General features: G+C 43.8%; 1 protein-coding gene across 5 annotated transcripts; it reads right to left on the minus strand.

The window, feature by feature from the left end:
* Positions 1–26,366: 26,366 nt before the first annotated feature.
* Positions 26,367–100,095, minus strand: KIT (KIT proto-oncogene, receptor tyrosine kinase). Of its 5 annotated transcripts, none has more exons than XM_066573071.1 (22): positions 99,944–100,095; positions 61,796–62,074; positions 58,132–58,413; positions 56,874–57,007; positions 53,608–53,767; positions 51,150–51,345; positions 50,424–50,539; positions 50,223–50,337; positions 49,650–49,837; positions 48,603–48,709; positions 48,392–48,518; positions 47,443–47,547; positions 47,233–47,343; positions 40,989–41,139; positions 38,417–38,496; positions 38,000–38,127; positions 36,003–36,125; positions 33,388–33,499; positions 31,272–31,371; positions 31,060–31,162; positions 29,593–29,646; positions 26,367–29,130 (listed from the first exon to the last, which is right to left on the minus strand). In XM_066573071.1, the coding sequence occupies exons 1-21, from the start codon at positions 99,993–99,995 to the stop codon at positions 29,611–29,613; spliced, it is 2,805 nt and encodes a 934-aa protein (XP_066429168.1). In that variant the 5' UTR covers positions 99,996–100,095; the 3' UTR covers positions 26,367–29,130; positions 29,593–29,610. The 5 variants fall into 5 exon arrangements, with proteins under 5 accessions (XP_066429168.1, XP_066429167.1, XP_066429166.1 ...); XM_066573072.1 differs by lacking the exon at positions 29,593–29,646 and adding an exon at positions 30,693–30,769 and having other exon boundaries at positions 29,044–29,130; XM_066573070.1 differs by lacking the exon at positions 29,593–29,646 and having other exon boundaries at positions 61,796–62,071.
* Between the last annotated feature and the right edge of the window lie 44,084 nt (positions 100,096–144,179).

Consider the following 144,179-nt stretch of genomic DNA (forward strand, 5'->3'; position numbering starts at 1 on the left):
ACGCTGGACATTATAAACAGACTTGGATTTCTGTCTGAGTACTGGGACTGTGAATTTTATCTGGAACAGGCTTAGAACAATTGCAAGTCAGTATTCGAGTCTTTTCAGGTTGTGGGCAGCATTTCTGCTATTTATGGACTATATGCATTAAGCCATGATTATTGTTCCAGCAGGCTGTGTTGAAGTTCAAGTTATCTAATACAGACTGTGAAATATTATGATTTCCTAGCATGCACATAATAGCAGTGATCATTCCTAATTAGTAATAGTCAGGTCCGCATAACAGTACCGTGAAAGTGCTGTTGTTTTCAAAACTGTGATCTAAACGGCACAACCCTGTTGTCTCTTGGTTATTTGTTCAAAATGAAAAATTTCCATGTTGTAACTCTGTTGTCCGTGTTGTATCCTGTAACCTGAGTCTCATGCCAACGCATGTGACACCCCTTCCCTATTACACATAACAAAGTTTGAGAGCTAAGGCTCTAGAATATTTAGGGTAATGTGTCCCATCTAAACTCATACAGCCAATACGCTTGTTTTACGAAGAACCAAAGATTCTTGTCGAAAGAACATCACCCTGTATAAACAAAAATGTGCTGCTGACAGCAATGGAACTGCATGTGCCCGAATGATTGCACTATCAATTCTTTCCAGTACTTACAGATAAGGTGCATTTAGACACAAAGATGATTGCTCAAAAGATGGTTTTCGAGTAGAGTTGAGCGAACATACTCTGCCAAACTTGATGCTCATTCGAGTATTAGTGTACTCGATGGTGCTCGTTACTCGAATGAGCATCAAATCGCGTTCGACCCTGCCCCAGCTTTTGGCTCCTCCCCGCTGCCCCTCCCTGCCGCGATGCAGCGCGCGTCATTGGCAATTTTTGAGAGAGAGAGAAAGAGTTCTCTTTCTGCCGGCGGGGCTGACAGCTGATTACAGCTGAGACAATGTAATCATCTGTTATCAGCGGTCCCTGGGGCAGAGCACAGCGTGCGGTCCGTCTTATCAGCTGTTCTGCTGAACGACGGATTTCAAGCCGAACTGAGTTCCATCGTTTGGCAGAAAACTGAGAGATGAGCACATTTACACCCAACGATTATCGCTCAGAAGATGGCTTTTGAGCGAATTTTGAGCAATAATCTTTGTGTCTAAATAGGCCTTTAGTCCGTTATTCAAACATAGGCAGTTCCATTGTTGCCAGCATGAGCCTTAGGCTGGATTTACATGAACGTATTACGGCTTGGTTTTCACGCCGAGCCGATATACGTCGTCCTCGTGTGCAGGGGGGGGGGGGGAGGATGGAAGAGCCAGGAGCAGGAACTGAGCTCCCGCCCCCTCTCCACCCCTCTGCACTATTTGCAATGAAAGGAGGTGGGACGGGGGTGGGGCTAAGTTCCGAGCATTAGCCCCGCCCCGTCCTGCCTCTCCCCATTGCAAATAGTGCAGAGGGGCAGAAAGGAGGCAGAGAGGGGGCAGGAGCTAAGTTCCTGCTCCTGACTCTTCCATCCTCCCCCCCCCCTGCACACGAGGACAACGTATATCGGCTCGGCGTGAAAACCGAGCCGATATACGTTCGTGTGAATGCAGCCTTACATACAGTAATGCTCATCATTTGCGAATGTGGTTCCATCCTGGCGGAAGATCCACCAGTGTAAAAAGACCTTAAGCTCTTCATGCTTTTTCTTGAGGTCATAATTAATCTGAGCTACTTGTGGAATGGCTTTAGTAGGACGGCCATGCAGTATACGCTTCTTTTCACTACATGCTGTTGCTAGGTTTAGTTAATTCTCTTTCCCTAGTGAATACTAAGTGAGATTTTGTGCTAAATTCTAAATTCTTATTCAAAAACCACTGCCAAAACGTAGGATTTAATTATGAATCCAAAAGCATGACATGTTTCTAAGTGTATATTTTTATCATGGTCCCGTGTACCCCTGAGTATATATGTGGTCAATTAATGTATTTAACTGAACACTATATCAATTATTGATGCTTATATCTTGCGTATAATGTGATAATTGCTTTTTAAATGGTGTAGCCAAATGACTGTTCACATGGATGAGAAGAACAGGTTGAAAAGAACTTTTTTGGCAGCTAGTCAGACATTAATTATTGATTGTGATCAAACACTTTCATTTAACCCACAAACACAGAAACCACACAAACAAGGCCATGATGGTATGTCTGGTTAGGTCCTCAGATGAACAGTAAGATGCAACATTAAAGTACTGTATATGGAATTGGAATCATCAACACAAACCACCAGAACCTGATATTTTTGAAGAATATATCAAATTTCAGAACTAAAATCATAAAAAAAAATAGAAGAAGAAGTAAGAGAAGAAAGGAATGGAAACCTATGTCTAATCCAACATCATAGTCTTCTGCTCAGTTTTTTAAGGTATCTTTACATGGGACGACTATTGGCTATATAATCCCTGAAAAGAGCAAATTGAACAGAGTCGTTCAGTGCAAATGTGGCCACTACCAGGGTGATGAGTAGTGATGAGCGAGCATACTCGCTAAGGGCAATTGCTTGAGCGAGCATTGCCCTTAGCAAGTACCTGCCCGCTCGAGAGAAAAGGTTTGGGTGCCGGCGCGGGGGAGCTCCTTGTCAGTATCATTATAGGCCTCCAGTCCATCCGGCCTTCTGTCGGGTTCCCAAGATGAACGCCAGAATACTAAAAAGTCCTCCTCATGTGCTGTTCCTCTAGTATGGGGACAGCACCCCGGTAGCTACAATATGGTACCATCGGCCACAGATTCCAAGCAGCTGAGCCGCTTACATTACAAGGGAGGAGCATCCATTGTGTATTCGGCTTTACAATTATGGCAAACTTACCTTCGAGGGATTTTGTTTTTGTCTTTTTCTGGATCAACACATTGAGCAGATATAATATAATAAACATTGTTTCACCTTACCGTGTAAGTAACTTCTACAAGCCAAATTCCTGAAATTGCAAGAAATAACCATATAATATGGAGAAATGTCTAAATAAATAATGATAGCAGGTAGAATCTATATTTAATATGCCGCTCATGGCAACTAGGATTAATTTATACAATCGAAATAATAGTGTTATGAAGTAATCAGATGAAGCATCTGTCTGGTAAGTGAGTGCATAAATCTGTCTATAAATATTTTCTCTCAACCATGTTTGAGCAGGGCTGGTGTAGTGGTGCACATGGCTATCATATGACACAGCAGATGAGCATTACACAATCACCATCATACATCCTGCGCCGTATGAACCATGATTTACTCTAATTGGGAGATGAACATTGTGAATACAATTTTTGGAGCTGGTGTTACGGGAATGTCAGGGTAATTTTGCTGTTCTCGGCACACAGCAGCCGTCAAAGCAGTAAATGAAGGAAATGATGAGTGCCGCTTCTACAGAATATTGTAATTAGGAAAGATATTCTTGTGCACATCCGTGTTTACACAGATAATAGTTCTGACTAATGCTAAGAGTACAACTAAGATCAGGTGGAGTGTTTACAGCATTGGCCATGTTCCAGTTCTTAGAACTATGTCTAGGGGGTTTGAAGAAAATGTTTTTGTATACACTTGGCTATTGATGAGGAATACTTACATTGGGGAAGTAATTTCTTCCTTAGAAGATCTATATACAATAATGTGGAAAGGTTTTAGGTAGGTGTGGAAAAATGCTGCAAAGTAAGGGCTCCTTTACACGGGCGATGCGTCACAGCTGCATCACACCCGAAAATCGCATGAATGCGAGGCAGCCACAATCAAGTCACCGCTGCATCTCCAGTTTTTACGCCCATTCAGACGTCTGGGCTGCGGTGTATATACGCTGCAGGCCGGAATACCATCGGGCAGGGGACCCCTTGCCGGCTGTTGGTAAAGGGAAGGGGTGGGAGCTCGCTTGTTAAACTCCCGCTCCCTCTTCGCCTCTTGCCTACAATGGGAGGGGGCGGGAGCTTAGCAGAGCTAGTGTGCTAATCTCCTGCCTCGTCCCTTGCAAACAGCTGGCAAGAGGTGCAGAGGGGGAGGGAGTTTAGCAGAGCCACTGCTAAACTCCCTTCCACCTCCCTTTTCCGGCAGCTCTCATAGGCTCCCATAGGAGTCTATGGGACTGGCCGACATATTCCAGCAAAAGATAGGTCTATAACTCCCGCCCCCTCCCATTGTAGGCGAGAGGGGGTGGGAGTTTAGCTGAACTAGTGTGCTAATCTCCTGCCTCGTCCCTTTGCCAACAGCTGGCAAGAAGCGAAGAGGGGGAGGGAGTTTAGCAGAGCCACTGCTAAACTCCCTTCCACTTCCCTTTTCCGGCAGCTCTCATAGGCTCCCATAGGAGTCTATGGGACTGGCCGGCATATTCCAGCAAAAGATAGGTCCATAACTATCTTTTCCGTTCATCGTAAAAGCGGCTGACCAGAATGTGCACTGTGTGCACTATGTTTTCTGGCCAGCCGATTTTTTGCAACGGAAAATCGCCCATCTGCATAAGTGCGTTGAAATCCAATGCATCAGATGGTCGTGATCTTCAGCCAGTGTTTTATCGTGGCAAAATTGCAGCGATAAAACGCTTGTGTGAATAAAGTCTAACAAGGTTTTCATAAATAGGTGGTAATAGGTGATGTTTGTCAATTACCAAATTGCAAAGTGAATGGACAAAACAGAAATGTAAGTCACCTCAATATCTGGTGTGAGCGCCCTTTGTCTTCAAAGCTACACCAATTCTTCTAGGTACACCTGCACAAAGTCAGGGATTTTGTAGGATTATAGTCAGGTGTATGGTTAACCAATACCAAACAGCTGATAATGATTATTAATGTTGCTCATCTTGATTGCTGGGCGATAAATCGCCACGATTTTAGCAAAATTGAATCGGATAAGTCTGAAATGATTTTTGGTGAATAACTTTTTTACATTTCTTTTCAGCATTCGTTAACCATGGTAAGTTTCTTGTCTGGATCAGAACAATTACTGCAATACCACGTTTATTTAGCTTTTTGTTTAGTCTTTTTGCACAATAAAACACGTTTTTAAAGAAAAACTATTGAATCTGCATCGCCGCAATCTAAGGGCTTATACACATGGACGTATATCGGTCGGGCTTTCACGCAGCCGATATATGCTGCCCCTCTCTGCAAAGGCAGGAGGCGGTATGGGGTGGGAGCTAGTGTGATGAGCTCCTGCCCCCTCTCCGCCCCTCACCACTGTTTGCAATGTGAGGGGCGGGTCAGAGCTTAAATCCACCCCCATCCTGCCCCTCCCATTTCAAACAGTGGCAGGGGGCGGGAGCTCATCACACTAGCTCCCGCCCTGTCCCGCCTCCTCCCCTTGCAGAGAGGGACAGGATATATTGGCCAGGCGTGAAAACCCTGGCCTATATACGTCCATGTGAATAAACCCTAAGACCCATAAAATTTTTATTTTTCCTGCAACAGAACTCTGTGGGGTCTTGTTTTATGCAGGAAAAGTTGGAGTCTTCATTGAAGTAAATATAACTTTTGGATTGCTTTTCATTAGTTTTTTGTGAGAACAACAAAAGTAAAAAAACAATTCTGACAATTTTTTAAAATTATTTTTATAATGTCCACTATGCAAGATAAATAACATCATATTTTCATTGTTTGGATTGTTACAAACACAGTAATACCTATTATGTGTTGCTTTTTAAAAATTTTATTTTATTTTATTTTAGCCATTTAAAATGGCTTTTTGTGGGGAAAATGCGCAATTTTTAAAAAACTGCATTTTTTTCTTTAAATTAAGTTTTAATGAATTGTTTTTGACAGTATTTTTAGTCCCTGAAGATGACTTGAAGATGCAGTTCTTCGATTACAAGGATAGTACACTGCATTACTTATGTAATGCATTCTACTAAGCCTATGACAGCAGCCTGGTAAACTCTGCAGGAAGCGAAGCCTAAAGGCCCATTTAGACACAACAATTATCGCTCAAAAGATGCCTTTTGAGCGATAATCGTTGTGTCAATTACAGCGCAAGATGATCGCTCAAGATGAGCGATCACCTTGCGCTGCGCTTGTCTTCTGCATCCAGCTGTTCCCCGTTCCAAGCACCCGGCTGTTATGCAGCCGAGCACTCAGAGCGGAGGATGCAGAAGACAAGCGGAGTGTCCCCGCTTGTCCTCTGCATCCAGCTGCTTTCTGCACGGAGCGCCTGGCTATTATACAGCCGAGTGCTCTGTGCCAGGTATGGAGAACAGAGCTGGACCGCTCTGTTCTTCATACCCAGCCTGTGATCAGGGAGCGGGATACAGCTGAAACAATGGAATCATCTGTATCCCGCTGTGAATCCCTGATAAGGCTCATCGTTGTCTTTCAGTATGCTGAAAGACAACGATCAGCGACGGCTTAACGAAAACTGCACTATGTAAATGCAGTTAGACACAACGATTATCGCTCAAATGACGGCTTTTGAGCGAATTTTGAGCAATAATCGTTGTGTCTAAATGGGCCTTAATAGGTTCAGTTACATGACAGACATGTAGGCCTTTGTCATGCTTCCAGTTATCATGGGAACCCATTCGTACCCAGCAATTGCAGGGTGCAGATGAGCGACAAAAAGATCCCCTCCCCCTGTCCTCTGCTTACATTCTGCACTTGCTATTGATTGTTAGATGTAAGGGTTAAACTACCAGGATCTGAGGTTTTTCCGTTCCTGGCTGGTAAGCGCAGAGCTTGGCTATGAGTAGTCAGCCAAGTCACCGCCTAAGGCCTTATTCACGTGACCGTATATATGCAACTATTTAGCCGTGTTGAATAATCATGACCATCTAAAGTATTGGATTGTTATTAGAGATGAGCGAGCACCAAAATGCTCGGGTGCTCGTTACTCGGGACGAACTTTTCGCGATGCTCGAGGGTTCGTTTCGAATAACGAACCCCATTGAAGTCAATGGGCGACCCGAGCATTTTTGTATTTCGCCGATGCTCGCTAAGGTTTTCATGTGTGAAAATCTGGGCAATTCAAGAAAGTGATGGGAACGACACAGAAACAGATAGGGCAGGCGAGGGGCTACATGTTGGGCTGCATCTCAAGTTCCCAGGTCCCACTATTAAGCCACAATACCGGCAAGAGTGGGCCCCCCCCCCCCTCCCAACAACTTTTACTTCTGAAAAGCCCTCATTAGCATGGCATACCTTAGCTAAGCACCACACTACCTCCAACAAAGCACAATCACTGCCTGCATGACACTCCGCTGCCACTTCTCCTGGGTTACATACTGCCCAACCCCCCCCCCCCCCCGAACGACAGTGTGCACAGCGTACACCAAATTGTCCCTGCCCAGCCTTCAGCTGCCCTCATGCCACGCCACCCTCATGTCTATTTATAAGTGCGTCTGCCAGAGGAAAAGCAGGCACACACTGCAGAGGGTTGGCATGGCTAGGCAGCGACCCCCCCCATAAAAGGGGCAGGCCGATAGTCCACAATGCTGTACAGAAGCAATGAGAAATCCAATCCTGTGCCACCTCCATCTGGAGCTGCACACGTGGGCATAGCAATGGGGAACCTATGTGCCACACACTATTCATTCTGTCAAGGTGTCTGCATGCCCCAGTCAGACCGCGGTTTTTTATAAATAGTCACAGCCAGGTCCAACTCCGCAATGGGAATTCCGTGTGCACCCACAGCATGGGTGGCTCCCTGGAACCCACCGGTGGTACATAAAAATATCCCATTGCATTGCCCATCACAGCTGAGGTAATGTCGTGCTTAATACAGGTGGGCTTCGGCCCACACTGCATGCCCCAGTCTGACTGGGGTTCTTTACAAGTGGACAGATGTAGGTTCAACTCCGTGTGCACCTACAGCATGGGTGGCTCCCTGGAACCCACCGGTGGTACATAAAAATATCCCATTGCATTGCCCATCACAGCTGAGGTAATGTCGTGGTTAATGCAGGTGGGCTTCGGCCCACACTGCATGCCCCAGTCAGACTGGGGTTCTTTACAAGTGGACAGATGTAGTAACAACTCCCTGTGGACCCACAGCATGGGTGGGTGCCAGGAAGCCACCGGCGGTACATAAATAAATCCCATTGTATTGCCCATCACAGCTGAGGTAATGTCGTGGTTAATGCAGGTGGGCTTCGGCCCACACTGCATGCCCCAGTCAGACTGGGGTTCTTTACAAGTGGACAGATGTAGTAACAACTCCCTGTGGACCTACAGCATGGGTGGGTGCCAGGAAGCCACCGGCGGTACATAAATAAATCCCATTGCATTGCCCATCACAGCTGAGGTAATGTCGTGGTTAATGCAGGTGGGCTTCGGCCCACACTGCATGCCCCAGTCAGACTGGGGTTCTTTACAAGTGGACAGATGTAGGTTCAACTCCGTGTGTACCTACAGCATGGGTGGCTCCCTGGAACCCACCGGTGGTACATAAATAAATCCCATTGCATTGCCTATCACAGCTGAGGTAATGTTGTGGTTAATGCAGGTGGGCTTCGGCCCACACTGCATGCCCCAGTCAGACTGGGGTTCTTTACAAGTGGACAGATGCAGTTACAACTCCGTGTGGACCCACAGCATGGGTGGCTCCCTGGAACCCACCGGCGGTACATAAATATATCCCATTGCAGTGCCCTACTCAGCAGAGCTAACGTCAGATACAATACAGGTGGGCTTCGGCCCATACTGCATGCCCCAGTCAGACTGGTAATATGTACCTTAACAGTAACCTCGTTGGTGGTAATGTGGTGGTGACTGCGGACCTGGTAGCGCGGTTTTATGTAGTTGGTTTTCGGAATGTGGCCAGGATTAAGTCGGCCGTGGCGGGGGGATGGTGGTGGTGCTCTCTTGTCGTGTCGTTAAAGGTGAAATTCTTGGACTGCCACCAGACGGACCAATGCAAAGGTATTTGCCAAGAATGTTTTCATTGTTGGAGGAGGAGGGGGATGTTTTGGAGGCACTATGTGTCCTCTACACGTGTCCGTGGTTATATGCACCTTAACAGTAACAGCGTTGGTGGGAAATGGCCTCGCCGCCATCATGTCTTTGTGAAGCCTCTGTTTCCACACCCCAGTGACATACCATTAGCAGCGGTATAGGCAGAGACCAGAATTATTAACATTTCAGCGGTAGCATTAGGGACAGGCCCCACTAACATATCACTAGCAGCAGTATAGGGGGAGCGCAGTCTTAGTTCCATTTCAGTAATAGTAGCACTCAAGACAGGCCCCAGTAACATTCCCATTGCAGCAGTTTAGGGAGATAACAGTCTCTTTCACATTTCAGTAGCTGCAGTATAGACAAGGCCCCAGTTACATTTATGTAGCTAAAGTGTAGGCCAACCCCACACACCTTTCTGTACCATGAGTGCAGGCGAAGAACATAGAAATTACTATGATTACACTGTAGGTGAGGGCCCAAAATAATTGGTGTACCAACAGTACTAATGTACCTCAGAAAAAATTGGCCATGCCCAACCAAGACGGCAGGTGAAACCCATTAATCGCTTTGGTTAATGTGGCTTAAGTGGTAACTAGGCCTGGAGGCAGCCCAGTTTAACGAAAAATTGGTTCAAGTTAAAGTTTCAACGCTTTTAAGAGCATTGAAACGTATCAAAATTGTTTAGAAAAATTATATGAGTGAGCCTTGTGGCCCTAAGAAAAATTGCCCGTTCGGCGTGATTACGTGAGGTTTCAGGAGGAGGAGCAGGAGGAGGAGGAGGAATATTATACACAGATTGATGAAGCAGAAATGTCCCCGTTTTGGATGGTGATAGAGAACGATGCTTCCATCCGCGGGTGCAGCCTACGTATTGCTTAGGTATCGCTGCTGTCCGCTGGTGGAGAAGAGAAGTCTGGGGAAATCCAGGCTTTGTTCATCTTGATGAGTGTAAGCCTGTCGGCACTGTCGATTGACAGGCGTGTACGCTTATCTGTGATGATTCCTCCAGCCGCACTAAACACCCTCTCTGACAAGACGCTAGCCGCAGGACAAGCAAGCACCTCCAGGGCATACAGCGCGAGTTCAGGCCACGTGTCCAGCTTCGACACCCAGTAGTTGTAGGTGGCAGAGGCGTCACGGAGGACGGTCGTGCGATCGGCTACGTACTCCCTCACCATCCTTTTACAGTGCTCCCGCCGACTCAGCCTTGACTGGGGAGCAGTGACACAGTCTTGGTGGGGAGCCATAAAGCTGTCCAGGGCCTTAAAGAGTGTTGCACTGCCTGTGCTGTACATGCTGCTCGATCTCCGCACCTCCCCTGCTACCTGGCCCTCGGAACTGCGCCTTCTGCCACTAGCGCTGTCGGATGGGAATTTTACCATCAGCTTGTCCGCCAGGGTCCTGTGGTATAGCAACACTCTCGAACCCCTTTCCTCTTCGGGAATGAGAGTGGAAAGGTTCTCCTTATACCGTGGGTCGAGCAGTGTGTACACCCAGTAATCCGTAGTGGCCAGAATGCGTGGAACGTGAGGGTCACGAGAAAGGCATCCTAACATGAAGTCAGCCATGTGTGCCAGGGTACCTGTACGCAACACATGGCTGTCTTCACTAGGAAGATCACTTTCAGGATCCTCCTCCTCCTCCTCCTCAGGCCATACACGCTGAAAGGATGACAGGCAAGCAGCATGGGTACCGTCAGCAGTGGGCCAAGCTGTCTCTTCCCCCTCCTCCTCATCCTCCTCATGCTCCTCCTCCTCCTCCTCAACGTGCTGAGATATAGACAGGAGGGTGCACCTTTCCGAGCAGGTCTGACAAGCGTGGGTAGCTTTTCAGAAAGCGCTGAACCACCAAATTAAAGACGTGGGCCAGGCATGGCACGTGCGTGAGGCTGCAGAGCTGCAGAGCTGCCACCAGGTTACGGCCGTTGTCACACACGACCATGCCCGGTTGGAGGCTCAGCGGCGCAAGCCAACGGTCGGTCTGCTCTGTTAGACCCCGCAGCAGTTCGTGGGCCGTGTGCCTCTTATCTCCTAAGCTGAGTAGTTTCAGCACGGCCTGCTGACGCTTGCCCACCGCTGTGCTGCCACGACGCGCGACACCGACTGCTGGCGACGTCCTGCTGCTGCTGACACATCTAGATTGCGAGACAGAGGTTGCGGAGGAGGAGGAGGAGGGTGCTTTAGTGGAGGAAGCATACACCGCCGAAGATACCACCATCGAGCTGGGGCCCGCAATTCTGGGGGTGGGTAGGACGTGAGCGGTCCCAGGCTCTGACTCTGTCCCAGCCTCCACTAAATTCACCCAATGTGCCGTCAGGGAGATGTAGTGGCCCTGCCCGCCTGTGCTTGTCCACGTGTCCGTTGTTAAGTGGACCTTGGCAGTAACCGCGTTGGTGAGGGCGCGTACAATGTTGCGGGAGACGTGGTCATGCAGGGCTGGGATGGCACATCGGGAAAAGTAGTGGCGACTGGGAACTGAGTAGCGCGGGGCCGCCGCCACCATCATACTTTTGAAGGACTCCGTTTCCACAACCCTATACGGCAGCATCTCAAGGCTGATAAATTTGGCTATGTGGACGGTTAACGCTTGAGCGTGCGGGTGTGTGGCGGCGTACTTGCGCTTGCGCTCAAACACTTGCGCTAGCGACGGCTGGACGGTGCGAGACATTGGTGGATGGGGCCGAGGACAGCGGAGGTGAGGGTGTGGGTGCAGGCCAGGAGACGGTAGTGCCTGTGTCCTCAGAGGGAGGTTGGATCTCAGTGGCAGGTTGGGGCACAGGGGGAGAGGCAGCGGTGCAAACCGGAGGCGGTGAACGGCCTTTGTCCCACCTTGTGGGGTGCTTGGCCATCATATGTCTGCGCATGCTGGTGGTGGTGAGGCTGTTGGTGGTGGCTCCCCGGCTGATCTTGCCGCGACAAAGGTTGCACACCACTGTTCGTCGGTCGTCAGGCGTCTCTGTGAAAAACTGCCAGACCTTAGAGCACCTTGGCCTCTGCAGGGTGGCATGGCGCGAGGGTGCGCTTTGGGAAACAGTTGGTGGATTATTCTGGCCCTGCCTCTACCCCTGGACACCGCACTGCCTCTTGCAACCTGCCCTGCTGCTGCCCTTGCCTCCCCCTCTGAAGACCTGTCCTCAGTAGGCGTTGCAAACCAGGTGGGGTCAGTCACCTCATCGTCCTGCTGCTCTTCCTCAGAATCCTCTGTGCGCTCCTCCCTCGGACTTACTGCCCTTACTACTACCTCACCGATAGACAACTGTGTCTCATCGTCATCGTCCTCCTCACCCACTGAAAGGTCTTGAGACAGTTGCCGGAAGTCCCCAGCCTCATCCCCCGGACCTCGGGAACTTTCCAATGGTTGGGCATCAGTGACGATAAACTCCTCTGGTGGGAGAGGAACCACTGCTGCCCAATCTGAGCAGGGGCCCGAGAACAGTTCCTGGGAGTCTTCCCGCTCCTGAGCATGTGTCATTGTAGTGGAGTGAGGAGGCTGGGAGGAAGGAGGAGCAGCAGCCAGAGGATTCGGATTTGCAGCACTGGACGGCGCAGAACTGTGGGTGGACGATAGGTTGCTCGAAGCACTTTCTGCCATCCACGACAGGACCTGCTCACACTGCTCATTTTCTAATAAAGGTCTCCCGCGTGGACCCATTAATTGTGTGATGAATGTGGGGACGCCAGAAACGTGCCTCTCTCCTAATCGCGCAGCAGTCGGCTGCGATACACCTGGATCAGGAGTTCGGCCTCTGCCCACACCCTGACTTGGACCTCCGCGTCCTCGGCCGCGTCCACGTCCTCTAGGCCTACCCCTACCCCTCAGCATGCTGTATTACCAGTGATTTGATTGCCCAGCCAGGAAATAAATTGGCGCAAGCCTGCTGTTAAACTTAGCTGGCTGCGTATGATTTTTGTTTACGTTCTTCACCCAGCACACACGTACCCAGAACGCTGAGGACTGTCAGAGGCAGGCCAAATAGAATTTTTGCCCTTTTTTTTTAAAGGAAAGGCCCACTGCCTATATTCAATCAATAATAAATTTGTTGTGGCCCTGCAGTGTGTCACAGAACTGCAGTGTTGCACTGTTATTAACTGCAGCAGAGCGGTGATTGCCCAGCCAGGAAATAAATTGGCGCAAGCCTGCTGTTAAACTTAGCTGGCTGCGTATGATTTTTGTTTACGTTCTCCACCCAGCACACACGTACCCAGAACGCTGAGGACTGTCAGAGGCAGGCCAAATAGAATTTTTGCCCTTTTTTTTTTTTAAAGGAAAGGCCCACTGCCTATATTCAATCAATAATAAATGTGTTGTGGCCCTGCAGTGTGTCACAGAACTGCAGTGTTGCACTGTTATTAACTGCAGCAGAGCGGTGATTTCCCAGCCAGGAAATAAATTGGCGCAAGCCTGCTGTTAAACTTAGCTGGCTGCGTATGATTTTTTTTACGTTCTCGACCCAGCACACACGTACCCAGAACGCTGAGGACTGTCAGAGGCAGGCCAAATAGAATTTTTGCCCTTTTTTTTTAAAGGAAAGGCCCACTGCCTATATTCAATCAATAAAATATGTCTTCTGGCCCTGCCTACACAATTCTGTCCCTGGAGTATTACTGCAGGGCGCAATGCTCTGCACGGCCGATTTGGAAAAAAAGAAAATGTGCAACACTGCTAACAGCAGCCTCCACAGTACTGCACACGGTTAGATGTGGCCCTAAGAAGGACCATTGGGGTTCTTGAAGCCTACACTAACTCCTAACACTCTCCCTGCCTAACCACCACTTCTGTCCCTGTAGTATTACTGCAGGGCGCAATGCTCTGCACGGCCGATTTGGAAAAAAAAAAAATGTGCACCACTGCAAAAGGCAGCCTCCACAGTACTGCACACTGTTAGATGTGGCCCTAAGAAGGACCGTTGGGGTTCTTGAAGCCTACACTAACTCCTAACGCTCTCCCTACAGCAGCTCCAACACTATAGCACTGTCCCTGATCTCTGTCACAAGTGACTCACAAGGCATCTGAGGCGCGCCGTGGGCGGGGCCGACTTTTATACTCGGGTGACACCTGATCTCCCCAGCCACTCACAGCAGGGGGGTGGTATAGGGCTGGAACATCACAGGGGGAAGTTGTAATGCCTTTCCTGTCTTTCAATTGGCCAGAAAAGCGCGCTAACGTCTCAGAGATGAAAGTGAAAGTAACCCAAACATCCAGTGGTACTCGTTACGAGTAACGAGCATCCCGAACACCCTAATATTCGCCCGAGCATCAAGCTCGGACGAGTACGTTCGCTCATCTCTAATTGTAATGTATTCATTTAGATGAACAATTTTAGGGCGTGTGAAAAAACTCACAACCGGAAAAAATAGTATTATGGCTGCATTTATGTGTCCATAGTACAGATGAGTGTCCTGGCCTTTCCAAAATCGTGTTATTGGGAGAGGACAATACATATACACTATGCTGATAAGAGTATTGGGCCCCCCACCAATCCTGTTCTGTCAGGTGAAGGGGATATGCAAATCGAATATGTGAGCATTAGGCATAAAGGAGAGTATCACACAGGCATATCCCAGTAGAGAAACCATCAGAATAGTACCAAGTGTAGAGTTGACAAACTTCCAATGGGGTATGGTTGTAGGATGTCAACTGAGCAACCAATCAGTACGGGATATTGCAGTACTTTTGGACCTTCCACAGCTTTGTACGAGCTGTGAAGGCATTGCTCACATGGTCTGCCAAAACACTTATTCAGTAGTCTCACAGGCCATTGGAGCATCCATTAGCACCAGAACCATTAATGGGGAACTCTATGCGAAGAGTTACCATGGAAGAGTGGCAAACAAGTCCAACATCCATCATTCTTGGACTGTAAATGAGTGGAAGCAAGTGTTGTAGAAAGCTGAATCAGAGTACACCGTCTTCCGAATGGATGGCCACACTTGGGTTTGACGGTTGTCTGGAGAGCTGTTTCTATGTGAATGCATTATCCGAATAGTAAAGTTTGGAGGAGGTTCTGTTATGGTGGGGGTGCACAACTCCAGTCCTTAGGGGACCCCAATATGTCATGTTTTTAGGATATCCTACAGTAAGAATACCTGTGGCAATGTCTGAGGCACTGACAATACTTTGAGGAAATCCAGAAAACATGGCTTGTCGGGCTGCCTTGAGGACCAAAGTTGTGCAGCCAAGTGCTATAGTATTGAAGTTTTTCTGCTGGGAGGGACTAGGACCATTGGTTATAGTGAAGTCCATTCTCAATGTCAATGGGTACAGAAACATTCCAGACAATGTGGCATTACCCACCCCGTGGCAATACTTTGGTACAGCTCCGTGTCTCTACCAAAAGGACCGAGCATCATGTCATACAGCACACAGGGTTGAGGCTTCGTTTGAGGAGCAGAACGTCTGCAAACTTCATTGGCCAGCCCAAAGTCTGGATCTCAATCCAATCGAGCTTCTTTGGGACGAACATGTCAAAATGGATTAATCACTACCCAGTAAGACTGGTCATTCATCCAGGATCATTCTGCATGCAGCCAACAGATGAATGGGGAAGTATTAATAATCTCACACAGAGACATGGTGTGATGAAAAGCACTCTCAATTTCAATGTAACTAGGAGCATAATTTGTAGTCTTTGTTATCAGTAAACAATAGAGATGAGCGAGCATACTCGCTAAGGGCAATTACTCGATCGAGCATTGCCCTTAGCGAGTACCTGCCCGCTCGGAAGAAAAGGTTCGTCTGCCGGCGCAGGTGACAGGTGAGTTGTGGCAGGGAGTAGGTGGGAGCGGGGGGGAGAGAGGGAGAGAGAGATCTCCCCTCTGTTCCTCCCCGCTCTCCCCCGCCGCTCCCCGCCCGCCGCCGGCAGCCAAACCTTTTCTTCCGAGCGGACAGATACTCGCTAAGGGCAATGCTCGCTCGAGTAATTGCCCTTAGCGAGTATGCTCGCTCATCTCTAGTAAACAACCTACTGTGTTGGCACAGAGAATGCAATGACATTACATAATATTGGGATTTTCCATACTATTTAATTCACATCTGCAAGTTTTTATTTAGCATAGTGGACAAGAAGTCAGAAATGAACAAGTAGTTAATTAGAACTTTCAAAGACATGACACCTGTGTTTTCCAAAATAGCTATATGGGCTTATGTCATAATTTACAAAAATCTGTCAAAACATCAGATATGTACATCTGTATTTTCACTTGCTTATCAAAATTCATTATGTGTTCTGAGAAAATACCATTCTCACACTTTGCCAGGTGTGTTCTTATCTATGACTGAGATTTTCCAATTGTCTGTTTTTAATCAAAAGTAGATCAAGTATGTCTAGCAAAGCATTAAGCAAGTGTTCATTAGCAACTTCTATGAACTTCAGAAGTCCAAGGTCACTCATTGTAGTCTCAAAATACAATATATTCAAGTATGCGGTATTGATCAGATTACATACAGTTACAGAATACAAGTACTGATAAAATTAAAAACAAATCCTTATAGCAAACAAGAACACTGTCTCTACCCATGCCCAACATGTCCATCAACCCCTGCATCACTATCTGAAGCTCTGCTCAAGGAATGGAGGCAAATACCTCCACACTTTATTGGAATTTGGTGAAAAACAGCCTCGAAGGGTTGCTCCAGTCATTGAGGCCAAAGACTGCCCAACACCATATTGAAAAATGTAAATAAATTTGAATTTTTATCACCTTCTTTGTGTGTCGCAATACTTTTGTCAACAAAGTGTACATGTGATTCCAATACATTATTCCAATCATCAAAAGATCTGGGATCGTTAACTTCTTGGCTTGCTTCCACACTGAGTTGAACAATTTATGTAGGAGTAACAATCTGAACCCTTTTTTAGATTTTGCATCAAAAACGTTGCATGAGATCTTGTTTTAGTAGTACTTTCTATTGATACCATTTTAAAAGACATATACGTTAGCATTTAATCTTCGTTAAAGGGGTTGTACCAGAATATCAACTTATCCCCTATCCACACAATAGGTAATAACTTGTGATGTCTTACTGGCGCTGGACAGGAGCCGTGGATTTAGTAGCCATGCAAGTCAGTAGTCAAGATAATCAGGAGTCATTATCTGGATATCTCAGTTGCAATACATATGGATGAGGCAAGTAACATAGCCAGAGAGGAAGCCAGAAGTCATCAACGGGAGGTCTCAGTTCGCAGTACAAAGGAATGAGGCGGGTAGCGTAGTCAGAGAGGAAGACAGATGTCAATATCAGGAGGTCTTGCAGAAACAGCTGAGAAGCAGGCAACGTTGAACTGGATTAAACCATGCTGTGAAGCAGATTAAGCATGCAATAGTGCAGTGGCAGGGCAAGGCTTTTATAGGAAGTCTAATCAAGAGCCAGTTGGAGCTAGGACATGGGCTGAGTTAACAGGATCTGGGAACAAGACAACAGGTATGCAAGGGAACCATCCAAAGAGCTGATGGCTCAATACGTAGGGCTACTGGTTGGAGTACAGGAGGTTCTCAGTTTGAGTCCTTACTCAACTTTACAACTTGCTTATTGTGGGGTTCTCAACTCTGAGTCTCCTGTCACTGTGGGGGTCACTTTTTCCCCCCACAGTGATGGCACTCTGAATGGGGTGCTGGCCGAGCATGTGCGGTCAGCGCTCCATTGACAGTAATCCTACAGTGAAGAGGACAGGAAACACAGGACTCCCGTTCTTGACTGCCAGCCAATAGCAGCTTATCCCCTAACGATATTCTGGTAAAACCCCTTTAATTTAATTTTGAGTTACAAGTGAAAACACACTATCTGCCATATAATTTCTTTTCTACCCTGGTGATCACTGAGCTAAACTATCTATATATATTTAATGTGTAGGAGACTGTTACACTTATGAGGATAGCAAATATCAAATATGGAGTTTTTTTATGTTATATGGTTTGAAAAATAATAAAATGTTTGAACAAATAATAAAAATATAGCATTTTGCATAATTTTGGGGCCATTTTTTTCTTTTTTTATCGTTTTACATCTTTTTTTCTATTCAAAGCAACCCCCTTGTTTTGGAAAAATTCTGTCCGTAAACCAGTGGGTAGAGGAGTTATACTAGCTGCACTTCTTCTCTCCTGTCTCACCGTTGCAATGGTTCCGGTCCTGTTTTCAGGTGGCCAAGGTAGCTTTCGAAATTATTAAAATGCCTAATAATTCTATTCTTTGGTAGTGTTGCAATGCAGAGGGGAAGATTAAGTGCGAGTAATATACCCCCTCTACCCTCTGCGTCCCAGACAAACTTTTGAACACAAACTGCAGGATCGCTTTAACTTACTTACTAGCTTACTTACAAGGGGGCTCCTACTTCGTTCCACTGAGGCACGGTAAGGGTTTACTACTGAAATTGCAGTGTTTTTCCAATCACAGAATTTGTAATGGGAGCGGGACAATGTTGTAATGACAGCACCCCAAGATCCTCATAATGAAAATGCATGTCATGGTCCAGAAACTGATAGCCATTTACAACGAGCATTGTCGTTATGGAATGGGTTAAAATGTAGAAATGTCTTTTATGTAACCTAATCTCCGTACAATGAATCTTCAGTAGTTTTCCTTGAGTAATGTTGTTTTTATTTGATATTAGTAATGTGTTGGGTTGTCGTTTATTGCAAAATACAAGAAGTCCATCTGCGAACATCGACTGAAACGTGAGACCGTTAAGAGAAAAAAGATTTCTGTGGTTTCTCCTGGTTCACTTAAAGTGTACTAAAAACTTGGAGTCTGTAAACCACCGAAAGATGTCAAGCTCATAAAACATGATCATGTTCCTGTTATGAAAGCAGAAAAGCCCCTCTCAGGATGTCCCACACATTCGTCCAGATAGAGATCTTGTGCAGTACACAAAAAGTAATTCCGTACTGGACGGTTGCAGCCTAAAGCTACAGTTTTCTTGTACAGTTCTGGTACCTTTATAAACAAGATGTTACGTATAATTCGACTAGTTGGTACAATTGAAGACTATTCATTGTGGATCTAGCACAGGGTCAGACTGAAAGACAGATAGACAGGATATCTACGGTTAAACTCAGGTGACTGTAATGGACTAACACAAGTAAATGTGAAAATGGCAACAAGCTATCACATGAACCGACCAAACAGACCAGCCACTCAAACGGAGTACCCGCCCTAAAAAGAGCAACCCCACTGCGGGAGAGAAGCTAAGTTCGAAATGAAAAAGCAAAACAGAACACAGAATGCCAAACTACTGAGTACTGGATGCTAAACATCTGAATACAGAACCACAGCATACTGGCCAGAACACAAGATGTGTAACCAGCATCCTTTGCACAAAGGAGCTGGTTCAGATATCCTCACACAGAAACTGATTGACTTGGTTGAAAGATAGCCTAGCCAGCCTATCAGCCCAGACTGAAGGGTAATATTAATACTCAGGGTTCAGCGCTAAATGAAACTGTGCGAGCGCTGCCTGGAGCATCCCATGATCTGAGGGGTGACATTGTAACATCAGAGCTCAGAAGTCACAGCGCTGCCAGTGCCGAGGCACTAAATCTTACACCTTTTTACTCAGGCCGACAAATATGTTGTATGTTTTTGGTGACTGACAGCACAATAATGGAAATAGATACTTGTTACATCCAGCCCTCAGAAACCAGGCAATGAAAGCACACAGTGAGGCACTCTGTACGACTACTGAGGACTACATCTACCAATATTAACCCTTTCCAATCCAATTTTGGATTCAGAGTTTCCTAAAAGGCTTTCTCTTTTTGCTGTTATACAACGGTGCCATCTGCTGGCTAAAGCGAGTATGTGTGCACCAGAGAGGCTCCGACAGTGGAGTGGCTAGCAATAGACTGTAAGAATACCCTGTCGGACGTCTTCTGACATTGGAACTGTACAAGCTTCAATCAGAATATAGGAAGACGTCAGACAGTGGATTGGAAAGGGTTAAATAGCGGTCACTATACAACTCTTATTATCCGAGTTTTAAACCAGTTGATGCTTGGACTTTGGCCTGTGTGTGTGACCACAAGCTTACTCACTATTTCTAATGACAAGCAGCAAAAGTGTGAAGGTAACTCAGGATCAGCACTAGATGTGTAATGTCATATATTAAAGTAGATTAACCCCTTAACGACCGCCCCATCGGGAAACTACGTCCTGCTGTTGCAGGACGTGTATAAAGGGAGGTAGCGGCGCTATCTCCCTCCATACAGCACGGGCATCAGCTGTTTATTACAGCTGACACCCGCGGGCAATAGCTGCGCTCGGCCATTCGGCCGAGCGCGGCTATTAACCCTTTAAATGCCGCTGTCAATTCTGACAGCGGCATTTAAATCCCCCGAACGCAGTTCGGGGGTCCCGCACGGCCCCCCCCCCGCGGTGAGATCGGGGGAGCCGTGCAGGTGTCACGGCAGCCGGGGGCCTAATGAATGGCCCCAGGGCTGCCTTAGCAGACTGCCTATCAAGCCATCCACACAGGGTGGCTTGAAAGACTGCCTGTAAAAAAGCAGTATGACGTAATGCTATAGCATTACGTCATACTGCAGGAGCGATCAAAGCATTGCATGTTAAAGTCCCCCAGGGGGACTTCAAAGCAATGTAAAAAAAATAATCAATAAAGTTTTTTTAATTGTTAAAAAAAAAAAAAGTTCTAAAAGTTTAAATCACCCCCCTTTTGCCATATCCATTATTAAAAAATCTAAATTATAAAATAAAAATATGTATTTGATATCGCCGCGTCCGTAAAAGTCCGATTTATCAAAGTAGTACATTATTTTTGCTGCACGGTGAACGTCGTCTGAAAAAAAAAATAAAGAACGCCAGAAATACACTTTTTTAGTTACCCTGTCTCCCAGAAAAAACGCAATAAAAAGTGATCAAAGAGTCGTATGTATTCCAAATTGATACTATCGGAAACTTCAGGACATCCCGCAAAAAATGAGCCCTTGCTCAACTAAATCGACAAAAAAATAAAAAAGGTATTGCGCGCACAAAATGACCGCAGAAAGTAATTGAAAAAAATTAAATATCTTAAAAAAAAAAGTACTACAGCAAAAAAAATGCTACACAAGTTTGGTATCGTAGCAATCGTACTGACCCATAGAATAAAAATATCAGGTCATTTTTGTTGCAATTTGTGTGCTGTAGAAACAGGACGCACCGAAAGATGGTGGAATGTCGTTTTCTTTCCATTTCTCTCCGCTAAGAATTTTTTAAAAGTTTTTCAGTAAATTATATGGTACAATAAATAGTGCCATTGAAAAATACAACTCGTCCCGCAAAAAACAAGCCCACATACAGCGATGTCGATGGATAAATTAAGGAGCTACGATTTTTTAAAAGGGAGTAGGAAAAAACAAAAATGGAAAAAAGCAAAAACAGCTCCAAGGGGTTAATTCTACATCCAAGGCTGTGCTCATATTTGTGCTGGACGTTCCATTTGGAGCCTCCGGTTCAGCTCCTGCATTTTGCACTTCTTGTATTTTGCAATAAACAACAACCAAAGACATTACTAATAAATATTAAATAGTGCAGCATGCATACATGATTGTATCTAGCCATCTTGTTCTTTGTCATCCTGATCTTCTCCTCCCACTGACCTTGCCAAGCATCAGTACTGTTTCCAGTGAGTTAGCACGCATTACTGGCCAAAATAAAGTGTCACTGTTTGATGATTTTGTCCTTTAGTGATATTTTCAGTTTGACGCGATCTAACATTACCTTGTTCGTTGTTATGGCAGTCGTTGTTCGCTGTTATCCGTAGCATTCTCCTCCAGTTCAAACGCATAGTTGTGTCTGTTTTCCTGAGTGTCCAACTTTTGCAACCATACGTCGTTATGGGAAACCAGTGTTGCAATAATATCCTTGCTTTTTTAATGCTACCAAGTGTAATGGTCCATTGATCTATTGATCGCAGGATCTAAGGAAGATGAAATCTTGGACCGACTCAACTTCTTTGTTGTTGATTTTTATGGTCACTGTATTTATTAACCCCCCCCCCCCCTCCCCTCCACCATGCTGGGTTTTCATTTTACTGACCCCAGAAGGATTAGCCGACTACCTGAACCATGTGGGGATTGAACTCGCAATCTTCAGGTCAAGAGCTTAGGACTGCACTTCTGCTGCCTTAACACTCTGCTCCAGTTAGTGGACAACCCCACTTCATAGGGCTGCATGCGCTCATCGAGCGCCGGCTGTGATTGGCTGCTGGCGCTCGATTAGCCAATCACAGCTCTCGCTTTGCTGGAGGCGGGCTATTCAAAGCCCCATCACCAGAAAGAAGCAGAGACGGCAGACAGGGAGGACACTGCAGTTAGCCGCAGCGGCGCCGGAGACCATCGCGAGGCATCGGGACGCCGTGGACCAGGGGAGTATAAGGCCCCCCCAAAATTAGGACCCTCTCTCTTCTGGGGCAAAACTTTTTATATAAGACAGTGTTTTATTTTCGTGGAAACACGGTAGTTGAGCCTCGTTGCCAATCTACTTTCTGGTATGCACCCTTTTTAAAAAAAAAAAAAAACACACCTAGAAGTTGTTGTTTTGTTATAAAACTCAGCATGCAGTTACAGCTCAGGCAGATATGCAAATGATTGGAGTTCTAGCGGAATTAGATGAACGGTCTTGTCACCTGAAGCCCTAAAAGTGGTTCTACTATTGGCATATAAAAAAGTTCTCGGAGGCACCTTGTATGTAGTGACCTCTTTTTCCAATTGTGTAGAGCTTGTTGACCACTAGACGCCTCTATGACGCAGAGAAGAGATTTTGCCCAGTTACCAGAGTTTGAGAGGGGCGCATTATTGCAATAAGAGAAGTTGGATAGTTGTAATAAAGAATTGTCCGCCATCTAGGCAGTTCTATCCAGACTGTTAGGAGGTGTTGGGAGCAGTGGATGTGTGAGGGTACACATATAAAGTTCAGGATACACTCGACAGATCATCTGATTGTCAGCTATCCAGAAAGACATGGCACCCCTGTGACATTTGGAACAATTTCCATGTGCTTGGCTGAAGGGAATTTGGTCTCACAGCGCCCTTACATATACTGCATTTGACACCACTGTCGACTCCTTTCGCAGTGGTGTCGTGAACAACGAACCTGGATTGCTAAGGAGCGAAACCAGGTTGTCTTCAGCGACGAATCCAAGATTGGTTTGGGCACCAATGATGACAGTGTACATATCTGCAGACCTAAGGGTGAACACTCCTGCCTTTGCTGTGGAGCGGCACACTGCCCCCACTGCTGGTGTAATGGTCTGGGGGACCACCGCATACGACGGTCACCCCCTAGTAGTGGTACGAGGAACAATGACAGGACTTAGAGGAAACTATTGTGATTATGTTACTGTATTGTGTTCTAAATGTATATAAAGTCTGTGAATTTCCCAACAAGGTATCCTGAGGGTAGACATTTATTTAGTCTTTTACAGCTATGAGAAATTAATAAATCACATAATTTTTACAAGTCCTGCATTCCTAGCAGATGATATAGAACAACTTGGATTCAGGCATGTAGAAGACAGGACATCAAGTATTTGTTAGGATATGGAATTCTATATTTTGACATACAACTCACCACTATACAGAAAATTAATTGGACAATTCTAGATATATTTTACACTCTAAAGTGAAGTTTTTATATTCAGAATGAAGACTTATTGGTCTGCACTCCTCAAAGGTTTCTCATATATGAGGTAGGATGAAGCTGCAGGAAAGAACAGGAACCATGCTGTTTGGATATGGTCTTGAGACCTGAACAAGATCCCTTTCCAAGCTTTTTTTTTGTTAGGATGGAAGCAGAATAAAGAAAAAGGTGCCCAGTCTTATTCCTGACTAAGGGCATGATGGCCATGGTAGCAGATGAGTGTGCCAACCTTCATACTGCATAAGTGTAGTTAGTGATTACAACAGATGATAGAAGCGAGAGTAACAGTAGGTCATCAATAGTTAATCACCAAGGACCTGCCACTCAGGAGCCCCAGCACTCAGCTCATTGTCCAGCCTGCTGTCACTGCAGCGCTACAGGACATGGTCATTGGGGTCGGAGATAGAAGTCTCTGAGGTGGCTTCACTCCCATTGAAATCAATGGGAGTGCTTGTCTCCTATTACACTCCTGGCACTTCCACCTTAGACACTGGAGTTGGACACTGAAATGTAATAGGACGCTGCACTCCCACCGATTTAATGGGAGTGAAGTCGCTTCAGAGACTTCTTGTTCCAAACCTGATGATGTTCAGGTCCTCTGCACTGACAGCGAGTCGGACAATTAGCCGATTGCCGGGGATCCCAAATGGGAGGTCCCCAGTGAATTAATACTGATGGCTTATTCTGAGGATAGGTCATCAGTTAAATTTGCCCATAAAATAGGGTCAGTTTCATATTGTGCTATGGGGGTCCCATAGTCACCACTCATAACTTTGTTCCTGAGTTTAGGAATTCAAGCTCAAACAATGGGGTTACACTCATCCTAATATAGCAATGAGATATGGGTACCGTATTACAGCTCTGTACAATATAGCGTGTGCATAAGGCCTACATCTGTGATTCTTTTGTGTATAGTAATGATGCCTTCTGTGCCATCTTAAAATAGTACAGAAGAGGAACGAACTTCTATGTGGTAGAAACTTGTAGTTGACAGCTTGCCTAGACCTCTCTAGTTAGCACTGCAAAGCATACCTCTTAGAAGGGTACTTCAAGGAAAAAAAAAGCTACTGGAGATAAATGAAGGGTCAAATTTTTGAACTTAGATGAAACATTATGAGCACTATTTCCTAAAGATTAGTTCATGTTGTGAAAAGTCCAGTGTCTTAAAAGGGGTTGTCCCGCGCCGAAACGGGGTTGTTTTTTTTTCAATAGCCCCCCGTTCGGCGCGAGACAAACCCGATGCAGGGATTAAAAAAAAACGGATAGTGCTTACCCGAATCCCCGCGCTCCGGTGACTTCTTACTTACCTTGTGAAGATGGCCGCCGGGATCTTCACCCTCGGTGGACCGCAGGTCTTCTGTGCGGTCCATTGCCGATTCCAGCCTCCTGATTGGCTGGAATCGGCACACGTGACGGGGCAGAGCTACGAGGAGCCGCTCTCTGGCACGAGCGGCCCCATTCAGAAGACAGGACTGCGCAAGCGCGTCTAATCGGGCGATTAGACGCTGAAGATTAGACGGCACCATGGAGACGGGGACGCTAGCAACGGAACAGGTAAGTGAATAACTTCTGTATGGCTCATAATTAATGCACAATGTACATTACAAAGTGCATTAATATGGCCATACAGAAGTGTATACCCCAACTTTGTTTTGCGGGACAACCCCTTTAACTTTCAAGATGTTTGCACAGAAACGTGAATTGCTCAGAACATGATAAATGTCAAAATCTAAAATTAGAGTGAAAAGTAATAAAACTTTATTTGGGATGTTTTTGTGTCCTGGCCTGGTTATGACTGCACAGTACTCAGTGCTGGAGTATTCTACGGTGTAAATCTTTGATATAACGCAGGGCACCATTTAAAGTAAATGAACAATGCAGGAACAACATTTATGCTTCGGTTTTGGACATTTTGATAGATTTGTTATTGTGCATGGGCAATCTTTACCAAATGTTAAAAGACCTTCAAGGGGACCTGGAATGACCCACAGTTGCAGTTACAACAAAACAAGAAAGGAAAACATGTTGATATGTTAGAACTTTATTTTTCAGTTCTTTTCAGCGAGCACATGTCATTCTAATGGACCACACACTAGAAAATAAAAGATTTTGCTGGGAAAAGCTGCAGTATGGATGAATGACTGCCCATGTAAGCTATAGATGACTTGAGTCCACAAGGACAGGTATCTATATGCCCTGATAAGGCATATTACCATTGCAATCAAAAATATTCAACCCCCCCCCCCCATTGCAAATTAGATTTGCCAAATCTACAAACTTCCAGCTGTTTGCAAAAAAACAAACATTTTAAATAGCTGAACACAACTAGTATGACAAGTGGTTTCCTCAAATTAAACTTAAAATTCCACTTTTAATGAATTCTGCAGTCTCAGAATTATTCAGCCCCCTGGAAAGAATCCCTCATAAGAGTACAGACTTGAAAATCAGATATTGTCTTAAGCACACCTGATGCAACTAATCAAGAGGTTTAATATTTGCATCAGGTGCACTTGAGATCAAAAATCTGGCTAAGAAATATGGCTAAGTTAAGACAGTGGTATAAAAAGTTACGTTTTTGTCTGTAAAGGTGGCAAATAAACCTAATTTGCAACAAGGGTTGAATAATTTTGAAGAAAACTATATATTTTATGACACAGTACCGTTTGGATGCTATAAGCCGTGTGTGGGAAAAAACGGCTTGTCAATACAAAGATCACCAAGAATGTATTCTAACCTAATGCAGTCCTAGTATATTTCTAACATGGGAAATACAGAATAGTAAGTATTCCATTTTGATGTCTGTATGTCCATGCAAAAAAAAAAAAACCCGAACAAAAAAAAGGTTTAACATGACAAAACAGTTTATTAACAACTCTCCTTAACAATCAGGCAACAGACCTCAAATGTTTAACTCGCAACATTAATTACACCTATCTACATACGTACAAAAATACTTTGAGTAAGGGAGGGGGTTAAACAGAACATAATGATACATTTTCCACATTTACAGAAAACAAGATAAACAAAATAAAAAATAAGAACGAAATGTTAACATCCAGTCACATTGAAAGTAACAGTTGCCGTAAAAATGTACAAAAATATAACATCTTAAACCATTAAAATAAAAGTGTCAGACTAAGTGCCCCCAAAAGTACCTTTCGTATTAATGGTTTGGTTAACAAGCATACTTTAAGTGATTTATCCAAGATCATACAGTGGAATTTCTACTTAACCCCTCCCTGAACAGCCAGGAGCAAAAGGTCAAAGCAATTTTTTCTTCCTTTTAGGAAATATTTAACATTTTAAAAAGGTGCAAAAATGAACAAATGCAGTGCAAATACCGGGTAATGCCTCAGCATAGCTTTCTGTAGAGAACCAGCAAGCTTCCAAAGAAAGGGATATATAAGTAAGGGACCTGTTTGTTATATGGGCCAAGAATTGCCTGTTGTAACAAGTGCCAATCGGCAAAGCATACTAATCGGCGCTTGTTCACATGCAACAAAGGAATGCCTGTCTGCAGGTGATTGACTGTTATTACAATTGTTCCTCCCCAACAGTTATTGGTTTGCTGACACTTCTTGTTTACATGGGCAGATGTACAACTGATGAGTGAGCAATTTCTAGTTTGTTGACTGATTGTTTGCACACTCAAAACAGGCGGATGACCAAACGTCATGCCCAATAATTGGCCTGCGGAAAAGACCCTTAAAGGGGTTGTCCCGTTTTAAACGGCTGATGAGCTATCCTCAGGAGAGGCCGGCCGGCCATTGGATATCAGCAGGAGGCTGACACCCGAGTTCTCCGCTGATTAGCTGTTCGCCGGACCGATGCGATTGTGTGCTGAGTTGATTTCTTGGTATTACAGGCAAATTTCCAACTGAAGTGTATGGGAACTTTGCGTGTAATATCAAGCCTGACCACAGTAGTGGGAACAGAGCTGTCTGTCTCCTGCAGAATTGGGCTCAGTGCAAAAGCGCACCAGCCTGGCAAGCAGTGGAGGTCCCAGAGGCGGACCTCTGATCTACAGGGTGATTATAATACTAGAGATATTCAAAGGTCTCTAGTAAAAAACTATGGGGTAGAACCCAATAGAATTGGTGCGTATAATCAGTGGAGTATAGGGTTTAGATTTCTCAAAGAAAAAATAGTACCAAATGTTGCCACCTGGGGAATATTTGGCGCCGTTGAAGTCTAAGATATAGGAGTACGTTCGTTGCCAAGAACCATCCATAGAGGTTTGGGACAGGATTATTTTTCTCGTATGATGGCTCATTGATTTGTCATGTTGGAAATACCTATAGATATGGTACAATGTGTGCTCCTTGAACAAGTTCTTATAGATACATTTCAGTGTGCACACCTTGTACATGTTTGATGAATTTGTTACTACTTCGCTGATAATAAAGCTTAACCAGCAAGGCACATTCGGGAATGTGAGACTCATAGAACTACAGTCGTACTGTACGGATCTGAACAACAGATTGACAGAATCCTTTCATCAGCTGCCTTGTATATGCCATGCCATTTGTCTACAGTGCCACATATTCCCCTTGTGGCAACATTTGGTACTATTGTTTGTTTTTTCTTAACCTCATAATCCACTGAGTACACACGCCAACTTTTATTGGGTTCTTCCCACTAATCTAGTTTAATTCTGATCACCCTGTACTATTGATGGCCTATCCTAAGGACAGGCCATCAATAGTTTACAGCTCAACAACCCCTTTAAGACAGGGCTATAATATTGATCCAACTGGTTCTAATATACATCTGTCGTGAATCATTTAGGGTTTATGGTAACTTTTAATTCTGCTATATGCCCATCTGTAATTTGTGCTTTGACTCACTCAGTATCTACACAAGGCAAGGAATCCCTCTGATACTAAAGATGAAAGTTACATACCAAAATAATTTAACTCTTAACTATATTTGCTGTATCTATCAATGTGAGTAAGTGCATGAGAATGGTCAATAAATATCTGCATGAAATATGCTGTATAGGAGAAATGAATCAGTAGCAAGACACCGGAGACATAGGCATGTCAAGTCACACAGCAGAAGCGGTTCAGTAGGATTCTGGTTTTGCATTCGTTTTGCAAGACGATTGAGCATTTGAGTTTTCCTAATGCTACGAAACTCAATGTTTTTTCTACCTCTCTCCAACAGTTCTGAGATCTCCGACTTAAATCCAGGATCTCAATCTTCATCCATAGTCTATCACCGGTCACTGAGACTTATGCCTAGGTTTTATGTGATAAGTTGTTTCCATATGGTCTCGTGTGATGATATGTTTGAACGAAGACAGAAGTCAATATTTCTTCTGGCATCATACGGGTCACAAAGGACCTAGTAGATGTTTGGACCACCAATTTTAGAGAACACTCCGTCTTGATATTCAGCAGCTCAGTAGGATTGTGGCAAGGTTGTGGAAGTGTATGTGAAGATAACATCCACAAGCAGCGAGAGGTGACACGATGGGGGTGCTCAGTGTTCCCTGTTGGCCAGTAAGGGCTGAGTGGATGATGTGCTGCTCCCCACTGAATTGATCCTCACAAAATGATCCACAGGAATATGGCTGGGACACACAAGAGAGGTGTCGGAAAGCTTCTGTTTTTGTAATAAAAGTAAAAACAATATTATATTAGGTGACATATATCCAATGACAAATTGCCTACAGTTGGTATAATCATCTTAAAGGGCTATACGATCCTCCCAAATGTTTAAACCTGCTCAGTATGGTTGTAAAACATACAGAAACCATATCTTACCCGATTTCACGTCACCCCCATTCTATCAGTGCTCAGTCTCCCGCTGCTCCCCACTTCCGGCTGCAGTATTGAGGACGTCCCGAAACGGGGACATGTGACCACTGCAGTTAGTCTCCACCCAATGTAAGTTAATGACTGGCTGCAAAGGTCACATATCCCTGGCATTGAGTGATGTCATTGCTGCAGCAGGAAGTGAAGAGTGGCGGGGACCAGAATGGGAGCAGCAGGGGGAACAGGTGAAATGAGTATGCCTTCTCTTATGATTTGCAACCACTCTCTTCAGGAATAAAAAATAACTCACATTCCAGTTAGAGCTTGTTCACATCAAAATTTTTGTTTTCTGGTCTGCTGTTCCCTGTAGCAGGAAATGGGGAAAAAAAATCAATTTTACTAACCATTAATATCGGTGGGATTTCTGAGTTTCAGTTATGCTCCCTTCAGTTTGGTTCAGTTTCTGTTGTCCATTTAATGGATCAGTTTTTAAATGAGCGTGTGCAGAGGGGAAGACAGACAGAATACTACAAAATGGATTAACCCTTTCCAATCCATTTATTTTTTCTCACCCATTCTCCCCAGCTCCAATTTATTGGAGCTGGGGAGAATGGGTAAGAAAAAAATGCATTTTCCCTGCACCCTCCTGAACTGACAGAGTTCAGGAGGGTGCAGGGAGGGACCTGCTTACCTGTCTGGCGTCTTCCGCGTTCTCCTTCTGCCTCCCGGCTCGGCGATCATGTGACCGCTGGGGTCAGGTGGCACCTGGCGGTCACATGATCGTCGGGTCGGGAGACAGAAGGAGAATGTGCAAGACGCCAGTCAGGTAAGCAGGTCCTCCCACAGTGCAGGCTCCCGGCTCGGCGTTCATGTGAGCGCCGGGGGTCAGGTAACACCGGCGGTCACATGATCGCCGGCCGGAATCTCTATGCATTACATAGCACTTATTGAGCGCTATGTAATGTGTAAATGAGAAGGCAGAAAGGGTTAAAGACCCTTTCTGCCTTCTCCTCGGGGGTCCTCGATGAGGACCAGTGCAGGAGTACATCTGCACCCGATGTGTCTGACGATCGGGAGCAGATCCACTCCTGCACTGCAGTGTCGGGCCTGCCCCGACATCGGAGCTGTGGAGGGAAATTATGATGTCGGGGCAGGCCCGACATTGGACTGGAAAGGGTTAAAAAAGTATGGAAACAGAACGAAGAGGAAACAGTGACAGAAATTGGCTTTTTCTTGACAGATGTCTACTAGATCTGGTAAAGAGAAGAAAAAGCAACTATGGATTCAGTTTTGTTCCTTTTTAATTCCATTTTGCCATCAGTTTTGTTTTTTAAAAAAAGAGAAACCAAAACTAAGATGTGAAAGAGCCCTTGACTATATGCATACAAGCCTATCAGAACTATGTACAACCTCAGCTGTAATACCGCACTTCTAGAAGTCCATGGGCCCATGCTCTATCAGCTGCCATATTCCGAAGCTATCCTCCCCTAAAGACAAAATTGCATTTAGTGGAGACTATCTGTCATACAGAGGGACTCCATGGCAGCACATGAAGGGCATACAGAGGATGTGTACATACAATCTCCATGTGCACCACCCTGCCAAGCCACACATGGCTACTTATGTGTAAATATGATATAGAAGAGTAAACCTGAACAATACTCAGTGTTTACATTACAGCTATCACAATCTTCTAGTCTTCATGATCCAGTATACAATTTAAACCATTTCAGCCGAAAATCTTGACTTTTTAGGGAGAAGGAACACTTCTACTCACATGCCCTTTGCTGTCTGAAAGCTGTCCCACCATCTGTACAATCTGTTTAAAGGTAGGTCGCTTCACCGGGTCGCTGTTCCAACAACTCTTCATTATATCGTAGCTGTAAGTTAAAAAAAAAAAAAAAAAGCAGTGGTGAACATTGATACATTTTAAAGACTTTCGGAAAGTTTCATAAAAAATAAAGAAGTAATAACTGTATGTTTACTCACAGCTCAGCCGGTGCACATTCTGGGCTCAGCATGCGGTAACCATCCTTTATCATTTTGTAGAACTTGGAGTCCACCGGCATTCGAGGGTACGGGCTGCTTCCTGTTCATTAATCAAACAATGCAACGTTATGACAGGCAAGGACAGAAATGACTGAAGTAAAAGAAAACATTAGTATGTTGAGGGCCGGGCTGTCACACTTTTTCTGGTTAAATTACAGCTTTCTTTAAAGGGAGTGTACGTTAATTTTTTAAAAATTTTTTTGATGTTTTTCATAAATTTTTCATGTTACTATATACATTTTTAAAAAATCCTAAAATGCTGCAGTTTTCAGATTGACTGCTAAGCCTATTAGCCTGACACTTCCTGTTCTGTAAAGAAAACTTTTCAGCAATCACCTTATTGTTATCACAGATAATGAAAGATAACACATATACCTATACATTATATATACTAAAAAAAATAACACAGGATCCACCATTCACAATAGATGATGCTCACAACTCACCGCCTCCCTCTCCCTACACAATGACCTCTGCAGAGTCCATAACAATCTCCCATAGAAGTCAATGAGTCCCTTAGACTGTTTCTCTGGTCCTTAAGGCTGCTGTACAGAACAGGAAACCTCAGCCTATTAGGAGGCTTTTTGGCCAGAGTGAAAACTACAAGATGTTAAGGTTTTTTTTTTTTGTTTTCTTTTTAAATACAGTGGTGCCTTGGCTTACGAGTTTAATCCGTTCTGTGACGGAGCTCTTAAGCCAAAACATTCGTATCTCAAACCAATGTAACCCATTGAAATGAATTGGAACGCCATTAACGCGTTCCGGACCGCCCCAACTACACTACAGTACAGTACATGTAAAAAAACAAACATGTCATTGAATGGCTGTGATTGGTTAATCCAGTGCTGGCTTTCATTGGCTGACGCGGCACTGGATTAACCAATCAGAGCATTAGCTTGCTGGAGGCGGGGGTATTCAAGCCCTGCTTCCAGGAAGAAATGCTCTGTCGGCGTGGAGGAGGATGGGGCAGCCTGCAGCAGTGCCGCAGACCAACGCGGGGACTGAAATGCCGGCAGTAGGTGAGTATTAGACCCCTCCCCAAGCCTCAGCTTGCGAGCTTCTTGACTTGCGAGCAAGCTCTTAACCCAAGTTTTTGCTCCTAAATCAGAGCAAAAATTCAGGAGAGAGTCTGCTTGTAAGTCAAGAAGCTTGCAAGCTGAGGCACTCGCAAGCCAGGGTACCACTGTATACATAGTGACATATATTAAACATATTTTTTGTTATTTTCTGATGACACATTCTCTGACAAGCCACTTCTTTGCACATTAACTATTTACATCTTTATTCCTCTAAAATATCATTAACAGTTATAGGCCCATAATCCTAAACTACTTTGGTAATGTCTTGTGTCTAATGGCTGCTGGCCACAGTGGGTGGTGCTTTCTCTCATCCTTCTAGTCTGCTGGTCATGGTCAGCAGCTACTGTTGTCCCTTCTATGCAGAAGAAGCCACACTCTCATTCCTGTTGTCAGAGCTACCTGCACTGTGCAGCTTGTCCAACTTTTAAAGGAGCCAGCACATGCACCCAGCTCTCCGGTATCTAACCAATCATGGAATTTCTGGGGATATTTTAGGCAACCTCCCCAATAGGTTCCATTAGATTAAGCAAAGCTGCGGTTATTTTGTGATAGGACTTCTGGTTTTGACTTGTGCCTGTTCGTCCAGCTTTCCCAACTTCTTCTGTCCTGACCTCACCTTGTACCTTTATCACATCCCATATAAAAGAGGTTAAATGGTGAAATCCAAGGGAACATTAAGTCCTCCCCCCAAAAGTAACTGAAAGTCCAATTGGTCAATGGCTCAGTGGGTCCTCACATGCTGCCGGATACTGTACTACAGACGTTCAGCCTTTGCTTACGGATTTTGTATGGATCCATATCCTCATAAATGTTCAAACCCTAATGAACAGCGTTAGTAATACGGATGGCGATTTTGTTCACAACATTCCCTGTAAATACAGCGCTTCCAGAGCACAGGAAAATAAGTGTTGTCATGGGAGCAATAGATCATTAATGTGCAGCTAAAAACAATTACAGAAATAATCAACACAACGTACCGAGAGAAAAGATCTCCCAAAGCAGGATCCCATAAGACCAGACGTCACTCTCAAATGTGTACACGCAATGGAAAATGCTTTCAGGTGCCATCCACTTCACTGGGAGTCGAGCCTATAATACAACAGTGTTTAAAGATCTAATTACAAAGTATATCCACCAATTAGTTAAAAAAAACTATATAAAACGCTATAAGAGCACAGTATGTACAGCTGCATGACCACAGTATGTAGAACTGCATGACCCCTTACTTTTCTAGATCTGTGACTTGTTTGTCTGCACTAATGAAATAAGCCACAAAAGTAACATGTCACAACAAAAGGCCTAACCTGACCTATAAAATGTACTAATCATACTAATCTCTTCCGCCTATCTTACTAGTGACCCAGATACAGGAGAGGTCACAGTACACATGCCTACGTCCTGCGTACCAGTTCCTTAGTAAGACCACGACTTCTCAGAAGCTCCTTCACACGGTGTGAGGAATTGCAGGTCACTATTTGCTTATGTTACCCAACAAATAAAGCAACTTTGTTTCTAAGGGCCCTTTTACACTGAACCACTATTGTTCAGAATCATTGATTTCTGTGCTCCCGCAGAAATGTGAACTATAATCATCCCATGTAAACGCATGCAGCGACTAAACAAGAATCCTTCAGTTGTTCATTTTCTACATGCAGCAAACTGAAAGATGTGACGTTCCGTGTAAACAGCAGTCGGACACTTTTGAATGACGGTCTGCTTCTTGTGAATGGAGCCAGGCGGGGGGAGAGAACGCTCATTCCGGCAGCGATGTGAGTGATGCCAGAGATACTCGCTCCTGTGTAACAGCATAGGAGCAAGCATCACTGGGCTTCGTTTGCCTGACAGCTTGTCCCATGTAAAAGAACCATTAGAGATTGCGGATAGTAAAAGATGAAGCTTCAGCTGTTACATCCCTCGTTTACAAGGCCATAATCCCATGACACATCTCTTCCCTATGGCCACTAACTTTTGTCTACCATTAAAACTTGTTAAAATGCTTAAAGAGTCGATTTAGTGTAAAAATTCTTTTGTTATATGTCCTATTATGGTATACAGGTGGTAATGAGGAAGGAGAACCCAATTGACATACCTCACCAGTCTTAAAGGGGTTTTTCCACTACTTAAAATTGCTTCACAACTGCTATTTCCTCCCGTTTGCTGCTGACCAGGACATGTGACTGCTGCAGCCAGTCATTGGCCACAATAGCGACCTTCTGTAGCCAGTGATTGGCTGCAGCAGTCACATGTCCTGCTCAGCAGCAACCAGGATGGAAGTTGTGAAGCCATTTTAAGGCATGGGAAAATCTGTTTAAGAGTGGGTTCACACGTTGCAGAAACACTACAGTTCCACTGTGGAATTTCCCTAGCAGTACTGTGAAATTCTCTCCATGTTAATTCTTACCATGACTTGAATTTCAGTAAGGACTCTAAATTGATACATTCTAGCACCATTCAGTGTAATGTAATATATAATATATATATATATATATATATAGTTTTTTTCTAAATGTGGGAGCCTATGTTGGCGGATATCTTCCATCAAGAGGTATCCATCAGATGTATGACTTTTAAGGCCCAAAGACACATCTATATAAGTAAAGAGGTTTTCTGGGATTCTCAAAATGTTGCAAATGGCAAGGAATTGGATAAAATAAGAATAAAAATATTCAGTACTCATTCACTTCAGCAGCGACGCCCTGGTCCTTGCGCTCCAGTCCCAGAAGCTCTGGCAGTGGTCCTGTGCTCTTCATCACTCAAGTGGTCATGTGTGTATGTATGGCAAGTGCCCACTGAAGCCAATGACTGGTTGCAGTGGTCATGTGAGTGATGAACAGTACCTGATTTCTGCAAGAGGTTCCATAACCGGTGTGGTGGGGGTTGTAGCAGGTGCACTGGAGTGGCAGGACATTTAAGATGAGTATGGCCAGTTTTTTATATTTTATCTAATTCCCTGTCTGTGGCAGCTTTTTGAGAAATCCTGGAAAACTATTTTAAGCCAAGACCTTCTTAGAAGTGAAATGCATCCCCTACGCCCTGAGAAGTACTCAAGTGATTACTGCAGTTTTGTGTTTAATGGTAAACAATACAGTTGAATATAATTTCGCCAACCCATCCAATGACCGGAACGGATGTGTAAAAATGGCAGAGGTCTATAAGGAAGAGACATCCGATTGTTATTTCTGCATTTATTGCTGACTAAAGCATTAAAAGGTTATATATTTTTCCCAATAGGGACTATGTTAGGAAGCTATACACCTTAAGACGGCTACTCCTGGTATATTAATATGTCACGGCTGTGCTAGATTACCTTTTTTGTCCATTACTAACTAGTTTAAGAAGATCAATACATTTTATTTTTTTTTTGCTCCAAAAGCTGCATTATGTCCAGTGCGTCCATTATGTACAGTAAAAATGTGCCTAATAGGTCTACTGAAGTGGCATTTTTACGTGAAATTTTACATTATATCGCCAAATCATTATGTTCTCTCCAAGAGAGAGTGTCTTGATGTGATTTGCCATCTTCTCGGGGTTTTCTAAGGGAATTTGAGAACACTGAGCAGCCCTTAACTGAATTACACCTGCTCCGACTTACATTTCCTTTAACCACATAATTTGAGTCATTCTTGATATCTCGAGCGAGGCCAAAGTCACAGATTTTAGTAATTCGACCATGAGTGAGGAGAATATTTCTTGCCGCAAGATCTCGGTGAATGCACTGTTGAAAAAATAAAGCAACACAAAGATACATATATTACTTAAGACATGGACAGTATAGACACTTCATCACACATGGCGTTTTAATGTGGCAGGTCCACAGCAGATTTTTCCAGTCTGGATCAATCACAATTTGTGGGTTAGCCTTGGAATATTACCACAGATGGGAATATCCAGATATGGCCACCTGATGTGATTTCAATGTCAAGAATTAACATATCGATTCTATCATTTCCCATTGTGGATTTCAAAATCCGTGGATTCCCGTTGCATTCAATGGGATGCTAAAAAGACATGGATTCTGACCCACAATTGGCATATATTGCATGTCCAAAAAAAATCTATGTGATCAGGGCCTTCATTTTACAAAAGATTACTAACTGTGAAGTTTCACTTTCTCAAAATATTGTTTTGACTGTTCCCAAGACCATGAGTGCTGGGAAAGGACACTTTATTTAAGGTGGAGCTGTAAGAGGTCCTAGGTGGAGGTCATCATACATGAAAGTGATGGGAAAACCTTTTGAAATTCAACCTCCCTTCTTTCTCTAGACATGAGACAGCATGAGACTGTTGGGTGTTTTTTCCATACGCTTTAGTTTCATGGATCCTGTTAAAATCCTCAGGATTCTCCAAGCAAAAGCTATAGGAATTACCAACTTTAGGGATGCGTCTGCATCTCTGATCCTAGAGATGGGGGCTAGTTTCTGGCTAAAATTAACTTTTCAGTTTTTGGTTGGAGGCCAAGTTTAGGCACTGCTTACAACTATGCTGGAAGCTTTGTGCAAAAATCCAAACATAATGGAAGCTGGAATGACTCTATTATAGTCAATGCGCATTGTTCAGTTCAGCTTTGTGTTTTTCTATGCCTATGATGGAACATCATAGCCTAAGCTTATGACAATAACGTAATAATCAATAACACGGATGCATGGTAGGCTAAGGGCACACTCAAACATGAATGTTTGTAAGCAGCTTCAAAGCGCAAGTGTAGGTCCAAACTGTGGAATACATGTCGGATTTTGGCCTCAAAATCTGCGGCAGAAATAAATGGCTTAGCCACAGACTTCTGCTGCGGATTTGCGCTTCAGTATACCATGGATGCACATGCACATTTGGCTCTTTGCAATGAGCAATCTCCTAACATGGGTTCTGCGCATAATCTGCATCAAGATTTGACATGTCCCTTTCTATAGGGATTTCAAATCTGCAACTATGGTGTGGATTCATATTAAACGTAATGGGACATTTAGAGAATGCGGATTCCATACCCTTAAGGCAGTGTTTTCCAACTCCGGTCCTCAAGGCATCCCAACAGGTCATAGGATAGCCTATAGTAAGAACACCCGTGGCAATGTCTGAGGCACCGACAATAATTACATCACCTGTGCAATACTGAGGAAATCCTGACCTGTTGGGGTGCCTTGAGGAACGGAGTTCGGAAACACCGCCTTAAGATATAGTCATATGAGTAAAGAGTAAATGCTGCAGACTTTCAACAGCGAACTTGTAAGCAAATCCGCAGTGTAAAATCGACCACAACGGAGTAAATTTCAATTGGGCAGCATGTTCATTTATATGGTAGATTTTCTCTGTTGCTTTTACCCTTTGCAATAGACAGGGTTAATTCCACAGCAAAACTTGTACCAAGTCCATATGTAACATGAGTTTTGCTGTGGATTTGTTGCAGATTTTTCGTTATGTAGCCTTAAAGGACTAACTTTAACCTTAGTGCTGAGTACATTCAGTGTCACGACTGATGTCATGACTTCCCCCTGCTGGGCTGACCCTTGCCCATGTAAGTAGATCAGTAACCGAATCTGTGCCTTGCATGCCTGTCATGTAGAAATGTGTGCGAGCATCTGTGTATTAACTCACATTTTTAGACGCCAGGAAGTTCATGCCCTGCGCAACTTGATATGAAAAACTAATCAGATCTTCTGTATCTAGGGCTAAATCATCCTCTTCGGGCATTGCGATGCTGACATCCTGACCAACGTAGGAACCTATTCAAAGATAAACCGTTTAAAACACTGACGACGGAAATTTCAAACAAGCAAATCGTGGCTCTGAGCAATTACCACGTTATGCTTCCACGCGAGCAAACAAAAAGAGATAAAACTATGCGAGACCTAAACATAAAAAAAGGCTTAAGTCTGAACAAATACGGCGTTTTAGGAAAACTTCACTATTCCAGCTTTCACTTGGCTGTAGACGGTATTCATTGCAACTGACTGGCTATGTAGTCGTTGACGGCTGCGAACTGACATTTTCTAGAGAAGGAGTCCAACTCACCTGATTTTCTTTTGTCCGACTTGGTTGGCACCACGTACGATACGCCTGGCTTCATATCCATGTACTCGCTCATCCCGTCACTGTAGAACGAAAGGAAGGATTGTTTTAGGTTTTTCGTTTTTTTAAAATCGCGACCATATTTCCAGCTCCCCGAATGAAGCATCCAAGAACAAAAGACAAGGATATCAATGTTTTACTTGGCAGAAGAACAAGCATAACAACTCCTGACATCCATGTTGTGTAAGGAACTACAACACAGGATGCACGTATAATTACTGAGGACACAACCACAAAGCTTGATTCCACGAGTTCAACTTTGTCCTGAAGTCCCACCTGCTAGAACATCATCTGACAAGCCATATGCTTGTTTACGTACACATAACAGCATCATTAGTTCCACCACCAATTCGTAAAGTGATTACACATGTTAGGAGCAGACGTTAAAGCCATTACGTTGTATCGGGAGGAGAAGACGGCAAAGGATGAACACTAGATCGCCCTCCAGGGAAACTTCAAGTCACTGTGGTTTACATGAAACGAGACCTCGTACAAATGGTGTTCAGAGGTCAAGGAGAGCACTGCCTAAGAAGTTTGCTCCTATAGCGAGTACTGCGTCTGTGGATACTGGAATACTAATGATATTCATTTTTATTTGTAGACACCGTAATCCTATGCTATTATCCAAGCCCAATTTCCTTGTCTACTTTAACACAATTAATCACTTGTGGTAGAGTGAGTCATGTAATTTCTAACTCAACTGTTTCTTAACTTTTCAGGTTATTACACTTTACCACAGCGCTACGGTTTTAGTTTAAAACTAGACTATATATCCCCTGGCATCAGTCTCCTGGCTGACAGCCCTCCCAATAAGCGTTGTGGCAACGGCAATGTAAAGGCTTGTGTTTCTTGTGGCATTACTACAATGGTCATCCAGAGCCACTGGACTTGGCATGAACGTTTATTCACCGGATTCTCAAGCCATGTTAAAGGGACAATGATCAGCTGACAAATGAGTTAATTCTTTTCAGCGATCCTAAAATGGTTTAGTGACCAGCCGAACCTCTCCCTATGTGAATGGAGAGATGAACATCCAGCCTATGAGGACGAACTATTGTACTATCATTCGTTCCCATAGGAGCAATTTTATGCTACCTGATGATTAACGTTCGTCCGTCTGATCAGGTCGTGTAAAAGGGGCAGCGATTAGCTGACGAACAAGTTAAACGTTGTTTTCAGGAAGCATAAAAACGCGCACTGATCACAAGTGTATGTCTCCACATGTGATCAGTGTTTGTTATATCAGGTTACGAAATGGCCCATGTAAAATTACCCTAAGGACCTACACTAGGTCTGAAATGTATCAGGTGTCTGTTCTGTCAGAATGGAACCCTTAAGATAATTTAAAGGTGTATTCCAGCCTTTTACAACTGGTCCTGTTAGGTCAGGACTCGATGTGTAATAGAAGTCTAACGCTTTCACTTCCTGCCTTAAAAACTGATGACAATGTCCGACCCCGCTGCACTGACAGCAGGACGTATGATCAGCTCATGGACGGTGATCCCGAGGGGTGGCTCCGCTACGGATGACCTATCAATTGTAAAAGGCCAGAATACCCCTTTAATAAAAGTGCAGATTTTAAACTTACACTGCGGGCAATCAACTTTCTATATATCCTCTTGAAGCAGACAGAGGGTATACCCTTTATTAACACAGTGAACTTAATGAGATATTCTGGGACTTTTACTGTTTATTACCTATCCTCAAGATAGGTGATCAATATTTCATCGGTAGGTGTCTACCACTCAGAATTCCCACCGATCACAGCTGATCGTTCGGCCCGCTGCACCAATATCAGTGGTCATGTCTGGAAATGTAATAAGCAGCTTCACTCTTATTGAAATTATTGGGAGAGATTCCTCCTATTACACTTCTAGCTGCTCATTGCGGTCAGAGATGGAAATGTAGTGGAAGGCATCTCTCTCACCCCGATTTCAATGGGAATGAAGTTGGCCATTACACTTCCAGCCCTGAGCACCAATGCGATGTCCAGCCCCACTGCACTCACAGCGGGCCAGACTATCAGCTGATCCGTAGGGATCCCAAGTAGCGGACCGATGCTGATCAACTATTGATCACTTGAGGATAGGTTATCAATAGTAAAAGTCCCGTAATTCCCCCTTTATATATGACATAAAAGGAGCTCTTTAGTGACATGGTGTCATAACTTTTGGTAATCAAATATACTATTGTTTTTTTCTCTTCAAACTTGAATCAATCCACCTTAAAGGGGTTGTCTAGGAATAGAAAAAAAAAAAACATGGCATCCATCTGTGCAGCCTCTGAGAAACCCAATCTAGAATGTTAGAGTGTAACTAGGACGGGTTGATGAGGGGAAGGGATGGTGCGGGGCCTAACACACACTGCACTGTTTCTTCAGCATGACACATGGCAGCCATTTTTTCATTTCCAAGATAACCCCTTTAAGATGCCCTAATAAATGAATAAAACATATCCATTTTAAATCCGTTACATCATTGCTAAACCATAAAAACCAAAAAAATAACCTGCTCACCAAACATGTTGCTTTGCGTTTAGGAGATTCTTGTAAAGGACACTTTCCGAATGCTCGTCAAACTTTTGGCAGATAAAGGAATCCCGTTTTCTCCGTAGATAATTCAGAAGATCTCCATAGCAGCAATATTCAGTGATGACCAGAGTTGGACCTGGGAAATATATTTAAAGTCAGCATAGTGGCTCAGTAGTTAGCACTGTTGCCTTGAAGCACCAAGCTCCTGGGCTCAAAATTCCACTGGAGGACAACATCTGCATGGAGTTTGTGTTCTCCCCGTGTTTGTGCAGGGATACTCTGGCTTCGTTCCACACTCCAAGGTGAATATAGATAGGGAGTCCCAATGGGGACAGAACCCAATATCAAGTGATGTAATATGCATGCACTATATGACATCCATTTAAGGAGCATGAGTGATATTTCAGAGAATATGGGAGGAGCAAATACTATAAATCAGGAACACGTCTCATAAAATGATGATCTGCTGGGGTCACATGAGCATATGTAGATATGTCTTACTTGCTAACAGCATCACATACTGTTACTTCTCATTATTAGCTACAAGGATGTTCCAAGACACAAATGACGGCTCCAAGTGCAGATCAAATTAAACTTCTCATTTCAGATTGGCCAGCCACGTTTTACATTACTCTAATGAAGAATGGACTGAAAGTTCTTTACAATGAACTCGTAATGTATTATTTCCTACTCAATTTCACATTAAGATATAAAGATGACAAATTTTCCTTGGAAATCAATTGTAATATCAGATCCAAAAGTGAGTGATGCAAAATGTAGAGGATTGTACTGTAAAACATGTGCCAGCGCTTTTGTGGAACCAATTACAAGTTTGGCGCTGGACTCCGGTATCTACTTCGGCGTAGTGAAATGACTAATTCCCAAAGAATGCAAATTATACCGTCCGCTAAATTGCAGCTGAAGAGTCACATAATGTGTTTCTATTTGAAGAAGTGATCCACTTAGAGGCTAAAAACAACCTGCCGGGTCATTGCGCCGGATTACATAATGCCATCTGATGTGCTGCTCCTCCACTTAGCCTAATACCAGTTTTACTTTCACAAGTTTTTATGCATAAAAGAATTCTTAATAATCTCAAAAGGGAAGGTTCACCCAGGAGACCTTTATTCTATGTATTAGACTGCGTTCACATGGAGGATTACTCCACATATTTGAGGTGGAATCCCTATGGATCCTGCACTATACGTTTGGCGAAATATGCATCATGAAGTGTTATATTAAATGGAATGTGTCATCAGAAAATGACCTGTTGTATAAATCAAGCTTTTATGTTTAACATTTTTTAAAGAATTTTTGGTAATTTGAAAAAAATATACATATTAAAAAAAAAAAATCCTAAAATTATGCGCTAGTCACACTGGCCACAGGGCCTGATGCTTCCCGATTTGTAGAGAAAGCTGTGCAGCGGTCATCTCACTAACATCAGAGCAGGATTACATCTATATGTAACGCAATGACTGGGAATTCAAAAATTGGGTTGTGCATTATCAAGAAATCCGCACACAGATTTGTCCCATTGAACTTGGCTAAATCCACCACAGATCCACCACTGCTATGAATGCAGATAAGCAATAGAAATCCTTGTTAATAGCACAGATTTCTGCAGCAGTTGTCAGTGAAATCCACATTGGCTTTTTTTTTTTTTACTAATGTGAACTAAGCCTAAGGCCTCATGTCCACGGGGAAAATCAGATCCGCTGCAGATTCTACATGTAGAATCTGCAGCGGGTCCCTCCTGCCCCGCGGACATGAGCGCCGAAAATAAGAATTTAAAAGTATTTACCATCCGGCGCGGGCGGAGAACATCAGCTGTTCCTCACGGCCGGATCTTCATTTTCGGCCGGCGGATGAATTCCTGACGCCGGCGGCACGTCGCCGGCACGTCGCCGACGTGCCGCGCGCATGCGCCGGGCACATCCGCCGAGCCGAAGCAAGGAAGATGCGGCCGTGAGGAACAGCTGACCTTCCCCGCCCGCGCCGGATGGTAAATACTTTAAATTCCTATTTTAGGTCTCCCGCGGATCCGGACGGCTTCCATAGGCTTCAATAGAAGCCCGCGGGAGCCGTCCCCGCGGGAGACCCGCACGAAAATGGAGCATGGTCCGGATTTTTCCATGCTCCATTTTTTTTTAAATCCCTTTTATTGACGATCCGCGGGTATTTATCTACCCGCGGGTGGTCAATGCATCCCTATGGGATGCGGATCCGCACGCGGGAGATCCGCTGCGGATCCTAAATCATATTTTGCCCGTGGACATGAGCCCTAAGGGTATGTTCACATGGCGAATTCTATGGCAAATATGAATCCCATCACTTTCAATGGGATTGTGCGCTGTGAATCTGAAGCCCCCCCCCCCCCCAAAAGGTTCTGCAGGGGCTTCAGTTCAAACACTGTATTTACAACATATGTCAGAACACTGGTGTAAATGCTTTGATCAATCTGCCCCATTGTCTGCAAGCTGGATCAACGAAAATGTCAAGCTTGTGTAGAACAAGTAAATACTTAATTTTAAGAGAACTAATATATTTTTACTTCAAAGTTCTCATAAGTAACTTTTATGGAGTGTCAGTCATACAACTGCGACCTCACCGACTTGAAAAGGAGCAGGTGTGTGACTGACGTGTCATAAAAGTTACTCATAAGAAGTTTTAAGTAAAAATACATTACTTTAAGTATTTACATGTCATGCACAAGCTTGTCATTTTCGTTGATTCAGCTTGCAGACAATGGGGCAGAATGATCAAGGCATTTATACCAGAGTTTTGACATGGGACCCCGGTCCATGGCAGTTCATTCGCCGGCCGACGCTTCCATTGCTATGGAAAGCGCCGGCACCTGTCCATGAGCGGAGAATCACTGTGATTCTGCGAATTGCCCCGATTCTCCGCGGTCAGCCAATCTATTAGATAGGGCTGACCGGCGGAGATTCGGTGCTGGCTCCTGTTCCTGGGTGGCGGCTTCCGCGGCGGAGCTTCGCCGTGGGATACCGCATCACCCGTGGACAGCCGGCCATAAGTTGTACACCAATGGAAGTAGAAAGGAGGTTGTTCATAGACCGTTCTCCTGCACTGAAATCAGTAGAAGGCAAGAAAACCAACCAGCCATCTTACTACATTTGACTGAAAAGGCATAACATTGATTGTTATGAAATCCCTTTAAGACTGCTCATTATTAAGGGGTTTCCACGTTATAGTAAAATTGGGCAGTAAGTGGTTAGAAATAAGACTCCCCACTCCATTCCCCAACTGTAAACAGACATGACCACTGCATCCAACTACTGACCTTGGCGTTATACAGCTTTAGACCGCAGAGGCCAATGACTGGGAGCAAAGGGTGTGTGTAAACAGACTAATCGCCGCTGAAGTTTGTCAGCAAAGACTGGTGGTGAGATTGGGAATGGCAGCACTAGACTGGCAGGAGAACAGGGATGGCTTACAGCAACCTTCCGGTTTCAGGGCAAAATTATGTCCTGGGAAAGGAATATTACCTGCAGACCTTTTCTGTCATCCCTCCGATCTGCCGATTCTGTTATTTTGAGATTTCAAAATGGCTGCAGCAATTTTCTAACTACCTGATGTACACTGTGCCCTGCTCTCTGGTTGGCTAGTGCTGATCATGTGAGCAGCTCTGGTCAATCAGAAAGCAAATATAGTATATTGGTAGTCTAACACTACCAATACACTGTGGGGCCTAAGTAGTCTGCAGACTGTGTCAAGCATCCTGGATGGCTGAAAAACGGGATCCAAAACTGGTGAAGAGGCATGACGGAGAGGAACAACTACCGAGTCACTTTAAAGTGACCCTTGAATTCTGAGACAAAATTTTGTGCCAGAACAGGAGGGCGCTATATTACCTGCAGTTTTACTCCAATTTGCCAGTTCCAGGGCCTAGGGTTGGCCATAGCAATTTCTTAACTAGGTAATGCACACTGTGCACTGCTCTACGATTAATCAGTGCTGACCATATAAGCATTGTCGGCCAATTAAGAGAGCAAATGGTAGTCTAACATTAACAATGCTTTGTGGAGATTAGGTAGTCTGAAGATATTGTCAGTCATCTTGAATGGATGAAAACGAGACCTAGAACTAGGTGATCAGAGGGATGGCGAGAGAACAACTACAGGTAATATACCACTTACCCACTCAGGTCCCAGGACAGAATTTTGTACCAAAACCAGGGGATTACTTTAAATTTGCTTGTGTTTAGCCCTTTCTTGCCATTTCCCTAATTGTACTACAAAGTGGAAAACCCCTTTAAGATTCAGCTTATAGCAAAGCAGCATGTAATATGCTGCACCATATAGAAGTGCAATGGGTAAATAAAGGTATGGTCACACATGCAGATAAAAAACCATGTGCTTTTGGTGATGCAGTAATGGCGCAGCTCCCCACTACTAAAGGTCTGCTTCTATCCCAATGTCATCTTGTATCACAGACTTGTGAGTTACCCCGTTAACAGATGACGTGCAGAATAAAAGAACGATACTTAATGGCAGAGCCATATCAATTATCGCACACATTATCACAAGTTGTGCTCATGAAACGCCTTTCTTTTCTCACAATGCACAACCCTCAGAGAGTGGAATGTTGTTCCCTTTCTGCGCCCATGCAAGTGTTTACTCAGCCTACAATCTACCGGAGAGAGACGGCACATGGAAGAGCCTCACCGCCCCAACGCTACCGAATAGACAAAGTGTTTCTCTTAGACGAAAGAGGATTGATGATGCATCCACTATGTCCATATTAACAGTTTTACAGTTGTCCCTGGCTCCATAAAGGCTTAGTCACACATCAAGTCTTAAGCTGTGCTCACAATTAAGTGATTATCATTAACCCCTTAGGCAACCAGGTGGCCTACGTATTACATGCGTGCTGCAGTCAGTACATGGTAATCCTTAAAAAAATGACACAAATGACACAAAAACTAAATAAGACAGAATAATTTATAATCCTATCCTGCTGTAATCCCCTACACGCATTTAGTCCACACAGGCCATTTCACAAGGAGCAGAACAGATTATTTGTGTCTCCAACTTCCTTAGTTGTTACCAAGTTAGGGGCTGTGTTTTCGATTGATGTAATAAAAACTTCTATGATACAATTCGTTTCATCATACAGGAACTCTACTTACGTTGCAGTGGTGGTTTTCTTTCACAAAATGTGGAAGCAAATCTAAATTTTTTTTTTGAAGCTTCCAAATAACAGCGGACATTGGGATATTACAATGATTTTCCCATTAAGAGACATTTATCCCCTATGTAAAGGATAGGGGATGAATGTCTGATCTCTGCAGTTCCAGCCACAGAGACAGTCAGCAATCCCAAGACTGGTGCACCCAGAGGCCTCAGACGAGTGCAGCCCCAGTATGCATGCTCAACTGAAGCTCCATTCAGTTCTATGTGACAGATGGAGATCGGTGCACTCAGTAATCTCTCTCAATAGAGCGGCGGTCACGTATTATCAAGACTCAATTCTCAATTGCTATTTGGATGCGCCATTCTTAAGATCGTTGAGGACCTCAGCAGCTGGAAAACCAGCAATACAGAATTTATTGTAATTATTATTGCATGATTTGGTCTGTCTTTGGTTCTGGACAGTGGAACCAGCACCACTACTCACTTTCTGTGTTCCTGGGGCAAGTGTTGCCATGTCTTTGCATTACATGTATTACCCATCTGAATGGCAGTCATGTGCTACGAAGTATGCCCTGCAGCAGCTCCTGCAGGGGAACTGTCTGGTTGGCAGCAACTGCCCCCGGTAAAATCAGCTGTGTGCTGTTGGTGTCAGGAGTGTAACATGAGTGATCAGCTGTCTACCCCGGATGGTGCATACTGAAAGGGGTTGTCTCTAATCGGAAAACCCCTTTAATAAATATTTATATGGATTCTTCTCAATAAGAGACCTTTCATACATGCAGAAAAGTTCTGCAAGACGTACCTAAAGATTGATGGCCCGTGTCTTATTTCTAGATAAGACTCCACCCCGTTGGTCCTTGACAAAAAAGATGGCTGCACTACATCAATAGACTTAAGACACTACATGCTGCTTTAACTGGCCAGTGCGGCTGCTCATGTGGGCAGCACTGACCAATCAAAGAAGCAATGTGTAGTGTCTTAGACTAATGATGCATATTACTGCACAGTATTCCTCCACGACCAGAGAGTCGCTTTAAGATATAATAAACTACCAAAAGCATGAATAGATTTACCTCCCACGGTGCAGGCTCCTAGAAGATTTACAATATTTTTGTGATGGCCAAGATAGCTCAGGACCTTCAGCTCAGACATAAGGGCTTCCCTCTCTGTAGCATGAGCACTTGCTGCAAATATAGAGATTTCAGTCAGTGTTGGGTATACAGTATCATTCATTCTTAGCAATGAAACAAGCAAAGTAAAAAACAAGAAAGAGTACTACTTACGTTTCAGCATTTTAACCGCAACTGTAAGTGCATTGTCTTCCTTCAATAGACCATATGCTGTAGCTTCAACCACTTTGCCAAAAGCACCAGCACCCAGAATCTTACCTATTAGGAAACAACAGACGATTAATTAAATTGTAGTAAAATGATTAAAATAGATACTTAAAGTGATCCTTCGGTTTTGGAACAAAATTCTGTCCCAGGACAGGAGGTGCACAGGGTATATTGTCTAGAGCGGTTATTCAGTTGCATCCCTTCGATTAACCAGTTCCTGGTCCAATTTTTTGGCCAAGCAAGATGGCATATGCAATCTTCAGACTGCCTAAGCCCCATAGTGCATTGGTAGTTTAAAGACTACTAATGCACTATACCTACTCTCCGATTGGCCAGAACTGCTCCTGTGATCAGCACAGACCAATCAGAGAACAGTGCACAGTGTGCATTAATTAGAAAATTGCTGCAGCCATCTTGGACAGCCCAAAAATGGGACCTGGAACCAGCAGATTCGTGTCGTGGTGGAGATAAACCAACTTCAGGTGTCCCCCTCCTGTCTTCGGACAGAGCTTTGTCCCTAAACCGTAGAGCTTCTTTAAATATAGTAGGCTAGGATAGAGTGAAACTTAAAGATGGCTATATTCATTAGATATGGCTGGTCATCTAATGAGATACTCCTAACGTTCCCTCAATGGCGAATATTGGGAAAAATAAGAAATGGTTAAATGTCAACTGCCTGATCTTTTCGTTCTTGGGAGAACGCATGCATGCTCGGCCGAGTTTAACATGCATGTGGGCGTGCCGGGTGACCTACTGTAGCTGTTGGCAGGATAAGCAGACTGCCAACGTTATATGGACACCCTCGGGGTGATCTAAGTTTTTGTCACATACAGTATAGTAAAGAATACAACAAAGATTTATACAATATAGTGATGAAATAACCCAATCCACTAACCGAAGCACAGCCTGTCTCTAGGGAACTCCCACTTGTTGTCATAAGGAAGTTGCGTTGGATCAATATAAACGTAATTATTTCCATTGATTTCTTCCACTACTTTCCACTGAATTTCATACTTTGGTTTCTGTGTTAAGAAGAGAAGAACAAGAACTAAGTAAAAGGAAAACATAAAACACGGATAGGAGCACAACACAAGTGTATGGTGTACCTGCAAGTATTTGTACATGAGGACTGACATGGCGAGGCACAAGACAGCAGCGGCTACAATAAATCCGATCAGCAGAGGCGTAAAGACAGTGTAGTTGTTCCTATCTGCTAGAAATAAAGGCAGAACATATAAAAGGTTTTCTTAATCATAGCAATGTTACATTTATAGAAGTATACAAGTACAAGTCCTCTCCCATATGCAGTTTTTGCACTACAGTTCCTAGTATGCACTTAAAGTATGCATGCAATGTAGAAGATTAATGTGGCTATAAGGCTGCTTCCTATAGGCAATGTCTTTATTATTTTCCTGTCGTACATAAATCCCAATATAAGTAGACTCTTCCAACCTCATTAATCTGGTTCTATTGAATTACTTTAAGCGGTTCTCCACTTCTTAAAGAGGTTTTCTGGGTAAATACTATTGATGGACGATCCTCAAGATAGGTCATCCAATGGTTAATCAACTGGGGTCCACACAAAGGTCTGGAATGGAAGTAGTCGGCTCACCCTGTGTAGTGGCCCGTACTCATAAATGCCTCTGCTTCTGCTCTGTACCCGTGTTGTGGCATCAACAGTGGGCAGAGTCTTGAGGTGGATTCAAGTCATCAATAGTTGATTAGCTGATCCTATAATATGTCATCAATAGTATTTGCCTGAAAAACCACTTTAATCAGTAATGACTTATCCTCAAGATAGATCATCAACAGTTGATCGTTGGTTCTACTGTCAGTATCAACGGAGCCATAAGCTCCATACGCTTTGCCTTCAATTAAATAGGAATAGTGACTGCAATACCAACCTGGGCTGATGCAGTGTGTGCAAAGAGGTCAGCTTCCGATTCGGAATCACCAATGACCAGCTGTTTTCCCAGTGGCTGTCAGTGTGTACAAAGTGGCAAACCATTGCCAATCAACTATTGATGACCTATGACTGAGGACGCCTGCTAATTAATTGTTCATGACCTATACTAAGGATAGGTCATAGTAAAAATCCCAGATAACCCCTTTAATGTTTGTTAAAAAAAAAAAAAAAAAATGAACGTACTTACCTGTAACAGCAAAACTGAAAACAGACGTAATCCTTTCTACATCATTGTACGCGATGCAGTGCACAGAGCCATTCTTCTCCTTAATGGAACTCACATCAATGATACTTTCTATAACCGGACGCCCAAGAGAGGAGTTTTCCATACTCTGCTTCGTGTCAATTGGCATTATTGCGGGAGATTCTAAACAACTGCAACAACAAAGTCCTACAGGTTTCTTTATTGTTAAAAAGCCAATGGAAACTACAGAAAAAGCTAAAAAGACAACAGTAATGAAGTATAAACACAAACGTGTAATGGAGACGACGATGTTGATATTGTTACATGAAGTGAGACGCGTGCAAAGCAGATCATTGTGTCACTCCCATAGAGGTGGATGACACGCTGGCAACTGTGTTGAAATAAATCCTATGTCAATAATATATGCAAATAAGAGTGATGTGTGGCCGTCGGAGTGCACTCAGGACACTGAAAAAAACTGTTTTCCAGCGTTAAACCTGGGTTTGAGAAGATTTCAGTCTGACATAGTGAAAAGAGTGCATTTATTATTAATCAGCCTTGGGCAGGGTCGGTTACCTGGATTCAAATCCCGGACAGAATAACCAGTCAATGGAAGGCGCAGGGAATCCCGTTGCCACACACTGTAGCATGTCCTTACCAACTTTCTCAACCATTAGGATTTCTGGTTTTGCTGGAGAAATATTAAAAAACCAAGGCCATTAGTAGAAATTTTTCTAAAATTTTCCATGATGTAAATAAGTAAAAGTTTACACTTACTTTTCACCGATATGTTGAAGCTGATGGATGAGCTGGCATCGGAATTCGAAGCATAAAATGTATAGATTCCCTTCTCATTCCCTTTGAGGCGGATTAGATGTAGCTCACTAACATACCTATCAGGGGTAGAGTAGCACATTCAGTTAAGGCCGGTGATACATGGACACATTTTGGGACCGTGTACTCTCCATGTAATTCCATGGGCAGCACACGGCCCCTTTATAGCCTATGAGGCTTATACACATGGATGTTCTTTCATATCTACTGATGGTCCACATGAAAAAAAACAAAAAAACGCATGGCACGTCCCATTCCTGTCCATTTCATAGGCGAGAAATCAAACTCGCCAATGTGTTGTGTATATCAGACAATGTGTTGTGTATATCAGCTAATGCACGGACTGGAGTCCATGTGCTGTCTGGTGCAAATGTTACCCAAGTGTCTTGAGCGTTACTCACACTTACAAATTATGCGCACATAACCCAAGGGTGAAGGTTACAGACAAATGTAGCCAGTTGTGGGTACTTTAACACGTACTGGAATATTCTGCCAACACTCAGCAGAATATTCCACCGTACAAAAGAATCTGCACCTAAATCCGCATGTCTAACGAGTGGATTGGGAAGCAGATTTATAAAGGACTAAAAACTCCACCCCAAATCTACGTTCCCATTTTCCTACTATTCTATACAATTAAAAAAGGAAGTTGATGCGATTGTCTCATACCTATTGCTGCTTTCCTCTCGCGACTGGGCAAAATGGTCGGAGGTATTGAGAATAGTCTCACTCATAAAAGTCCAGTACTCGTCATCCGGTCGAGGATATGCGTCAATGTAGACCTGCAGCACAACGTTCTCCCCAGCGTTAATGCTCACATCAAGCGTTGTGTTGTCCGTCACGGTCAGATTAATGTACCCAGTTTCTGTTCACAAATATATAAAATGGCATAAAAGTTAAAGAAAAAAAAAGGGGAACAAATGAACAGTGTGGCATCAGGCTCTGCTCCCCCCCTACAGACCCGCCCTACCCTCTTCCCCTCTGGTTTAGTGATGCATTCAAACCATCGAAGAATCAGATTCTTACAGGCTGCATGCGCAGCAGTCATTTCATTGAATTCCTTGGCAACCCCTGTAAGTCAAAGATCTGAGACTGACTGGTTGTCCGCATACACTGCCTGATAGCCTAAATTTAAAGTGTACCTGCACTTTTAGATCATTTTCAGAATCAACTGCCATGTGTGTGTAAATTAAGAGTGGATCAAGAACACTATTTTTTCTCCTTAGGGAGAGCATCTAGAAAGGGAGTGAGGAGACTCATGAAGCCATCCATGTCCCTCTGGGTAATATGCAAATTAAGAGTAGCACAATTTCTGGCCATCATATGAATCCATTTGTTCATTCCAGTATCTCTCATGCTGTATCTGTAATTTTCAGTTTTCTCTGACAGCACATCTATGAGTTATTCATCCTCTCTCCCTCTCCACTCTGCTTTCTACAGACATCTATGGGTAGAAGGAGTCATCATCCTGCTTCCGTTCCTGTGTTCTGTCTTGTTACCTTAGGGTAGTGGACAGCAAATTAGAAGGAAGGCAGACCTCTAATAGCACTTTAGGGGGATTTTCAGCACAAAACTCATCATTTCAGGTAAAAAAAGTAATTTACACTTTTGCTAGCTATCACATTGGTTTACATATTAAAGGGGGGGGGGGGGGGGTCAGCTGTCTACCACTGATAGCCTATCAATAATTGAGCAGTAGAGGTCTGCAACCCAGAATACCCGATGATCAGCTGTTCGCTGGGCTGGTGCACTGAGCCGATTTCTCCAGGAAGCAGACAACTCTGTTCCCACTGCAATGGCAAGGCTTGGCAGTGTAGGCAAAGTTACTATTGAAGTTAAGAAGCTTTGCATGTAATACCAAATCAGTTGCAGTGAGCATAGAGCAGACACGCTTTTTGCAAAAAAATACTTCAGTGCATGGGCATACTGGTCTGGTGAACAGCTAGCTGGTCAGCAGGGATTCTGGGCAGCAGACCCCCATTGGTCTATCTTCAGCATGGTCTATCCTGAGGATAAACTATCAATAGTATACAACCCCCTTAACATGACAACCGATGTGATAAATCAGCTTAGTGCATGTTTGCACCGATCCGGCAAACAGTTGATCAGTTGGGAGTTCCGGGTTGTGGGCAAACATTGATCTACTACTGATAGCCTATCCTAATGGTCCGTTTACACACAACGGAAATGCATGATTCTTGTTTGTCTGGGTGAACAAGCTATTGATGCCATCACCAGCTCGTTTGTGCATGTGCAGCCTGTTTAGACAGGCAGATCGTTAGGGATGTGCAACACTGAAGAGTAGTGAATGATTCTCATGCGAAACACTGAACGGGGAGTATTTAAACGCAGAGAGAAGCCAACGATTTGGCTGAAACTGGACGAACGAAAAAAAACAAACAATTCTCATTCGTCATTTTCTCGCATTTAAACTGAATGATTATCATTCACTCTTGTTCAGTTGAACGATTTTCGGAATGATAATCATTCCATCGAAATACACCTTAAGGGTTTATTCACATGGACGTATATCGGCTGAGTTTTCAAACCTTGGCGATATACGCTGCCCCTCTCTGCAAGGGAAGAGGTGAGATGGAGGGGGGGAGCTAGTGTGCTGAGCTTTCGCACCCTGCCATTGTTTGCAATGGGAGGGGAGGGGCGGGACTAAGCTACGTCCTGTCCCTCCCATTGCAAACAGTGGTGGGGGCGGAGAGGAGGCGGGAGGTCAGCACACTAGCACCCATCCTGCCTCCTCCCCTTGCAGAGAGGGGCAGCGTATATCGTCCGGGCGTGAAACCCCAGCCGATATACGTCCATGTGAATAAGCCCAAAAGAATAGATCATCAACAGTTTACAACTGGACAACCCCTTTAAACACAAATGGTATTAAAGTACCATTTAAAGGTTTAAGTGGCCAACAGTGTATGGTGGCAACAAGTATATAGCAAATTACTTAGCTGCCCAACTCCAAGATGGATTGGCACTGCACAGCCAGCAGAGACAGGCTTGGTAACCATAAGACCATATAAATCTCAATTTTAGACAGTGGTGTTAATTAAATGCCAATAACAATACATTTAAATGGCGACTTTCTTGTGTTCAGATTTGATGCCAAGAAACGACTTACCAAGAACATCCAGTGTGAACGAGGCCGTGCTCTCGCCGACAGTGTTCTTGGCTTTGCAGGTATATATTCCGGACTCATTAAGGACAACTGCATGGCTGCTTAGAGTGCTGTTCCGTTCGAAGTGCGTCGGAGTCAGGTGCCTGCTGTTTGAAGTGGTGATCTGTAAAGAAAATACCAAATTAATGAAATATCAGTCAGATTTTCCTAATGACCATTCCGCACGTCAAATTAACAAAAGTATCCAAAAAGTCCAAAGTGAACCACCTGTCTAAAAACTAATAATTTAAGGCTGAGCAATGGCAGATGAATGGATAAGGGTAACAATGCTGGGACAGTTTATTATTGTGATGTCCCTGATTGGAAATTCACCTTTCCAGCTTCATTAAAATATGCTAATGACAGAATAGCAGCAGGCTGTATCTGTACATGCAGACAAAAGAAACAATGAAATGACAGATAGGAAACGGTGGATGATGAGCGGGGAGTTTAGAGGAAGGAAGGAAGAGGGGGTTAAAGAGTCCACAAATACGGCTTCATTTTTTTCATGATGTCAAAGGAAAAAATGCCAATGATCGGTGAGGGAGATGGGAATAAATGTTAGAGATCATGTGAAATATAAAGTATTTATATCAAATGATATACAATATGGAATACTGAGTGACATTTCTTTACTATTACGATGCATAAGGATTTATAGCTTCATTTCACTACTTGCAAAAGGACAGAGGGGCACTTAGTTACCCTTCCCCTTTGTTTTCACACAACTTTCAGGTTTACACTAAAATTCTACCCAAACAGCACGCGGACATTACAAAGTGGGAGACAACTTCCCGCATACTTCATCTGATGCTTGAAAAAAAAAATCCTAGTAATCTCGCGTCTTCAAATTGCAAAAACACTTGAGTGGACTTTACAGCACGTTTGATAAACTTAGGGTGCTTTCCACACAGAGTTATTCCACAAGACGCATCTAAAAAAGACCCAATGTCCACGGGCGGATTGTATTTATTGAATCCGCGCGGGAGATCCACAGCTCAGGCCGCCCATAGAGAAGCATTGGGCATCCGCACTTCATTTAAGTCCTGCGGATTTGATTTTAAATAATTTGCGGATAATAAATCGCAGCATGCTCCATTTTACCGCGGATCTGGCCGCATTCATCTCTATGGGAGCTTAGGATCTGCTGTGGATTTGAAGGTTAGAAGCAATTAGGGAGGTGGGGAAAAGGCGCTGAAAAATCTGCAATCCGCCATCTCCCGCAAAGAAAAAGAAATCTATTTTAAGATGACCTGCAGTGCATCCGCTGTGGAAATCCGCATGAAATATCTACACGTGCCGTGGACATGAGGCCTAAAGACGTAACAAAAGTTTACACCCTAGTCCGCATGTATACGTTTGGGCTACGGAGCAGAAATCTGCAGCATCTTTCAATGCGTCTTGCGGAATAATTCCACACTGTAAAAGCACCCGTACAGCTCTGTATGATAGCGGTAATCTATCACCTCCATCATACAGTACATATAGAATACTATATATAGGATATATATTGTATCAATATACTGTATGCAATTTGCTTTTGCATGTTAGGGGCAAAAGTCCTTGCAAGTATTTCAAGGTTTCTAATGCTGCGCATAAATAACCATACGTTGTCATAAAGTGTCATCAACCCTAACATCTAATGGCAATGCTCAAAACATTGAATCATGTAAGACCCTCCTACTGTATTTGGAGGCTGGATGACTACTGGTTAGCCTAAATGAGGTTGGGAGTGACAGACAGCCAGGACAATGGAATGAAGATCTCAGACTACTACAACCCTTCATGAGCCCCATCACCATGATACTGTAAACAGAGATGTCCATAGCAACATGTGTATAGCCAGCGTGATTACTGGTTTTTCTTGAAGTGCCCAGGGCTAAAACAGCTATGGAAAGTTTAAAAACAAGGTAGATAAACACAATGACTACTAATATTTTAGGGTGGACATAATACCTGGGCGACCAGTTCAGGTACCCGGGGCAAGGAGCTGCAGCCTGTGTAACGTGTCTAGCGTATAGTAAGGAGCTTGGCCTTTTACATAGGCTGGTGGTTGGGCAAGAAAGCTCCTAGGAATGGTCATCTGTTGGACCATCGGGCTGTGTGAAGGTGTCACCAATCACCCAATGAATGAACAAACGCTCATTCAACAGGTGATCACAGCTTTTATGCAGCTCAAAATCTTAATGTTATGAGGAGCACATCACTTGTCAATTCAGTGCCGCAAGTCAATTTCCGCAGGTTATTTCCACAGCTTGCGGACGAGATTTTTCAACTACTTACTGTAAAAACAGTGGAATTTCCGTGCAGAGTGTCCGCATGGAAATTCTGCAACAGTTCCGCTCCGTGCGAACCCCACCTATGGGGATGAACAATCATATCATTTGTCCCCATTAAGAGTCTGAATACCGCATAGGATGATTCCTGCCATTTAGGTTTCCTCAAATCTTACTCCTTGGCTGCTTTTTAGCTCAGCTTTAATAGTACAGTGCTGCGATTTGTGACTACAGTTTAGCTACAGTGAAGTAGTCAGGGACACACCCCCTGCCTCATCATTGGTTCAGGCTGTGGAGGAGGTAGAGTGTGTCTCCCTGAACTATTGATCAGACTACTGTGTGACCCAGACTACTTCATATTAGGCACTATAGCTAAACTGTAGTCACAGATCACAGCTCTATCCTAATAGAAATGAACTGAAAGGCAGCCAATGATCTGGAGAAACATAAATAACAGGTAATCATCCCTTGTAAGTACTTACCTGCATATCAATTTTAAGCTTTTGACTGGAGGCACGTTTTAACTTGAAGACAATCCCCTCACTTCTCTATTTAACACTGACCTATTCGCTACGATTGGCTGGTACTAAGCAGACTTTTCCGAAATACACTCCAGGGCGCCTCCAGATCTGCAGACCTCTGTTTATAGTGCACTGAGAATTCAAGACACCCACCAGCTGTCATCACACTGCAATCCTTCCCTTCATTAAAGGAGCCTTTCAAATCACAAAAGCTTTTATGTGGCCAAAACAGCAAATTAATACGTAAGCGGCACAACCACGTTTTAATAATTCAGCATTGTTTGCAGGCCATTATTCAGAGATGTGTTTTCAGTTTGCAAATACAGCATGGGAAGTCGTTGAAAAGGCAAAGTGATTGATATCTTGTGGGAAATGTCAAATCGCTTCTCATAGGATGCACTGCAGAAGGTTAGGAAGGAAAGTCTCTGCTTACCATTGTTGGTGCATCTATCCAGTCGACCTCCATAGTGTTAACATCCCTCGCCACGCAGGTCACCTCAAACCGTTCCCCGGCTTTCACAACCAGCCTGGATTTGGTTAGGAAAACCACTGGTACCTTTCTGTGTACTAATGATAAAAAAACATATATACAATATTACAAATGAATATTTTTATTTCTTTAATAAATATCTAAAAATTTCAGATTTTCATAAAATAACTCATTTCTGATATTTTTAGCTTGTCGGTATCTCCTTGCAGGCAAGAAAAAAAAAATAGTATATATTAAATAAACTCTCAATGTGCACATTTCAGATTATTTGATTATTGGCTTCCATCTATGTTATTCAGTATCTGTGTCTAGATAGGGCCCGTTTCTTTCATTTGCTTATTATGGGATGGGGGAGAAGGCATTATACTCCAGGGATGAATGTCAGATCATTAGTAGCTGGGGTCACGTGTTAATGGAGAAGACTGCGCTACAGCTGAAGCACAGCATCATGACTTCATTGCCTGAATTATTAGAAAAGTCATTTTGCAGGCGTCTGGAAATAGACTTTTAGGCGAACTTTACCATACAAATGTCATAATCTTGGTGTGGTTATAAGTCTATGAGACTGCATGAGATAGAAAAGTTGCCTAAGGTTTCCAGTATAGAGTAAATTGGAAAGCAGTGAATTCTTAGTTTGTGGTTCTTTTTTTTGCTATCTAGCAATCCATATCTATCCATATCCATCCATCTAGATTCTCATACCCATCTAGATCTATCCAAAACCCATGTCAGTCATCTTCATCGATAGTAGCTTTTGCCGATTCAGGACATCAAACCTTATATTATTCACAATACAGTGCAAAAAAAAGCCTAAATTTTAATAGACCATCCTGAGACCTCAGAAGGACTCAACTCCTCCTAAGGCTATACATTCACACATAACGGAATTTCCACAATGAAAAATCTGCTGTGGATTTTGGTGCAGATCCACATGTAATATTTGTGATGCAGATTTCATACAAGCAAACCATTCATTTCAACGGGAACTTTGCGTGTAATACCAAGCCTGGCCACTGCAATGGCAACGGAGCTGTTTGCTTTCTCTAGAAATCCGGCAATCAGCAGGAATTCCTGCTAATTTACTATTAATGGCCATGAGTAGTTTATAACTGGAAAACTCTTAAGTAAAAGACTATAAAATAAAATCTAGTCACAAGTTCAGAAAAAAAAAGGCAGATATGCATGTATAAATGTAACTCACCTGGAGTCACCACCACTCGGAACTCCGTGGAAGTCTTAACAACTCCATTTTGTTCCACAGAACATCTATAGCAATCATCGAAACTGGTCTGTACGTTTTTTATGGTAATGCCGCTCTCAATATTACTTTCATAGAGGAAACCTTTGGGCAGGGCAGATTCGTCACATTTTCTAATAGAATAATCTTTAATGTCCGAATCAGAGAGAGAGCAGATGCCAGAACGGTCTTCACCTTCCCTTACATCATAGTATGCCCGAATATCCATGAAAGGGTTGGTTAAATCTAGAAGAAGAAATGAACGCAGACACTAGGATTAGATAAACTCCAGGAAGGACAATTGTAGGCATTGTAAAAGCTGGTTTTTAATGCTTATTCAGACAACCATATATCGGCCGGGTATTCACGCCCAGCCGATATACGGCGTCCCTCTCTGCAGGGGTGAGGAGGCTGGAAGAGCCGGGAGCAGTGCTCTGAGCTCCTGCACCCTCTCCACCCCTCTGCACTATTTGCAATGAGGGGAGTCGGGATGGGGCAGAGCTAATTCCTGAAACTTAGCCCCGCCCCCGTCCCATCTCCTCTCATTGCAAATAGTGCAGAGGGGCGGAGACAGGGTGGAGAGGAGGTAGAGAGGGGGTGGGAGCTCAGAGCACTGCTCCCGGCTCTTCCAACCTCCTTCCTCTGCAGAGACAGACGCTGTATATCGGCCAGCGTGAATACCCAGCCGATATATGGTCGTCTGAATAAGCCCTTATATTCTTAGGACACAGAACATAGCAATAAAGTAACTATACTTAGCAAATCGTCCCAATATATCCAGTCCACATAATAGCAGGGTCAATCCCATTCATTTCTATATGCTTAGCAAATACAGTTTTTGTGCTCATGGTGGAAAAAAAAAGCATACAACTAGGAAAAAAAAAAACTTTTTTAAGAGATTACAGTGAGAAAGTACGTTTCCATATAGAAAAAGGATCAAAACGTCTTCGATAGGAAAACCCCTTTTATATAACAGCAGTGTATTCAGCTGCACTGCCTTCGCACGAGCTGCTACGAGCTGTCAGCTGAATGCAATGTAATCAGCTGCTCCCGTTGAGAACACAGCATGTGGTCCCTGCTAACTCTCTCCGGCTGAACCATGGATTTTAAGCTCACCTAAAAAAATCGTTCAGCTGAAGAGTGAATTATGGAAGTGTTTACACGCAACAATTATCACTCAAAAGCCATTGTTTGAACGAATTTTGAGCGATAATCGTTGCATGTAAGCGGGGCTTTAGAGTCTATTGGACAGATCACAAGTTAACCCTTTCGTGACCAGGATAGTTTGGGGCTTAATAACCAGAGCAAAATTTCACATACTGGAATACTCAAAGGGAATTTTTTGTTGTTGTTTCTTGGTGTACCCAAAAAATTGGTTTTTTTTGTTTTTTTTTCAGGACACAGAACTTTCTAATTCTTGCTGGAGTGGACATTTTCTTGTTTGATTCGTCTTTTGTAGTGGTAAATATGCAGCAACAGAACAAAAAGTGAATTTTTCATATTAGTTTCATGTTCTAAAGTAGTTGGTTCAATCCGCAATTTTAAATCCAAAAATGAATCCCCTAATTCTCCTATGTAAAGTGATAGCAGCTACAAGCACAGAGCCTACATTTCAGTTTCTTATGAGTCCTCTCTCCAAGAGTTTTGCAGACAAGGCAATTATAGTTTCCATTTCTATCACAGTAAAGCACGACTTCCCCAACCAGCTGATGGTTTAGTGCATGGGAGAGGACAGTGCCATCTAACAGAGCATGTGAAATAACGAGGACGGCACTATTAGTCCATTGATTTAAGTGCAGCAGGCGGGAAGGGGTTAAAAACTAATTCTACTCATATGTATGCTGTGCAAAAGCTTCTGTCCTCCGCTCTTACTCTGACAGGACACATGAGGAAAAAAAAAAAAGGTGTTTTTATAGTATAGAACCCAGACAGTTTGTTGCTACAACAAATTCTGTCCTGATGATGTCATCAGGACCAGAGGTTGTTAGTAATATGGGAGTCTGAGTGCTTGGATTGTTGTGGGGGACACAACAAGCAGAAGAATAGACATAAATATATATCAGTTCAGCAAAATGGCACAAAAATCTGGACATATACTTACATTGGCTGGTGCCGAAATGGTTAAGGAAAGTCTGTCACATCATTTTAGTGCTGGACTTAGCGATAATAGTACCTTTATTATCTTCAATAGACGTTCCAATCCAGAAGTATAAACTTTGATGTGCTTCCTGTGTGGTATGCGAATGATAGGCGACTCGTCCGATGGGCCCTCTCTGTCCTGGGCTCTTTTTCACCTCCTTCCTAACACGTCCAGTAGACTCTTCGATTGCCGTCTCTAGCTCGGGTTGCTAAAGATATCTTGAGTTTCAAGTGTTCTACAGAGTGCAAAGAAATCTAGCGCACCTGCAGTGACTTACTCTCAGCTTGTCGTATCAGAAATGATGTCACTGTTCATGTGCAGCACCAGGCAGAGATTGCTTGGCACGCAAGACGTTTTCAGCAGCCTAAGCTGGAGACGTCCATCAAGACTCGGCTAGGTGTGTTTAGAGGTAGGATTCGGGAGACAGCTCAGACTGGAGTCGGTCAGTTGATTAGGGAGAGAGGCCAGACTAGAGTTGGTCAGTTGATTAGGGAGAGAGGCCAGACTAGAGTTGGTCAGTTGATTAGGGAGAGAGGCCAGACTAGAGTTGGTCAGTTGATTAGGGAGAGAGGCCAGACTAGGGTTAGGTCAGTTGATTAGGGAGAGAGGCCAGACTAGGGTTAGGTCAGTTGATTAGGGAGAGAGGCCAGACTAGGGTTAGGTCAGTTGATTAGGGAGAGAGGCCAGACTAGGGTTAGGTCAGTTGATTAGGGAGAGAGGCCAGACTAGGGTTAGGTCAGTTGATTAGGGAGAGAGGCCAGACTAGAGTCGGTCAGTTGATTAGGGAGAGAGGCCAGACTAGGGTTAGTCAGTTGATTAGGGAGAGAGGCCAGACTAGGGTTAGTCAGTTGATTAGGGAGAGAGGCCAGACTAGGGTTAGTCAGTTGATTAGGGAGAGAGGCCAGACTAGAGTTGGTCAGTTGATTAGGGAGAGAGGCCAGACTAGAGTTGGTCAGTTGATTAGGGAGAGAGGCCAGACTAGAGTTGGTCAGTTGATTAGGGAGAGAGGCCAGACTAGAGTTGGTCAGTTGATTAGGGAGAGAGGCCAGACTAGAGTTGGTCAGTTGATTAGGGAGAGAGGCCAGACTAGAGTTGGTCAGTTGATTAGGAAGAGAGGCCAGACTAGAGTTGGTCTATTGGACAGTTGATTGGGGAGAGAGCCCAGACTAGAGTTGGTCTATTGGACAGTTGATTGGGGAGAGATCCCAGACTAGAGTTGGTTTATTGGACAGTTGATTGGGGAGAGAGCCCAGACTAGACTTGGTCCATTGGACAATCAATCTGTCATTTTGCCACCATGTGGGAAGCACATCAATGTTGATATTTCTAAATTGGAGCATCTATTGAAGATAATAAAGGTACATACATTTACACTGCCAAAATGATGTGCTGTTCTCTGACTCAGAACAAATGAATAAAAATCCATTTATTTAGATTTCTCGAAGGCTGAAGGTTATCACAGCCCTGTGAAGAACACAATGGACTTACCTTTAACAAAGAGATAGAAGGCTGGGTCATCTGTAGCATGGTTAGCATTGGAGCAAACAAATTTTGCAGTATTTTTGCGTTGTGCATTGGTAATTCTGAGTTCTACCCCATCTTTTATCCTTTGCAGTTGTGCATCAGGAACGGACCTTAACGTCTTAGAGCCCGGCTTTACATAACTCCACTTCACCGGGAGAGAATCTGTGCAAGACACCCTGAATGTGCCTCCAGCGTTTACAAGTTGCCACCTTTCAGACACAGATATCGTGGGAGAGGATTCTGCTGTGAAAAGAAAACCAAATAAATATTCAAATTAGCAAAATGTTGCCAAGGACAAAAATATGAAATGTTACAAATGTTACGAGCAATAATTTATGACATGTTGATATCATAGCAAAAGTAACCTAGTAATCTAGAAAATTGCTAAAAGTCCATTAACGTGTTATTCATGGCAAAGAACCATCTCCAAATATTTCGAAGTGATGCATGAAATAACTGCAAACCGAAAGCAGTTTTTTTTGTAAACACCTATTTTTACTCCTATTCTGCCATTACATATACAAACCACACTGTGCACTGCCATCTGTATTGGAGGTTTGGTGCCTCCAACGCAGATTCAGCAGGAAATCCCATACGAAATAGCGCAGCATACAGCACTATTTAGTCTGGTAACATTTTAGAATCCGAGCGGATGCCATTATAGTCGATAGGATCCGTTCAGCTCCGGCATGTGCCAAATCCAGTGGTTCTGGCATTTTCATTGTTCAGCTCAGAGGATGGAGCTAAATGACAGAAACCTGATGGACCTCAGGGCACAGATGTGAATACGGCTTTAGCAGTCCTCTTTATTCTTTTACAGTTTTACTTGCTTTCAGAGTTATGGGTATTCTTGGTGGGACTACAAGTAGTCTTCTCACCCTACAGTTTGTTGAGGAATAGCCTGGTGCTATCTTTTAGCTCTTAAATGGGGAACTTTTCTGGGACTTTGATATTGATGGCCTAAGATAGGCCAGTGAGGATCCGATAGACAGAGTTGTGGGGTTCGTACAAGCGCTGTCGTTTCTTTATTGTTTACCAGGCACAGCTCCGTACTTCTGGTACTTCAATTCAATCCCTTTCACTACAACATGTATGAAGCTGTGGCTGGTAAATAATGAAGAAGTTGAGGCATCCACCCAAGAAACCTGTCCCACTCCAACTAAGTTGAGGCATCCACCCAAGAAACCTGTCCCACTCCAACTAGCTGTCAGTGGGGAAGCTGAGCTTCACACCCCAACCAATCTTCTATTGATTGCCTACCCTAGGGAATATAACTAAAAGGTGCCTTTCCATGAGGCAATTAACGTCCAAATAACCACTGGAAACCATGAATTCAGGCAATAGTCTTCCGGTGTACAAATGGCCGCCGACAGGGCACAGAGCAACAAATATCTAATTTGTCGGGAGTCACTTGGTTTTTAGCTCACCTAAAAACCAAGAGACTGTCAGCCCATGTAAACAGGAGTCACTCAATCTGAGCGACTGCCTGTTTACTGTGAATGCAGGTCGGCGTCCAGAAGGGATCTCCAGTCCACTCCACTTCCATTCAAGGAATGACTATCGCTGCTGTGTAAAAGCACAGGAGTAAATGTTGCTGGGTGTTTACGCGCCAATAGTCGTTCATAGTAGTTTGAAGGTACGTTTACACAGAACGGGCCACTTATCACAGTAATTGTATAGGGATGAAAGAACGGTCATTAATATAGGCATCATGATACTAATGAAAACTATTCTAGTTTCATACTGCTTTAGATTTGACTCCCATTTACACACAACAATACAGATGAATCAATTTGTCCACTATTTGGTCATCAAAGCTAGACCAGATGACAGGAAAAAAACAGATATGAACAGACAGTGTGTAACACAAGGACAAAGCAGTATTGTCGTAATCTTGTAAAGCTGTCCTCTGTATCTAGACTACAATAATACTAAAACATATCTAATTGATTAGTTCTAATGACTAAGGTTCTAATCAGAGTCTATTGATAGGAACACTGATTAGAATGGATTGATGTCTCACTATCAAAGCCAAAAATGACCCCACTATCTGTTACCATGAATCCGAGAACTATATGTAACTTTATGTTCTTAAACTCTTTCAACTATCTGAAGAGCTCATGATGTCCTCCAGATATGACTTGTTTGAGGATTGGACTAAGTGGTATGATCATGCCACAACAGAGCAGCAATTTCTAGAAGTGACAGAACATATAGTATGTGCTATACACATGGAGTAATCGTGTGGCATTGCAAGAACATGACGACCACTAGTGGTGGCCTTTATAGCTTCCATAGGTTAGCACTTTAACTTGTTTTCCCATGGCTTCTGAACTACAAATCCATCCAGTTAGTTATGGAAAGATACTGGAGTGATGGATCGATCAGTGCATACTATAAGCCATTTTAGGCAGACAATTGGACATGAATGCTCATAGCGACAAACTTTTGCCCAACTGTCATCCCGTGTGCAGTTGCATCCCAACAGCCAATGAACGGGCAAACTCTTGTTGAACACATTTTCTATGCAGCTTAAAATTCAATGTCGTTGGTTGCACATCTTCTTGTGTGAACAGCGGATGAGCTGCAGACAGGGATGTATCCCTATGGGGGACAATCTCATGAACGATGGTTTGTCAGTCTGAATGGAGTAGACGAGAGCTAATTTCATTGATTCGTGTTAGTGTACAAATTACTATGTAACCTGCTTCATTTTAAAAAATCTTAAGGGTGCATATATACACGTAGCAGAAATGGGTGAATCACCTGACCAGTGGTGGCGGCCGGCGGTTGTTGGGTGAGGGATGTGCTCTGCAGTGAGGGCTTAGTAGGAGGTGTGAGAAGCAGTGTTGCAGTTTCAAATCAACTGTAGGTGTGCAGTGGAATACAAAGTCGAATTCTGCACCAAAAGGCCGCGATTTTGAAGCATAAATGCTATGGATTTTGACGTGGATCTGCAACATTTCAGCTATGTGTGAACATACTCAGATTTCCCATTGAGGAGTCTTGAGGAGCTGAATGGCAACCAGTCTAAACGGCCTCCATACACAGTATTTAGTCGTCCGAATCCACTTAGAGACGGCTCAACCTTCCCCCAAGAGATGATGTCGGGGAGGTTGAATTTCAAAGGCTCAATTATTTTTTTTTTTCTCCTGGAGATAAGCCGATGCCAGAGGTGTCTAGTTACAGATTACCTCCCTATACACACAGAGAAGGATAATGCATAGATTTATAGTAGATTTCTTTTTGCCCTTTAATTTAAAAAGTAGCTTTGACCAATGTTTGTTGTTTTGTTTTTTTACAGTTTATTGGTATAGGTTTATTCGTTTTCCTTATCTTTACATCCAAACCCAAGTATATCTGTAATGGAGACCACCACAGAAGCTGTAGATAGATTAATAGCACAGTACCATCAGCCACCAGGAAACTACCGTCTAGCATCTGTGTGACTCTTTTCCTGTGGTCATATGAACAAACCCACAGTTATGATATAGGTTATAAGATATTAAGCTTATACAAAAGCAATGTATCAACATCATGTTCTTGGAGATGGTTCACATCTTAACTGGCAAAATTAAGCATGTTTATCATATATGGTAAATAATCAGAAAAGATAGCACATAAAATCTGAGCTAGTAGTGTAAACCAGTCGACCAGACGGGGAATCAATGCGTATGGGGGTGCCTCCTGACTTTCTCCCGACATATGATGAATGTCAGATGAAAGAAGGATTGAGGAGGTGAAATTTCAATGCCCGGTCCTTTTGTTAGTCCTGGAGATAAGCCACTACCAGAGCCGTCTGGCTGTGGTCCTCTCCACTGTCCCACTGAAGATGTATGGGTATCTTAAAAGTATGTTTTCCCATTAAAGACATTTATCTTTCATGAATAGGAAATGGATAAATGTCTGATCGCCGAAGATCCAAGCTCCAGGAACCCCAGCGAACCCGAGACTGGCGAACCCAAATGCACCATGTGAATGGACCATTATTCTAAATCACTTCTATATGACAGGCGGAGATCAATGCGCTTAGCAATCTCTCTCCATTCCGTAGAAGTGAATAGAGCGGTGGCCACTCACACACCACAGAGCCATTCCCATGGGAAATTCAGGTACACTGGTCTCAAGACTGGTGGGAATTCAAACAGCTGGACACCCAGTAATCAGACATTTATTCCATGTCCTGTGGATAGCAGCTACATGTTTTCATTAGGAAAACCCCTTTAAGACCAAAAGGGCCCAGAATGAAACTTTTCCACTTCTAAGAAGGGGTGACATTTAGTATGAAAAATGCAGGTGTCCCATGTATAGCTCACCTGCAGATGGCCCACCAGCCCTATAACACTCCATTATGGTCTACACTTTTTCTGTTGTCTATAAGACAGTTTCAACGTGGATATATCAAATTTCAGGTATAGGACTGAATAATGTAGTAAGGGACAGCTTCAGTGGTGCAAGTATAATCTGAATGGATTAGCTTTATTCCCAATGGTCTATAAACAGCCACGTTTCGACTGACGTTACGAGTCTTTATCAAGCTTGATAAAGACTCCTAAGGCGAGTCGAAACGTTGCTGTTTATGGACCATTGAGAATAAAGCTAATCCATTGGGATTATATTTGCACCACTGATGCTGCCTCTTACTACATTATTTGGACTGCATTGCTTGGATTTGGGTTTAATCCACTGAAGGCGTGCATCTGTTTACCACTCCACCCTAGTTTGGTTTTTCTGTTGAGTGATGTTGACTAACTGCTCTTTTTGGATCAAGTATAGGGCTGCTCGCCATGATCAGCCCAGCAATAACATCTGGCTGATTTTTGCTGAATCAGATCACCTGATCCGATTTTTAGGACAGAAGCCAAAAACAAACCAAAAACATTAAAATATTGCCTCGTTTTTAGGTGTGTTGGCTTAACACTGCTGGAGTTCTAAGTTTGAATCTGACCTTAATGGGGATTTTAACCTGGAACCCAACTACTACAAAGTAGTAGCGACAACCATTGCACGGACAGTGGGCAGGGCAATTAAGTGATCGGGAGCTATCACAGAAAGGCATCCGAATTGCTCAAAGTAGTTGACTGGGGAAGAAAATTTTTCTCAAGCAGTCTCAGGGTGGTGACATGACATAAAAAAGCCATACCAACTGAACCCATTTCAACAGTGTCTAGACTCCTGCAGAGCTTCACTTTCTGCTTTAGCAAACTAGCGATGACATCAACGACATGAAAGACGTGAGACTACATGCAGCTAATCACCAACATCACTTCAGCCCGTGTAGAAGTCATAAGTCCTTGGGTCGGCACATCATTGCTCTGCAGCTAAAAGTGAAGAACAGCAGGGGACCAGGCATCAGCAGAACAGGAGCAGCGAGGAAGGCAAGTACACTTTCTTTTAAGCTATTCCACCACTCGGAGCCTGTTTAAAAAAAAAATAGGTTTCCTCCCTGGATAACACCTTCAACTGGTTGTCTCTCAGGTGGCCATTTCCATAACTCCATAACTGTTGTCCAGTTGCTCATATAGCTCAAGCTACCAATACAGTTGATCAATCCTTCTATGTTAGATTGCTTGCAAAGAAAATATATCAATATTCTACCTAAGCACTCCTTCGCACGAGCGTATGTGCTCGTGTAAAATTTATGCGCGCAATACACAGAAAATAGAACGCATTTATTTCAATGGGTTCATTTACTTGTGTTTTTCTTGCGCATTTTAGTTACAGAAAAAAACCCCCAAAAAAACCCAGCATACTCTGTTTTCATGTGCATTTGCGCACCAAAGGTCCCCCGGGGAGTCAGTGGGGGGGTGCGCATGCAAGGAGATGTGTGATACTCTATATAATTACACTGGAATTAGCCATTTCAAGCAGCAAGTCTGGTATGTTGCACAGAAATGAACATGCACTGCAGGCGGAAAGAGTGCAGTAAAATATGCCGATAAGCCATGCTTATCCTGCAAAAAATGCAGTTCTAAGGCATGCACGAATTCGTATATATTTGTGTGAAGGAGCCCTTACATGGGACAACTGTCATTTGAATATGGTCCCCTGCACACGGGCAGAAATTCCGCAGCTGGATTTCCTGCAGAATTTCCGCCCGTGCCCGCCTGCATATGATTGCATTAGAAAACACAATCCTATGCAGACGGCCACGATTTGTCCACGTGAAAACACACGCGGAAAAAAAAACAAAACGCGGAATGTTCTATTACTGTGCGGGTCTCTTAGAGGCCCGCACAGAAATGTCACTGGTGATGGGCCGGCTCCACTCTGCGCATGTGCCGGCTGGGCGGCAGCCAGCACATCACAGAGCCGGAGCCGCGGGAGCAAGTGAGAGCCTCACTGGTCACTGCAGGGGTGCGGGTCGGATCCCCTGCAAGAATTCTTTGCAGGCGGCCTATTAGTGAAGGTAGTTGCTACAGCTAGTGGTTAGTGTACGAATGATTGTTTGTGTGCTGCTGTCCATGTTTGCGGTTGCTGAAGCACACACCCCTCCTGGCAAAGTTTATTGGCTAGTCATTCAGAGACAAACAATTACCCGTTTACACCAGATGATAATTAAATCAAACAGTGACTATTTTTAGGTGAGCTGAATCAAAGCAATTAGTGACTTAAGGTGCATTTACACACACAGATAATCTCTTAAAATTCATCAGAAACTGGCAGTTCGGAGCGATCATTTTGCATTAGCAACTAATGAGCTAATCAGCCCATTAGAAGATAACTAGCTTCATTTGCATGTATTTAGAGAACAGCGAGTGGTCGGTTCTCTAAATACATCACTATTGTTCTCCAGCGGGACAGCAGCAGAAAGAATGTTATCAGCACTGCCCATTGAGAACTTGGCATGCGGTCTGTCTTATCAGTCCTGATGGATCTCTGATGGTGGCCTTGTTTACACGGAACACCTATCACTTATGCCCCTTTTACACAAGCTGATTTTCATTTAAACGAGCACAAGAACGAGTGCATGAGCACTAGTAGTTCACGTAGAATTCTTAGACCGGGAGATCATCACTGAGAATTGTTCGCTTGTCGCTCAGCGCTTCGCATTCTATGTGAAACAGTGAGCATTTAGTTATAGTGAGGAGTGAGCGAACCAGTGATGATTTTTATGCAGGCTGAAAACTGAGCAACAAACAAAAAGCAAATGATAAGTGCACGATGGCTCGGGTTTAGACCTAACGATTATCGCGACCTTTCGCTCAATCGAATTCTGAGCAACAATTGTTGCGTAAATTGGCCTTTAAATTTGCTCGTTCGGACAATAGTTATTAGAATACTGAAAAGCCACCCTAAACTGGTGCATTGATCAAAAAGCAGAACAAGCGCCTCATCTGTTTTGTGCTCCTACTACATGCTCTATCTTTTTAATTGCACAGTATAATGCATTGCTTGTATGTATTACAAAAAAAAACACTTTGAAAAGTAAGGTATTTTTGTTGATACTTCCTGCGCTTACAAATTAACCAACTGCAAAAGACTTCCTCATTTAACTTCCATAATTTAACTTCCATGAAATTTAGCAAAATACCACTGAAAATAGTAAGAAATTAAAAAACACCAGTAACATATGTTGAAATACAGTAGCAATAAAGATTAGTTCTTATTTTTTACTACCCTAAACAGTTGGTCTCTCTCGATCTCGATCAGCTCGATGGTTGTTAAATGTAGGCCCAGTCCTAAAAATAATCATCTCTTATCAATAAAACACCGTTCCCACGAGCAGGCTCTCCTGGTGATTTATTAACCCTACATAGTAACTGCCCATATCATGTGGCATTGTAAATACTCATACTGAAAGCAGTGAAAACCTAAGCTTTACGGATTAGCGGAATGAGAACACGTGCATATAAGGTATCTACTGCCTGTATATGGATATACTGGACACAGCAATGCTACTATAGCAGTTTCCTAACTCTTTACATAGGAAGACAGAATCATCCGTACATTGAATAACAATGCAGATGAAAATATGGCTAAGGCTAATTTCACCCAGGTAAGCGCGATATTGGGTCGTGAAACTCGTCCAGATATCGTGCGCGATGTCCCTACAGAATGCCTGGCGTTTGTTTTAAAAACACCTCCTATCACTCCAGCACAGCTGCGACCTCCGGTTCGGCTTTCAGCTGCGATCATAAAGTGTTGCCCATTGCTTTCAATGGGAAACCTTGCATCGCATCGCTGTGCAATGCGTTTTCCGGCCCCATTAAAAACAATGGGCGAGGCGTTCTGAGGGATCGGCTATAGAAGGGTCATGCTGCAATTTTTCGGGGGGCGGGGAAATCACTCATGTACATGATCCCATTCAAAAGAATGGGTTTCAAGATTCACACCTATTCGCTTCGCTTCTGTGGATTTGTGATTTTCCATAGGAGACATTGCATCATGCAGCATGCGAGTGCCATGCAATGTCTTTCAAGGTTCCATTGAAAACATTGGGCTAAGAGACTGAAGGGACGCCCAAAGACAGAATGTGCTGCAGAAAAATAAAGATTATTTGCATGAACGATTTTCCATATGCGTGCAAGTTTAGTGCGCATCACAGAAAACTCCCGTGAGAATATCGTTCGTGTGAATGCGCCCCGAGTTGTACACAATACACAAACATCTCAGCTGGCCAGTTGGGATTCCACTCATTCAGGATTTCCACGCTGCATGCACAGCGCACTCAGAAAACCTGGAAAGACCTGTAGAGCTCAATCTGTTGGTCTGGCCCACTGCCCACTCCTCAAACAGACAAACAATGGGATAAGGGGGTGGCAGCCAGCGAGCAGAGATGTTGCTAAAATTATGACAGGAAACGCATTTGCCTTTTTAAATTAATATGCGCTTGGTTCCGGGACATTGTAATAACACCAGGCGTCTGAATCGCTCAATCGTAACTGTAAAAGCAAACAAATTAAATAAATGAATGTACTACATTTGCTAATCCTTCCACGTGGCAGGCATGTCCCTAACGATATATATGCCAGGAACCATAAAGCCCCCCCATATTTGCATTAGTGGATGGACAACTCTTTAATGTGTATGGGGGCCTAAACTTTTCCCTGACAGATGACTGTCGGGAATGTTGACTTTTAATGCCCAACCCTTTTATTTCCAGGAGATAAGTTACCAATGGAAATGCTCAGCCACAACTTACCTCTCTAAACAAATGAATGCTTGGCATCCACGTGGCCAAGTGGGGGCGAACCACTTCTGGGTCAAATAGTCGTTCATCTGGCAGCAGTTGAGGGTGTATAGACACCTTTAATCTAAAAGCTTAAAATGACCATAGGGCAAAATTTTATCCTGATACTGGAGGGAGTGCAGTATTACCTGTCGTTGATCTTAAGTGACATTGTTCCTCCCATTTGCCCATTCCAGGCCCAGTTTTTGGTTGTCCAAAATGAACATACCAATCATCTAACTACCTAATGCACACTGTGCGCTGCTCTCTGGGTGGCCAGCAATGGTCACATTGGCATGCTGGCCAATCAGAGAACAGGTGTAGTGCATTGGTAGTTTAACACTACCGATGCACTGTGTGGAAGATTGCAGCCATATTGCAAGTCCAAAAACAGGGCCCTGAACCAGTGGAACAGAGGGACATTTGGGCTCAAAACCAACTGCATGTATGTAGGGCAGCAGAATGAGTAATGCAGCTGCTATGGACTGGGGGGCACGGTCAGAGGGGGCAGCAACCGCAGTGGAAGGGGTGGAGTATAGCAGTAGGAAGAGGCAGGGTAAGTAGAGGGGAAGAAGTTGAAGAAAGCAGAAGTTGGAGCCTGGGACTGGTGAAGAAGACACCCGCCCTCATGAGAGAGGGGCACAGGAAGGTTCATGTCAGAGTCGTGAAGATGGGATACAGAATTCTCAGAAGTCGTCACAGCTGAGGTGAAGGCAGTTATTTCTTTCAAAGCCAGCAATTTTAGTAGGAGAATGGTGGTTTGCAAGCCTGAGTTATATCGGGGCTTTCTGACACCTTTAGGATTTAAAGAAAAATCGGGGGTGTTTCAAGCATGGAAAGCGTTAGAAGATGAAAGTTTTGAAAAAAATTTTGATAAAGTTTATAGAAATGTTAAGAACAGTTTGGTTAATAAAGCTATGGCCTACCCCACTTAAAAAGGGAATTTACATGGAGTTTTTCATTAAGAGTAAGAGGAGAGTGGGTTGGGGAGAACGGGGTGAGTACCCCCAGTCATAACTCCCCCACCACTCCCTGGATAGAATGGTGTCTGAGGACTGGACAGAATGTTCCCAGCAGAACACGTGTTAATGCCAGGGCAGAAGCGGACATGGCATTGTGCGCCTCAGGGACTGGAAAATACCACTGCTAGAAGTCATACACTACCCCTTCAGGTTTGCCTTAAGTATTCCTTTAAGTACCATATTTGTGAGTGTAGTGCTACATAATGCATACACAAAGGGCAGATTGGTTGGATAACAAACCACACCACATCAGGATAAGAGGTATATATCTATATATATTAGATAGTTATGTCGTCATTGCTTATAATGATGAAAAGTCAACAGTGCTACGTCCAAAATACTAAAAATTATGCTAAAAGATAATCTTCTAAAAATACTGTATATCTTAACAGACCATGACTAATAATACAAAAACACATCCAAACAAGAATGCAGAAGAAATAAAGACCTTTACGAACTGTAAAATTTGTCATAATTAAAAAAGTCACAGACTCGACAGGTGCTTAAATCCCGCAATAAATCCCCAGCCCTGCACCGTCTACTTCTGGCCATTTAATATTATGTAATTCTATCCCGAGCGACAAACTCTTCAATTTCACAATGAAAATTAGTGTTCTCAAATACTATAGAATGAAACTGCCCACACATGTGGGAAACAACTTATTGTGCTCGCTCTTTTTGCTTTCTAGTTTTTTTCCTTTTTTGTAATTCAAGGTGGGAGGTCAGATTATGTCCTGGGATTCTCTTATGCACACATGCACTCAAAATTGGGACCCTTTGAGATTTTTATGATGTTATGATGTCAAATATGTATTCGAGTTATAGGAGTTGTCTGAAATCATATTTATGGCAATAAAAAAAATAGCCCAAACAATAGTCCAGACTACTTTGAAGAACATCTACAAGCAGCCACTTTACACTGATAGGTGAGATAGGAGAGGATATTTGGAGACCTTTTACACGGGGTGACCTGTTGGGTGCAGATGCCCGACAAGTCGTCCTAGCAATGATAGTTCTGTTCACATAGATAGAATGTCCGCCTGGTTCGGTCGGTCTTTAAGGCATGCATAAACTGAATGACAATTGTTCGGACTGTTGCCAGGAATTGGATCGAATCTCCCAGTCTGTGTACAAGGGCCCTTAGTCCATCCTCCTAAGGAAGTGCACTAGGTATTGAGCGTAAACCCTAGATGAAGGGTGCTCAACCTTTTATGATCCAACAGCCAGAGTTACTTTATAAAGGTCTCAGATAGTATCAAAAGTATATACCATAAATCTCCGATAGATGCTGGTTATACTTCCGAGACTTCCTCCTTTTGGCAAAATGGGGGCCTTCTTCTCTCCCATGAAGCACTCCAGAAGGGGAACTAGACCATGCATACATGTGGCTCTCTTGCCATTGTAGATTACAGGCTGTGGTTACAGTCTAGCGTTTCACAAAAATTCCTTCCTGGATTATCCAACAGAGGTCAAAAGACCTCATTCTCTTCATGAATGGGGGGGCCATAGATGGCCGCACAAAGCACCATTAGGACTTGCCTATTGCAGCTCCCGAGTTGTGTGCACCACTCTTCTTCTATCCAACATGGAAACAACATGTGAGCATCTAGCAGACAAGCCTTTCCTGTGAGCAGGTAGTTAGGAGCAGAAAATGAATCCATCTAGATCACCTCAAAAAGGTGGAAAGTGTCAAAAACAGAAAGCATTAGTCCAGCACTCGAGAGGATCCATGCTCACAGCTTTATTGTAGATCAAATATAAAATCCACGTCAGGATCAGCAGATATGGACCCGCTGTGCCACATACTGGTTTAGCTTTAGACCAAATCCAGGAGGTGACACCTGAGGTACCACGGTCCTCATCCTTTAATCCCAACAGTCAGGATCTGGGCTTTGCTACGGGATCCCCAGGCCCTTACACTAGAACTAGCCCAGTTATGTGGCAGTAGACGCTACTATACTCCTAGACCAAGGCTTGGTATCTGAGCTTGTGACTAGAGGCGTAGATCAAGTCGGGGCATGCAGTGTAACTTTGAAAAAAAGTTGGAGGTCAGGACGCATCAGGTTCAGCGCAGTACAGACAGGCCAGAATTCGTGGCAGGCAGAGGAAAGGAGAATACAACAAACGAGGTCATGAGCAGAGAATGCAGCATAATTAGGAGTAGCTAAAGTGACAAACTGGAGGAATCTGAATACACAAGATAGTACTTAACGTTGAACCAAAAAGACCAAAATTCAGGCAACTTCCTTGGCAGGGCAAGATTTAGAAAGATGCACACTCGTCCTTTAAGGCCTCATGTCCACGGGGAAAATCGGGCCCGCTACGGATTCTACATGTAGAATCTGCAGCGGGTCCCTCCTGCCCCGCGGACATGAGCGCTGAAAATAACAATAAATAAGAATTTACCTATCCGTAGCGGGCGGAGAAGCTCTGCTCTTCCTCACGGCCGGATCTCCTTTTTCGGCCGGCGGATGAATTCCTCACGCCGGCGGCACGTCGCCGGCGCGTCGTCGACGTGCCGCGCGCATGCGCCGGGCACATCCGCCGAGCCGAAGCAAGGGAGATGCGGCCGTGAGGAAGAGAAGACCTTCCCGGTCCGCTGCGGGTGAGTAAATTCTTTTAAATTCCTATTTTAGGTCTCCCGCGGATCCGGACGGCTTCCATAGGCTTCAATAGAAGCCCGCGGGAGCCATCCCCGCGGGAGACCCGCACGAAAATGGAGCATGCTCCATTTTTTTTTAAATCCCTTTTATTGACGATCCGCGGGTATTTATCTACCCGCGGGTGGTCAATGCATCCCTATGGGGTGCGGATCCGCGCGCGGGAGAAGAGTTAAAATCCGCTGCGGATTTTAATTCTTATTTTCCCCGTGGACATGAGGCCTAAGAGTATGGGGTTGTGTGCGCATGTGCCCTCCAGGCAGCGAGTGGAGACCAGGCAGACACTGGGCGCCTGCAGAGAAAAAGAGTATGTACACTGCAGCCACCAGCAATATAAGAAGGGGTAAGATGGAAGTTAAAGCGGAGGGCCACAGAACTGGAGACAAACACGTACGTGTTTCAGACCCATAACCAGCCTTTCATCACAGCATGTGCGATATTAACCTGGAGTAGTATAGAAACTAAAAGCTATCAATAGTACAGCCATACGTCACAGAGACATTAAAAACCACGTGCCATTTTACCACATCGGCACATGACTAACTAGATGGTGTCCAGGGCAGGCATAAAGATAATGATGATAAATCTCATGTAATAGAATACAAAACAGAACATAATAAAACACTGACATCACACACAAATGTTTTGACAATGTGACAAATGGTATAAAACACCCATCTAATAATGTAGCATGAGGTGGTTTCACACCTGCCTTCGGGACTTCGCTTTTCTGCCACGTTCGGGGAACAGAAAAGGGGGATCCCCGCGGCCGAATGGTTCCATCTCTGGACAGAACTGAACAGTGCCGGACGGACCCCATTGAACAAAGTATTAGTTTTAGGGTGTGCATATTTATGCAACCACATTATTTTTTCTCTCTGAAGTAATCTGATTGGTTCTTTTGACCAGCCACACAGAATACTCATTATGTCTTGAGTATTAATGTTGATTATCTCCTGCTTGTATACATCTACATTAGTAGCGCATATACTGTGACTAAGGCCTCATGTCCACGGGCAAATTATGAATTAAAATCCGGAGCGTTTTTCCTGCCCGCGGATCCGCGCCCCATAGGGATGCAATAGACACCCGCTGGTAGTTAAATAGCGGTATTTAACCACCTGCGGGTGTCTAATGCATCCCTATGGGGCGCAGATCCGCGTGCAGGAAAAAAGCTGCGGATTTAAAATCCGAATTTGCCCGTGGACATGAGGCCTAAGGCCTGTGTGTTAGTTTGAAAAGTATCAGCTTTCTGGCGTTTTCTCTCTGATTCTAGTGACTGTGGATTTTATACATTGTCTACATAAATGCTTTCCATTTTTGAAAACCAAGTAGTTGGGCATTGCACAGAATTAAATTGCTTGTTGCATGTTGCCCATTCCGGATAGGTTGTGTACCCTTGCTCTAGATCAAGTTGTACTAGTATTAAAAAAACCTTAGCTGAAGAGCTTAGTTGTGCCCTGTTAGATCAGCTGTAACCCATTTTTTTGTATTTGTTTTGCTAGCATACTGCCCTGTGTACATGGCATATTAAATACAGAGAGGGATCTGTTGTCAAGTACCCCTTTATCAATATCATGGTCATTCTGTATGAGAATAATATGTATCTGTTCCGTACATTACAATTCAGGGTGAATGCACATGGGCGGATTTCAGTTGCAGAACCTGAAGCAGGCAACCAGCTATGGATTCCACAGCACATACCGCCCATAGCATGCAATACAAAAGGGATTCTTCATACACACAAGCGGAAACCAATTGTGCATGCTCCATTTTCCTGCGGTGCCTGCACAGACGGCTTCCAATGAAGTCAGTGGAAGGCGCCTGACTGGTGGCCCGTCTGCAATCAACATTACTGACAGGCCGCGGATTCTGCGGAAAAAGCAGGAGTTTAAAAAAACGAAATCCGTACTGCGCATGTCTGACAGCGAGTCCTGTATCCGCAGTACAGAAAAGAAAGCAGGTACACGCGGACGCCACTGCTGACAACTGTCGGATTCTGCATTCACTAGACACTGTGCGAAGGTGCAGGAGCGATAGTCGGCCCGTGTAGTACCCTTAGAATCATTAACGTTCTTACAAGCAAGAGATGGCCACACCAAGCAAGGACTGTTTTGAATGGGTTGTCTTAAAAGTGACAATAAGTAGAATGTTAATAAATGTATAGCATCAATAATGACACATATGTATAAAGGTTTTTGTAGGTTCTCAGAACTAGAGAGATGTGACTTAAGGGCTAATGCCCACGGACGGATTATCGCTGTGGAATGCACGGCCAGACGCCCGCCGTGAATTCCGCAGCAGTGACCATCCATAGACCTGCTGTGATAAAAGATTCTCCCGACACTTGCAGTGGATCGGGACAGGGGAGTATAGGGTCTCTGGGGGTCGCCGGGTCTGATTCTGCTGTGAGATTTCGCAGTTGGAATCCGCCCCAGCTGTGGGCATGAGGCCTAAAGTAACCTTTAACTGTAGGCATGGAGTCTCACAGACACCTCCTCATCCTATATTTCCGAGAATCGCGTACTTTCCTGGTACACCCGCAATCGAACGGCTCAGTAGCTTTTGTTTTAGTTGCAAAAAGACCGGAACGAAAAGAAGTTGTGTCGTCAATTAAAACTGGAAAGTTCCTATAGTTCTTTATTAGGTAATATTACTAATACACGTAGAAATCAACTTTATTCATATTTTCTTAATTTATAACCTGAAAATTAAATAAAAACAATAACAACCAGTTTTATTGTGAAAATAGTCAACCACAAATTATAGGAGACTGAGATCCCACATCCACGGAAGTGTAACAAATAAATCGCATCCCCATTTGAAGTTTAAGTAATCGGGTGGCAGATGTTCTTTTGGGCTTCCTTTTAATAATTTAATTTAAAAGGGGTTTTCTGGGACTTGGGGGGGGGGGGGGGGGGGGGGAACAAAAAAAAAAAAAAAAAAAACTCACCGATCCCGGCAGTTCCCTGTCCAGCACTGCAGCCCCGATGTCCACCACACAGAACCTGGAAGCGGAGGTGGGTGGTCACATGCTTTTCATTGTGCACGTGACTGCTCAGCCACTCACAGGCTTCAGCGGCCATAGAAAAATTACCATTGAAGCCTTTAAGTCACTAAATGGTCATGTGCAAAGTGAGTGGCACATGATTGCCCGCCACTTGTTCAGGGCTCTGTGCGGCAGGCACCAGGGCTACAGTGCTGGATGGGGAGCGGCCAAGATAGGAGGGTATTTAATTTTTAGTACTTTTAAACCCTTTTTAACATTTTTGTTTGGTCCTAGAAAACCCCTTTAAGAACACCTTTAAGTCAGATTCTCCCCAACCAGAAAGGGTTGACAACAAAAATCGAGAGCCATACTATTTTTAAGCTACCTTTACATCGGGTGACTGTTGGGTGCATAAGTGGCCAAAAGCTGTCACGATGACCATCATTCCTGTGCTTACACAGAGCGGTAAGTCGTACAGAGAATGGAGGTTAAGTGCGCCAGAGTTCTGTTCCAGCTACTCACCTCCGTTCATAGATGAGAGGCTCCGTTTTACATTGGCCAATAGTGGCTTGGTATTTAGGGGAGCTGAAAAACAAGTAACTTCGACAAGTGAGCGATTTCTCCGTCAGTGCTCTGTCGGTGGCCGTGTGTACACAGGAAGGCTATCCCCCCAAATTTCTGTTTCAAGCGAATATTCGGGAGATAATCAGGAAGTATGTTCCTCTCTAGCACGAGGACACCATAAATTATGTTTACTTTAATAAAATGCTAATATTCTAATCTAGCCATCATCCTGTGACTCCAAACCATTGCTTCAGTATACACAGTCAACACGTTTGTAAGCAATCATGTGTAAACTCCGCATTGTTAATGAGCAAACAACAGGCGTCGATCACTGTCTATTTGGAGGATGTGAACGTTGCTAGGAGTTACATCTAAAGTTGCCCGTACACATTCAAGAACTGTCAGAAGAATGTGTATGGGCACATTCAGAATATAGGCAAGGGTGGCCATGCGTATTAGAAATAGATCAGATTTTGGTTAGACTAGTCAATCACCCGATATGTATGGAGGCCTCCCAATGCCATCTGACAGTAGACTTTGGTGGCGATAAGGATCCAGAAGTTGGATTTCAACTGCCCAATTCTTTTTTTCTTGGGAGATAAGCTGCTGGCAGAGGTGTCTAGCAGTAGCTTCCTCTCCCCACTACATACCGAAATGTATATAGGGATCCCAGGTGAGACAGCTGTTGGCAAACAGTTCTCTATTGTGACATGTGCATGCACGGTCCATGCTTCTGCAAAGTTTGGATGGTTTTGTGGATGAACTAGCAGAGTAAGTGGCCAGGGACTGGAGGGCACTACTGGCAGCAGACATGGTCTGGGCCCACCTACAGGATTGTTTGGGATTGATAATCATACAGGAATTAGTAAACCTAATTTTTTACAAGATATCTGGTTCCTCAAGCGGTTACACAGATTCTGCTGGTAATGTGTCTGCTGACGCCGCACCTGCAGATTTGAACAGGAGCATAGTGGAGAAACCGGCGTGAGCTGGCAGCAGAGGTGCATAAATGAAGTTCAGGCTGTAGGTCAGGGCAAGCAGCAGACAAAGCAGAGTCCAAGAAATAGAGCTGAGGTCAGGGAGCACAGACGTCAGAATAGTCAACAGGCAAGGGTCAGAACCAGGAATATTCACACACTGGGGCTTTGGCGCAATGGCCAATTGCAACAAAATGCTTGGGCATCCACTTTAGGATGCCTAATATACCAGATGCCAGCTTGTAATTGGTAGGGGATGGAATGAAGGAGTACGCACTGACCCTTTGAGAGGGGGTGGGAGCATGTGCGAGCCCTATGGGCAGAGACCTGGAAACAGGCAGGGGCATAGGAGTGTGGTGCATCATATGACTGGCGCTGGTGTTCAACTGCAACTTCATGAGCAGCGGCAACAAGACGTGATATTTTCTATAATGGGAGAGATAGGTGCCATCTAGTCTCCATCCAAGGGTTCCACTTTCAGTATTTTCTGATGGGACCCCTGGACAAAAAAGTGACGTGAACAGAGTGCAAAGGGTTAAGACTGTAGTGTATACCAGGAGTACTTTTACACGGCCCTTTTATCCTCTGCTGTTCTGAGGGCTATATATCTTTGGTTGCAAAGCTCCTTTAGATGTAAAAAGGAATATTATAGGCCATATAGGAACACTTGATAAAAGTTTGATGTCTTTTACATATCACATAATAGCATAACTGTTTACTTAAAACTGACACAAGATCACGAGTTTTCTTCGCACAGATAATCAAATGTTAATGGTAATCAGGCCAAGTGCAATGCCTTGTATCTATCTGAGTGCCCCTTTCATAAATCTTCATAAGAGTTTCATTTTAATCAATTCATATGCTGGGTAGAAAGCTCCTTGTATCACAAGCGTGATAAAAAGCTCTGTTCTATCAGCCGCTCTAGATAAGACTCGAGATGGTTTTCTGCGCGTAATCCACTAGCTCAACATGTACAAGTCACGGAATGGAGGAAAAAAATAATAAAAATACTTGACTGAGAGCTGGGAGAAGAACAGTTAAATCTGTTTTATATACTATGGAACATAACTGAGGCTTTAGGTTTTTCAGGTTAATGCACACTTCCAAGGTTGATGATCCACAACGGGAGAACGAGCTTTGTTAGGTTTTAACACACCTGGAAAGTTTACTTTTGCGATAACGGGAGGAATACAATAGGTGAACGCTCAGTTCTGGAAGTTGATGTGTTGGAAGCAGACAAAATGGGAAAACACAAGGATCAGGTCTCGGAACCATGGAGCATCAGGTCTCGGAACAAGGCCAGAAGTGGAGGTTTCAAAACCACTGGACTAGGTAAGTACTTCCCCTTCCTGGACAATCCCTTTAAGCAAAGGCTAAACCGTGATGGCTAGACAAGTGGGGCAGAGTATCTTTAAAATGGACAGGCGTTGTGGGGTGTTCCCAGTATGTAGTGGTTAGTACCTACCAAATGAGGTCCAACTGGCGAGTCATAGGTACCTAAGGCTCATTGATTTGAGGAGGGAAAGTTGGCACCTATTGGTTCTTGAAATAACCAAACAGTAAAGCCCCTGCGATGACATCACAGATAATGAAAGGGCTATAACTCATGATACGGTGTTGAAATTAGGCTAAGAGAGGATGTTCTGACGCCATCGGACCAGATACATCCTTTATGCAAGGGCCAAACAACTGTCAGACCACCTTTAAATTGGCAGGTGTTATGTGGTATTCCTAGGATGCAGTGGTGGCACCTAATAAAAGTAGTCCAAGAACAGGACAACCAGTGAGTTATGGGCACCCAGGCTCATTGATTTGTGCGAGAGGCAAAGGCTGGCACATCTGCCTGCTGCATCCTATAAGAAAAGATAGCCGCTTGACCCTAATGCTGTAACTTGGAGTATTACTAGCTTTATTACAGCTAGATATAGGATTAAAGCACGAGCTTATGTGTGTTTTATGTATTTTCATACCCACCTGGAATAAGTATTAGACCCTTGTTAAAAATAAGCCAATTATAGAGCTGTAACTATTGTAAAGTACGCAGGAAATGTTATTAGCAAGCACTACACAAAGTGACATAAATTAGCATTTCTTTTCTTATCTCCTTACTGTAAGTACATTACTACTTACTGATATCATTAGGCTAAATATCGCCCACACAAGGGTAACAATTGAAATGATTTTTTTTCCGGTTTCCTAAAACTATTCTAAATAAAGATGCTATAGGCCAAAATTCCTTATGATTAAACAAACTGAAAGACATTTCCCTGTTAATGTGTACAAGTCCTGCGTTAGTAGTGAGGGGATCGAGGATGTTATGAGTGTTTTGCTTCCTGTTGTCATCTTTATAAAATAAAGCTGGGGGAAATGACTTAAATTCCTGAAATCTTCCGTGTGGGCAAATAGAAAGATGCAAGGTATAAAAATAATGACATTGAAATGGACCAGCTGTGGTTTGTGGGCAACACTGGGCTTGTGTAGACATCTCTAATGCTTACAGGAAAAGAAACCATAGTTTCCGACACGCCACCTTCTACAAGATGTTTTCTTGCTGCAAGTTTTCCCATCTTATGTCCTAAAAATGAAAATTAGAAATCCATTGCAGTGGTTTTAGCATTGCAACTTGTACAGTTCTAATATGTTAGAGGACTGAAATCCATCTTGTGGTTGTACCCGGCACCCCGTAGTTGTTAAGCACTTGTACAGCTCGACTCCATCTTCCAGACCACATTTGTATCTTTACACTTTAGGTACACCATGAATTCCTCCACTTTCAGGGCTTACTCACACAAATGCATTTGCACTTCGTATTACATGTGCAAAGTTTGTGCGCACACTATTAACCCCTTGAGTGGCAGGTTTCCTATCACCCTGTTGTGCCCACCAGGGCAGGTTTTTTAAAATGGTCTAATCATTGAATTTCAACTAGTTTTGCAGTTGCGTCTCAAGAGCCATAACTTTTTCATTTTTCCATTGACATGGCTATATAAGGGCTTGTTTTTTGCGGGACAAGTTGTGATTTTTTAAACAGGGGGGAGGAAAAAAAGAAATGGGGAAAAAAGAAAAAAGGGGCCATGTCATTAAGGGGTTAAATAATGTATTAACTTCCTTCTCTGGGTCATTACGACGCATGGATACCACATGTGTGATTGTATTTTTGATTTTTTACAAAGTAAAGGGAGGCAAGTGTTTTTTTTATTTTTTTACTTTTTTTTTTTTTAATTTTTTTAAAATTTTTTATTTTTTTTTGTCCTTTTAGGGGGCTTCCACAGGGACCCATCAGGACCCCTGATCACATTCCAGGGGTCCGATGGTGACAGCCCTTTACATGCTGCAGTGACAGTCCTTTATATGCTGCAGTCACATAGACTGCAGCATGTAAAGGGTTAACACAGCAGAGATCGGAGGTTTTCTCTGATCTCTGCTGTAAGAGCTGGTACCTAGCTGTCCTCTGACAGCTAACAACCAGCTCTCCCTGCCACAGAGACCATCGGCTTGCTTCTGACAAGCCGATGGTCTCTATGGCAACCTGTAAACAAAGCAGGACATTGCCGACATGTCGGCAATATCTTCTGCTGGTTTTTCAAAGCCCTTGCTTTGTTCTCTGTGGGTCTGTGCAGGCAGAGCACACTGTCACAGCTTGTGGCATTGTGCTCTGCAGCTCCCATAGAGATACATAGCCCGGAAATCTTCCGGGCTATGTTGCTATGAGCAGTGGAGCTCGTCCCCGGAACTTTTCCGGGCGTGCCACTCAAGGGGTTAAGTAAATAGAACCCTTTAATTTCAATGGGTTCGGTTACATGTGCACGAAAAAAAAAGAAATGCAGCATGTCCTATTTTGGTTTGTGTTACAGACCAATTAGCCCATATAAAACTTTGATATCAAAAGGGAGCATTGCCTGTGTGTGTTCTAGTGCTTGGAAATACGCAGGGCATGCGTGTGCAAACACCTACTGTATAATATGCACAAATGCGTGCAAAAACGCAATGCCCATTGTGCAATTGCAACCGAAAAAATGCTTATGCCCGTGTGAAGCCAGCCTCAATATTTTAGAAGTTCTAAAATGAGCGAGCAGACAGGTATCAAGCCATCAGAAGGGTTCCCTGGATTTCTGCACAGATTACTCTTGTTTACAGCTCGCAGCTGTTTCATTGCATGTAGAGCTAGGTGGTTGACTTCAGGCCACACAGTTTTTGGAAACATTTAGAGCAGTCCAACCTATGAACAGTCTATTGCATGCCAACCCTTCTGGCAAATGCTACACTTGCCAATTTTCAAGTTTAAGCCTACAGTTGCAAGAAAAAGTAAGTGAACCCTTTGGAATTACCTGGACTTGTGCCCTCTATACTAATAAAACATGCTCTGATTGTTATCTAAGTCCCAATTATAGACAAACACAATCTAACATATCTAACACACAAAGCACTGTACCATTCATGTATTTTATTGAACACACTGAGCAAATATCCACAAAGCAGGGAGGAAAAAGTAAGTGAACCCTTGAATTTTAAAACCTGTACAATTCCCACTAGCACCTAATGTCTCACGTAGCTACAAATAAGATTTTCACAAGAAGGAGAAATTTTCCACTATTCCTTCCTGCAAATTGTGTTATAGTACATCAATATTTCTGGGATGCCTTGCTTGCACAGCCCTCTTCAGTTCGTGTCTCAGCATCTTGAAAAGTTAAAGGGGTTTTGCTAGTTATTTTTATAGCACATTGTTATACCTCCTCCCGACCCAAACTATACTTTAGGTATATGAACTAGGGTGCTGCAGCATCTGACAGGTGACATCACCAGGCATTCTGACCTGGTGACGTCCAGTCAACATGTAGAAGCCACAGCATGTTTACGGGATGTCAATGACGACTTTCTGTGCCCACCCTATTGGCTACAGCATTTATATTGGGTAAACAAAAACATGACTGCTGCAGACCAGCAGTGAAGGGATGTTTATTTACTTTAATAGTGAAGGGATGTTTATTTACTTTAATATGTCATTCTCTCACTGCCGCCTATGTATTAATATATCAAAAAACCCCTGTAAGAGGTAAGGACTCTGACTTGTCCATTCCCAAACACAAATTATTTTCCTTTTCAACCGTTCTTCAGTTGATCTACTTATTTGCTTTAGGTCATTGTCCTGTTGCATCACCCAATGTCTCTTCAGCTTGAGGTCATGGACGGCTGCCCTTATAGTCCTCTGTAAAATATTCTGCTCCACCTCAGAATTCATTGTTCCCTTAATGATCATAAGGCGCCCAAGTCCTAAAGCAGCCCCAAACCTTGATGCTCACTCCACTATGCTTCTAGAATTCGACTGAAGCCCCTTTTACACAGAACGACTATCGGGCACCTTAGTGCCCGACAGCCGTCCCAGCGATGATCGCTCAGTGAATGGAGATGGAGCAGGCCAGAAATCGTTCCAGCCTGCTGATCTCAATGCATGGTAAACAGGCCATCATTCATAGCTGAACAGTCTGTTAACACGGAATGATGCATGGCAGACCATCGATGATTTTTAGCTCTGCATGACAGATCTGATCGGGGATTTATTGCTGATCATCCTTTCACTGCATGTGTTCACACGGCACAATTATTATGCAAACCGCTCGATCTAACAAGCAATTTGCATGATAATCGTGCCGTGTAAAAGGGTCTTTAGATAACCATGTGACCACATATTTTATTTAAATCAATGTAGAATCCAGGTCACTCCAAAGACTTTACTCATTTTTTCCTCACAACTGTATCGGGCATCTTATGTGGTAGAGATGACTATAAATCTCCCTTCCTGTAAATCCTACAGAACAGTAGCTCATACAAAGAAAATAGTCAACCAACTCATCTACAATGTAGTATTTGGACAAGCTAGGTTACGCTTTGCAGAATACTATTAATGCTCCATATTCCCCAATGTCTTGGAATTATTTAATTGTGTGTTGATGACTTTATAAAGCGGAATAGCCTTCTCAGGCATTACTTAGTTCACCATTCTGGAGTACTGTACAAGGCAGACATGTAAATAGATATGGTCAGTGTAGGCATTACTGATAACGAGACAATTTCAAGGACCAATTAACATTTACTGTCCACTTAACTCTTCTCTCCATTGCAAAGCAAGACGCTTAGTGGTTTCAGGCCGAGGCCGGCTCCCCCAAAGTCATATTATATCATTAAACCAGTGCTCAATTACTACCCATAATAGCATCCAAGAGGCATTGTGTAGAAGGAAAATAAAACTGCATCACGTTTATGACAAAGGTAATCATTCTTAAGCATAACGAGGGTCATTTTTTTTCCAGAAATACTGGCAAAGTAAAAGCAACCATTTACGCCGCATGCGATTACAAGCAAGTGGGAAATCAAGCCTCTTGTCTCCCATGCTGTCAAAACACTGCCAGAAATATATACCTGTTGTCTTCAGCAGAAAACAGAAATCATGTAATCAAGGACTATACAGAAAGTATAGGCACATGTAAATAAGCATTTCCTGTTAGGAGTGAGCATGCGAGATAAAAACCAAGAGAACCGTGCCTTGTACAGTGCCACTCATAAGAAGCCCCTGGCTCACTGGACGCATAGGAGATGGCTTACAATGAAACAAATGGGGGAGCTGTATATAGAGATGAGGCCAGATGAAGCCAATGTGAACCAGAGAGAGTGGCTGGAAACAAAACAAACAAAAAAAACAAAAAAATGAAACAATTCTTTACTTTTTGCTACAAAGTAGCTCATCGGTTGTAGGAACAATATCGGATTTACATTTAGAATGCTAGAAGTAACATAGTAACATAGTTCATAAGGCCGAATGAAGACAATGTCCATCTAGTCCAGCCTGTTTAGCCTCCTGTGTTGTAGAATATGATTACATAGTAACTGATATTATATTCCAGCCAGTTGATAATCATACATCGGCAAATCTCCACTTGTAGACAAGGGTGTAGAAGGTGGGCATTATACAGTACCTACAGCATGGACAAAGGGTTGCTGCCATTTGATTATACATTGTGCTGCCCTACTTATGCAAGCAGATGAAAATGACCTCAAGTTGAATGCATGCAGCACTGAATGTCTCAGCAGGGTCTTCACTAAATATTGGGAGGCCAAGAATAGGGAGGAGAGGGGCTCTAAACTAGCTGCATTATCCTTTTAAGAAGATGTTTTTAAGTATCGTATTAGCCAGAATCATCTGTGATGTGAAATACTCTTGTAAAAAAAAGATAAGAATGATTGATGTTATTGGTTAACCTGAAAAATTATACAGTGATCCCTCGCTATATCACGGTTCAATGATTGCAGCTTCAGTGCATTGCGGATTTTAGATAGGCCATATACAATTCGGTTTTCGCTGAGTTTTCCGCTAGATGGCGGAATTTTGCGGTACATACAGGAAATCCATTACGCCACTAACGCTTGCCAATGCGAGATTGTACACGGCCCACTATTGGCTGATGGAATGTCTTCTGTATCCTGGGCGCCGATTGCTTCACTGATCCCAGCACGCTGTTCGTAGAGTGTAAACTGCCGTCACTAAAAGGCGCATGATTCGTTCCCTTTTGCAATTGCTTAGCAGTTCACCCGACAGATCGATTTGTGGAAATATAACACTGCTACTTTGCGGATTTTCACATATCAGAGGTCTCTGCAATGTAACCCCTGCAATAGACGATCACTGTATATGCAAGCTTTCAGAGCTCAGAGGATCCTTCTTCAAGCAGGTTAACAAATGAGGGCTTATCCTTTTAGGATCTAATGCTCATCACTGCTACATTTAACAGATGACATAGCTAGATGCAGCCAAAAATATGGCAGCACAGTCTTAGGGTTGCTTTACACCTGCTTCCTGATTCCTACTCCATTGGGGGAGCACGAAAGAGGAATCCCCAACACCGAACGGCTAAGTCTCAGGAGGAAAACAAACGGACCCCATTGACCATAATGGGATCCGTTCGGTTTCCGTTCAGCTGCCTTTTAGGTGGTAGAAAAAGCGTTACTTAGCAGTTCCTCCCGGCAGCTGAAGACAGTCACATAGAGATCTGTAGAAACTCTCTATAGATCTGGGAGGAGATAAAAAAACAGTGAAGACAGCTAAGCAGCAACAGCGTTTGGGTGAGCACTGCAGCCCCTCGTTCTAGCGATCAGCAGGGATCTCAGCAGCAGGACCCCCACTGATCAATACTTTCGACAGATCTCTGACATGTCAAAAGTTTGTGCAAAGTGCAGTTACTCTGACTCCCTATTACACATGACGGGGAATTTAGATTGTATTACAGGGACTGGTGAGTGATAAAAACAAGAGAAATAGGTAGAAGGTGAGGTTCTAAAAGTATTCCAGTGAGTTATGTTGGGCTTAAATAACCAAGAAGTGATTGAGTTGTTAAGTTGCAATATTTTAATGTAAGTAACCTGACCAATGGTCTCTTTGTGCTGCTTCTTTTCAGAGGAATAAAAGGGCAACACCTATTTATGACAAAGTGTACTTATTTAAAGGGGCGGTATCAAAATCAACTTTTATCACCTATCATAATAATAGTCCGATTGATGGGGGTCTCACCACAGAGATGCCCACTGATCCCAGGAATGGGCGTCATGTGTCCCTCTCTTCTCAGTACTGCAGGTTCACTTCACCCAACAGCGCAGTAATGTGATGGCAGAATTGAGCAGCGGTTGCGCATGCGCAGCACTACTTCATTCATTTCAATGGAAACAATAGCTTTGTATAATCATTTTGCTACCTCCAGTAGTACTACTGCAAAGAAAATGGAGAGGAACCGTGCATGCATGACTGCCGCACCAGTCAATCTCCTCCTCACTGTGGAGGGTGCAGTAATCTTGAATTGAGGAGGAGAGGGTGACACAGGACTCCTATTCTTAGGATCGGTGGGGGTCTCAGTCGTGAGACCCCAACTGATCTGACTTATCACCTATCCTATGGATGGGTTATAAAAGTCAATTTTGGTACAAGCCTAAGACTGCCTAATTACAAGTGTCCCAAGTAATCAAATGAAATCATTGGGGTGTTCACTAAGGTTACAATCTCACTTCTTATAGCACCCGTTCAGAGGCTCTATCCCAGGAATCCGTCTGTATGGTTGAAACTAGCATCCAATTGGAACCCTGTATGTCTCTATAAGCTACAGTTAGTAAAATAGGGACCCTCTATTTTAGCAGGTTTGTGCTAGATTTCTGCATTTGGATTGACAGAATAGCGTAGTCCAGCTTTGGTCTTAGTTTCACCAATACTAACCTATGGAACTGTGGACAGTTCCATCTGGACGCCACTGTCAGCCATCTAGAGGGAATGCTGCTTAGAAACTCCTGAAAGCCCTTCCAGACTGTCATATAGTCAATTCTCAATCACCAGTATAAAGGGTCTGACATTGATTTCCAGGAATGTTACCATCCAATAGGTGGCGCTGCAGAGGCATTGTCCCATCTTCCTTATTTACATTTAATTTCCAGAGGAGCATGCATGGTCTTAGAAGTCTCCTCACACACACCTTCTAGGTCCTCTCCCTAAAGACAGATGATACCCCTCCCGACCCACTTCACTAGCCAAGCCAGAAACTTACTGCACACTGATGAGGGGCAAACCCCCCAAAACAGCTGCCTGTGTATGGAATCTGGCTTGGTTTTCAATTCCCATTCATTGTTATAAAGATCCATATAAAAAAGTGTCAGACATTGGTTTGCAGAAATGCTACCATCCAATAGAGGTATTGTTCCATCTCCCTTATTTGTTTAATGGTCATCCAAGAAACGCATAGGCTTTTACTCAAAAAAGAAAAAGAAAGTATCATTTAATGGATCCATAGGTGATAGTGGGTTAAAATGTAGTCAAACAATGCATACATTTGACTATGTCTAGCAAGGCATAAGTCTCAGTGCTTCTCTTTGCGGAATTGAAAAGCGTATAGACACCTACCCACAAAAAAATTAAAAAAACCTTCAATGAAAACGCATGGCTATACGTTTCAACACATTTGACGAATACGCTTGTTGTGACCAAATGCCTTAGGCCTCATGTCCACGGGGAAAATCAGGCCCGCTACGGATTCTCCATGGAGAATCTGCAGCGGGTCCCTCCTGCCCCGCGGACATGAGACATAAAAATAAGAATAAACTCACCTCTCGCCCGCTCCGGATCTTCCCTTCGCCGCGGCGTCATCTTCTCTGCATCGTGGCCGGATCTTCTTTCTTCGGCTCGGCGGATGCGCAGGATGACGTCGGTGACGTGCCCCGCGCATGCGCCGGCCCGAAGAAAAAAGATCCGGCCACGACGAAGAGAAGATGGAGCCGCGGCGAAGGGAAGAACCGGAGCGGGTGAGTAAATTCCGATTTTTGTCTCCCGCGGGGACGGCTCCCGCAGGCTTCTATTGAATCCTATGGAAGCCAAAAATCAAATTTACTCACCCGCTCCGGTTCTTCCCTTCGCCGCGGCTCCATCTTCTCTCCGTCGTGGCCGGATCTTTTTTCTTCGGGCCGGCGCATGCGCGGGGCACGTCACCGACGTCACCATGCGCATCCGCTGGGCCGAAGAAAGAAGATCCGGTCGCGACGCAGAAAAGATGACGCCGCGGCGAAGGGAAGATCCGGAGCGGGCGAGAGGTGAGTTTATTCTTATTTTTATGCCTCATGTCCGCGGGGCAGGAGGGACCCGCTACGGATTCTCCATGGAGACCCGCACGAAAATGGAGCATGGTCCAGATTTTTTCATGCTCCATTTTTTTTTAAATCACTTTTATTGACCATCCGCAGGTATTTATCTACCCGCGGGTGGTCAATGCATCCCTATGGGGTGCGGATCCGCGTGCGGGAGAAGAGTTAAAATCCGCGGCGGATTTTAATTCTTCTTTTGCCCGTGGACATGAGCCCTTAAAAGGCAAAAACAAAAAGCATTAAACTTTATTTTAAAACCATTTTTAAAAAAAACTACTTTTTTTTCTTAGCAAAAACGTCTCCAAACTTATTAAAAGCTATATGGCGTATACGATTTAAAAACAAAAGGTATGCTTAAAAAATGCATGCGCTTTTATACATTTTTTATGCATGTTTTTTGCATACGTGAGAAGTACTTGAAGGTGCCAGTACGGATGGGGCTCTGAATGTGTTGCAAACACAATGAAAATGAAGCTTAAATCTCTCAGAGCCTCGCTGAACGCCAGGATCACTAATAAAGGGGGATGCTGGTCAGGGGAACCCACTGAATACTTCCAACATGCCTACTAGGGCAGATAACAAAAGGCTTATGTAAACCAGGCGGCTCTTCTATCAGAGGTAATCTTTAACCCGACTCCCAGGCTGTGTGGAAAAAGATTTGCTGAATGCTGAAGATTTACACAAGAGTAAATATTTCAACTAAACACCCAATTTCTGCACACGCTTCATATTGTGTTCACTTATTTTGCAATCAGTTTGGTGGAGTTTGATACCTTTTATTTCCAGCGCCAAAATCCGGTATCTCATAACAGAAAAGGTCTTCGCACAGGATGACGTTTGAAACAACTAAATGACCAACGACTAGCGGTATGGAAAGTGATCCAACGGGGGGGAAAAGATGGTCATTTCCACAGTGTGATTCTCGCTGCAGCCGGGCAGGAGTGTCAGTGTTGCCTAATGATGTCTCTCATGAGTGCAATATGCAGCAATGCTTCTAGCAAATGGCGCTACGAGTTGAATTTACATCTTTTTCTTCATTTATACTGGCCAGTTATAGTTTTACTGCTACTTATTATGCTAAAGAACCAGAATCTGATATTTTTGTGTTTCACTGGCCGCAACAAGGAAATGGTACCAGGGTGACATCACAATGTCACACCCTGGTCCACGTGATCACGTCCTCTGTGCATGCGCCCAGTTATTTGGCACTGAGCACAATCTAATGCACATCTCCTAATGATGTACTGACTGATTGGCTGACAGGGAGGCGGTTTCCCTAGCCGTCCAATTAGCCATAAGGGGAAGTGTAATTATTCCGGCCCTACCTTTTTATGAGTGCCAGTTATTGCCCTGCCCAAGGTGTCTGGAAGTAGCTGATAGCCAAGTACCAGTGGTTGATTTGATTTTACTGGGCGCTTATTCCCCATCGTCTAGTTCTGTTCTATGCGTGCAATTTTTCGATCTACTCTCTATGTATCCTAATCTTCATCTAGGGACAGACTAAGTCCGATAGGGAAAGCTTCACGTCAGGAACCTATCGAGGTGATCACCCTACTTATAGGCAGGTTTCACGCCTCCAAAGATGGTAAGGGATAGCGTATCCTCTACCATACGTTTGTGACTGTTATTTGCCCTATCTTAGGTTCCCCTGGTTTTGGCATTTTGGACACATGCTGGGACTGGTCAGTGATTTACAGAGAAGAGGCCATCAAAGAACTTGCTGGTTAGACACAATCATGGCAGACACTGGCATGACTATTTGCCAGTTAAAATAAGCTGTACTTGCTAGGCGAAAATGGCAACAGTTAATGCATGGAGTGACCCAGAGTCGGTAATGACTGAATAGTTAATCATCAGTTTTGGTATAAAGACATAACTATTGTCATCATTGGACAAATGTAGACTTATGTCTATGTGAGGCTTATCCATGGCATCCGTGATGAGCGCTGTACTTGCGTCTCATATAAGACACACCGAATTACTAAGGCCCCCTGTCCACAGGTGTTGCGAAGTCCCGTGGCAGATCTCCGCCGCCCGGGAGCAGGAGCCGCGCACAAATCCCCGCTGGTCAGTCTAATCTGATAGGCTGACCACGGAGAATCGGGGCAATTTGTAGCATGCTGCGAATTGCCCACCGCGAGTGGAGAATCGCAATGATTCTCCGCTTGTGGACACGGGCCGGCGCTTTCCATAGCAATGCTATGAAAAGCTTTGGCCGGTGTGATTTGCCGTCGGTTTACCCGTGCCCGTGGACAGGCACCTTAAAACAGCAGTTTGCATTCTGTGGATCTCCAAGACAGGCCTGCTGGAAGTTGTAGTTTAACAGGAGAGCTGCAGGTTTCAGACGACTACATCAAACATTCATACCCTTATTAAACCACGGTTGGCTTTCTGTCAACTGCTTACTTTGTAGTTGAGTCATTATAGAACTGTCATGTGGTTCCTGTTTACCTCTGCTAACTTACTACACACACACGAGAAAACCCTTTGGGGGTCTAAAGTATATTAATTGTCATGCGTGTACTAAAGGCACACTACCTGAACGAGCGCAGTATGTAGATTTTAGCTCTAGAGTCTGCCGATGATCAGAGATTGCTTGTAAATTCCTTTCCATATTTGCTTTTTTAGAAGATTGTAACATGCAATAACGCCCTGCCCTTTGAAGCTTCCATTAGCCGACCCCCTATGAAGACTTTAACCTGCATTTTATGCCTTTATTAACTTGGCTTCTATAATAAAAATAGGAAATGTTAAAAGAAAACAAAAAAGTAACAATCCGGCTCACATGTATTGTGGTGACCAGCGCTGCAGACCTGCATGGGTACTGAATTTACAGAATACAGAGGCAATTTAATCCTTTAATGACATTTTTCAGGAAACAATTGGGATATTGCGAAAATGATTAGGAGACATACACTATGTAATATTTCATAGCACACGGTACCAAAAATACCCATGTTCTTGGACTATAGCATCATGTGATAATAAAAAAATAAAAAAATACTGAGGGGCTCAACAGCAGTAACCTAATCAATAAAAGGTAAAGAGATAACAGTAAGCGTGCTTTTACGGGAACCATTTATCGTTTGCGTGAGCGGACAATGACAACGGTTCGTTCGTATGGCCTGTGTATGGAGGCAGATAAGGTAGGTTCTATGGGAGCTTCTGGCAAAGGGATGGTGAGGGAGTTTAACAGCGGCTAGTGCTGTTAAACCACGTCAGCTGGCTCTATTGAGCCTAAAGTAGCTCACTAGATTAATGCTGTCTGAAAAAATTCTGGGCTGAGACATATACACGGCACCCAGCTGTGCGAATGAACAAGAAAACGCAAGTCTTAGCCATGACTTGACCACGTTTTTTTCTCATTCATGTGTTCGCCGGCCACGATGTGGCCAGTGTAAATACATTGCCCATGTCGTTGATGCCCCAGGCTGCACGAATTCCAGCAGCCAGGCAGGCAAGGTGTGTAGTTAGTAGTCATTGCTGGCAGCAAACTTTAGGCTGCGTTCACAGGAGATGGATTTGCTTCAGAATATGTGTGGCAAATCGGCCCGCGGCTGCTAATCCAAGATTAGCCAGTCATGTGGCCGCGATTTTGCAAAAATCCTGTCCACACGGGGCGGCCAATCCATCGTGGCAAAGCTAGGCGAAATCTGCAATGCGGTGCGGAATTGACAGGCGTAGCACATCAATTCTTTTATTCTGTTGTGGCCTCACTCTTCTCTGTGGGGAGAGAAAGCCGCAACGGAACGCCGGCGGCCGAATCACTCCAAAACCCATGGCAAAATGCCGCAGGTTTTGAAGCTGTGGCTCTCCCACGGCTTTTCTGTTACGGCCAAGCCGCGGGATTTCCATCCCATGGGAACCCAGCCTTATGGTTTGCTTTCCATTGATGGCCATGGGAGGTCCCACTGGAGGTAAAAGATGGCTCTTGGAGTGGACTGACTTCCAAAGTCTGCAGTACATTGCCCACTCCTCATTTAAATCACAACTGAGCCCCAATGGGGACATCAAGTGATATATGATGCACTAAATAAGATAAATCGGAACACACCAGTCAGTATAAAGTGTACCTCTAATTATGGCTTGGTCACAACTGTGTTGGAGATTCCATTTAAAGCCTTCAGTGCAGAGTTCTATTAAAATCCAGGACACAATAGTGTTCCATGCAGTGCTATTTCATCAAGGAAAATGCCAAAGAATATGGCACCTAAATGGAACCCATTATAGTCAATGGGTTCCATCTGGCAGGTCTGACATGTGGCGGATCTGGCACTTCTGGCTTTTCCAATGTTCGGCTCTTAGGACGGAGTCAAACATGAGAATTCATACGTGCAAGTCTGAACGAACCCTTAGGGTGCTTTTACACGGGATGATCTGACAGGCACAGATGCTAACAGGTCGCCCCAGCGATAATTCGTTCCTCTACTTTTACAAAGGAATGAGCATTGCTCAGTGAATGGCGGTGGAGCGGTCGGGGATCATTCCAGCCCGCTTGCCACCATTCACAGCAAGTAGGCAGTTGTATATAAGTGAACAACCGCCTGTTTACACGGCCGATCCATCGTTCAGCTTTCTACATGTAGAAACTGAAAGCCGAAAAAGAAACAAACGAGTTCTCGTTCATCGATGCAAGCATTTACACTGAACGATAGTCGATTCTTGCTGGATAGCTGGAATCCCAACAGTAATAGCTCCTTGTTAAACGCGCCTTTAGTAATGTGATTTATCAGAGTCCTTCTTTGTCCACTTATCAGGCTCCTTTCCCTTCACATGGTCTCTTGCACAGATCACTGACTCTGAAATTACTGATAAAATCTGTCTCCAGAGGATACAACTTTATGGAGAATTTAGATTACAGCTGCCCATAGAAGTCTATGGACAGGTGAGGTGGAAAGGGGCAGCAAATTTAGAGTGAGACAGAGAGCAGAGAGATACAGATGCTGCTGAAGGCTTTAGTATGTTTCTATCTTATTCCAAAGCTGAGTTCACATCACCACTGCTGGATAATGTCCTCTACGCTGCTGCTTCTAAGGGTGTGCTACAGAGAGTGGAGCAGGATCTACTTTCCATAGACTTATGGGGAACTGTAATCTGATCCCTCACTGAGGCTGATTTCAGACAGCTAAGAAACTCTCACAGGATTTGTGCATTTCAGAATGCACAAAGTTCACACGAATATGAAACCCATTCTTTGCATGGAGCCATATACATGAGTGATGTGAAAAATAAATTGCTCCATGTCTTATCTTTTTGCGTTCCTCAGAACGTGTCGCCCAAATCCATCTGCGGCCGCCAATCCCGGGATTAGCCAGCCATGTGGACGAGATTTCTCAGAAATCTTGTCCACACAGAACGGCGAATCTGTCGCGGCAAAGCCAGTCGGAGCATGCTCATTTTTTTCTTTTTTTCCCATTGCAGCCGCGCTCTCCTTTAAGGGAGAACCAGCCGCAACAGAAAAGCGTGCGGCCAAGCCACTCCAAAACCCGCGGCTAAGTGCTGCGGGTTTTGAGGCAGCACTTTCCCGGCAGAAATCTCACGGTTTTCCGTGTGTGAGAACCCAGCCTTAGGGTCACCGAGGGTCGTGAACAACTAAACCGCTAACAACAACAAGAATCACTACGAAAATTCCTTACATTTAATTGTATTGATTTAAAAGGAGTTTTCCAGGCTAAAGGCTTTTTTTTTTTTTTTCAACTGATGACCTATCTAATTAAAATCAATGACAGCTGCGCCTGCAATTACTAGCACTGGCCACTACACAGGAGGCAGAGCTATCCGCTTCCGCTCTGTACAGTGTTTTGGCGCCAACAGCAGGTGCCTAAACAGCCGATCGGCCAGGGTTCCGAGAGTCGGCACCGATCAACTATTAGAACAAGTAATACAGCAGAGTCAAGGCATTTAGCATCCTAGTATAGTGTTCAACTTCTTAAAGAAGACTTATATCTTCAATTATCGTATGGCATATCATAAATTGCTATCAGAAGCAGACATTGGTAGTCCTACAGCTGAGGTCTCTAAATAGCACTCAGTATAGCAGCAAAACCCATTGGCTGTCTGTGGGCGATACGTAAATTTGTAAGCAACACTTCTTTTTTTCCCTTTACCCTTTAACATTCAAATATATTGCAATTAGACTATGTATATATACATATGGCTGCACACCTCTGCCTAGTATACTAGTAGTAGGTACACCCCAGTAGGTTTCTACATCCAGTACAATATTGGATACTTTTCAGAAACTGTTCCAAAGGAAAGCAGAAAGCCAATAAATGTATCGTTACATAAAATCACAACATGGGGTAAATAAAGAAGCCTAATCCCTGCGCTCCTGTTACTGGCCGCTTCCGGAATTACCTATATGTTCTCTTAATGGGCCAGTAATCCAGGAAACCTCGAGTGATCACTAATAATGAATGATCCGAAAAAAAGTGCAAAATGGACAAATGTCATAAGAGCTAAAATCTATGGTTAACCTACTATTAGTACAGGAGCTGTTTATAGTAGAAGGTAAAGGGCTGAGCAGGGAAGGGGTAATGTGCGTTGTCCCAGTCTCTTATCTCAACTCTGGTCACCATAACAATACAAGTAAGGTAGTCATTTTCTAGCACCGTTTCTTTTCTTTTACTTCCAAGGCAACCAGCAATAGGTAAAAACAGTCACAAAGTGACCAACGGACCAGCTGCACATACTCTACATTCCAGGACTCCTTGTCCCATTCTTCAGGTCGAGGCCAAGCTTCTACCTGAAGATTCAGAACCTCACTGCACTTATTGATGAAGTATGGCAGGGGACGTGAGCTTAGAGCTTATCTCAGTTGCTTAAGAACGGCAGAAGATTGTTAATTCATTGTATGTAGACTGGTGACTTGCGCTCAGAGTATTTTAATGAATTACATAATTTTGCTGGCACACAATGGAAGATCGTTATAGAATGCAAATGAATAGAGAGCAGGTTTATAAGTCTCCAGCAGGATATGGTTAATGATGGCACTTGCAATCTGCCCCCTGGCCACAGGAGCGCGTAGGAGGCTGGGACTACGATCCAATATTAGTTCAAACACCAATGTTTTACTATGATGGGAACAATGAAGAACTGGCATAAGAGGGCATTGTCAATGATGGGGTCTCATTTTCCAACTCACAATTTGGTTATAGCAAGAACTAGGATCACCAGGGAAGGAGCATTTATGACAAGGTGCTTTGCACCTCTGATGTGAGCACTTTTTCCCATCATTACATAATGGTAAATATTGTGTGTATTTCAATGTGCAGTAAATTAGGGTTCTGGTCCTATCCGAGCGATGACAGCTCTACAGGATCTGGTTTCAAACAACTTTAATTGAGTTGAATATTTGTGACAAGAACATTATTGCAAACTGCACTATTCTTCCCGTCAGAAATACCAGAACGTGAACAGTAAAATAGAGTTCCCCTCTAAAGCGTTTATGGACATTGGTGATATTCACATTTATGTGCCGTCCATGTTTGTAACTGACTGCACGTGGCCAAACTGACGCGTCGCCGTCAGGGCGCTTACACGCGGTCCGGAATATTCTGCATGACTTTGTGGAATATTTTGCACGCATAAAAATCTGCATGTGTGGATTTTGGTGCAGGATTGAAACCGGAAAAACTCTATGGTCAATTCTGCATCAAAAAACCACGTTTAAGGCGGCATCACACGGCCATGTTTGCGTACGCAAAATCTACACGTGCTAAACACATAGAATAGAACCCATTGATTTCAATAAGTTCACTCTCATTAGCTAGTTTTGCGCATATACTAGGTGCGCTTGCAAAAAAAATAGGACTTGCTTTTTTTCCCTGCGTTTGACGCAGCAAAGGTGCCATTGCAGTCTATGGGGGTGCACAAATACGAAAGGGGAAAAACACTGCGCAAAAAGCAGGAAAAGAAGACAGCTGGACTTTATAAGGCTTAAACAGCCATTCAATTCCACAGAAAGATTACAGTATTACGCATGTGATGCACGGCCAAGTGATACGTGGGTATACGGACTTGCATTGATCCATGCACATGTGTGTGTAGAGATGGCAGACCCTGTACTTACAAGTACAGGTAAAATGCTGCGGGGAGACCCAAAGCGTTTTACCGGTATGGCCGTGGACGAGGCCATATGTGTAGGCAAAAAAATGCAGAGAATGCTTTTCAAACCTCGTTCATGCGCAAATATGCTGCAACTTTGTGTGGATTCTGACAGGAGAACATTTCATAGTGTCCTACGGAATATTCCATCCTGTGTGAAGGCATCTTCAATGTGAGCTTTGTTAGTGACTTTCACAGGGGCAGAATATTTCCGCACTCCCTATAGTAAGCTACTGTAAATTGCGCACGGTGCGGATTTTGATGCAGAATGATAATGGCTTAAACCAGTCACACAAAAATCCGCAGCTGGGATGGTTTCACATGCAGATTTTGATGTCACGTTTCGAGGCAGACTTCATAAGAATATGTTCACGCTGGGGAATTCACTGTGAAAGACGTCCAGAAGTTCTGTGGATTTTGATGAGTTCTGTAGTGGCAAACTCTGCTACATCCCAGCAGAAATATTCCACCTGTTTGAAAGGTCTCTTAAATAGACCAAAGGTCTATGTAGAAAAAGTCTTATTTTGGCCGGCTGTCAATCACCCATTCATATCACAGGGTGTGCAAAAGAAATAACGGATTGCACACGGATGACATCCATGTGTGCTCAGTTTTCCATGGATCATTGCTATGTAGTAATGCTACAGTATGTAAAAAAGTGTGAGCAAAAAAGGGATTACACATGAACAGACACCAATCATGCAGATCGTAGCAACATGGACATACACATGGATGAAGATCGCTCGGTTTTCCATGGATCAAAATCTGACATACTCCTCAGAATAAGCCCAAAGTCTGAGAAAAAACACTGAAGCGCAATTCATACGGCGCCTTCCACAAACCGGAATATTCCACAATACACTGTGCAATATTCCATTGGCAGAATCCACACCAAAACTTGCGCATCTACCCCGTGAACCTGCAACTGTACCTGCGACTGCGAAATGTTGTAAGAAAAACACATCGCAAGTTGCTCCAATAGTACAAAATAAAAAGTCGCATTGCACTTCCACGAAAATTGCAGTATATAGAAAAAAAAAGGGCAATCCAACAGCGGAATCACCCCAAAGTAGGACGTGCCGCAACCTTTATCTCAGGCCATCAGTCCAACAGAAAAATTGCCGATGTAAATACAGCGATAGAAATAAATGTGCCATTTTCACGTGCGAGTTCCCTCCGTATCGCCATTATTTGGAATTCACATGTGAAAACACATTTAAATGCAGATCCGGACGTGGAATTGCAGTCAGAACGAATCGATTTTCAAATCCGCATCAAAATCCACATGTTAGAAATACAGATTGTCCCACTTGCCAGAATATTCCGGTGTGCATAAAAGTGCCCTAAAAGTTCCAAAACCCATAAAGGCAGATTTCAAGCGATTGACATTATTTGTATTATCACGGTTATACAACACATCACCTACATCAGTAGCAATAATGATGACACAAGTCACTAGTAACACTCCAATGCCACTAAAACTATTCCTACAGACTAAAATTCCAGGTATCCAACAGCAGGTCACTACTGCATCCAGTCAGCTGCTGTGGAACTACAAGCACCAGGGGGATTCTGGAACGTGCAAGTACCACAAGCATTCTACATGTCACACCAGTCGGTCTGGTAGCAGAAGTACGTTTATAATTACACGCAGGCACAAACAAACAAGTCTAGATAAGGTGATCAATACAGCAGTTTAACCCTCTGCCTGCCAGGAAGATGACATCCCAAAGCACACAACTCACAGGTAACAAGCCACAAAGGGATCGCTAGTTGCCACTTTTGATGCTTTTCTCTTTGTCCCAAGTTTGCAGAGTTTTTGCAATGGTTGTACAGCATCAGTGACAGATGGAAAAGTCCCTGAACAGCACAAACCAAGCATCGGGATACAATGAGTTACAATACATCCAATAGTAACAACAAAACTGCAACATTAGCTGCAGATCCCAGCGCTGACCTGTGTGATAGGTGACAAGCAGGAGCAGCAGGCAGAGAACATCCCAACCCATGATGAGTGCCCGGGAGGGAGGGAGGCCGGCCCAGAACAATGACTCCACTCCTCTCTCGTCTTCTAGGTTTATCCACCAGCTGCAGTTATTACAAGTGACCTCCTCACCAGGAGCCGCAAGCAAGGTAATAGTGAGTGCATCTGCCTGCCCCGCCCACTCCCCTGACCCCTCCCACACCACGCCCACTGACCATGCTGCTCTGCAGACAGCACAACACTGATGATCCTTTGTATGATACTAGTGAGCTGTACACTGATCTCAGGCTGCCTGTATATAGATCAGTGCAGTGGAATCAGCACTAATACATGATGGGGACCGCTGGACCTTTAAGGAAACCACGTCTTGCAAGGCTGCACGCATAGGATGCGAGTTTGCAACTTGTTTGCTCCACGTCTTCCGGTATTTTTGTACATATGTGCTGCGTATGTATCACCACCGATTGGATCGTGGTAAATACGCAACAATGAATGGAGTCAATGAAAGTACATTGATTTCATTGATCCACTCACTTGTGTATATACATTATAAAAAAAATAACGCAGCGCGTTCTAATTTACCGCATATCACCCACGATAGAGCGCTGATCTATGGGCGCGGATTAAACGCTGTGATATATTACATTGCAGATGTGCGGGGTTTATACACAACGTCACTAACCTACAGGGAGGGAAATTTTTAAAAAAGCGAAACAAGTCAGACTGCGCACGAGTGTGCGTGAGGTACGCTGTCATGCGCTGTGAAACATGGCTGCTATGTGCACAGTTTTACAAGACGCTCGTGTGAGCCCGCCTTAAAGGAGCAGGTGAAGTCTTTGCTCAATCATGCCCCAATTTTGAATGTAAGGGTTCATAATCATGGATAAATAAAAAGTCATGCCCAAGTTTCTCGAGCGCAGGTCGCATTGGTCAGCACATGGATCCCCCACCGGTGTGCTGTCCGATGTTTTGGACCCCACACAGTGACATGTGCTACTCTCGTGCGAGAATCGGACATGCTGCGATTTTTATTTTCCTTAGGCTGCATCCGGACGGGCTACAAAATCATCGCTACAATGTGAAGCCGGTGGTTTCCAATGGGTTCTTTCACATGAGCGATGTTTTGTAGACCGTACGGATGCAGCCTCAGACTTATTTTTAACTCGGACGGATAGTCCATGTGCGTACGCCCGTTTCAATGAACGGGTGCTATTTTTGTCCGAATTTCAGAGCAATTTTTCGGTCCGAAAATCAGAAGAAAGAAAAAAAAAAAAGTGGGCGTGTAGCCTTAAATACGCCGATTTATAAAAGTGCTGTCACACGGGGCGGAACTAGTCCGTACAGACATTCATACGTCAGTGTTATCCCTTTGGGGTGTGAATTCTGCTTCTTAAAATTCGTGGGTTTTTATTAATGCAGATTTTGATGCAAACACATCAGATTTTACCCCTTCGCTCTGAATTGAATGGAAAGGGTGAAATCTTTTGACTGTCCAAACTGAAATCAGCGCTGATTTTGACAGATTTTGCTGCGGATTTTTTAGCTGCAGAAAATTTGCTGCATATCAGCTACATTTAACACCCTTCTAGATGGTTTTATTTAATGTCCAACTGTATGGAAGTCGCACTTTAAATCTGGGGTTTTGCTTCACCACCGACACACTGCAAAATTACAAGTCCATAATACATGGTAACCATAAAACTGCAGGTCTGAACTCCTTCTCTCGGCAGCCATTTTTTTGTGTTTTCCACCCCCGCCTTCTAAGTGCTATAGCTTTTTTGCCTGTTTTTTGCAGGACGAGTTGTATTTTTAAGGGAGCTGTTTAATGTATGATATATTTTATTCAAAAACCAGTAAGAAATTTTTCAGTGGGGTAAAATGGAAAAACGCAAATGCGCCATATTTTTAGGGGTTTGCTTTTACAGCGTTCATGGTGCAGTAAAATTGACATATACTTTCTATTATACATTTTTATTCCAGGTATGGGACTTGAACATCCAGTATTATAATATATTGTACTTTCAGTTGCCTATTAAGCTCTGCTATAGGCAGGCCTGGAAAACCTGAAAGGCCCCAGGCTGCTATGGAAACCCATTGCCACCACACAATCATGTTACAGGGAAGATGAGGCTGATGGGGCACCAAAGGGGAAACTCCCCCCAGCCTACAACCTTGATGATCAAGGACATACATGTATGACTTTGGTCATTTAGAGGTTAAAGGGGTATTCCCATCATAGCAAGTTACCCCCCATCCATCCTATCAGGATAACTTGCTGATTGTTTGGAATTTCAACAGGTGAGATCCCCACGATCTACAGCAATCACACCCAGCAAATATTGACAGCAGTGGCTGTAGTGCACATGCACACCACTATGCCATTCACTTCAATAGGACCGCTGGAGATGGAGTTCAAGCAATCGTCATTCTCTGACAATCCAACTAAAGTGATTGGGACCTCTGGAAATTGCAGAGTGCTTGAACTCTGCCATCTCAAGCACTTCCTATTAAAGTGAATGGCGTAGTGGCGCGCATGCGTGTTCACCGCTGTCAAACTTCAGGGACACGACAGGGTGCTTTTCAGCGTTAGGAATGCCCCTTTAAAGATGTTCTTCCACTAGGCCAATACCCATATGGTACATATGCTATATTAGGCTGGGTTCCCACGGAACGGAAATCCAGCAGAAATCTCGCGGCTTATCTTTGACCGAAAAGCCGCAAGATTTCCGCAGGACAGACGCAGCTTCAAAACCTGTGGCATTTAAATGTGGCTTTTGGAGCAGTTCGGCCACCGGCATCCCATTGCGGCTTTTTCTCCCCATAGAGAGGAGTGAGGCCGCAACGGGAAAAAAAAATTGACATGCTGCGGCTGTCAATTCTGTGCTGCATCGCCAGTTCCGCCCCGGCTTTGCCGCCCCGCGGGGACGAGATTTTTGAAAAATCTCGTCCACATGGCTGGCTAATCCAGGGCTTAGGAGCCGCGGGCGGATTTGCTGCATGGAATTTCTGTGGCAAATCTGTCCCATGTGAACCCAGCCTTAGGGTATAGGAATGCCATGAGTTCTCCCAACTAGGACCCCCACTGTGAGACAGAGCAGAGAGGCGCTAACAACCAGCATCACTTGCATAAATGGACCCTGTTAACCCATGTATTTCATGGACTCCATTCTGAATAGCTTCCAAGGACTCTCACAAGCATATTTGTAAACAGTAATATGGATGTATTATGAAACAGTCACAGCTATATTGTATCTATTTCCATCTGTATTATAATTCTATGGTGTTTTCTATTTTTAAAGGAAAGAAAAATACTGCAAAAATAATTCCAATTAATTAAAATACGGATTAAATACAGATGAGTTCAGATGCAGATTTCAATCACTCTCCATAGACGCCAATGGCCATATAACATCCGTAGAACTGATGAGACTGTTGCATGCTGAGAATGTCAAATCTGTGCACCCTTTATACATCCATGTGAATGGTTTCATTAAATTTCTTTAGCTCCATATTACATAAAACATGAAATATGAAATACACTTCGGAAAAAGACCCAGTACTAATTTTTCGGAACAGAGGAAATGTCTGGCTGGATGCAGCTTCCCCTGGCAAAGTCAACTGTTTGTCATCAGTCTGCAGCGCATTTGCCATATCAAAGGGATTGTAAGAAATATTAGACACAAGGAGTATAGGGTAGAAAAATCTGTCACATGGGTTGCTGCAGCCAATCACTGGCCTCAGTGGTGACAGCATAGGTGACACTTGTGTGACCACTGAATCCAGCGATTGACAACTGTGGTCACATGAATGATGCACGTGACGTCATTGCTTCAGCATATCCTGCTCATACTCAATTTTGTTAAAATATTGGACAACCCCTTTAAGCGGTTGATTGCCTATAATGAGATAATAGTATCATCAAACAACACTTGCTAATGCAATCACATATGTGTGTATTCCCCCAAAAGCAGGATTCATGCAGACAGCATTAAGTTTACGCTTTTGACATATTTTAGTGCCAACACATGCTTCTTAAAGGGTTGTCCAAGTATAATTTTTTTTCCTTTTTTTAGTAGCTGGACATGTTTTAAAATAGCAGGATAATAGTTACCTCTCCAACTTCTTGGAAGCAGCTCCAGGGAATGTCCTGCAGTCAGAAGTCAGATGACCGCTACAGCCAGTCAGAGGCCGCAATGTCCCATGCCAAACTCCTGGCACTACGGATGTGAACAGTGGTGCTGGGAGAATGGGAGGTGATGCTGCAGCCTCTGATTGGCCACAGCAGTCACCTGAAGTCTGGGCAGCGATGACAGCAGAAGATTCAATGGAGCCGCTCCACTGCTTGCAGGGGGAAAAAAAGAGGCAAGTATCAATCCTTTTATTAATTTTAGAACATGCCCAACCATTTGAAAAAAAAAAATTATACTTGGACAATCCCTCTAAGTATGGTATTCTAAACACATCATATTTTTCAAATTGTGACAAAGAGATAGTCACAAATACATTAATAAAGCAGCTTCATTGCATTTCTGTTTGTGTTGTTTCCCAGATACCTCATGCACTTTGTGTTGCTGTTTTTGGGGCAGTTTTGCATTGTGTTAGGCTACATTCACACAGGCAACAATCCAGCATAAGTTTTGTAGGCTTTTCAATGCACAAATATGAACTCCATGCTGCAAGGGAAGGGTGGGGGAGGGGAAATAAATAAAAATCACCACCCCCATTGCTTTCAATGGAACCTTAAAAAGCATCGCAAGGCACTCTTGTGCTGTGCAATATGCATGTGAGTGCCATGTGATGCATCCCATTGAAATCAATGGGGAACACTTGTGATCCGCTGACACACGTGAAACACCCGCCTGAGGATCGCAATCCCACAGAAGCAATGCAAAGCATTTTGAATGAAAAATCAGCATGAAGAACAAAATATTGGCAAGCGTGATATTGGGCTGATTCTTCGGCCCAACATTGTGCTCGTACGAATGAATCCAGTCTTATTGCCCATCTCCCGGATTAGAGTGCTCATATAAAGGCCATATTTTCAGCCCGTGTGCTGTCCGTGTACTGCATGGATAGCACACGGATCCAATAGAGCCTATGGGGTTATTTCAGATGGACGTATTTAGGTGCTGTGGTGACTTGAGTATTGAGTTCAGCGGATCGCCATCCTTCGTCCACCTGGATGGGTGGTTGCACCTCAGTACCGTCCAGGCCAGAAGCTCGGTAAAAGTCCATAAAACAGTCTTTATTACAGCAACATAACAGCAAAAGTAATCTTCCCGCTGTTATAGTCACAGTGCACACATCTATGGTAAACATCCCATTAAATAACACAGCTTATCTCGCACCAGCTATATCAGACCTAGTGCCTCAAACACAAAGTCCATCACATTTGTTACCCAGGCAGGGTGCCATCCTAGGGCCGTCAACCCCTGCCAGGGTCGTGGCTTGCAGCCACCATTAGCTTGTTTCACATTGACCTCAGGGGGAAGCGGCGCTCCGTATCTGGAGGTTTTAACGCCTCTAGACACACCCACACAGTTGTCCCTGCTGATTAGTACACAGGAGGCTTGCTTTAGAGCCCTCTGCAGGCCATTCTATGTACTGCCTTGCCAAAGCGCGTAAAATATAGGCGCTCAATAACGTCCTATTATTTTGCACCCACAAAAACAGCGCACAAAAAAAAAAGAGAATGAACCCATTGAAGTCAAGGGTTTTGCGCGCACTAAAATTCGGTCATCTGAAGAAGCCCTAAATCAGGGTGGGAGGGTGTGAACAAACCCTGCATGTTCAAAAAAGTACAGTACTATGTGCTGATATGTGCGTAAATCAGCCTTGTTCAATGCACAAACACGTTACTCTAAGGCGAGCACATTTGCGCATACGTTCCCTGAAGAAGCCCTCAAATGGGGGAGTTTTCACATCAACCATTGGCCTGCATGTCCTACCCCGGTCTGCATTCACAGACAACAATAGCACATGTAGTATGCACTGTTCATCGGACAGCTACACGTGCGCGATCTGGTGCAAGGTTCTTGGGTGTAACTTGCAACATGGCCGACTGTAGAAGACCTAAAAGACAAGCCGAGCTTGTCAGCTGATCATGACCATATTTACGCAGCCCAACGAGCCGGAAAACGAATGCCTGTCGGTCCGTATAAAAGGTCCTTTAGGCTGAATGCCATTTTACAGCAATTGCAATGTGTTTTTCGAATAAAAACGTATCTAATGCGATTTCCATAATCGTGAAAAAAAACTGCATGTTGTTCATATAGTTAATACAGAAAAAACTGTATCGCATTCGCATGGATTATTGTATCGATCATCAAATCTACTGACAAACTTAAGGCCCATTTATATGTAACGAGTATTGCTCAGAATTCATTCAAACGTATGAATTTGAGCGCTAATCGTTCAGTGTGAACATGAAAAAAATCGCCCACTTCTCATTCGTAGTTGTTTAAGCTGACTTCTCAGCTGGCTTCTCATTCAGTGTAAACGCTCCCCGCTTAGCGCTTCTCACAGAAGCTGAAGTGCAGAGCGAGAAGCCCGCGAGCCGTCAGCAAGTATTTCTGTGCATACGCTCTGCTCGAGCGCTAATGACCTTAGTAGTGACGTCAGCGCTCATGCAGTGATTTATAAGGGCTTCTTTAACCCCTTCCCGCTCCAGGACGTACATTTACGTCCTGGAGTGTTGGGGTATGTATGCAGAGAGGTCGCGGGGCGACCGCTCTGCATACAGCGCGGGCGTCAGCTGTTTACTACAGCTGACACCAGCGGGCAATAAAGTTTTTTTAATTGTAAAAAAAAAAAAAGGAATAAAAGTTTAAATCACCCCCCTTTTGCCATATCTATAATTAAAAAGTCTAAATAATAAAATAAAAATACATATTTGGTATCGCCGCGTCCTTAAAAGTCCGATCTATCAAAGTAGCGCATTATTTACCCCGCACGGTGAATGTCATTCGAAAAAAAAATAAAGAACGTTAGAAATGCACTTTTTCAGTCACCCTGTCTCCCAGAAAAAAAGCAATAAAAAGCGATCAAAAGGTCATACGTATTCCGAATTAGTACTAACGGAAACTACAGGACATCCCTCAAAAAATGAGCCATCGTGAAACTATGTCGACAGGAAAATAAAAAAGCTATTGCGCGCAGAAGATGACGGCAGAAAATAATTGATTGTATTGTAGCAATTGTACTGACCCATAGAATAAAGTTATCATGTCGGATTTGTTGCAGTTTGTGCGCCGTAGAAACAAGACGCACTCCAGCTCGAATTTTTTAAAAGTTTTTCAGCACCGTTATATGGTACATTAAATAGCATCATTGAAATATACAACTCGTCCCGCAAAAAACAAGCCCTCATACAGCGACGTCGATGAATAAATAAAGGAGTTATGATTTTTTTAAGGGGGGAGGAAAAAGCGAAAATGTAAAAAAAAAAGGGCCGCATAAACAAAATCAGTGAGCGCTAAACACAGAGAATAGAACCCATTGACTACAGTGGATTTGGTCTCATGAGCGCATGGAAAAAGAAGTCTATGGGAAATGGTGCAAACAAGCAAGGGGAAGGGTGTGACACTGCGCAAAACTGCGGGGAAAAGAACATCTGGACCTCATTAGGCTAAGGCCTCCTGTCGGGTCTCCCTGCAGCATCTTACCATTGTTTGTAAATACCGGCTCTGCCAGCGGAGACCACGTATGGCTGCGAGTGTACCACGTATGCCCACATATCACACGCAGGCGGTCAGATAAATCTGCTGCTGATAAGCAATGTGTTGCGTGTGGACAGCGTTGCATACTCTGCCTATACAAACGTACAAGGCTCACGCTGCGTGATATGATCTATTTCCCGTGCGATACATTTCCCGTTCGTATCTACACGCACACCTGCATGGATCAATTAGTCCATTGGCTTTCATTCAGCGCACATTATGTGGCTGCACATCGCCAGCATGATACGCGGTGAAAAGACACCCGTGGACATGAGCCCTCAAATAGCGCTTAACTCCTTAAGGACATGGCCTATTTTAGGCATAAGGACGCAACGATTTTCAGCGGATTTCCATCTCTTCCGTTGACGCGGCCGTATGAGGGCTTGTTTTTTGCGTGGCGAACTGTCGTTTTTATTGGTGCCATTTTTGGGTACATAGACGATATTATCAAACTTTTAGTATTTTTTTATGATCGTAGGGAGAGAAACATCAATTCTGCCATAGATTTTGGTTGTCTTTTTTTACAGCGTCAATCATGCAGCATAAATGACACAATATATTTTTTTCTGCGGGTCGGTATGATTACAACGATACTAAAATTCTTAAATTTTTTTAGGTTTTTCCACTTTTTAGCAATAAAAACCCTTTTTTGGAAATTATACTTTTTTTCTACATCACTGCATTCAAAGTCTTATAACTTTTCTATTTTTCCATGGACGGAGCTCTGCGAGACGAGCTGTAGTTTTTATTGGTACCATTTTGGGGTACCTACGGCTTTTTTAAACTCTTTTATTGCATTTTTTGGGAGGCAAAATGAAAAAAAATAAGGATTTTGTCTCAGTCTTTTAGTTGTTTTTTTTTAAAAAGTTTTTTTCCTTGCAGGATGAAAAGCGTGTTCAACTTATTGTATGCATCGTTACAATGTTTGGGATTTATATTAAAAAAAAACAACAATTTATGATAATATGGCAAAAAACACAAAAAAAGTTGTTTTTTTTTACATTTTTCTATTTATTTTTTTACGTTATATTTATCTTTTTTTTTTTTACAATTTTTATATTGATCGCTATGAAAAAGCATTGCAGAACTTCTCTCCTGCAATGTCTTATCACTTGTTATAGCGGTCATAGGCACTGGCAATACAGGATGCTGGTATCTGGCATCCTGTTGCCATGGTAACCCGTCGGGCTCTCGCAAGTGCATCGCAAGAGTCCGATAACGTCACAGAGGGAGCGCGTTCCCTCCGTGAACCCTTTACATGCTGCGATCTACATAGATCGCAGCAGGGAAGGGGTTAACAGCGGGGGTTGCTGTCCCGATGCACCCCCGCTGTTGCAGGTGGAGGCGGCTATCCGTGACAACCGGTTCCTGCTGCTGGATAGCGTGGGACTTGCGCTATCCACAGGGCATAAGTCTATCTCCAGTAGCGTTAAATACTCCACAGCCAGGACGTACATGTACGTCCTGTGGCGTTAAGGGGTTAAATCCATGGAAAGGGTGTGTGACGTGTCTGTGTGAACTGGCCCGCCATTAATATGTACAGACGTGTGCGCAAATCTACCTCAACAGCCTCAGTCATGCGCTAATACTTTGCTCAGGGATGTCTTTTGCGCAGACGCTCGTGTGTAGCTGCGCTTATTCAGGCAAACGTATTTTTCATCAGTATGTTGGGAGCCAAAACCCGGAACGGGTCCAAAATACGCAAAAATGCAAAGAAGTCTATAGAGATGGGGGGGGGGGGGCGCAAATGCGTGTGCGATACGCTGCCTTAAAAAAAAAAAGCACACATCTGGACCTCAATAGGCGTCTTAGCCTTTTAAATCAGGGCGGGGGTGATTCGCACATACGTAACCAGCGAGTGCGAACGACTAAACGATCGCTGCGCACCGACTATTTTAACACCTGCATAAAATGAGCGACGCGCAAATTCCCGTTTGTCGTTAAATCATTGGCCATGTTTAGACTGAAGATTCCCGTTCCGATTCGCACGGTCTAATGATTTTGGTAATGATAATTGTCGCGTGTACAGGGGCGCGAGCAGCGGGCGGTATGGGCTCCGTAAAACCTGCTGTATTCAATATGTTTAATATTTCTAACTACGCCCTATTCCTGTCACACAGGGCTGACAGACTTTCCCCCTCATCTTGCTTATCTCCCTCCTCAGTACAGACTGCATACAGAGTCTTTGTACTGTTATGGCTGCAGCCGCACGTTAGACCTGAGGGGAGGCGGCCAGTCACGGAATTTGGCGCCAACTGCTGAGGAGGAGACAGCGGCCGTCCAGTAGGGGGCGCAGTGCGGGCTGTGTGTGTGAGGGCTCTTCACACTGAGGAGACGCCGTGTGGAGGAATCTCCATTGTCTGTGGCGTCCTCCTGCTTGTAATGCCGATACATCCCGCCCTCACACGTCCCTGTCTTGTCATGTTTACATCTATCAGCAGGAGGTTTCATCCCTGTGGCGTCTGACAGACATGATGATCTGTACGTTATCATGGAGCCTCAGCTGAATATGAGGTGTTACTGCAGACCACATGAGGCCTGGGCTGCCTGTCCTCCCCTCATCCCCTCTCACTGTCACCCCTCAGTAAAGGCCTTGTCTGGTGGCTGAAAAATGAAGTAAAAGAGCAACAAATACCATAAAATTAACCCCTTAGTGATGGTCCCATTTTGCACCTTAATGACCACCATGTCTTTTTTTACATTTTTCCCCATTTTGCTGTCACATTTATTATTTTTTCATCGACATTAACTGTGAGGGCATTTTATATTTGGAGGGACAAGTTCTGTTTAGTAATGGCACCACTTTGGGGCTTATTCACACAGGTGTCTGCACTGGACATTAAGGGGCCATTACCGCGGTCGGTTTTTCCACCCGACTTTGAGACAAAAAACAATTTAAAAACAGACGTAAAAAGCGGCTGTTTGTGTGAATAGGCGTTTTTTGGGGGGTTTTTTACTCATAAAGTCTGAATAATTTGCAGCATGTACTGGTTTTAGCCCACTGTGAGACGAAAATAGCGTGAGGGTGTCGATAGACGAACATATGCGCAAATACGCTCACCGCACATGAACCAGGGCTGGAGATGGCAATAATCAGGCTCATACCCACGTGCCAGCGCATAGTACTGTCATTTTTGTGCTTGCCAGGCCAGTTCACACCCGCGGGTGAATCTTTCCGTGGAATAGAATGGCTACCAAAGTCTAATGAGGGCCGGCTGTCTTCCCTGCATCGTACGCAGCGTCACACCCTAAACATGAGGGCCGACTGTCTTCCCTGCATCGTACGCAGCGTCACACCCTAAACATGAGGGCCGGCTGTCTTCCTTGCATCGTACGCAGTGTCACACCCTAAGCATGAGGGCCGGCTGTCTTCCCTGCATCGTACGCAGCGTCACATTCTAAACATGAGGGCCGGCTGTCTTCCCTGCATCGTACGCAGCGTCGCACCCTAAGCATGAGGGCCGGCTGTCTTCCCTGCATCGTACGCAGCGTCGCACCCTAAACATGAGGGCCGGCTGTCTTCCCTGCATCGTACGCAGCGTCGCACCCTAAACATGAGGGCCGGCTGTCTTCCCTGCATCGTACGCAGCGTCGCACCCTAAACATGAGGGCCGGCTGTCTTCCCTGCATCGTAAGCAGCGTCGCACCCTAAACATGAGGGCCGGCTGTCTTCCCTCCATGGTATGCAGTGTCACACCCTAAACATGAGGGCCGGCTGTCTTCCCTGCATCGTACGCAGCGTCACACCCTAAACATGAGGGCCGGCTGTCTTCCCTGCATCGTACGCAGCGTCACACCCTAAACATGAGGGCCGGCTGTCTTCCCTCCATGGTATGCAGTGTCACACCCTAAACATGAGGGCCGGCTGTCTTCCCTGCATCGTACGCAGCGTCACACCCTAAACATGAGGGTCGGCTGTCTTCCCTCCATGGTACGCAGCGTCACACCCTAAACATGAGGGCCGGCTGTCTTTCCTGCATCGTACGCAGCGTCACACCCTAAACATGAGGGCCGGCTGTCTTCCCTGCATCGTACGCAGCGTCGCACCCTAAACATGAGGGCCGGCTGTCTTCCCTCCATGGTACGCAGCGTCACACCCTAAACATGAGGGCCGGCTGTCTTCCCTGCATCGAACGAAGCGTAACACCCTAAACATGATCCCGGCTGTCTTCCCTGCATCGTACGCAGCGTCACACCCTAAAAATTGTTGTGTTTTTTTTTTTTTTTAAACCTGCCATAGACTTATATATAAAACGCAGAGAGATGGGGCAGGAATTGCGCGCAAGAAACACGCTGATGAGAACAAACCCATTGAAATGAATGTGTTTGATTTGTCACATTTTACTGCTGTGCGTTTCACGCGCACAAAAGAACGCCAAACACGTTTGTCTGTTTAAGCCCTTAGGCCTCATTCAGACAAGCGCTGTATAGTCACGGGAAAAGACAGCGGCTATAGTGCTGTAAAGATCACGTGAACAGGCTACTTCACGCGATCCAAGGTGCGATCATAGGAGCCTATGGAAAGCACGCAGCAGGGATACGACATGTCTAGAGATCAGCGAACGTACTCGTTTAGGGCGATTTTGCAATCGAACACCGGTTTTTTCGAGTAACTGACTACTCAGGCAAAAAAGATTCGGGGGCGCCGGGGGTGAGCGGGGTGTTGCAGAGGGGAGGGGGGGGGGGCCCTCCGAATCTTTTCGCCCGAGTAGTCAGTTACTCGAAAAAAGCGGTGCTCGATTGCGAAATCGCCCTAAACGAGTACGTCCGCTCATCTCTAGACATGTCCTATCTTTGTGTGTACCTTAGAGCCGACACGTGAGTTTGCACTCGCATGTCCTATCTTTTGTTGGGCGCTCTGATTCAGCGCGTCTAACATTCCCTCATGTGAACACTTCTTTAGGAACCTACTGGTGCGATCTGTGTGCTGCTAACAGCACGACAACAGCGCCCGTCTGAATGAGGCCTTTATGTGCGGTGTCAACACATCAGACAGCATACAGATGGGATGTCAGACTGAGGTACGAACCAAATTGCACCCGACAATTTGGGGTGCAACTTTTTACACATTTGTGTACATGTACCTTCAGGGCGGATATTTGGTATTTCAGCCGTACTTCAGTAGCGGTGAGCAATTCCAGCGACCTGATTGGTTGTTGGGTACATCCTTCCCTTTGGAGATGTGCACGAGTGGGCGGCCCGTTAAATAAGCAGCAGCAGGGCCGTAGGAGGGTCGGCAACTAAGCCGAACCCTAAACCTAACCCTAAACCCAAACCCTAAGCCTAACCCTAAACCCAAACCCTAAGCCTAACCCTAAGCCTAACCCTAAACCTAGCCCTAAACCCTAACCCCCCCGCTAGTCTCGTGAAGTAGCACTCATGCACATCTCCAAAGGGGGGGGGGGGTGTACCCAAGAACCAATCAGGTCGCTGGAATCACTCACCGCTACTGAAGTGCGGCTGAAATACCAAATATGCCTTCAGGGCGGTTTCCCACGACCGTATGTGCAGCTACAATCACCGTTATGGAGCGTAGTTGCACATGAACGAGTCTTTTGTTTTTTTTCCCCCTATCTTACCCGCAGGTAGTTTGTCCTATCTCTTCCCACCCATCCTATTAACAGGCGAGCATCTCGTTAGTGCAAACAAAGCAATTGAAGTCAATGGTTTTGTTTTGTTCGGTTATGTTATATGCGATTATCACACACGCCCGTGTGTTGGAAGCCCTTAAAAATTCTCTTCCTGTCACATTTTTATTTTTCCATCAGGCTGTATTTGCACAGAGGATCGTGATATCAGTCTGAGAAACACAGACCCATATTGCGTTCATAAGCATGTGAGTTTACCCGCGATTGCGGTGCACTTTGTGAGAAAACCGCATTGCATCACATTGTTGCACGCGATTTTCACAGGTTTTTTATGCATGTGAAAACCACAAGTTGTTTCAATAGAAAAAATGAAAATATCGCATAGTGCTTGCATGAAAATCCTACCTGCATCCGGATGCTATGCTTTTTTTTTTTGCTTTTATAGATAATCATTGGGGATATGGGCGCAAATATAAAACATGCTTCGATTTTTCCCTCTTGGATTCTCGGTTCTAGAAAATCGCCTTATAACCACATAGAAAATAAAGGGTCATTATTCTCCGGCAAGTTCCATCAATTTCAGGCATATCTCGCACAAGGAAATCGCTCATGTAAATACAGCCTTGAGGCTCCGTGTTTGCGGAGCTTTTTGTGGCCATGAAAATCAAGCCACTTGCACACGAGTGACAAAATTGCACGATTTTCCCGTGATGCGATAGCGCTACAAACCGCGTGTATGTGAAGCTCATGCTTTTCTACGGGTTAATTCACATTAGCGATGTTCTGTAGGCTGCTACATTGGTAGAAAAAAAAAAACTCGGCTTGCTCCATATAGTCGGGATTTGCGACGTTTTGGAGCCCATGCTTCCCTATGGCTCCTTTCTTTCTGTTGCACTTTTACTGTACTTTTTGTGCGCACAAAAAAAGCACGTGCCGATTCTTTTTGTGCCATCGAAAAGGCCACTTAGTTTAATGTATTCAAAATGTGTTCTTTCCCTGAGTAAGGCCTCATGTCCACGGGGAAAATCAGGTCCGCTGCGGACTTGTGCGGATGAGCTTAAATTCCTTTTTTTTTTCACGCGGGAGATCAATTAAGCTATGAGCTCTATGAGCTCCCACACGCGTGATCCGCACTTAAATGGAGCTTATCGGGTTTTTTTTCACGCGCATGAAATTTTTAAAGCACTTTAAAATACCATCCGTGGCTATTTATCTTTCCGGGGGTGGTCAATGCATTCCGATGGGAAATTTTAGGTGCGGATCACGCAAATTTTATTTTCCCTGTGGACATGAGGCCTAAATGTGCAATAAAATAGAGCATTCTGCATATTTTTTTACATGATGGAATTGCGCACGCCAAATATGTGCATGTAAACAAACCCATTGAAATCAATTAGCTCTATTTTCCAGGTATTACACGTACTATTTTTAGGTGGGCAAATAAGTTCGTGTGAATCTGGCGTTAAAGTATCCGTATGTACGGGACAACTCGTAGTCATCATTGATAGCATTTTCGGTATATACGATTCTAATGACTTTCTATTGCATTTTTTTGAGAGGTGGGCAAACTTTTTGATCATTTATTATTCTGTTTTTTGGGTGGTAGGAAAAGCAAAAAAACAGCAATTCAGACCTATTTTTTAGGTAGACATACATATCAGTCCTAGGGACCTTCACAAGACCCCAGGCTGCCATGACATAGGCTGCATCCGCACGGGCTACAAAACATCGCTACAAAACATCGCTCATGTGAAAGAACCCATTGGAAACCATGGGCTCCACATTGTAGCGAAGATTTTGTAATGAGATTTTGTAGCCCGTGTGGATGCAGCCTGAGAGGGAGCTCTCCCTCTCTACTGAGCTTTCTAAATGTCACTGACAGCGTCTAGTGTGCTGGAGGCCTTACCCACAGTAACCAGTCAGCACTCAGCTTTTATTTCTGAACTGCGTAAGAAACAGACACAAGGACCACAAGCAAACTTTTTAATAGTTTTCTCACATCAGACTCATTGTAGTAGATTTTCAGGTTAGTGCTATTTGTTTACAGGGTGTCCAGAATAAAACAAACATACTGGTGTTGCTTGCAAACAAACAGCATTTCTGCTGTAGCCATGGTCTCTAAGGCCGGTTTCATACCTGCATTGGAACCTATGGTTGGAGGTTCCGTCACAGATACGGCTCCGAAAATCGGAAGAAAAAGTGCTGCATGCAGTGCTTTTTTTTCCATCCAAAAGCCGGGCAGCTGGGTGGAAGCTGAACGGACCCTGTTATAGCCAATGGGGTCCGTTCAGCACTCTTCAGTTTCATCCTGGGACAGAGCCATTAAGCCGGAACATTCCAGTTTCCTGCTCCCCAAATGGAGCAGGAAAGCGGAACACCGCTGCAGGTGTGAACATAGCCTTATATGTCATTCAGCCAAAAAAGCTCATGGTTTAGGGTGTCTGCCAGCATGCCTGATCCCTCTTTCTCTGACATTGTCTGTTGGAGGAGAATAAGAACCCTCTATCTCCCAAGCACACAAGATCATCAAGAGATTTCACCAACTTTTCCTTGTATGTGTTTGGTCAACCTCAGAGTTTAGGTTCTATTTTATAGCTACCATTATACAATATTTGCAACGACCCAGCAGAGCAGCTGATTAAGGGAGTCCAGCTGTTCCTGTTTAATCATAAGAATGACTGTGTAATCTATAGTCATGGTAGGGACTCTTTGCAGGTATTCTCTGCTCTGGTTATGGTCTAAAACACACAGCAGAGCTGTACATACAGAGCCTAAAGGGGGGGGGCATACAGAATGTGTATTATGGAGCAGTAGGCACTCTATGTACCATGATACGGTGCCTCTGTATGACACTATATTACGGAGGAATTCTCAAGTAGAAGAAAGTGAGAATATATCCAATAAACACCATTCGGTGTAAATTGGCACAATTCTTTTTTTCATTTAAATTCCATATGGAATGGGTGGAGTATGGGCCTATAGGTTTCCATAGGTGTTGTATTACAACACTGTATGGAGCGGTAATACAATCTAACAGAGGGGAATCTTGAACAGGAACCTCCCTATGCAATGTACTAATAGGCTAATGCCACAACCCTTGTATGTTTAAATGTAAAGTGTTCGTTTTTCCTATACATTTACAAATATAACATTTTTGTAATTGTTTTACACTGACTATAGCAGGAAAATGACATTTCTGCATTTTAGGATTGGCTTATAGAAATACAAACCTGCAAAATTGGTGTCAAATGTAAATTAAATAAAGACCCATTCTATGACTTTAAATCATGTAATATTTACACCCCCAATGCATCAAACCTCTAAGTAATTAAACAACACATTTCTTTTAGTGGATATGTCATATGGCAAATTGGAGAAGGTAACCTTTACATTGCTTGAGGGCCATTCAAATACCATCCCAGAAATACATATTGAATTACCTTCTTATTCTTTTTATAAAATGGTGACTTCATTATAACTCTATTACTTGTATTGACTTAAAGTTTATGTCAAATAACATAATTTATGCAAAGGGCAGCAAAAGCTGAGAAAGTGCAAATTATTTATTTTTCATTTCTTTGCAGATTTTAAATTGTCTTCATTTTCCTTATTAAAATGTATTTTTCTGTGTCATTCTCCATTCTCTCTCACAAATAATTTAATGGAAATCCAAGTGGGTTGGGGTTGGAAAACCAATGGGTTGGGTTTCGAGTATACCTATAATAATTGCTTAATTTATATGAGATGACCTACTTTGTCAATCAGTATTATAAAGGCCTTTTAATTAGGGATGAGCGAGTATACTCGCTAAAGCACTACTCGCTTGAGTAATGTGCTTTAGACGAGTATCTCCCTGCTCGTCCCTGAAGATTCGGGAGCCGCCGCAGCTCACAGGTGAGTTGCGGCGGGGAGCAGGGGAGAGCGGGCGGGAAAGAGGGAGAGAGAGATCTCCCCTCCGTTCCTCCCCGCTCTCTCCCGAATCTTCAGGGACGAGCAGGGAGATACTCGTCTAAAGCACATTACTCGAACAAGTAGTGCTTTAGCGAGTATACTCGCTCATACCTACTTTTAATACATTGCAATTATTTAGATGAGCTGCATCTTTTAAAGGATCATAACGCTAGCTGCTAGTGTATATAGAGTATTATAAAAGTAATGGATCCAGCATATTCTTATCCGCTCTTGCTGACAACTTTGTCTTCCAAAAGGTAGAAGAGAAAACAAGGGGGTCTGCCATCTTGGACCTAATTCTTACCAACAGGGAGGGAATGGTTGAGGAAGTAAGGGTGGCTGGGACCTTAGGAGGCAGTGATCATGCTATCCTTGAATTTTTGGATTCAAAGGGAAGGAAGACCTGAGAAGACTTAGACCTCAAGGTTGGATTTCAGAAAGGCAGATTTTAATGAACTCAGAAAGAGGGTAAGACGAATCCAATGTCTGGATGTTCTTAGGGACAGAAATGTCCAGGAAAGCTGGGAAATATTGCGAAATGAGATTCTCAAAGCACAATCGTTAACAATCCCTGAAAGAAGGAAGAATAGGAAGCATTTAAAGAGACCAGGATGGGTGAACACAGAACTTGCACACATGTTAAAAACAAAGAAAAATATGTTTATCAAATGGAAAGAGGTGGGAATATCTAAAGAAGAATATAATGGGGTCTGCAGAAGCTGTAGGGCAAGTGTCAGAAAAGCTAACGCTAATAATGAATTGAGGCTTGCTACAGTGGCCAAAAGCAATGAAAGAGGATTTTGGGGTTATATCAAAAGCCAAGGAAAAGTCAAAGATGCTATTGGTTTCTTACAAGATGCAACGGGGAATTGGTTAAGAAAGATGTTGAGAAGGCCGAATTTTTAAATTCCTATTGTGTATCTGTTTTCTCTCAGAAAGTAGATGTAACATCAACTGATCTTCCCTGTGCTATTGGAGAAATAAAAGAATGCAGGCTATCTGTAAGCAGAGAGATGGTGAGGGAACACTTAGCTAACTTAAATTAATTCAAGTCTCGAGGTCCAGATGAATTACATCCTAAGATACTAAAGGAAGCAGCGGAGGTATTTGCTGAACCACTCGCCATAATCGTTGAAAATTCCTGGAGAACAGGAGAAGTCCTAGAAGATTGGAAAAGGGCAAATGTTGTCCCTATCTTCCAAAAACGAAAGAAGGTGGATCCAGGAAACTGCAGGCCTGTGAGCCTGACTTCTATACCAGGAAAGATCTTTGAACAAATTATTAAACAACATGCATGCAAGTACTTGGAAAAAAAATGGAGTAATTAACCGGAGCCAGCATGGGTTTGTAACAAACAAGTCATGCCAGACTAAGCTAATTTCCTTCTATGACAAAATCACCCACTGGGTTGATCAGGATAATGCGGTGGATATAGTATATCTTGACTTTAGTAAAGCATTTGACAAAGTATCTCATACCATACTTATTGAAAAAATGACCAAATATGGGATTGACAAGGCAACTGTTAGGTGGATTCAGAACTGGCTGAGTGATCATACTCAAAGAGTGGTCATAAATGGCTGCACATCCAAGTGAAAGAATATATCAAGTGGGGTACCACAAGGCTCTGTCCTAGCCCAGTGGTGTTCAACATTTTTATAAATGATCTGGAGGAGGGAATTGATGGGAAACTGATCAAATTTGCCGACGACACAAAGCTAGGAGGGATAGCTAACACTAGGGAAAAGAGAGAAGAGTTACCAGGATGGTCAGCGGTCTGCAAATCATGTCCTATGAAGAACGGTTAAAGGATCTGGGAATGTTTAGCTTGCAAAAAAGAAGGCTGAGAGGAGACTTAATAGCTGTCTACAAATATCTGAAGGGCTGTCACAGTGCAGAGTGATCAGCCCTATTCTCATCTGTACAAGGAAAGACTAGAAGCAATGGGATGAAACTGAAAAGGAGGAGACACAGATTAGATATTAGAAAACACTTTCTGACAGTGAGGGTGATCAACGAGTGGAAAATGTGAAAGTGTTCAAACAAAGGCTGGACAAATATCTGTGTGGGATGATTTAGTGAATCCTGCACTGAGCAGGGGGTTGGACCAGATGACCCTGGAGGTCCCTTCCAACTCTACCATTCTATGATATATATAGTGTTGAGTGAACCGAATCAGTAAAACCCTGTTTCAGGTTGAGCTTTACTAAAAGTTTGGTTCGGCACAAACCAGATCTTCGAGTTGTTTATCTCTGTTGAATCCACTAAAGGAAGAAGGTGGTGGTCGTGGCTTAGTGGTTAGCACTGTTGTCTTGTAGAACTAGGTTTCTAGATTCAAATCTGACCAATTGCAACATCTGTGTGGAGTTTGTATGTTCTCACTGTGCTTGTGTGGGTTTCCTCCCACACACCAATAGATAAATATAGATTATGAGCCCCATTGGGACAGAAAATATCAAGTGAAGTAAAGCACTGTGTAATATGGTTCCGTTATATAAATAAAGGTGATTATGATAAGGAGAACACACAAAATCCTTGCTTTCCTTGTTCAGATTTAAACCTAAAACCCCAAGGCAATACTACTACTACTAATAATAATCTTTATTTATATAGCGCCAACATATTCCGCAGCGCTTGCAAGGCAGGGGGAATAAAAACAAAACCCCAGTTACATCTAGTAATCAATTGATGGAAACAGTAGGGGTGAGGGTCTTCTTCCAACAAGCTTACATACTACACATAATGGGGTGATACAGATGGTAAAAGGGCTGGAGATGTGCTAGGTAAGGCAAGGTGGAGAGTGTGGGATGCTATACACATAGACAATGGTCAATTTGAGCCGTATAGTGGCCGAATTGGTATCACTGCAGGAGGCGGTTGATGGCGGCTAGCAGGGAATGCAGTGGGTAGGACAGGGAGCATGTTATCAGGTGGAGTAAAGAGGGTTTGGTTTAGTAGATGTGGTATGCCTCCATGAAGAGGTGCGTTTTCAGAGCACGTCTGAAGTTTTGTGTGTCAGTTATTGCCTGGATAGTTTTGGGTAGCGCGTTCCAGAGGACTTGTGCTGCTCTGGAGAAGTCTTGGAGGCGGGAATGAGAGGTTTGAGTTAAAAGGGTGCTTAATCTGTTTAGGTAGCGGAGCAGAGGGTGCGGGCTGCGTGGTGGATTGAGATGAGAGATGCAATGTAGGGCGGTGCGGTGCTGTGGAGAGCTTTGGGGATGATGGTAGTGAGTTTGGATTTAAATCTGTATTTAATGGGCAGCCAGTGCAGTGGCTGGCACAGGGCAGAGGTGTCTGAGTAGCAATTTTAAAGGTATTTGTAAAGTTCCAGTTCAGTTTGAACTAATTCAGACCGAAACAAAATTAAGTGAACCAGAAAAACCGAACTTTTCAAAACTTCACTCAACACTAGGTGCCATATTGCTATCATATCTGTTATGGCTGCTGGCTATGGTAGGTGATGCCTCACCTCTCCACTGGTCAAGGCCATCAACACTTTTTGCCCTCCTTGCATGGTATATGTTGCTCTGTCCTTCTGGCTGGCTCATAGGGTGTGCATATAGGCTCAGTTTTCCTCTTTACAGGAGCCAGCTTATGCACCCATCTTTCCCATTCCTAACCATTCCAGACACCACTTGAAGCACCCTCTGCCAACTGAAGGTGTCAATACAGTAGGTTCTATAAATTTAAATAGGAGCTGAGCTAGTCAGCACCAGGTGCTGGATGACATCACTCCTGCCACTACCACACCCCTCAGCTCCAGGAGAAGCAAGGGCACACCCAAAACCTGGTCTGGCTTGCAAGCAGGGTGCAGGCCTGAGAACGGCTGCAACATCATCATTACAGTTTATTTGTCAATATGATTTACCAGGATAAATAGCAGTTCTTCCTGTGGTCTATACTACATAGTGCCAACTACATGGTCCAGGGGTGTAGCTAAAGGCTCATGGGCCCAGGTGCAAAAGTTTATCTTGGGGCCCCCCAACTTATCTTAACGCCTTAATGCAGACGCATAACTTGTAGCTCCTGGGCCCCAATGCAAAATTTGTAACAGGGCCCCCAACTATAATGCTTTATTCATTGTACTGGGCTCCCTATATGGAGAAACGAAGCCTTATGGGCCCCTAAGGCTCCTGGGCCCGGATAAAACCGCATCCTCTGCATCTCCTACAGTTACGCCAGTGACATGATCTATATAACATGGTTCCCCTTGTTAAAAAAAACAACGAACAACCAACAAACAAGCAGAATGCTTGTAGGCCCAGTATTACCATTAGTGCTGCTATTATAGGACCACCCTGACGACAACACATTGCTCCATCCCTGTCCCGCCTCACCTGATTGCCAGTCATTCCCTGGAGGTCTACTCTGTAAATTGCAGCCACTTACATGCAGAGCGGCTTCCTGTCTGTTGCTTATCAGGTACCAACTTGAGAGTGAGATTTTTTTTTTTACTTTCAATTTCAAATCTATCTCATGATGCATTAGCAAGAGGCTGTACCATTTCTGCCTGCTGGGGAAAGTTTAATTATCATTACCTACTATATTCACCTAAATAAGTGATAAACTTTAAATATATAGAAGGATAAAGTGGCAGCAGCATTTGGTGCAAAAGTTTCTTCAAATCTTTATTCTCCCATAACAAGAAATTACAGCAACATTTCAACCTGCAATTAGGTCTTTGTCAAGCTTGGACTCTTTGGACATGGTCCGTGTCCTGGTGGCTGTTGCATCTTTAGCTGGTCCTACCCCTTGGGGGATTCTGATGTACTGCTGGTGATATCTTCTCTATTAAACTTTAAGTATATAGAGAGGAGGATGAACTGTGATCTCCTCTATTATAACTTTGTGACAGGAGCTAATTAGTTGATCTTGTTATGCCTTCACATGGGGGTGCCAAAATAAGTTTTGCACAAGCTGTCATTTAACCTGCCCATCCCACGCAGTAAGAGCAAAACAATGGGGAACTTTTAACATTTTAATTGTGCCAGAATTCTAACAGTGAAGAGTCACAATTTTGGTGCAAATGCTAAAACTGCAATTTTTCTGACTTTAATGCTGCTCCCTGCAGGGCCTGGCTTTAGGGGGCATGGCTGCACATGGCCAATCCCATTTACTATAATCTGTACCAGAAACTGGTGTAGATTGTAGCAAAAACCTACTAAAGCTTCTAGCTGGTGTAGGTTTTCATCTGGCACACAGAAGTGTTCTCAAATAAAGCAAATGCATTAAGAGGCACAGAGCTTACTTATACCAGTGTGTGAAATACCAATCAAAGTAAATAGGCCTTAATATGTTCAATTGACTACTTTTCTGATAGGCTGGGAAGTTAGGCTTTATCTTGTAGGCATATCTGACCAGTCAGGTCACTCCTTCAGATCCACTCCCCTGCCAGACTATATCAATCTTAAATTGGTTGTCCAGTTGTAAACTATGGCTTAACCACACGGGACCCCTGTTGATTGGCTGTTCACCAGCAAGCTCGTGCATTGGAATGGATTTCTGCAGGAAGCAGACAGCTCCGTTCTTACTGTAGTGGCCAGACTTAGCTTTGCAGTCCAAGTTCCTATTGAAATGAATGAGAACGTGACCTGCAATACTAAGCCTGACCACTACGGTAAGAACGGAGCTGTCTGCTTTTGCAGAAATCAGCTCAGTGCACTGGCTTGGTAAACAGCTTATCGGTGAGGGTCTTGACCAAGGTATTAGTGTATCTTGATGCCACCAGAAATAGTGCTGGAGTCAAGATACAGGAGCTTTGACAGTGCAGTGACGCCCCCTTTTTCTGATTAGCTGCACGCCATTCTGCCTTTGTTCGGCCTCACAGGTCCTGCTTCTGGCCCCATTCTGACTGTAGCCAGCGTGCCAGCAGCGCTGAAGGTGGCCTGAAGCTGATGTCCTCCGCTGCCTTAGGGCCGCTATCACTCTCTCAGCCGCTGTCTGCTCGGATTGCTTGTTGGGCCGCCGCTGTTGCTGTCCCTGCCGGAGCTTCCTCCTCCTTACAGCTCCTGACGGTGGCCAGCCTGCTCCTGCCACCGATGTCAGCTCCGCTTGCTAGTAGGGGGCCCCTGCTTTCAGTCTCTCTGCCAGCCCTTCCTCCTGCTTACAGTTGCAGGTGCTGGGCGCGCTGCTGAGACCTTCTACTCCTGTCCGAGTGTAACAGTAGGCACGCTGGTGGCCGCGCTGCTGAGACCCCCTACTTGTGGTCCTGCTGTAAAAGTAGCTGCACGCTGCTGACACCTCCTGCTCCTGGCCCCGCTTGAAGAGTAGGCACCGGCGCCCTCCCAGCAGCGCTGAAGTTCAGCACCTACACTCACACTGGCACAAGAAGCAGGACCTGTGTGAACAAGGAAACCATGAATGCCGTGCAGCCAATCACAAAATAGGGGGTGCGACCGCACTGCCAAACCCCCTGTATCTGGACGCCACCTCTACTTCAGGTGGCGTCAAGATACACTAACACCCCTGACCAACAGACCCCTGTCAATCTACTATTGAAGGCCTGTTCTGAGAATAGGCCATCAATGGTTTACAACTGGACAACCTCTTTAAAAATGATCAACATAAAGCAGAACGGCAGTGCTCTGACTCAAGTGAAAATGTTTACTCATATGCAGAAGATATTAGGTAAATACAAGCGTAACAAAATTGGGGACAGGAAGTGGGTAATATAGTATTTGCTTATCTTGGTATATACAACAAAGCTCTAAAACTGAAAGCAATTTTTGGTTTTGGGTGGAGATAGTCTTTAACTATTTTACCGTACACACAATAACTAATGGATGTGCTGCAAGAAGCACGTTCAGAAAAATGAATATTTTTAGCTAAAAAGTCAATAAAAGTACAAGTACTAGAAACATAAAATACAAGCATCAGTCATTTCTCTGTCTGCCTTCTCCTGTTGTCACATTACATCGTCTTTTGTCTGTTCATTTACACAGTGCAAATAACACACATTAAAACAATGAACATTTGTGCAGAGTAGTTATGGAAGGTCATAAATTGTGCCCGTTGTGTTTTCATAACGCATATTGCCAACTTTGTCTTGTACGTTGGCACTCTGCTGTTTACTTTAAAGGACCAGCGCGTGCATAAGTATGCAAAGCAGTTCCTTTTAAATCCTAGATATGTAAAAACAGTTGTAATCTTGGCGTTTGGCGGAGGAACAGGTGGATTCTCAGAACTGGAAAAGGGAAGAAAAAAACTAATATGTGATCTATGGGGAAAGTCATCATGTGACAATATGGGAGTGGTGATCGAAGCACACACACAGCATTACAACCATAACAACACATAACCCAATTGTCTGCCAGAATAGGCACTTGAGGATTCAAAACAGTGAAAATAAGCTTTAAAACTACCCTTAAAGGGCTTTCCTGGGACATTAAAAAAAAATCTATGGGTTTAAATGTGAAATGAACAAAATTTAATATTCACCTATTTTGGCAGCCCCCTTTCCAGCGCTGAACTCCTGATACCCATTACTTGGAACCTGGAAGAGGCGGTAGGAGGTCACATGCCGTACATTGTGCACTTGACCGCCCAGCTAATCACAGGCTTTAGTGGCTATGGAAGTTTTCCAAGTCAGCGCACAAAACAACAAATTTTTATAAACAGTAAAGGCCCATTTACACGCAACGATTATTGCTCAAAATTTGCTCAAAAGCCATAGTTGGAGCGATAATCGTTGTGTGTAAATGCTCCCATCTTTCACTCTTCGGCTGAACTATGAGTTTTAGGTGAGCATAAAATCCATTGTTTAGGCGGAGAGAAGATAAAACAGACAGCATGCTGTGTTTGCTGTCCATGGTGCTGTATTCTTTATGGGAGTGCTGATTACATTGTATTCAGCTTGCAGCCCTATGGCAGAACAAAGAAGCTGAATGTAGAGAACAGACCACTTGCTGTTTTCTGCATACAGATCCAGAGGCTCATTTACATGCAAATGAAGGTGATAAGTTGCTGATGGACATTAGTGTCCATTAGCAGGTTTATGCAAAACAATCGCTCAAAACCTATCTTATGAATGATTATCTTTGCGTGTAAATGGGCCTTAACAGAGGATAACAAATTTGGGTCTCAGAATCCTGGATTATTTAGTCTCGGCAATGAGCAAGGATAGTTTGTGTTCCGCATTAGTGTTAAAATAAAAGTCTATGCCCTTTTATCGGGGTGAATAACAGGTGCTCATAAGTTCACCAAACTGTTTGAAGGCCTTTTAGCATGGGATAACCCTCTTTCAGGTAAGTTTGCGTTGTTGGGTGGGAAGGGAATGGGGGAAGCGCTCAACTCCGAGTTCACTCTTTGATACTTCTGTCTCTGCTTACTGGAGGAAAACTTGTCCATAGTACAATTACTGCAGCTCTACAGTATCAACCAGGAGAGACTCCTTTCTTCCTTCATCCATAGCTTAGCTGTTCCTGAACTCTGCCCCTTCTGTCAGTGTTCACACTCAGCACCCCATTCCCCATGGTTCTGCCTCCTCTTAAAGAAACAGGGCCAAAAAAAAACAGCATCACATGAACATTGAACAGTAATAATCTGTATTCTCCTTACAGAAAAATCATTGCTATGATTGACTGAGTGGTTCATTCCATTTTAATTTTTTTTAAATTCTATTTTCTGTATATGTCTATGGGGCAGCCATCTTGCCTTTGCTGCAGTTAACAGCATTTAGAGAAATGCTTTACAGCAGAACTCATAGGCCATAAACAAAATTAATTGGAGAAGACCCAGTGACGACTTTGGGAGAGTGTTGTAGGCATGCTTTGTGACGTGTACAGAGATCATTGTTTAGGGAGGGGGAGGAGGTGAGCTGTGACCATCATGTAGCTGTTACCTTTCAGTGTATTTTTGCCTGTGACGATAATGCAATGACTGCTGAAAAGCTGTCTCTACAGAGCAGGAAGGCTCAGACTATTACTAAGCTTAGTAGTCAGTGTGAAAACTGCAGTTTTTAGGATTTTTTTTAAAATAAATGTAGATAGGGACATTGAATATAAAAAAAATCACCAAAATTTGTTAAAAATAGGTTTAACATAAAAACTTGATTTACACAATAGGTCATTTTTTGATTCCCTTAGCATACTTTAGACATTATGTATCATGAGAAAATAGATGAGGATAAGCTTCATCACATGACAGAGGTATTGTTCATTGCTTCTAGAACAGTGTTCACCAACTCCAGTCCTCAGGGACCGCCAACAGGTCATGTTTTCAGGATTTCCTCAGTATAGCATAGATGATGTAATTATGGTCAGTGCTTCAGACATTGCCACAGGTGTTCTTACCATAGGATATCCTGAAAACATGACCTGTTGGTGGTCCCTGAGGACTGGAGTTGGGGACCCCTGTTCTAGGAGACTTCATTAAGGCATCATATAGCAACTTTCTCTTTCTGCCATTTCACAATGGAGCCATCTGCTGGCTAGAGCCAGTACTGCGGTATGTGACATGCTGGAGAGGCCCCCGACAACAGAGCAGCCAGTATTATACAGTAAGAATACCCTGCCGGACGTCTTCCGACATCGGAACTCTACAGCCTTCAATCAGAATGTCTTCAGACATCAGACAGTGGATTGGAAAGGGTTAAAGAGTGTGTAAAGAATTTCTCAAATACTGTATATGGGAGGGGAATTTGTTATCGGAGTCTTTGAATATCAAGTTGACAGATCATTGCATGACTGGGACCCTCATTCCTATTATCTATCTGTGGCCTCTCATTATCTTCACATCCTGTCACAAGCCCTCTTTTCAGTAACATAATAATGCAAGTGAACAGGGTTTTGCCCTTTAAAAGCTTCCAGACATCTGCTGCTGCCAGTGTTCTAATGACATTAAGGGTGCCTGTCCACGGGCGTGATTTTGCCTGCGGTAGACCGCCGGTGAATCACGCCGGCCGACGCTTTCCATACCATTGCTATGGAAAGCGCCGGCACCTGTCCATGAGCGGAGAATCATTGTGATTCTCCGCTCGCGGCGAGCAATTCGCAGCATGCTACGAATTGCCCTAATTCTCCGTGGCCAGCCTATCTATCAGATAGAGCTGATGGGTGGAGAATCGGCGGTGGCTCCTGCTCCCGCGGTGGAGACCTGCCGCGGGACTTCGCATCGCCTGTGCACATGGGGCCTAATAGTTTTTTTTAAGGATAAATCAACTTCAAACTGTATACACACAATAGGAGATAATAAATAGAGATGAGCGAACGTGCTCGGCCACGCCCCTTTTTCGCCCGAATACCGCAATTTCCGAGTACTTCCGTACTCGGGCGAAAAAATTCGGGGGGCGCCGTGGCGGCACGGGGGGTAGCAGTGGGGAGTGGGCGGGAGAGGGATAGAGAGAGGGCTCCCCCCTGTTCCCCGCTGCTACCCCCCGCACCTCCACGCCTCTCCCCGCCCCCCGGCGCCCCACGAATCTTTTCACCCGAGTACTGAAGTACTCGAAAATGGCGGTACTCGGGTGCGTAAGTACTCGAAACGAGTACGTTCGCTCATCTCTAATAATAAATGCTAAAACTAAAGTTTTATGGCTTATTTTCACTGTTTTTGAATTCTCCAGTGCCTATTCTGGCTGATAATCGGGGTATGTGGACAAAAAGCCTAAAACTACTCTCAAAGGACTTTTCAAGGACATTAAAACAGTTCTATGGGTTTAAAATATTGTGAATTGAGCAAAAAATTAATATTTGTCTATTTTGTTAGCCCTCTGTCCAGCACTGCAGCCTTGGTACCCGCCCCTCGAGACCTGAAAGAAGCGGTGGTAGGTCACATGCCATGCATGGTGCACATGACCGCTCAGCCAATCACAGGCTTCAGCGGCCATGCAAGTTTAGAGGGTTTGCAAGTTGCGGATTCAGGCCTTTCTTGGTTTTCCGGGTCAGTGACAGCGGGCAAATAGGCTGACCTTATGTTATGTCTGAGCTGGACATGGAACACCTTGTGCAGATCGGATAAAATTTGTTGGTCTTAAGAGAATGGGTAGATACACAATATATTAATGCAGAGAATACAAACTATTTATAACTGAACCAAAGAGTAGGGGAATGGGAAATCTGACCCTAACCTACTTATGCGATGAGACCCTACCTAAAAGTAGAGCACTTGCCGTGATGAGGGCAACCCCACATCTGAAAGCTGAGATGACCCTGACTTTCCCTAGCTGGAATTTAAGGATAATGTTTGCTGCAGAAAATAACAAAGGAAATGGTATAACTGGAAGCAAGCATGTAATTAACAAGATGAAATACTATAGCTATCGGAGATAACTGTCACAACCCCCCAGAATATCCTATACACAAAACAAGACTTATCTAACAGTAGAACTAGACAGAAGCCACCAACTTGGCTAGAAGCTCCTACAGACTAAAAGTATAACTGGTGTCCTCCATGAAGAGGAGACGGATAATGTATACAAACAGACGCTGATTGGCTGGTCTGGACACATGCCTCCCAGCCAACCAATCCCTCCGCACACCTGCAGAGAAGTGCTCATGTCAGTGCCCAGCGCCAAAATGACACTGAGCATGCATAAGGCATTAATGGGGTGGAACGTCTATTGTCTGTCTCATGAAGAGAATGCAGCCAGTAGTGGCGGCATTGGATGTATTACTCTGCCGCCTGTGGTTGGGGATTGACCACCTATCCTCTGTACGGTCAGCACAGATGGCCATTAGATCAGCTCCAGTGATGTTTTTACCAGTTGGCCGTTCCCCAGCCACAAACAGCTTTTCACCACCATTTAGTTGGCTTATTTTACGCCAGATTTTGTGATAACATTTTGGGGCAAATTTGACAGAATCTTTTGGCAAACAATGCTGCATTTAGGCCATGCCCCCCCAAAAAGTGTCCAATGGTGTCTAGGAAAGATCATAAATATGGAGCAAAGCATGCAAGACTTCAAGTGCAGTTCATGCTAGAAAACTGGCGAATGTTCAATAGTAAATCTGCCCCACTGTATAAGAATGTCCGCAGGCGTTTAATGTACTTCATGCAGATGATGATACCTATGTGAATGAGAGATCTTTCACACAGGGCAGAATATTCCGCAACAGCATTGTGGGTTATGCCCTCCTGCGGAATATTCAGCCCCAAAATTTGCACTGCTAACTACATGTTTTTATGCGGAATTGCTGGCGGAGTTATGCTATTGTCAAAAACATCAATAGTAAGTAGTGCAGGTTTTGGTGCCTAATTCAGGAACAGCATGTTCTACAACGCTGTTGCGGAATATTCAGTCCCGTGTGAAAGGTCCCGAGTCCTTAATGTCCTACCCAATGACTCAACAAGTCAAAATATAATACATTGATCCAGACCATGACAAATGATGACAAGTAACAATAAGTTGACAGGCCCATTAAATGCATGTGATATTAATGGTAAACGCATAAGGGATTAAGCCGTATATAGTTAGAGATTAAGAAGAGAAAGGTGTGCAGTTACCTCTGTTTGTCTGGTTTTGTCAAACGGCCTGTTCCTTATGTCAACAAGCCTGAGCTTCCAAACTCTAACATTAATTTACATGTGCTAACGACAGTTATTGGTAGAAGTGGGTGGCACAAGGTAAATACATAAAATAATAGATTCTGATTGCTTTTAGTATTCATTTTACTCATCGATATAGCATTAATATATACTGTATGCTGCAGAGCTGTATACAGAGATTCTCATCATACGGGGCTCCGTCCCTGTTGGGGCTCACAAACTACATTCACCTGTTAGCATGCTTTTGGAGTGTGGGAGGAAACCCACACAAACATAGCAAGAGCATACAAACTCCAGATATTGGACCCTACCACTGCAGGGTTACAGTGCTAACCATTGAGCTACCATGCTGACCAATAGTCGTGCACATTATCAGCAGGCAAGCATTAATGACTAGACCTGGAACCATGCAACTTCTGAGTATGGAACAACTGAGTACACATCCCTATACAACAAATGACAGCCATGAACTCCAAAAAATGACCTGATCCCTGGAACAAGAACAAAGATGGTTGGTTAATGTCTGAGCTGTAACATTCTCCCGCACACTAACATAAAAAATAGTGGTATACTCACCTTTCTCCACTCCTGCTGTGTCCAGCGCCAGTGATCATTCCCCTACTCCAGTCTATGTTTACAGCTGCAGTCCCGCCCGGTTCAGGGGACATCACAGGGGCTGTAGCCAGTAACAAGGCTTAACAATTGATTGCTGAGCTCTCTTATTGGTTGCAGCCCCTGTAAAGTGCCCTAAAATGGGGCAGGACTGCAGCAGTAAACACGGACAGGAGCAGCAGCGTAGTACATAGCAGGAGTAGGGAGAGGTGAGTATATCACTATTTGTTATGTTAGTTTTACAACTAGGACACAACTATGGGAAGACACATATTATGCAAGTTGGTTATGCCAATGCCTCAATCACGATCAACCAACAACAGCGTTGTAGACCGGTTTGTCTACTTAGGTAGTACAATCATCAATGACAGGGAGGCCAAACATGATGGCCAGCATTATATCAGGGAGGCATAAGCAATCTTCCTAGGTCTATGCCCTATATGGGCTACCACCTCACTACCATTATAAGCGAAGATATCGTGATCCCGACTGCACTATATGCATCTGAAACATGGAAAGTAACTAAAGGTATCAACCAATGACTTGATGTATTCCAACAGAATGCCTTTGTTGTCTGCTCAAGGTCACTTACCATGATCAGGTTAAAAACGAAGAATTCTCTTGCCATTCTGGTACGTGGCCACTCCAATCCCAAGTCATTGAATGCTGACTCCATTTTGTTGGGCACATTCTAGAACTGCCTAAGACAAGATTGTCAAGAATCGCTATCTCATGCAATCCAAAAAAATGGGAAGTGTCAGTGGGGAAGGCAAAAGATTACTTGGTGACATAAATTTATTCTGCATGAGGTCTAATTTGGAGCCATAATAGGGCAGATTTACCATTGGTGTGGCTCCAGAATTCCAGCGTTAGTTGCACCCAAATGCCGGCGCAAATAATTTTGCATTAATTTGTTAATGATTTGCGCTAAGAACAACAGATGTGTGTCATACTGCAATAGATTTTTCCAACTGCCTCACTAACTTTATGCTGGACAACCTTGGTAAATCTAACCCAATATTTAAAGGCATTGTGAGTAAATTCTAAATTCTGGGATTGGCTCAGCTATGTAAAACAAACGTTGTGATTCCATTCATTCATTATGAGGTGCAGTCAAGTTCTGAGGTTTTTTTCTAAACAACTACATATCCCAGAAAGCTAAAAGTATTGTCACTACTCAACATAACTTCCCCTTTCACATACTTATTTTTCACAGCATCGACACCATAATTTGTTTATTTTTCCTTGTACTGCAGAGGGTTCCTGGTAGTGTGGGGTGAACATTGCCAGAGAGTTTATAATTTGGTTTGCAGTTATTGCACGCACAAAGCAGACATGACACTACTTGTTTGTAGTGGACCTCTTTTTCCGCGTGCGTAGCGCTTGTTAACCACTAGACACCTCTACGATGCAATAAAAGAGATTTCACCCAATTGCCAGAGTTTGAGAGAGAGCATATTAATGGAATACGAGAAGCTGGATTCTCTTATCAGCGAATTGCTCTCAACCTGGGCCGTTCTGTTAGGAGGTGTTGGAAACATTGAATAGGTGAGGGCACACATACAAGGCGACCGGGGCTCAGGATGCCCTCGACAGACCACTACTAGAGAGGATCATCTGATTGTCCGAAAAGCACTTATAGCTTATGCCGTTATGCCACTATACTGTTAAGATTTTGATTTCAGATATTGACAATGAAATCCCGTTTACACTGATGAATGCAGGTACTAAGCCTATTAGAGTGTATGCCTTTTCTGTCATGTGAACTTATATTCTCAGTGTGGAATATGGAGCATTAGATGCCATACTACAGAGGTTTTCTTTTCTACATGTATTGCCTCTACTTTCCTAGTCTGTAGGCACTGATATGACAGCACACAAGCTGCCTATGGCTCCATAATATAAAACCATCATTGGCTGTAAGTCAATATGTGGTGGGACCTCCAAAATATCAATCTTTTTTTGAGAATACATCTTAGAAATGTATGGGATATTCTCAGAACACCCCACAGGTGACGCTACTGTCCCTGATTCCGGGTTCGTTGGCTCAAGTAAAAAAGGCCATCATGAGACATTTCTTTGCAGCTGCTAAAATAGTGATCCCATGGAATCGAAGGTCACTAGTAGTGAAATGCCTGGAGACTGGAGGGGAGATGATGTTACACGGGCAGGTGCAGTGACAGTGGGGTGCTGGGGGAAGATTGACAGCGGGGCCAGAAAAGGATATGGGAGGACAGGGGCAGGAGCGTTACAGAGGTCCTAGGAGCGCAGATGGAAGGCCAGAAGGGTGCATACATGCCTGAACGCCGGGTGGAGGTGTGTCCTTGCATCTGGGGAGCAGCCAATCCACATTAGTGGCTGTCACCTGCCCCTCCCCTATAAGTCAACCCATACAACCCAGGTCTCCGCACATTCTTCTGGTGGAAACAAGATGCACCAGTACCTAGGGCGTGATAGCTGAAGTACATGAGTGCTTGACAGAGTTTTTAGCAGTGTGGAGCACCTGGCAGACTTTCATGGATTCCCTCTTCTTGAGACTCACTGTTCTCCCTTAGGTCTGAAAACCTGCACCCTCCCCTCTTCACTGTGTTGATCAGTGCTAAGTCCCCTCTCCTTTTTATTTTCCTTTCTCCTCGTGTTTTCCCTTTCTTTTCCTTTTCGTTCTAGTGCTATAGCGCGTATAGACCTTGGCATCTAATTAAGGTATTTCGACTTTGGCAGAAGCAAGGTGCAAGGATCAAGAATGCATCAGAGCCCTACCTAAAAAGCAGATCCTGGTGGGCTCATCCTGAGAATGTACTCGTCACTCTTTTCCCTGTTCTGATTATACAAGACAGAGTATTTGCAGTTCACACAATAATGGCAGTCAGGTTGGAAGTGAACAAGGTTCCACCGCAGTGTGGTCTTTTATAGTTCCCGAAACAGTAAACCTTAATGCTTGTGACCTCAAAGCACTCATTGATTGGGGGGCAGAGACCATCACTGAACCAGTTTTCACAGCAAATATGTCTTTGGCCCAAGTTGATGTATTAAAAGTTGCCCCCCTTGACCTTCTTTCATATTCACTACACACACAAAGTTGTGAGCGAGTAGTCCAATTGGTTACAGAGGCAGCTGAATCAGTGTGTGGTTGGGCCAAAAGAGATGGCTTTATATGAACACAGTTGCGTAATCGGAAAGTGATGCCTTCTTTGAAAACAATCAAAGACTTTCTAAAAATGTTCCAAGCTTACATAATAACAGAACTATATCACTGACTGGAGTTTTGATCTTGTGCACTAAAACAAATGTGCAAGCCAATGTATAAAAAAAAATATGATTTTCACTGACACATGACATACCCTACTGCACAGGCTCCATGCACACTGCTCTACCTTGGACATTAGTCTTTATCGTCACTAGTGTGTAAATATGATGGTTGTAGTAAATTTATACTTGAAAATGTAAAAGGGCTTGTAATAGGCAGTATGCCCACTTTATTCTCATGAACATTGGGGTCTAGCATTCTTATATCAATAGCATATCCTAGCACTGTGCACACACAGACCCTTTACAATGAATGGATGTTGAATACCTGTGACTCAGTTCCAAGTAACTATCTATTTCTAGCCTGCATCTCATTTTCTAGAAGATGATAACATCTGTGCTGAACCCTTCCTTCAACCTATTGATTTCATTTGAAAAAGTTGTCAGAGTATGAAAGGATTAGCAGTGTAGGATTTTCAGGCAATAGTCTTTGTTTTCCTTCGGGGGGGATCAGTGGTGTCAAAAGTGTCTGACAGCTGATAGCTCTTTCTCCCTCCATGCACATAACATGCACCATCTTTGCAGAACAAGTGAGTTAATGAGGTGATCAGTACACTGTGATAACTTTCAAGTGACTTGGCGGTCAATTATATATAGTCCACTTCAAACAACCCCTTCATATCTTTAGGCCAGCTTCATACCGGCGTATTTGTGCCCACACAATTTTCGTGCGCAATACGCAGAGAAAAGAACCTATTGATTTCAATGGGTTTATTTACATTTCACGCATTTCAGGCATGCAAAAGAAAAAAGATGTACTATTTTTCTGCATATTTGCGCACCAAAGGTCCCCATAGAAGTAAATGGGGGAGCACAAATACGCAGGCAATGCGCAAGGAGATGCGTAAAACACTGCATAATTGCGCAGGAAAAAAAGAACACATTTGGAAATCATTGGCCATTTCAATTGCTGCTTCTTTGTTTGCCACAGGCAAATGAACATGCCTTGCAGGTGCAAAAAGTACAGTAAAAAACATCCAGGACAGAGGTAGGTGAAAGGAAACACTGTTGTGGCGGTATTAGTGTATCTTGATGCCACCGGAAGCTAGGGGTTTGACACTGTTAACGCCCCTCTCACACCCCCAGCTCCCGATAGGGTAAAGCGACGAAGCTCCTAGCTAAGCATAGTGTGCTTGGCATTTTGCCCCAGGCGTCAAGACGCGCTAATACTGCAGAAAAGTAAGCCTGACGGAAAAGCAGCACTGCCGGCAAAAAGCTAAGCACATGCTGCTGCATCAACTCTCACCGCTGGGTATTGCGGCGCTTCTGAGGCCCGACCACCGGATCAGTGCAGAGTCCCGGACACAGCCTTTCTGCAGCGTTCAGGATGGCTGGTGAGTGCATGCCACTGCCTGTCACACCGGATGCGTCCAAGCCGAGCGCCGGATCAGCCCTCCGTCCCTGCCACAGGCTGTAACAGTTGTGCCACCTGGCTGCACATTGCATGCTGCCGAAAGTGACAGCAGAGTGGCCCGCGCCTGTGTCCCATTGCTGCTCTGCAGGTGCACACAGAGGCAACAGCGCCGGGTGGGGGGGACACACAGTCTCATAGGCACCCACCGCTGTGGGCTCCATGCTGGAAGCCAATATGTGACAGTTAAATGGGGGGGGCGCCTTCTGTGCCTGCGCTGGGAAAGAGCCTCCTGCTTCTCATAAGAAGTCCTTGTTTTTTCCTTGTCTGCTTTGTGGGCTGTCAGGACATGCAGCCCACGCCGCTGTGCAACCAATCAGGTCCAGGGGGCGTCACCCCCCTGTCAATCTTGACTCCACCAGGAGTTCCTGGTGGCGTCAAGATACACTAATACCGTTGCTGGCAACCAGCTACCATTACACAATGTAAAAGTATGTACCTATAAAGAGACCCTCTTTCTTGTCAATTATGAAGAAGAAGGGGGAAAAGAAGCTCTGGGTTTCAGCCATTGAACTTTCTTAGCTATATATATATTTTCTTACATGTAGAGGAGATGGAAAATTGCCCAATACATTACAACAGGTGCATCAAACGTGAACCAACCCACTTTTTCCAGTTAAGCAGACTGTAAATAATAGTTTTACAACTGAACTTCCTATAGATATCCTGTAGACTGTGCTGGGAACCATTCAGAGCGGAATCACCAGGCCTTATTAGCTTAATCCTTCCTAATTCCTTACTAGAGAATGTACAATGAACTCATTTGCTAATTGTTTTTCTTGAGCAAGCTGTGCACAGCAGCTCCGAGAGTGCATCAGTAAGGCCTCCACCCATGTTTATATGCTGTGCCCGCTCGAAGCATATGCCACAAGCATTCAATACCCAAGTAACACTTCTACCACAAGCCTCTGCTGTAGCAAAAATGCTTCAGTATTTATCAGAATTACAGCATTTTACAGGAAAGTCACTAAATTAACATTGTGCCATTAAGATTGGCAACTTGTATTGTAGCTTTACCAAGATTTATTAACATATTTAGCATGTATTTATTTCTGTCTCTGTTAGCTCTTCTGCTTGCAGTTGATGGTTTTTGTGATCATTTGCATACAATTCTGTATATTCCCACTCCATATATGCTTGATTTCTTCAAGATTGTGTAATTCCTTGCCATTCTAATCAAAAATTGAGGTTGCATTGCTCGATACAAAAGGCACAAAGCCTTTTTTAACATGAGTGAAGAGCTGTGTTATGTCCATGCAGGACTTATTCAGCTCACCTGCATGAAAGGACTGAGAAAAAGGGTCAGAACAATTGTCCAAAAACTTAAAAGTGGAAAGTTATCCCTAGCAACCTATGGGGGAGAGGATCCTGCCTACAAGCAGGTCTATCAGCCTGACAATAGCCGCCCGGCATCTCGTATTAAAGGGCCTATGCAGCACAAAAAAACACAGCACTTCGCAAATGAACTTAATCTATAGTTGCATGTTAAACCGTGGCTGTGACTAAGCATATAAGCACAAACACATAGGCACAGCTCTCATATGTATTTTTGTGATATCAATTGCATAACTAGTATATAAACTAGCCACACTCAAAAATGCAAGGTTCTTAGTATATAGTGTGATCAAAGTATATTGGCCCATCCATCAACGTCCAGGTGACCATGCTAACGGATGGGTTCTAACACTAATAGATACCACCAGAGGTGTAACTTGAAGCTTCTGGGCCCCAATGCAAAATCTGTAACGGGACCCCCAAATATAATACTTTATTCTTAGTACTGGGCTGCCTATATGGAGAAGAGAGGCCTTATGGTCCCTTTAGGCTCCTGGGCCGGGTACAACCGCATCCTCTGCATCCCCTATAGTTACGCCACTGGATACCAGGCATATGGTTTAATTATAATAACCAGGGAAAAATGGCTACCTTTTTAGCAAAGACCTTTCTGTGGGCCTAAGCCCACAAATAAAACAAGGGAAAGTAGGATACTAATTTATTTGTTCTAATTAAAGGGACAGGAGGCAGATTGGAAAGAAGGGAGTGCATACCCCTATGGATGAAGGGTGCTCAGGCGTCCGCCTGCCTATGAACGGAGAGGGCTCAGGCAATCGCCATTCCGCCTGCCTACAGACAGAGTGGGCTCAGGCGTCCACCTACGGAGGGGGCTCAGGTGTTCATCTTTCCGTCTGCCTACGGACAGAGGGGACTCAATTGCCCGCTTTTCTGCCTGCCTACAGACGAATGGGGCTCAGGCATCTGCCTACAGATGGAGGGTGCTCAGGCATCCGTCCACACACATACAGATGGAGGGGATTTAGGCTTCCCAAAAAAGGTGACCCAAGAGAATTCTCAAACTATTGCACCATAGCCCTAATATCACATGCATGCAAAATAAGCGAAATCCTACCGAAGATTATACAAAAAAGCATGACGCCCATAGTGGAACGGGAACTGCCTGATGCACAAGCTGGTTTTCGCAAAACAATAGGAACAAGAGACCAAATTGCAAATATCCAATGTGTCATGGAAAGGGCCCAGGAAAACCAGAAGGAGGTGTAGATAAGTTTTATCGATCACAGCGAAGCCTTCAATTGCATTTAACACAACAAGCTGTGGCCATGTCTAAGACTGATGGCAGTCCCGGGACATCTGGGGCCACTCATGCAGTCATTAAATGTGTACAAAAAGGCTACAATCAGGACCTCCCAATGGTAACACGGATTCGTTTAAAATCAGGAAAGGCATACGCCAAGATTGCATCTCATCCACTGCATTGTTCAACCTGTATGCAAAGGCGATCTTGAGGCAATGCAGTTTAGGGGGAATCCAACATCGGAGTCAAGATTGGTAGAAGAAACCTCCACAATCTCAGATATGCAGATGATACAACCTGCTGGCAGAAAGTTAGGAAGATCTTGAACAACTGATACTAAGAGTTAAGAAAAAAGTGAAGAGGCTGGCCTATACTCAACTATCAAGAAAACTGAGATGATGACAACAGCCATAACGGTGCAGGAAAAATCAAAATCAACAATGATGAAATTAAAGTAATTCAAGACTTCATTTTCCTCAGATCGAAAATCAACCACAATGGATAATTAGGACCCAAAATAAAACCACGAGTTCCGCCAGATCACAGCGCAATGTTAAGTATGGATAATATCTGGAAAAGCAAAGACATAAAAATTGAAACGAAATGCCGGATAGTCAGCGCAATCATCTTCCCAATCACAATATGCAGCTGCGAAAGCTGGAGAAAACGGACCGGAGGAGCATTGATGCCTTCAAACTTTGGTGCTGGAGGAAACTCCTCCAAATTCCTTGGACCACCAAGATCACAAACAAACCCGTCCTAGATTGCATCCAACTAAAGCTTTCACTGGAGGGCAAAATGCCGAAGCAGAGACTCTCATACTTCAGCCACATAATGCGAGCTAATTCATTAAAAACACTGATAATGCTTGGAGCGGTCAGCGGCAAAAGAAAACCTGACCGACAAAGAATGCGCTTGCTTGATAGTATAAAAAACCGACACCAACATGCAAACGATGAAACTGAAAGAAGCCGTACAAAAATGTATTTGCATGCACAAAATATAAGCGTGCAATGCGCAAAGGATAGAACCCATTGATGTCAATGGGTTAGATCTCATGAACATGTTTTGTGTGCGCATTTAGTGCACGCACAAAAAAATAGGATCTGATTTGTCTTTCTAAGTATTGCGCAGGAAGGTCCTCATAGAAGTCTATGGCAGGTGCACAAATGTGCAATACATTGCGGGATTCAGTAAAAAAAAACAGAACACATCTGAACCTCCATGGGCTAAATAGCCTTTAAAATCAGAGCCGGGGTGTTTTGCATGCGCATCTGAACAGGCCCTGCGTGCGCAAAAAGTAGATTACAATACATGCAAATCAACCTCGTTCACTGCACAAATACATTGCACTGAGGTGAACGTATTTGCACATACAGATGACCTGTGCAGTCTGGGGATGGAAGTTCTATATATTTATCTTTCTCATCGTTCCTCCAGGGTCAGCGCTGGAAGTCACCACTGAATGCATCGAGTGGTGCTGCTAAATCTTCACATTATAAAATTAGAATGGGCAAACTGCTTAGAGTGCCAATCAATGCATTGAGCGCTGATTTCCATCGCTAACATCAGAGGAACAATGGGGGAGGTAAGTATAAAACTTACTTCCCCGGACACAGCAGATTACCTACTTTCACACCATAAACTTAGCTTATAGGGCTAAAAATAGGTGATAGATTCCCTAGACTCTGATATCATGGTTGTCTGTTTTTACATGATCCATGATGGATATGAAGATTTTTACTGATGTATTATTGAATGTATCAGCTTGTGTTTTTTTCCAACGGTAGTATAGTAGTAGGGAACTATAGTATAGTATAGTGTAGTAGGGCACTCATCCAACAAGGACTGAATGAAACCGAACTCAAGCACAACTGTGAACATAGAGTCTATTACCCGTATTTCGAATGTGCGATATTTAAATGCTAACCCAGTGTCCATATTACTTTTCTTGTGTTCAGAAATGTTTAGCCATTGGGATAAAGTAAAGGTGCCCATACACACACTAGGCTAAAGTTGATGGAAATAGATGATTTCAACCAAAACGATAATTTCTTAGGTGAAATTTTACAACAAACGATAGTTTCAGCTGATCGATGAAAGACAGTTATTGTCTGGAAAGAAGTCAGCCATGTTTAAAAAAAAAAAAATTCCGATTGTTGGACGAAAGATCTTTCATCCATAAACAGCTTTTCTTTGAAAGAAAGTTCCAAGAGATATTGTCCATCCGTTGCCCTGGTGTCACTGAACATGTATATCCAAAGAAAAAGACTTACCAGCACATCATTAAACCCAAGTCGGGTAGGACTGGAAATAATGCAACAGCCACTTAAGAACTTGAACCATGGTTCTCAGAGCAAATCCAAAGAAAAGAGAAGTGGCAGCATAGTTGGGTGCAAAAAATAGTAAAAAACTTTATTCTTCCATGCCAAAGTCAAACAGCTATGTTTCGACCCTATTGGTCTTTGTCAAGCTTGGTAATTGTCAAGCTGGACAAAGACCCATAGGGTCGAAACGTAGCTGTTTGACCTTGGCATGGAAGGATAAAGTCTTTTACTACTTTTTACCCCCAACTATGCCGCCACTTCTCTTTTCTTTGAACATGTATATCCAGTCTGAATGACTGCCCCAATCAATATGGACCAAAATGTGCATGGCCATGTCAGCAAAATGATTGTTTGCCAGATCATCATTGGTTAAACAATCATCCTACTTCTATTGAATGTGCATGGCCATGTCAGCAAAATGATTGCCAGATCATCATTCGTTCACCCATCATCCTACTTCTTTTGAATGTGTATGGCCAGATTCAGTGAAATAACCTGGCTCGTCTTCACGCAGTGTTTTATCTGAAGCTTATGAAAAAGCTACCTTTGCAAACAGAGACGTACTCATCTGAACTGGCCACCAAGGTCCATCTACAGAGACAGACTACAAAGAGTGAATTGGGAAAAACAGGAATGGCTGTTCCTGGAATCATCCACTGTCCTCTTTTTGCAGACGTGCTGTGTATAATCCCTAGGTATTTTGCATACACTCAGAAACTTTATGACTTGGAATATTTGCAGGCTTGAAACCAGTGGTGTGATCATTTATAGGGCTTGCTGCCATAAAAAGCCAGGAGGACACAATAAATGGCAACAAGGTATTTACACAAGTCCAAGGTTCTTTAATGCCACAGTAAATAGCCATTACACTAATAGGTTGTCTTAATGGCAGACATTAGAAGTAAGCTTCACAGGGTAACAAACAAAGTGATGGAAATGGCTTTGCCCTAAATGCTTAGAAATTGCATCAACAAAGGAAATCCCTGATAACACATGTTCAACCTTTTCCCATTATATATATATATAACAGCATATACCCCGTGCAGTTAGGACATCTATAGCCGTCCACAGCATATGCTATATATGGAGCAGGCCCTGGAGCTAGACCTGCTCCTTACACGGCGGGAATCAGCTGTCTTTGACAGTGAACACCCACCCGCAACAGCTATGATCGGAGATAACTCTGATTGTGACTGCTAACCCATTAAATGTCACTGTCAATTCTGACAGCGGCATTTAAATGTCCTGAATGATTGGGATTTAAATGCCTTCCGAATGCCCTCAGGGCTGCCATAATGGTTTGCCTAACAATAGGGAGCCTGTTAAAATACTGCAATACCATATTATTGCATCGCTTACTGTATAAGTGATCAAACGAACACAAGTTTAAGACAAGTTTAAGACCCCTATGGAGACTAATTAAAAAGAAAAGAAAGAGAGGAAAAATGAAGATTCTTAAGCGCTAAAAAAATTTCTAGTCATCACATAAAATTTTTTAATAAAAATCTAAAAATCGGTATCGTTAAAGGGGTTGTCCCGCGAAACAAAGTTGGGGTATACACTTCTGTATGGCCATATTAATGCACTTTGTAATGTACATTGTGCATTAATTATGAGCCATACAGAAGTTATTCACTTACCTGTTCCGTTGCTAGCGTCCTCGTCTCCATGGTGCCGTCTAATTTTCAGCGTCTAATCGCCGGATTAGACGCGCTTGCACAGTTCGGTCTTCTTTTCTGAATGGGGCTCGAAGCTCCGCCCCGTCACGTGCCGATTCCAGCCAATCAGGAGGCTGGAATCGGCAATGGACCGCACAGAAGACCGAGGGTGAAGATCCCGGCGGCCATCTTCACCAGGTAAGTAAGAAGTCACCGGAGCGCGGGGATTCACGTAAGCACTGTCCGGTTTTCTTTTTTAACCCCTGCATCGGGTTTGTCTCGCGCCGAATGGGGGGGCTATTGAAAAAAAAAAAAACCCGTTTCGGCACGGTACAACCCCTTTAAGGCCTTTAAATCCATAAAGATAAAATTTATTAAAATATCACACTATTAATCCTGCCTGGTTAACTCTGTCAGGGGAAAAAAACTTCAATTGCAGAATCCCCGCAGCCAGCAATGGGAGTGAGCGGGATAGAAAGGAGCTTAGCTCTGCCCCATCTCGCCCCCTTTCATTGCAAAGGCCGGACTGGAGGAGAGAGGCAGAGAGCCGGTGAGGGAAAGGGAAGGGGGGGGGACTGCTTAGATGGAAGCGTATATCAGCCAGCTGTGAGAACGCTGGACTATTTATGCTTTTGTAAATAAGCCCTACAGGTCACCCTGTAAAAACAAGACCTTAAGCTGCTCTATCGATCGAAAAATAAAGTTATGGAGGTCAAAATATGGTGTCAGAAAGCAATTCTTTTTTTTTTTTTTAAATTCTATTTTTTTTAAAGTAGTACTACCTGAGAAAAACTATAAAAATTTGGTATCGCTGTAATTGTACTGACCCACAGACTAAAGACAAAGTCATTTTTACTGCACCATGAACACTGTACAAGTAAAGCCCCCCCCCCTAAAAAGTGAGGTTTTCCCCATTTTGCTCTACTTAGAAATGTTCCAACTAGAGATGAGCGAGCACCCAAATGCCCGGGTCCACGTTATTCGAGTCGAGCTTTTCGTTAAGTTCGGGAGCTCTACTCGAGTAACGAACCCCATTGACTACAATGGGAGACTCGAGCATTTTTGTATGTGGAACGCCGGGTGCCGAGCTTTTTTTTTTCTTGGTTCGTGTGTTTCTCTCTCTCTCTCTCTTCCCCTTCTTGCCAGACCAAAAATTTTCAAATAACGCACGCTGCGGCGGGGAGGGGCCAAAACAGGCACGTCACAGCGGGGAGGAGCCAAAAGCTGGGGCGGGTCGAACGCGATTTGATGCTCGTTCGAGTAACGAGCACCATCGAGTATGCTAATACTCGAACGAGCATCAAGCTTGCCAGAGTATGTTTGCTCAACTCTAGTTCCAATACATTATATAATATGCTAAAAGGGTACCATTGAAAAATACAACTGGTCCAGTACAAAACAAGCCCTCATGTAAATATGTAAATGGAAAAATAAAAAAAATTATGATTTTTTTTTTTGAAAGTGGGAATACCAGAACTAGAAACGTGACCTGAACATAGGAGCATCAAGGACCCTTGGTCATGAAAGGGTTAAAGCTAGCATACCAGGCAATAAAACCTGGACTGAAAGGAATATGAGAACCTCCAAATGTTGAAGTAACATGCAGCAGACCGATTCAAAGCTGTGAATCCTGAGAGTCAACCATCTGTGACAAATAGAATCAAACAAGATTACCAGCAATATTCTCCGACTCGGAGCCAACAGGTGTTTTATACGAGGACATTGAACTGGTAGAGGAAGAGGAATGAGAGAGACACACACACCTGTCTTTCTGTAAATGACTCCACTTCACTGAGCAGATGTTATATAGTCACATTTCTACCTCCCAGCAATTAGAAATGCAAATAATAAATACGCCTGGGTGTGGAGCGCACAACTAGGCAGCCTCCTACAAGGGTAGCAATAATAACGGGTGGGTCCTGCTGTACGCCTGTGCATGCCAGCCTCAGCGTTCACCCAACCTTTCACCTGCCAGAATAGATATGACGATACTTTACAAACGTTTGTTTACATAAAAAGATATCTCATGCTGGCTGAGTGTACTTTGGGATACACAATGTTAGATATCCCATGCTCTTGTTAAATATTAACCCTTTCCAATCCACTGTCTGACCTCTGAAGACATTATGATTTAAGGCGGTACAGCTCCGATGTTGGAAGACGTCCATCTGGGTTCTCTTACTGTATATTGCCAGCCTCTCTGCTGTTGGAGTCTATCCAACGTGTCACCTCATGCAGTACTGGCTTTAGCCAGCATATAGCGCCGTTGTATAATGGCAGAAAAAGAGTAAGCCCCCTAGGAAAACCAGGATACAAATTGGATTGGAAAGGGTTAATGTTGTTAAAGGAAAACCCACAACATCAGCAACAATTGTGTAGAAAAATACATATGAAGTATTTTTTGGACTATAAGATTCACTTTTTAGCAAGAAACAGTATTGATAAAAATTCCTGCATCTTATACTCCAGAGTCAAGGGGAGGCGACAGTGCCAGACCCCCCTGACCACTTCTTTATTGTTTGGGCAGAATGTTCATAGAGCACTTTGCCCGACACAGGAAACAAG

This window comes from Eleutherodactylus coqui, chromosome 7 (genome assembly GCF_035609145.1).
Source record: "Eleutherodactylus coqui strain aEleCoq1 chromosome 7, aEleCoq1.hap1, whole genome shotgun sequence".
Taxonomy (NCBI): domain Eukaryota; kingdom Metazoa; phylum Chordata; class Amphibia; order Anura; family Eleutherodactylidae; genus Eleutherodactylus; species Eleutherodactylus coqui.

Bases quoted from the DNA above. Each gene is read 5' to 3' on its own strand.
- KIT (XM_066573068.1), bottom strand. From the start codon at position 99,995: ATGGGTTGGGATGTTCTCTGCCTGCTGCTCCTGCTTGTCACCTATCAC. The intron at 41,140-47,232 runs GTAAATCTATTC...TATATTTCCCAG, and splicing joins AGGAGCCTGCACCGTGGGAG to GTCCAACTCTGGTCATCACT. The intron at 36,126-37,999 runs GTGAGTTAATAC...TTTTTTCAACAG, and splicing joins ACTTCCTGGCGTCTAAAAAT to TGCATTCACCGAGATCTTGC.